This window comes from Polypterus senegalus, chromosome 12, assembly GCF_016835505.1.
Source record: "Polypterus senegalus isolate Bchr_013 chromosome 12, ASM1683550v1, whole genome shotgun sequence".
NCBI lineage: Eukaryota > Metazoa > Chordata > Cladistia > Polypteriformes > Polypteridae > Polypterus > Polypterus senegalus.
The window spans coordinates 134,207,633-134,351,811 of record NC_053165.1 but is presented as its reverse complement, the minus strand read 5'-3'; the positions used below and the strand labels follow the sequence as shown (position 1 = coordinate 134,351,811).

General features: G+C 39.3%; 3 protein-coding genes across 9 annotated transcripts; 2 read left to right on the top strand and 1 right to left on the bottom strand.

The window, feature by feature from the left end:
• The first annotated feature begins 11,159 nt into the window (after nucleotides 1-11,159).
• On the top strand, nucleotides 11,160-21,894 carry skor1b (SKI family transcriptional corepressor 1b). 6 transcript variants are annotated; one of them, XM_039773504.1, is made up of 9 exons: nucleotides 11,160-11,455; nucleotides 12,869-14,519; nucleotides 15,183-15,282; nucleotides 15,721-15,813; nucleotides 16,223-16,297; nucleotides 18,085-18,159; nucleotides 18,377-18,451; nucleotides 20,454-20,519; nucleotides 21,288-21,894. In XM_039773504.1, the coding sequence occupies exons 2-9, from the start codon at nucleotides 12,879-12,881 to the stop codon at nucleotides 21,380-21,382; spliced, it is 2,220 nt and encodes a 739-aa protein (XP_039629438.1). In that variant the 5' UTR covers nucleotides 11,160-11,455; nucleotides 12,869-12,878; the 3' UTR covers nucleotides 21,383-21,894. The 6 variants fall into 6 exon arrangements, with proteins under 6 accessions (XP_039629438.1, XP_039629440.1, XP_039629439.1 ...); XM_039773503.1 differs by having other exon boundaries at nucleotides 11,161-11,439; nucleotides 21,285-21,894; XM_039773501.1 differs by having other exon boundaries at nucleotides 11,161-11,455; nucleotides 21,285-21,894.
• A 20,974-nt stretch (nucleotides 21,895-42,868) lies between these two features.
• pias1b (protein inhibitor of activated STAT, 1b) lies at nucleotides 42,869-134,194 on the top strand. 2 transcript variants are annotated; one of them, XM_039773500.1, is made up of 14 exons: nucleotides 42,869-42,912; nucleotides 96,902-97,346; nucleotides 111,532-111,616; nucleotides 112,178-112,225; nucleotides 112,530-112,620; nucleotides 115,143-115,277; nucleotides 115,544-115,649; nucleotides 116,343-116,416; nucleotides 125,598-125,758; nucleotides 126,055-126,185; nucleotides 126,313-126,484; nucleotides 126,566-126,708; nucleotides 126,852-126,889; nucleotides 133,553-134,194. In XM_039773500.1, the coding sequence occupies exons 1-14, from the start codon at nucleotides 42,889-42,891 to the stop codon at nucleotides 133,859-133,861; spliced, it is 1,962 nt and encodes a 653-aa protein (XP_039629434.1). In that variant the 5' UTR covers nucleotides 42,869-42,888; the 3' UTR covers nucleotides 133,862-134,194. The 2 variants fall into 2 exon arrangements, with proteins under 2 accessions (XP_039629434.1, XP_039629432.1); XM_039773498.1 differs by lacking the exon at nucleotides 42,869-42,912 and adding an exon at nucleotides 88,757-88,921.
• A 5,915-nt stretch (nucleotides 134,195-140,109) lies between these two features.
• Nucleotides 140,110-141,761, bottom strand: calml4a (calmodulin-like 4a). Its single transcript, XM_039773497.1, has 5 exons — nucleotides 141,685-141,761; nucleotides 141,570-141,600; nucleotides 141,261-141,401; nucleotides 140,958-141,146; nucleotides 140,110-140,864 (listed from the first exon to the last, which is right to left on the bottom strand). Exons 1-5 carry the CDS (start codon nucleotides 141,685-141,687, stop codon nucleotides 140,767-140,769), a joined length of 462 nt encoding a protein of 153 aa, XP_039629431.1. The 5' UTR covers nucleotides 141,688-141,761; the 3' UTR covers nucleotides 140,110-140,766.
• Between the last annotated feature and the right edge of the window lie 2,418 nt (nucleotides 141,762-144,179).

The following is a 144,179-nucleotide window of genomic DNA, read 5'->3' as shown; positions in this document are numbered from 1 at the left end:
ATTGATCACATATTAAGAATTATGAACGGAAGCCGAGCCTCCGACAATCTCATTTTGGGATGGGAGATAAACTGATGGACCCCCTGTTGGCCAACTGAGGTGCCCGGATGTCAGTTGGTCTCCAGTTCTCATTCTCAAACAAGTCCAAAGCTGACCAAGATACTTCTACACGGTGCCTGTTGATTCTGTTCATCCTGCTTCCTTAACGTTTTATTTTACTGGGCTGTGTGGTTCTTTGTATGACCATTATTTGATAAAGAACCATTTTTTTATTCTAAGATGGGTTCTTTACATTTCACGTTTTCATTGTGCTGTGAAAACGTTCCTAATAAGTGGATAAACCAGAAATGAATTGGCCGACGCCTTTACCGAAAGGCGACTTGCACTTGAGAGATACAATTCTTTCCGTTTCTTTGTTTTTCCAGTTGGCGCACAGGCAGGTCAAGTGACTTGCTTAGGGTCACACAGGATATGAACCTGCAACCTTGACATCTGAGGTCCAAAGTCTTAGCCACTACACCACACTGCTCTACTGTGGCCTGATCGGTGGCAAACATGAACTGAGCCGGTGTTACTCTATGCAACACGAGTTCTTTAAAAATCGCAGACATTTTGGGATTTCACAAATCGGTTAACAGCTATTTATGGAGAATGTTACAGATCTAAATAAATTCATGTTGTTAATGTTATTACTTTTGGAAACCAAAACGGAGTCCCCCATGTCGTTGCTCTGAGAACCCCTTTGGCTAATTCTGGGCTGATCTATACTACTATACTACTTCTTCTGGATTGACTGAATTTCAAAAACGATCTAGGAAATTGGGTTTATTATACTGCATGCAGCAAACAATTCTTATCATGATGGTGGAGAAGACGTTGCTGCCCAACAAATACACCGACAGAAGCTCTGAAACTTTCCTCCAATTTCTCCACTTCCGTCTCTGCTTTGAATGTTAGCTGTGTGTGACCGAGCAGTAGAAGACATTTAATGGAGTTCACTTATATTTAATACTGCCCCCCTTGTTTGGCTCTTCTAGTCATTTTGCTAAGAAGTTTCTCAGTATATAGCTTACCTGCTTGCACTTCATGACAGAATGTGAATTAGGACGCGTTTGTGACGTTGTAATGAAAAGTGCTATAAAAAGTCACGTGATGTTCGTCACGCAGCGATGAAGCCGAGTTCAAGTGTCCGGGTGCTTCCTGCGTGCAGCTTGCATGTTCTCCTCCTGCTTATACTCAGTTTCTCAAAGACATTCTGGTGACGTGCATGGGCAATGCCACACTCCTATAAATAAGGGTGCCAGAGCAGTGTCACCAGGGAACCAAATAGCCATCCACACGAAGGTTCCAGAAAGAACCTTTTATTTAGATGCATAAAGGGCTCCATGGATAGATGGTAACAGATTTGTGAAATAAGGTGACCAGTGGTTCTTGTCCTGTGTTCTCCCTCTGTGGGAGGTGTTGGTGTTCTCCAGGGGCCCCGGTTCCCTCCTACAGTCTAAACAGATAGATGGACAGGCATTGGCAAATGTCCCCTGGTGTGTGTGTGTGTGTTCTCCCGGTCCATGTGTCACTCATGCCCAACGATTCCTGGGATATTCTCGAACTGGCCTGTCCCGTATAAGAAGTTGGATAAATGGACCAAGAGGTTCATGCGAGAGTAAAAGGCTACGTTAGTGTTTTGTTGATCTGTTTGTATCCTATATTAGGCAGCCTAATATACATTAAAGATTTCTGTTTCGTCCACAATGCGTTCAAAGCCTAAACAATCCATTTCATATAAAAGAACACTTCCCAGAATGCAACGGTTCTTTGCCAAGAGGTGGTTCTACAAGGACCACCCAAGCCAGTAAAGTGCAATTAAGGAACCATTAATGTTATGGAGTGTAAACTGCATGGCCCTCACGTTGAGGAGACCAGGGTTCGTATCCCGGGTCGTCTCTCCATGCAGTTTGCATGTTCTCCCCGTGTCCCAGTGGGTTTTGTAAATGTGCTCTGGTTTCCTCCCACCATCCAAAGATATGCAGGTTAGGTGCAATGGCAAAGCGTGTGTGGTTTGTGTGTGTGCGTTCATCATCATTTGGAGTGGTGCCCTGCCCAGGGTTTGTTCCTGTCTCGTTCCCTATGCTAGCTGATATAGGCCCTGGCATCCCATAAAAAACAAACACCCTGGTCTGAATTAACCGGGCTAGAAAATGACATGACAAATAGGCCCTTGATGTGTGTTTGTGTGTTTATTCCAGCCTTGTTCCCGATGACTGCAACAATAGGCTCCAGCTGCCTTCTGACCCTGCTCTGGATGCGCGAGTTTAGAAAATGGATGTGTGTTTTACTTCACCTTGTTAATTAGGCGCAAGATCTTAAATACTGAAATGTCGGAACAGCAGCACAGGGCGCAGCGCCCCACCTTCATGAAAAAATACATAAAAATGGCGAGTTGGGTTTGAACCCCGAGCTCACTCGTTGTGCGTCTGTGTGAAGTCTGCACGTTCTCGTTGTGTTCTCCTGATTTTTTCTCCAGCTATGCGCTTTTCAAAATAAAGATGCCAAAGTGGTTCTTCAAAGCGATGACATGGAGGAATCATTTTTGATTCCCAAATGAACCATTCTCATGAAGGCTCCAGAAAGAACTTTTATTTATTAAGATGCGTTAACAGGTCCAATAAATAACGGCGAAGATTTGTTAAATCCCAGCGGGTTCCTAATTTTAACAGTTTACTCTCGCTGCACACAGGCACACGGGCTCAGTTCAGGTTGTCTTGATCTGTAGTATCCTGCAAGGTCACCTCTTAGACATCAAACACTCGTGCTTTGTCCACATATTAGGACGCTTGTCAACGCCCAAGAAACCAAAATCATGTACAAAGAACAACCCTTCCTAAGAAAGTTGTTTTGTGTCAAGCAAGGGTTCCACTAAGAAGCACACAAGCCAGCAAAGCGCTATTGAAGAAGCGTCACTCTTAACAGGGTGTGGTTTTCCGCTAACATTTCCAAAGACATGCAGGTCCTTGTGGGCGAGTGGGCTCTGCCATGCACTGCGACACCCCGCGATCCTGCTGCTTTGAGAATGCCAGTAAAAAAAAAGGTTGCAGTAATAATTTGCACTATTGACGACCACCATTTGAATAGAGGTTCGACGAAATTCAAAGACTTGTATGTTTGTCGGAATTGACCTGATCCCCTTACCCCCCATGCGTTTGTATCAAAGGCCCGTTTATCTATTGACAAACAAATTAATTAGTTATTAAAAGTCTCGATTTAAAATAAAGATTACTTGCAGCGCATTAAAGTATTGATCGCAATGAAAGCCGGTTGTTTCACAGGATGCCGAGTTATTTTACAAATCATTTTTCAATGGTTTTGCAGCCGAATTCCACTGATCCTATCCACACAATGCAAGTCCCTCTTCCTCCGTATCTGTTTTTAAATTCCGTTCTTGGTTTCTTCTTCTTCTTATTTATTTATTTATTTACTTACTTATTTATGTATTTTTCTAGTTTTTCATCTACGCTTTGGACATTAAAACCTGAGATTGTTTGCTCAAATGCCGCTGCTGGCACATGTGTGACCTTGAGCAAGTCACTTCACCTGCCTCGTGGTCCAGTTGGAAACAACACAAGAAATGTAACCAACTGTATCTCAAATGATAGAAGCCGCATTGGATAACGGCGTCAGTCGAATATTAAGTAATCTATGCAATGGGACCCTTTTACAGGTATTGTGCCCTGCACGGCAATGCGAAAATCACATTATAGTGGCCGACAGTGTTTTATTGAGATTGCACCTGGAGATGTAATTATAACGTGAACTCCGTCCCGTCAAGACTGCACCCAGTTTGGGCGCCATTTGTGTGTGTGCGTGCGTTTACAGGAAGCGCGCGCGTGTGTGTTTCTTATGTGTGTAATTGCTTTCTGCTGCGGACCAGATTGCGAGAGACTCGCATTCCTTCATCGGAGATTATTAATTAAACGTGTAATTGTAATAATAAAAACACGGTTAAAGAGCCAGCGTGTCCTAATTGCGTTTGCTTTGTTAACAGAGAGTGTTGTGATTCGCATCATGTAGGTGGTGATAATGAAAATACCCCCTCTGTGGTTATCTTGGGCTTCTGCCCCTTATTCGTCATTCTGACCCTACTGCTTTCGAGCACATCCTCCATGAGGATAAGGATTCGAATTATTGTTATTATTACTATTATTGAGCCTATACGATAGACCGGCACCCAGCCCACAACCATTTCCTGCTTTGTGCCCAGTGCTGGCAAGATAGGCTCCAACCTCCCGGCGACATTCAGCGGCTTTAAATGTGTGTTATGTTCTAATGAAAATGCGAACTACGTGTTACATATATTCCAAATACAAACAAGCATTCACTCCTTCAAACTGAGTACAGCAGCCTCGTGGTATCAAAACGTCCGCAACAAGTTTGGATATTAGACCAAAGCTCCCGAAGTAAAGTTTGCAAGCTCCTTAAATGATTTACTGGTAATTACAGAACTAAATAACTCGATCTGACATCAGCTTCCACTCAGTCTGCGCATTTTAAATTCAGTTTTAAGCGGGCCAGCTTTTACCGGTAAGCTTGCATTTATTACCTTATTTCAGTACAAGGTGACGCGCCAAAATAAATAAATAAATTAGTAACAACTGTCCAAGCTTCTCTTTGAGCGACAGCAGCGCCGATCACCTGCCACTGTCATTCGAAAGGGAAGGTCACCGGGAAAAGAACAAGTCGAATGTCATTCTACCACTGCATTTTTCGAAGATTATAATAAATTATAGTCTTCTTCATCATTAATGTTATTATAGTACTGATCGCAATGTTAGAAACTTATTTGTTGTTTCGGGGATTGAGCTGTCACATGCATCCGTGGAGAAATTCAGCAATATTGCAGGTGTAGGCAAGAATGGTTATTAAAATCTTTTGCATGAAATTGAAATGACCTGTTTAGAAATTTCCGATACAGTAAGCACGTTTGGGGTGTTGGCAGGTGAAACTGTAATTTATCCATGTGAACATCTGACAGGTTCCGATCGTGTGGAGTAGCAGAGCACATGAACAAACAGCCGCGTCTGCTGCAGCTTGTGCCGGAGAACTGCACGGAGTCGGCGGTGCGCGCTTCTCACTCCTGTCTGCCGCGGCTCTTTCCAGTTGTTCGGAATTCTTGGACTGGGCGGGAGACGTTGGCAGCGTCACCTTCCTGCACTCTTAGATATGTTGGTTCTTTAATGGGCTGTGTGGTTCCTTGAAGACCCATTGGGTATCCAAGGGTTCTTTGAATGTAATAGATTGGGTATTTGGGCTTTAAAAAGGTTCCTACTATGTGGATTAAATAGAAATCTTTAAAGTATAGTGAGATACCTATAGTGGTATACTGACAGATCAAGAATAACTGAACTTACAATGTGTTATTGCAGGCAGCAGGAGTCCTTTTAAAAACAGGAACTCGTTGGTATTGTATATATCTCTTAACACCATCTGTTCATTGTTATTTATGGGGCTTGCTATGGATCTAAATGAAAGTTCTTTCTGTATTGCTCATGTGGATGGGTGTTTTGGAAATCAGAAATGGTTGCTCCTACGACATCGTTCTGCCACTTTGCCACCTTTATTTTTAAGAGTACGGCTCACAAGCTTGGCAGGTCGGTAGTTCTTTGAAGGTTTTACAATAAACTAAACCAAAATATGAAAAACTCCCTAAATAAATAATTACATTTCTACATTATGTGCAATAATTCCAGAACAAAAAAAGTTTATTTTGAAATGTAAGAAATAAGAAGCAGAATTCTGAGTTAGGGAGGAGTCTATGCTGACAGCACCAGAACGGACCCTGAACGGGGCGCTAATCCATCTCGACAAACTCAGACATCCACTCTGGGCCAATTTAGAATCGCCAGAGGACCTAACACTCAAGCACACACTTCGAGAACGTGCACACTTTACACACACAGCAGCCTGGCGTGGAAGGCGAGCCCGGAATGCTGAATCCGCCCATAAAAGGTGGGTTGAATTTCTACAGCGCACCTGAAGTGCAGATTCCAGACAGTGACGTCTCTTAAAACTAACGGTATAATTTACTGGGTTGTGTGTTTCCTTATAAAATGATTATTTGACAAAATAAAACATTCATCTGAAACATGCATATGAAATTGGTTCTTTGGACTTTGAAAAGGTTCCTGATATGTCGAGAAAACAGAAACCGTTGATAGGCCATAGCAAAAGGACAGAAAAACCTGAACTTAGCCGGCATGTTATTCAGCAAGAGTCCTTTTAAAATTAGGAACGCACTGGTGTTTCACAAGTCGGTTACCATCTATTCGTGGTTATTTTCCGAACCTTTCACGGATCAAATAAAAGGTTATTTCTGGGATATTCGTGTGGATGTTTCATTAGGAAACCAATAAATGTTCTCATCACTGAAGAACCACTATGGAACCTTTATTTTTAAAGTGAAACGTTGTGTATATATAGGCTCTATTTGGTAACATAAAATCCACCCACCCATTTCCTATCCAGTTCAATCCAACCGCTTATCTGGGCAATATCTGGAACTAGGAGGGGCGCCGGTTCATCGCAGGACATACTTATCCCTAAACCTGCACGCTCGTCCATTGAACTCTATAAAGATGCGTTAACAAACGTATTCGGGTTTGAGAATGCCGTAGATGAATAAGACATATTTAAAATGAACCCTACAGTCCTAATTGACTTGGACCTGTTTATTTCCATGTTATTGTGTGGTTAGTGAAAAGCGTGTACGATCAGGCAAATAATAGTAGGGATAGAGAAAAGACGTGCGGTTAACTGTGTCTTGACTTGGAGCTGTAATCGTTTTTCCCCCCAATTCCATTTGTTCTTCTTTCGGATCTAAGATTTTCTCCAAAACTATCCTGGCTAAATGTGTGAATATACCAGGCCGTGGACAGGATTGGGATGCTACCCTGTGCAAGATGCTGCCAGAATGAATCCCGGTTTCTCAAAGCGCATGAAATGAAATGCGCTTAGATGAATAGATGAATGCATACACAGACACCTTTAACAACAAGCGCGTAACAATTTAGATGTGAAGGGCGAGTATGCCCAGCATCGCAGCCTGGACGTTCTTACCGTCTTTGGCAGTGGATGAGCAAACTTATTTTAGTGACATCTAGAATATAACAATACCCGTAATCGTTTACAGAAGTTTGCTCATCTGCTAGTATAGCCTGTATAAATGCTGTGCATCGCTCGTCTGCGCGTATGGAGGAAAAGCGAGTCGGGGGAATGAGTAATTTGTATTGATTTCCTAACTTGTGTGTGTTACGTTTTCTCATTTCTGTCTAATCAATACTCTGCCCCTCTGCGCCGAGTGTCGAGTGAGTTTTCATCCGTTGTAAGCACCAGGGCGTGTAACAAATGTGTAACGCTTTGCTTTATTTTGTATTTAATCTGAGCCCCAAACGAAAGTTTCCGGTGAACGCGAGTTGTTGCAGGAGATTGCGAGTGGAGGCGCGCTCCCGATGCCCGCTCCTTTCTCTTCGGCGCGGAGCTCTGGGGACCCCGGGGGAGACTTGACAAAGCAGGACTCTGTCACTGACTTTCACAATAAATGTAGATTTTGTTCTGTTCAGGGCAGGTAGGCAAATGCCACTTTAGCCTCTTGCGGCCCAGGGTTCAGGCGAACTCCTGGAGCTTTGTGCAGCTTCCGTGCTTTTCAGTAAGTGCAAGAGGGCCCTCAAACAAGGCTCATAGGGTGTGTAGGTATCACGCAATTTGTTATTATGTATTTAAATAGAAGTTGTGCTGGGTCGTACTTGAAACGAAACATTTAAATCGAGAGGTAGACTAAATAATTACCCTTGTTTGCCTGGTTATTCCTATATTCAAATGTGAAATTACGTCAGCAATGTATACAAATTAGTAATAATAATGCATTTGTGGTGTGAACATTTGTAACGAACTTCATATTAATAGGTAACACACATTGCATCAAAAATCCTTATGAACAATATTTCAGAATATTTATGTTTTAAACATTTTCGACCATTTAAAAAAAAAGTTCAAATTAAATAATGGTAATTATTCGAGAATGTGACTATGGGGAAAATCTGATCATGTAATCTTGTAAATCATAAGTCAGTGAAAATGCAAACTATGCAACATTAACTGTATTATTATTGTTATTACTATTATTAATTGCGCTTCCTTCGTGCAGAAATGGATCGCGGCATTAAGTATACAGTGACACGCACAGAATGGGAACAAAGTTCTTCATCAAATGGGTTTTCAGTGGTGGCGACGATGTAAACTGCAAAGACATGATTACAGCATTAATTAAAATAATTTACCATGTTTATGAAGTTTCCAAATGCTTTATAAATATTTAAACACGCATTCGTTTAAATAATTCTCCATGCGCAGTGCAGCACTAAGCGACGCTCCTCGGCACCGGCCGACCGTCCAGTTGCCAGTCCGTCTTGGGCTCGCCCGTCCGCTGCGTATTCGGGATACTAAATGCACCATTCTGACTCTTCGCTAAATAATTAACAAGAAGAGAATAATTACAGTATAAAATTGTAATTATTGGAGGGGGGAGGATCGTGAAAGGTGAAGCGGAATGCCGGGTCGGGTTTCATCCATTCTTTGACCTAATAAATTTTGCATTTGCTCTCAGCTCTTTGGGTGACACTTAATACGAGCAAAAGCATTGGGGAGTGCGGCCACGAAAAGACAAATATTGCCCCCCATCTTTTAAACAGTAGATTATATATGACTACAATTACGCAGTCCACACATTTACAGCGTGTATTATATGGGAATATACTGTACATGTGTTTTTTATATACTCTGCGTTTAATTATTATGCGTGTAATTAAGCTGGCGTAATTGTGCATAAGAAGAATAAGAGCATAGTACATAATCAGAACGTTTAGCTAATAATATTTTGCGTGTTGTACATTCCATCTTAAAATTGAATTTAATTTAGTATCTATATAGAGAAAACACCTACGCAATCATCATGTGCTAAAATAGTACTCAGCTGTGTTTAATATGTAATTATTTCTAAAATAGACAGCGGGCGCTGAAAGGTTTTATGAGAACAAATATATCTAAAGGCACATTAAATCCCAAACAGACATTATCATTTTAATAACAATGCTTGTTTTATTTTGTAACACATGTGCAGGTTGAGGGCGAAAGCTGTTCTCGTTCAATAGAGGTCTGCTTAGCAAAAGTGATCGCTCGGGGCGTTTTGCGGACGCTATTAACTGCTGTTTGATTAGTGTAATTGTTCAAATTTGGACCGAGACAGTATGATTAATTACAGTTTAATTAACGTTTCCATTAAGGACAGTTAATGCTGCGGTTTTCTGTAAAGAGACCCAAATATATGCTGAAGCATTTTCAGATCCACAAGAAATGTTTTAATATACCGTATTGCTGATTCTATTTCTGTTTATTTTCTAGTTCAACGGCATGTCTCGTGTCTGTCTGTATATGGCACGTAATGCCGATATGTTAAAAATATTTTAATTAGATGCCGATTTATCAAATAATTCTCTTCTTTTATTAACGGATATTATATATATCATCCACGCGGTTTAGTTTTTTATGCTACAAAAACGTTACTTTGTTTAAACTACGCAATTTATTCTCCTCTATTCTGTGATCCTGGATACGCTCCCATAAAGTATCCGAGAGGCGCTATATAAAATATAAACTGAATGCTTGCTTTGCGGTTCTTGTTTGTGGGGACAGCGCAGTCACAATGAAACTTCATTTGATCGAGAGAGACCAGCTCAGCAGAATGATGGTTATCGATCGGAGTATAAATAGTTAATATGGTCAGCACTGCGTTCCGGTACTCAAGGTCCGTCCTGCACGGAGCTACCGGAGTGTGCGTACGGACTGGTGTGATGACTGGGCTGCGCCACAATGCCCACGGCGGACTCGCAATGAAAACTTTAAGAAACAATCACCGTTTTCTGTTTACTGCTGTTTCTAATTATACGGCCTGCAAAGATCATTAGCAATAGCCCACAATGACTTTCCGTCGAGTTTCATGGCGTCTCTACTTGAAAACATGAATTGATTAGTCTCCCAGCGAGCGCGCCTCTTCGATGGCCCCATAACACGATAAATAATAAATTCCTTTATTTTCTCGCCATTGATTTTCTGAACGGTTTGTTACAGCTGTGGGTATTGCCGAACGAGGAGCTGCGGCAGTTCCGATGTCTTTGCAGTTTGAGAGCTGAGTAAATAGTTTGTTAGCTCTGTTCGTGCGGTGACTGACAGGCGGCTTCTAGAACATTTTTAATTAAGAAAGCGAATACAGTTAGATTTTTTACTCCGTTTCCTTATTTAAAAGGACGAGCCTGACTCCATGAAAATCGATAGTTTTCATTTGCCTACGATTAATTAAAAAATCTTCTCATTGTATAAAACTGAAAGGTTATTGAAACGTTAAAGATACTTCCAATAGCTAATGAGCCAATAAAACGAAAGGCCCTAGCAGCTAAATGAAGATACGGGTAATTCTGTTGTTAAGATATATTCGTTTGAGCTCGTTTGTTTCAAATTTGGTTGGATTTCACACGTTCAAATTGTATTTTTATACAACAAGTTGTACACTTTTAGCTGTTATTTATATTTTATTTAAGTATATATTTTAATATAAGGCAGTTCAATTGCTTCCCAATGGCCAAAAAGTGTTTTCGATTGGTGAGACCCTGTAAATAAGTTCGCTTTTTGCTTAACTTCATTAGGTCACTGGGTGTCCACTCACGCGGGGTATGCGCCTGCCGGCCAAAGCTGCTAGCATTTTCGGTTATTTCTGCTTCGTGAACGCAAAATTGTCTATAGATTTACATTCATGTGTCACCCCACCATTTCTCGTTTTCAGTTTTTTTTTTTTTTCGTCTATCACAGATCGCTTTACCGTAATTTGTTTTGCTAAACTTACCCTTAAATAACAGCTTTATCAAATATCTTACCTCTATCGCTCTCGCAGAAAGATGTGTAACATCTTTCTTTAGTGTGAACAAACCTCCTTTTCTCTCCTTTTGCTTTCTTTCTTTTTTAAAGGACCCAGGCGGAATTGTAATTGACTCGATGACAATGATGATTGGCGTGCCAGCGGGTCCCGAAGGTAAACAGTTAATGTAAATGGTGGCGCTAAGTGGGAGTGCCTTCTATTATTTTAACTGTCACTTGATCAATGTACAACGTCTTCAACTAAGGATCAGAGCAGCCTTCCCCGGACTTGCCATGTGGTCAGTCACACAGAGCAGGACAGTCGTGGAGAATGGAAGTCCAAGGTCTTTCCTGAGAGATATTCCGCCTTCATTTCACATCCCAAACCAGGCTTGCTGATAGATAGCATCGCCTTGGCTCGGCTGAGAAGCTTCCGACTGGACCCCGCTGTCGGTATCTTTTGCACAGAGAAAGGTGCTGTCCAAGGTACTCATTAAAGAAGGTAGGGTTCGTGCGCTCAGTGGATTGTGTGTTCTAGTTTAGGAATACCATTGCATGACAAATTGTGCACCTGTTCTGTCTCCTTGGGCGCAACCGAACGACAATTTGTAACCCAATTAATAATAACAACAAGAATCAGTTGAGAATGATGATATTGCTGTTCTTTATATATCCCGTTGACTTGAAAGCTTGTATGTTTTGATACGTTGCGAATTAAAAAAAAAAATACATTTTGACCCCCTTTTCCGTGTCCTGCTAATTGCAGATATCCATATTGTATGCAGTTGGATATTTTAATTACGTAGTCCTACATTTAAAACTTCTGGTTTGATTTTGCGATCTCCTTGAATTTTACATGTGCAATATGTAGTTAACATGCTCGATGCCGACCTATTTATTATTTATGTGTAGCACAGTGCATTTTCTGTTGCCGACTTTAATTACTGACAGGGAGTTTTATTAACATTAAAGAACCACAATAAGGGCTATTTATGTAATTACAACTAAAGCAGCTTAATGCTGCGATTCCTCTCCGCTAATCTCATCCGAGTCTCTCAAAGTATCTTGTCCTTCTGGTCTTTTACGTGTTACCGTATGTAATACCATGCTAAGTAATCGTCCTCGGCTAAAGATTTAAAAGAAGGGCCTCGGCTCATCAGAAATAATCCGATATTTAAATAACACCAAATCAGAAAATTTCGCATGAATCGGTAATTCGGATAAATCTGGTGTATTTTGTCACCTCCAATTTTTAAGTAGGAATTAGGTTGACAATTTTACTGAAAAAAATGTGAAGACATTAAGACAGATAACTCAGGTATTTTATTTGGGATTAAGTGTTCCTGGCACAAAATCAAAAACGGATTGCTGTTAAGCCGAAAAGCTACCGAGTTTATTTAAAACTGACTTACCTGAAAAACTGCACAGAACATACACGCCGAAAAGAAGTGAACACGGTAACTATGTTTTCCAGTCTTAATTAATAATCAATGCAGAGAAAAAGTGATTCAATATTATAATCGTATACCGCTGAATTAATAGTAAAAACGGTTTGTAAAAATGATTTTGAATTAAAAAGTGAATCGAATACATTTTTGTCGTTTTAAATGTATTTTGCACTTTATTTTATTTTACCATCTCGTTGCATTCTTGTTTGCATTTCGCTTGTCATAATTACATTGGTGAATTTGTATCGTGAAACTCGGATATGTTTACCGAACTTAGTATATTATACGAAATGACTATTTGTCTTTTATGGTATAATAATTTATTTTCAAGGTTGTGTCTATCAGCGTTTATGTTTTTGCACGGCATCATCAAGCCACGCCCCTCCAAGGATTTGACATATTACTGTTTTAAAGATTGTATAGTTGTATTTTTAATATCATCTATATTTTATTTTGCCTTACTCCAGAGTTCCAGGAATGGAGACGATTTCCAGTCAACTGGCAGGGGGACTTGATACCAGTTCTTCTCCCAATTCGCAGCAGGAGCTGCAACCTTACACGGGGTCCAGTTCTTTGAAACCTAACCAAGTCAGCGAGACCATCCTTTACGGAGTACCTATCGTGTCCCTGGTGATCGATGGTCAAGAGAGGCTTTGTTTAGCTCAGATTTCCAACACTCTTTTAAAAAACTACAGCTACAACGAAATCCACAACCGGAGGGTGGCTCTGGGCATCACCTGTGTGCAGTGCACGCCGGTGCAACTGGAGATACTGCGACGCGCGGGCGCGATGCCCATCTCCTCCAGGCGCTGCGGAATGATTACAAAACGAGAGGCCGAAAGACTATGTAAATCTTTTCTGGGCGCACATAGCCCACCGAAGCTGCCCGAGAATTTTGCTTTCGACGTTTCGCACCAATGTGCCTGGGGCAGCCGGGGGAACTTTATTCCAGCGCGATATAACAGCTCCAGGGCAAAGTGCATCAAGTGCAGTTATTGCAATATGTACTTCTCCCCAAACAAATTCATCTTCCATTCGCACCGCACGCCCGAGGCCAAATACACCCAACCGGACGCAGCCAATTTCAATTCCTGGAGGCGTCACTTGAAACTGACGGACAAAAATTGTTCTGACGATCTGGCTCACGCCTGGGAAGATGTGAAAGCAATGTTCAATGGGGGCAGTCGTAAAAGGACCCTTCCGATCGGCAGCTCTGAGGGGTCTTCATCACTGAAGCAACAGGCCTCCAGCAGCCTTCCGCGACGTTCCCCAGAAGTCCCCCATAAAAGCATGAGGTGCGAGGAGGAAGGGGCCAGTCTCAGCATCAGCAACGGGGTGCGGAGCTACCCTGTCATTCCAGTTCCCAGTAAGGGTTTTGGGGTTCTACAGAAAATTCCTCCGCCACTTTTCCCTCACCCTTACGGCTTCCCTGCCTTCGGATTGTGTCAAAAGAAGGATGACACCGTGGGGGTTGGAGAGCAGAGCAAAAACAACGGTCTACAGGGAGTGTTCTGGCCGGGCGCAAAGGATACCGTGTACCCGTCATTCCCTATGTTTTGGCCAGCAGCGGGCAGCTTGCCCGTCCCTCCCTACCCACAGAATCAAGCCAAACTGGCAACAGAACTCCCCAGCGCCCGACAGAGTGACATGGACTTGTCCGAGCAGAGTGATCGCAGCACCAACACTCCTAAGGACAGTTTGGCGGACAGCGAACGGTGCTCCAGTACTCAGTCCACCAGGAACGAGGAGGACAAATCGGGAGACGAGGGTATGGCCCTCACCCCGCGTAAAATGAGCTACATCTCTGCTTTCAGGCCCGTCGTCAAGGACGCCGAAAGCATCGCTAAACTCTACGGCAATAGGGAGGCCTATAGCGGGGTGCGCTCTGGCTACCTTTCGCCGGACTTCATGAGCGAGAGCTCCAGTTATCGGTCTGCTTCTCCGGAGGTGGACAGTGGGGATGAAGCAGAAGTAGATGTGGAGTCCAACAGGTTTCCCGAGGATGAAGAATCATCATCGGAGCGGCTTTGTCAAGAGAGTCCAGCTCGTAGTCTAGGAAAGCAGGGCACGCAGGATCCAGAGGAGCGCGACCCGGAGCCCGAGGAATCCGAGATCCAAGTAAGAGATAGTTTAGGGGATAAGAGAACACGCACTTCACGCAACATTTGAGGAGAGAGTGGTTGTCCACGGCCTGCTGTTTCCGTATAATGCTGTTATTATTATTATTATTATTATTATTATTATTATTATTATTATGAAATAGTAATAGTATTAAACTCATACCCAGATCGCGTGGAGTCAGGCGAATGCATTCACGTGTTTTTAATAGCACAATTGGCACAAAAACAATGATTATAATAGAAAAAAAAACTTAATATTTCATGCAGATGAAAATGATGCGAAAGGAGGCATGCTGCGGTACGGGGTCCAGAAGCTTTGAAAGGCTCTTGTTATTTGCCACTGAATTTTAATTTGGGTAATTTTCTTTGGAGAGCTCGTAATTACGTTTAATATAACCGCTGTACTGTACCAAATAGATTTTTAATTCCGATCAGACTCGGAAGGCCGTGCGTCACAATCGCAGAGCAATTTGCTATAGGCCGCCATCAATTATTTGCATAGTAGTTTTATATTATTATTTTAGAAAAACAAATGTGTATAAGGGGTCTGCCGTGAGCTTGCGAACACAACATGAGGGTGAAAGGGGTGGGGGTGGAGGGTAAGTAATCTCTAACAACAATATCGCCCGTAATTACGTATAATTGTCTGATAATGTTGCAGGTGTGCTCAAATGAAAGACAAGAGCAAGGACAGAGTTTGAAGAATCCCACCGCTTTTGGAGTCGGCTCCAATTATCTGTGCAGTCCGTCTGAAGCCAACGGTAAGAGAACCGCCGGGTCCTCTTTGGGTATGCACGCTCGCTTGCTCAAGACCTAACAGTGAACGCTGCATTTAGCAAAAGCAATCTCACTAGCATTAGTGGGTCTTGCTTTCTAATAATAATAATGATGGCAGAGGAGGCCATCTCTTTGTTCTGGACTCTCCTCTGTTTGGCTGCTTCCAGATTTGTTACCCTCTCCTTGCCTACAGCAATGACATCTTCATTAAAAAATATGCAGTTCTCTGTCATGCAGATATTCAAACAGACGTATGCGCACAGCTGCCATGAACTTTTTTTTTGGGAGGGGGTGGTAATTGACGGGGCAATAAAAAATGAGCGCAGTAACCTGTCACAGTGAAGAACGACTGCATAATATATATGTTGGTTTAATGTTGTGTCCTTTCTACTCTGATATTCTTATGTTGTTGTTTTGTTAAGACCAACAACCAGAAAGTGCAGAGGAGGACCCTGGAAAGACGTACCACGATACCGCAAACTTCACCCAAGAGAGCCCAGCCGAAGTGGACAGAGGTGGGTGCAGTTGCCTTAATAGAAGGCAAAACGATTAAAGCAAGGTGCTGAACCTTCACTTTCCCATCTATCCTGTTCGCTCGAGACTATTGTAAAGATTGTTACTGTATTGTAAAGCGTTTAGTACAGTAGGTGATACAAAATACGATGATCAAAATAAAATAATATTTTTTGTTTGTTTGTTTTGCTCCACTACACTGATGAAAATGAGTGTACCCCCCACCCCACCACCCCCCAAACTAAGTTTAATCAGCAAATAACAAGTATGGATCACATTGTTATCTTCCAAGCATTTCTGGATCGGTGTGCTTTGTTTTTAACGCTTGTCAAGTGGTTGTATGGCTTCACTGTTCAAGTAGGCACATTTACTCAGGCCCTACTTCTCTTGATGAATGTGCTTGTACTGTAGGAGAGGACGTGGTTGCGAACGACATCGGCAGAGGACAGCCATTAATTGAGAAGGATATCGAAAATATGGCGAAGGGTGAGTTCAAAATAATAATCTTTGAGCATTTATTTTTACATTTGGTTAGCATTTAAAAACAAGATTAGTATACAATACGTTAATTTGTATATCAATCAATAAATGATTATGCACAATTATTATGCCTAACTGGTTTTATGACGATAGCAAGTATGTCGCCCTACAATACTTATTTGAGAAACAATAATTTATTACACATACTACATTTACTAAAATAACACTATCAACAATGTTACCCTTTTTTTTTTCAAAAACTCAATAAGGTTAAGTCTTCAAAATTATTTTATTAGAAATGATGTGCTTGCAATTAGTATGTGTATTGTAATAGAACATTATGTCGTGCTGTGACAAACATGAACGAAAATATCAACAATACTTTAGAACTGTAATACTTTGTAGATTGCACATTAATTAATAACAATCAAAATAAGGATTACATATCATGTGTATAAGAAAATAATGATGTATATTAGTAGACATAATCCCTAAAAGCATTAGAATTATAGGCAAGTTGCAAATCAGATAATAGAACTATCATCATTATCATAAACAGCAATAATATTGATAATACTAAACCGTTCATTAACTGAAGCAGACTGTCAAAAATAAATTATTATATTTATTAATAATACCTGATAATGTTAATAATCCTGATCGTAAACACAAAAATCACTTTATCTGTCAATTCGCCACCCTCGCTTAACCCGACCTTTGACAGGAGCCTGCGATGTCAACAATGGGCATAAAGCGGGACTCAGTCCCGAACCTGACGCCAGCCAATCGCTTGGCACACTCAGTTGCACATATCTCACTCAGAAAGTCGATATAATGCGGATAATTAACCCGGGACATCCGTACAACGGGGAGAGCATGCGAACGCCTAGACAGCGACTGCCCCGGGATATCGTGTCACCTCAAATCCCTTTTTTAGGCTGGAAAATAAAGTAGATGTCTTTGTTCTTAGCTCGATTTCATTTCTTTACATATTTAGAGGAATATTTGAGACGTGAATTCAAAAATGATAACAGTGTTATCATTGACGATGTATTTAAAATTTGTACGACGGACACACAGTAGGAGGGGAAAAAAGCTCCAGGTTCTAAAGGCAGGGAACTTTTGTGAAATTACGAGTACAACTTTGTCTTTGCTGTAAAATACCAGAAAATGCCCCACGCAGTCGGACTTGGTGGAGAGTTACTCTTTTCTCGTCTCCGTCGATGGTTGATTTTCAATGTACATTTTGCGTTGTAAACATTTCATCAAGGGCTTCTTGCAAGTCAGTAATTTTGTCCGACTTACTTGCAATACTGAACATTATCGAATAAAAACTAATTCTCGGTACGGCGGACTGGCTTCCCATCCGAGCCTTAGTTCTCGCCTATTGCCCTACTGCGTTATTCTCAAGGCACGCACTCAGAAACAGTGACATACAGTTTATAAATAAGATAAAATTTACAGTAAAATGAGCTCGAGAGATTAAATGTAAGACAACACATGCGCTGTAATAAATACCGGCTTTGAATACAATACCATGACTAATAACCAACTTACTAAATCGTCGATGAAAATAATTTTACTTCTGATTCTCCTGTTCTGTAAGATGTTCTACTGAGGATTGATCCTGAGAATAAACAGAAGTTAAACGACACTTAAATATAGGCAATTAGCTAATGAATGACTCAGTCCTGAAAAATACAGACCGTCAAAGTACATTTAAAAATATATATTATTATTAGGTCATGTGTTTGGAGTATATCGTATTGAGTGTTCATTGTGTGTCTTTGTAGATGAGTTGCAAAAACAGCTTGTGGAACAGATGGAGTTAAGAAAGAAGTTGGAACGTGAGTTCCAGAGCCTCAAAGGTACACATTTTTTGGGTTTGTAGTATGCCTTTTTTGACTTTTTACGTATTTGATCGTATTATATGCATGCCTACGAAAGACTGGATCCAACCAAGGCAAAAGTTAGAAGTTTAGTTTTAACCTTTTGAATTGCAGTTCTATCCAAGAAATGAACAAACAAGTTTAGAAGTTTAGTTGAATGTAACCGTGAGCCTCTCCATGTATGATTTGTTCCCAGATAACTTTCAGGACCAAATGAAAAGGGAACTGTCTTACAGAGAGGAAATGGTCCAGCAGCTGCAGATTGTCCGAGGTGAGTGATTTGGTCATCCCGGTCGAGGACATTTTCGGAAGTCGAGACAGCTTTTAAAAGACGATTCCTCTCACCTTTTATGTAGCTTATGCATTTTAATGGTGTGAGAAGGCGGCTTGGCTCCACATTCAGATTTACAAAGTGCTCCGGGGCATCATTTTCGAGAAATAATTGAACATCTCACTAGGATAATTCTTTGTTGTCTAAATTAAAATCCGAAGCGGAAAATTACCTGTGAAGTAGTGCCTGACTTTATTTTGACCGTTAACTATTATCCAGACGGCCTAGTAGCATATCCTTGTCTAGGTATTTAGTTTCTTGTGGTTTATCAAAATAATTAGACATACCGTCGATTGTCAACATTATTAATGTTGTTATTAAAAATCATTATTGTTCACTTATGTTTAGTTAGTTATTTTAATTAACGGTAACGTCAATGACATTACTAGTAGCAGAAGTAACGGTCTTATTTTAACAGTATGACTTTTGCCATTATCCGAGTGGAAATACAACTACATTTAACACTTATATGTTCAAAAGTTATTTATGCCTAGTATATTAAATAGTAGCAATAAAAGAAAGTTACTACTAGCGTTATTGATAGATGCAATAATATATATTAAGTAATATTATATATTATATTACAATACACGTTGGTATATGTAATACTACATATATATATATATATATATATATATATATATATATATATATATATATATATATATATATATATATATATACATACATACATTTTTGAACTTACTTCATCCAGTCAGAATCGCAAGGACTCTAGATAGCACAGGCGTACAGCAAAAAATCATGGGTGGCATTCCAAATGAGTAGAAATTATGTTTGTGACAAGTAAATGGAGCAAAATATTATCTGTAATAATTAACAGCAGCAGCGCAAATACACTATTATAAACTGCAGTAAAAATATATTACGTGTGTTCAGTAAATAAAGCAGTAAATATGTATAGAATATGCAGTTGTTATTATAGTGACGGTACGTTTAATAATAATAGCAGCAGCAGAATTATTATCAGCATATTTACTAATTAATAGTAGCAGAAATTAACATTAAGTTTTAGATACAGTGGAAATTATTAAGTATAATAAATATGTAATAGCAGCTGAAATATTGTTGCTACGAGAAATACAGTAAAATAGCCTTGGTTGAAGAAGAAATTTTTAAATTTTTGGAACGATTAATATTGATGTATGTAAAACTTATTGTCAGTATATTAAAATAGAATTAATACAATAACAAGAAATCGGTATACTGAACTGCATTGCATTGTGTGATATAAAATTAGTGCAAATATTGGAGCGGAAATGGTGCTCAGTGTCATTTTTATGGCAAAGTTCGCAATGTGGACGCGCACATATTAATGAAGGGCTTTATGTCTACAATCTTACATCAATCACTTATTAAATGAAGTAGTATGAGTATTTTTGATAGTGGGTGCTAAAAAGATTAAGCAGCCGTGTAACTGAATTATTATTTTAACTATTTTTGCTAATAAGAGAAACATGTTTATTATTATCACCAAAATGTAGAATATAAATTGATAATGAATAATAGTGTCAAATATACGATTTAGCATAATTAAAATTGGAAAGTGGTTAATATCATGAATGTGGTTGGTATTAAATGTCACTGTATGATTCCTATTGGTAGAAACAATTATTAGTTTTATCATTTTTGCAAAAGATGTTGATCATCCATCCATTTTCAATACCATTTGTTAATTATATAAAGTTAGATCACCCTTTATTTTAATAGATGTTAAGAGCAGTGAAACTGGTTGACGCATTAAATATTGCTGGAGGTAGGAATATCATAATAGATCTGGTTACTAAATATTATTGTATATTATTCCTTTTAGTATCGATATTAGATTTGAAATCAGTCCGTTTCATTACAAGCACAACTCGGCATATTTCTTCCAAACAAGTTTTATACCTGACCTCATTTTTTTGTTTTTTCGTGTGTCCAGACACCCTGTGCAATGAACTGGACCAGGAGCGGAAGGCGCGATATGCCATTCAACAAAAGCTGAAAGGTAATTGATCATCTCAGAACGATGCCACTGAACAGGGACAACAAGACTATATAGAAGTGCGCTATGCATGATTACACGGGGCAACAAAAAGGAGAATATCAACATCATAAAATGTCATCTGTAAGACATTTGGGAAATCAGATGATCGATCCTTAGAAAAATCCGATAGGCGCTTTTGAATAAGGTGCTTCATCTCCAATTATAAATGTAATTTGTATGATTTGAGTGGGCGTGATCAGAAGCCGAAAACGTTAAGGATATTTCAGAATGGAGATCTCAATTTATTTGTTTTAAAAGTATAAAATTAATATGTGGCCAATAAGTTAGTGCTGCCTATCCTAAATTACTGGGTCATCTAAGCACAATATGCCTTGCCAATTGTGGCTTACAGGTGCATTATACTGTTTATTTCAATATTTTCCTATTTGGAAGGAACCAATCAGCGTGCCTTTAGTCCATTCGTCTTAGTGGTGCCATCAGCAGTTTGCATGTTCTCCGGGGACTATTTGTTCTTTTCACAGCTTCAAGTCGTGTCATCACCTTAAATGGTGGCACAGAACTGACCAGATTTTTGAAAAGTTAGTGTGTCCTTTAATGGATTACACCCTATTCCGATTCCTACTGTTTGATCTGTACACACACTTGTTACCGTATACTAGTTAAAGAAGGGTCAGAAAATGGATGGATAGTATTAACTCATATGGATCAGCTTTGTTCTAGGGCGCATGTTCCGACGGACCTTTAACCCTTTCCGTTTTTTCCCAGAAGCTCACGACGCTCTGCACCATTTCTCCTGTAAGATGCTGACTCCTCGGCACTGCACCGGGAACTGCTCCTTCAAGCCACCCCTACTGCCTCAGTGACCAACTCGAAGCGGCTGTACGATACCAAGGACTGCGACTGGATTCAGCACACCTGCCTCAGTGACCCGACCAGGAGCCGGACTCGGACTGTGTCAAGACCAGAGACCCAGATCCGCGCTCAATAAGCCATTTGTGACCGTGTATGTAGATATGAAGCGGATCAGGGCCAAAGGCCCGGGGTCCATTGTATGCACTGTATGTAGATTGTTAATATACAACTGTCGAGAGACTCCGGAGAGGGATGCAGTATGGTTAGAGCCATATGTATCCCCACCGCCGCCTCTTCTATATTATTGATATCAAATGTGGCTACGTGCAATGGATATACCTGTCCTGTGATTTTGTTAGTAAACAGTATTTGCTGGATTATTTATTACTCTATTTATTTAAATTATGATATTTTATTTATTTGCTTTGCCCATCTGAAGAGATAAACTTTGTAATATATTGATGTAAAGCACTTTAAACAAAGAGATTCTCTTGACGTGACAATAAAAGCGTTCTGTTTGGAATCATCTGCAATCGTGTTTGTGTTGGCCGAGTGTTCTCAAGTTTACTTTTACAGAGAATGGGATAATCCAAAGAACTCACTGGTCCCATTGCCTTCAGCCGCGCGTTGGGTCATCTGCGCCTGCGCAAACGAAGGCATACCTCGCTTGTCTGGATTTATTCCAGCAGAAGGACGCTGCAACTCACATAGCAAATACCTCCATTCCTATGTTACAGCTGTATCTCACCTATTTTTGGTTTATTTATTACTACCCTTAAATTATGTGTTTTTTTCTAAAAGATGTATGTGTAACATGCTGAAGTAAAATACGTCAGATTTTTTCTTTCTTTAAGCGTCAATAAAAAATAGGTTAAGTATGTTTGTGGTGATCGGCTGTCCTGTATTTCTCATATTCAGAGTTTTTTTTTTTTTTTTTTGCCCCCGACCTCCTAAAACGACGTTCATCATTTAAGAGTATATAAAACCTGATTCAAAAGTTATCCTTCCGCCATTACACTCTGTTCTGTGAGTAATGCCCCTAAAGTTAGGTTCGACGATTCCAGCAATCCTGTGTAGACGTTACTGTTCTGTTCTGGGTTTAACGCGAAGACAAAAACTACCCGAAACGTGTATTGGCAATTTTAAAACTACCCGATTTGGGTGTGGGTGATGATACAGAGACAGAGGTTTCCCTTCGTTTCTTTTTTACCTTATAATGTGGTGCCTGTAAATGATCTTCAAAATGATTTGTTAACGAGGATTTGGCATGATGCATCAATAACATAATTATCGACCATAATGGTCACGCTAATTAATGGAATGTGATTGTATTTACGTACTGGCAGTGTATATTAACTTTCTGGTAGCAGAGTATAGAATACATCAAAATTAGCATGATGGACGCCACTGAAGACACCGGAGTCACTGCGTCTGGCCCATCTCATTTATCATGGAAGCGTTGGTGATAGTTGTACGGATTCGACTGTACTGTATGATTGCCTTTAATAAAAAAAGACTACTCGTTCACCCCATTTGGAATGCACCTGACCTTTCACCATCCTTGAACTTAACCACCCTATGACATATAGTACTGATCTTTTAGGACCACTTCAACCAATTCAGACATATAACCCCACTGCTCAGATCGACCCAAATTGGGGTTATAAATTCTTGAATGATGTGAAGCGTTATTTTAATATTAAGTCACATTATTACAAGAATGGATGACTATGGTCAATCAGAAGTGAATGAATATACGGTGTGTGACATCCGTAGAAATGCACAAAAAATACGTTTTAAAAGTCAAAAAGCAAAGAAAGTTTGTAATAGACAACAGCCTGTAGAAATTAAATTAAACGCATTTATTCATTTCTCCTCAGATAAGTCAGGACATACGTTGCGCGCAGGTATTTGAGGCAAACGAAAGCAACATGATTGTTACTGTATAAAACTGTTTGTTTTTTTTTTGTTTATTTTTGGTCGCGAATACTTTTAATATTGTAATAGTGCGCACAATCCTCAACTAAAAGTCCTAAGCATTAAAGGACGGGCGGGAAAAAGGCATTCTCATTAAGCGAAATTGGTTATGCTTCTTGCTAATCGTCCACCTGAGACACAGCACAGCAACCTACCAGAGGACTTTACGGTCAGCTTATATATATATAACACCATATGTTTACCAAAAATAACTCGCCTCTCTTATTTAGATTGTACCTAGAAGACAGTTGATTCGAAAGGTTCCAAACAGAAAGGAGCCCTTTGTGCGTATCTCTATCATTTAAACAGCCTCTCCCCTTATCTCCCATTGTCCCGCCCAACAAAGTTTTTTGGTCCTTCTGTCTCGTAGTAAACCATCAGCTGGCGACACAAATATGTGTGTATTTTTACAGAGCGAAAATCCCTGGTGTCTGATACAGTTGGACAACGACCACCCTCTGGGTACGTCTCGGGTATGGACAGGAAGATGCATCTGGCTCTTGTGTACAATACAAACATCTGTTTCAGTATCACTTACAGATTGTTGCTGTTCCTCCGGCTGTGTTTGGTGATTAGATACGAACCAAGCACAGGTCGTAACGGAAAAGTCCCGTGTAAATTTCGCTTGTATTGCGACGCCCCCTAGAGGGCTTCCTTTAGACGAATAGTTGTTTTGTTTAGGACTGAAAAGAAGGTAAAGTTGAAAGAGGAAAGTGTGTACCAGACAGGCTCGCAAATGTCTTGTTCGCGGAACAGAACATGAGATAATAAGAACGTCTTTGGATCCCACACGGTTCTTCAGTCACATTGAGTTCATAAAGATCATTGCAAGTATAAGTTACATCACTAAATTAGCATAGAGACTGAACAACGGGTTCTTAAGACTCCTGCCCTAACCCTCTTTAAACATTTTACTATATAGCCCACTGTGGAAGTGAGATAATTTGAAACCAGGGAAACAATGGTCAAAGTTATGACCGGAACTGGGAGATACTGGGCAACGCTGCCTCTAATGGACGCACACAATTAATTGTGTGTATTTGAAAACACGCACAAAATCAATAGTAATTAAACTAAAACTTCTTTTAGGATCTTTCCCCAAAACACGATGTGATTAAGTGTATTAATATAAAAAGGGGCCCTTTTCTCCCTACAGTTTAATTGTACAATCCGATATTTATTGTGCTCATTTGGAAAGGATTCTCTTAATAAAGTCAAACGTGACGGCTAACGAACATCTCTCATTCACTTCATGATCAACGAGAAGCCTGATGTGATTAATAGTGGAAAGTAAACCAGCCGCGAATTAATCAGCCTTCACTTGGGGACGCACCCGAGTTTAATTGAGTAACTCCAGTTTGTACTATTGAGCACCTGGCAAAGATTTCCAAAAAGAAACCCAAACGCCTGGTTTAACTTCTAGATTACCGAATCACCGCCGAGCAGGACTTGTCTCGTCACCCAACATGTAGCCCTCTATCGCCATCTGGTGGACAGGCACAATGCAAAACGGTTGGATTTCGATTTTTATTTTTAGTATTTTGGGCAGTGGTGGTCGAAGCAGCCGTTTTTAAATTAGGTATGCGGATAATTGTTCTGCTCTGTCAGAAATTCCTCTCAGCCTGTTTTGACGTTTACGGAAAATACAATGGACGCAGAAGCATCAGAATCCCTCAATCCTTCAACTTTTTTTGTTTTGTTTTACAAAATATTTTATCAAGCGAAACTTCTTACTGATGAACAGAATTTACACCATTTTTTAATTAGCTGTTGTATACTGCGCTATTTGTGCCTTTTGGCATTTCCCTTTTGGTTAATAAAAAGGAAAAGTAAATAACTTAAAATTCCTTAAAAGAAAGTGAAAAGTCAAAAGGACAAAAATTGAATAGAACTGTGCGCATTTAAAGTCAAAACAGAAGTACGTCTTTCAGAGTATCAAAGAGAAGTTAATTATTTTTGTGAAGACAGACAGTCAACTGTATGGAGCCATCTGATTACACAAGAAACTCAACTGACAACAAAAATGACATCAAATTAAGAAACGTGTTGGGGAAAATACTTGCAGCCAATGTGACCCTTCTGGCCTTACCCTATCTAGAGTTTCTAGAAACTTCAGATTAGATTTGCAGATTATAGTTTTCATGCTTGTTAGATCAGATGGATTAACCCCTGCAGGATTTACTTATCTAACTTGGTGGGTGGCCAAATAAAAGGACAATGCCCGATGTGTGACTTATTGTGTATTTTATTTAAAAAAATAATAATAAAGCCTTCACTTGTGTTTGTTCACATAACCATAGAACAGTAAACTTCATTTTCCTGTAGTTTAAAAATTGACGGCTCAATGCAGTATCTTTCTCCTGAACTGAATTTAAGTTATTCTCCAAGACTGGTCAGAGCAACAAAGCTACAAAGAATTAGGTTAGATCAGCAGTGGGAACTAAGTGGAGCAAGGACCATGTGCAAAGGTGGATACTAAGTACCCTATAGGCCTAACAAAAAACACAAATAAGTGTGTATATCCCACCCAGCAATCAGAATTACTTTTCTGTCATTTTGATGCCACAGTTTCTTCTTCTACTGCAGCAGCAGTTTAGATTTGACAAAAAGGCCTATCCTAATGATAAAGAGAATAATGAAATAAAAAATTGAATAGGGCAAGGCTTCAGTATACTACAGTATTTTTAATTTTAATGACCTGTCCTCCCTTCATAGAAAAATGCTTCATAACATCAAGAAGCAAGCAAAAGAAGAATAACAGAAAAAAGCACAGTTGGGACATATTTAGGCATCATCAGCTTGTTTTGTGTAATATGCAAGTAAATGTATGCACTGTCATATAGTTATGAACATTAATCCTACAAACACTGTATGAAGTTTAATGTTTTAATGGAAATAAATTCTTTTCTCTTGAAAGGTTTAATTTCTCTGCAAGTGCTGTTCCTTACAGACTCATCTGCAACTGTTGGGCCAGGGGAATGCAAGAATAATGTTGACTCAGATTTGCTCTGCTCTGTCCAATTGTTCAACATGTCATATAACTCAATTAGGGATCGGGTGCCTCTGGACAATTTTGGCCCAAAAACTGATGTGTTTATTGACAGCACATCTGCATTGAATAAGCAGAAATATCTGTATGCCTACACAGTTAATTTTTTGCAAGTGTAATAACATTGGACTTACTGTATTCTCTTTAACTGCTTTTTCCACTAAAAGTTGTCATGTAGAGTACCCAACTGTACTGCTGCCAGAACTACAAGTAACAATATAACAAACTAACTGCTATTGTTCAATTTTTTATTGTAATGACACATGTAACCTATATATTAAAAAATGCCTTCTACTTGTTCACCACTGCCTTGGCCTCCACCTTGATCATGCTCCATGACCACAGAGTGTGTTGAGAGAAGCAAAATTAGCACTCATATTTATCATTTATGAATATCCTATAACACCTCAAAATCGGCCATCCCATTCTTTTAGGAAGCAGCAATAACAGTTTATTTGAGCAGTATTGAATGCACAGTCACAAATAAACTATCACAAGATGCCAGGCTACTGCACAATTCACTCAATTCACAGCAAGACCAAGGAGCTGGTGGTGGATTTTAGGAGGCCTAGGCCCCTCATGGACCCTGTGATCATCAGAGGTGACTGTGTGCAGAGGGTGCAGACCTTTAAATATCTGGGAGTGCAGCTGGATGACAAATTTGACTGGACTGCCAATACTGATGCTCTATGTAAGAAAGGTCAGAGCAGACTATACTTTCTGAGAAGGTTGGCATCCTTCAACATCTGCAGTAAGATGGTGCAGATGTTCTACCAGACGGTTGTGGCGAGTGCCTTCTTCTACGCGGTGGTGTGCTGGGGTGGCAGCATAAAGATGAAAGACGCCTCACGCCTGGACAAACTTGTTAAGAAGGCAGGCTCTATTGTAGGAGTAAAGTTGGACAGTTTAACATCTGTGGCAGAGCGACGGGCACTAAGCAAACTCCTGTCAATCATGAAGAATCCACTGAACAGTGTCATCTCAAGGCAGAGGAGTAGCTTCAGTGACAGACTGAGGAGATCGTTCCTCTCCCACACTATGCGACTCTTCAATTCCACCCGGGGGAGTGAATGCTAACATTAATTTTATTTTAATTCTTTTCATTTTTATTATTATTTAATTTAATATTGTTTCTTTGTATCAGTATACTGCTGCTGGATTATGTGAATTTCCCCTTGGGATTAATAAAGTATCTATCTATCTATCTATCTATCTATCTATCTATCTATCTATCTATCTATCTATCTATCTATCTATCAATTCATATCTGAACTTAGTCAAACAGTGTTGCCAATTAACATAACTATCTACATGTTTGGAGTATCAAAGAAACTCAAAACTTAGAGATAAGTAGAATATGCAAACACCACAAAGAGAGAGAATGGCCTGTGAACTGAGAATCAGAAATGCTAACCACTGCACCACCTTGCTGTATCGTGTGCTGAGATGTAAAATAAAATAACAGAGAGTGGGGAGAGGCAAAAGAAATGTCCATATATATATATATACGGTAGGGTCAGTCTTTCAAACAGCTTCAGTCCTAGGAGACAATTTAGTAAAGTGGGACAACCTCTGGGTCTTTACCCAACACTAATACACAAAGAAAAATAAGAAAATCTTTTACAGGTCCCTCTCCAATTAAAATGTAACTCCTTCAAATGAATAGGCAATGATAAGGATAGCACAAATTAAATGTATTCCTTCTGCTTTATTTGAACTGAAGTTTTTGCAGATGACATTGCTACAAGTCACATCAGAATTGTGTGCAATCTATTAACAGAAGCACACATCATATATATATATATATATATATATATATATATATATATATAGCATCATTAAAATCTTTAACAGAACATCAGATTCTAAACACAAGTGTATCTAAGCTGTCATATGCAAGCATCTGTAAATCTCTAATTTGGCTTTATTTTCATAGAAGGATGAAGAGAGACAATGTCTACATGAATTTTATCAGGTGCCAAAGTAGGAGGAGGACTAAAACACAAATTAACAGAAAGAAAGTCCTCAAATTTGCTTTTAAGTTATTATATAAAATATAAAGACCTGCCAGTTACTTTAGATAGTTACATTGCTTTTCACTCTATAGTTCCCAGGTGATATCTTAACTAGATATATACAGATGTCTTGGATTTACTGGGACAGGTCCAGTTTCAAGCAGCATGTCCGGATAATTGTTTAGAAAATGTAGTAATGTTCTGTTTTTCACCATTTCTTGTGACAAATAAAGCAAAGTTTACAAACTTTGATCCAGGATTCTACAAATGGCTACAAATTTCAGTCCAGCTGACATTCACCTAAAAGCCTCCATTTTAAGAAATGTATCTGCATTTAAACATCACCAATAACAAATTCAGGAGACAGTTACACTCCAATCAAGAACAACAGAGTATCAGTAGAATCTGTTACCTGCTTCCAATTACTTGAGCTACAGGTTGCAGAGAAACTGGTTTAGGACCAACAAAACTGAGACAAAAAGACACAACAGTATCTTCACTTTCAGAGAAAGGGAAGTGAAAGATGAGTAAGCGGATACTTCTCATTATTAATTGGCAATTCTAAAGAAAGTGTCCTATCAGGGCGAACCCATTCTCACCTTTATAGCCTGGGAAAATGGAATATATCTCGAATATGTTAAAGCACCTACATTGATGGACTGATTCATTCATTTTAATATGCACTCTACAGTGCACTATAAAATGTTCTGTATATTTCCAATACTTTAGGGGATATGATACAGATCTACTGTATGCTGTGACTTTTCCATTCATTGTAGCTTTCTTCTGTTTTCACGTTTTTACTCAGAGAGCTTTAAATGTACAAGTCTGATACAATGCTGCAGTGATTAGAAGTTACTGAGTTCTCACATTCTGGGTTTGAATCTAGGCATGAGCAATGGCTGTGTAAACATTACACATTCTCCACGTTTGCTTTAGTTTTTCTCTCACATCACTAAGACATGCATGCTAGATTAACTGGCAAGTCTAATTGGGCTCGTTGAGTAAGGGTGTACTGTATGTGAATGTGACCTATGATGGACTAGCAGCCCCGTCCAGGGGTAGTTTCTAGCCCTGTTTGTATACAATGCTGCCGGGATAAGCTCATTGTCATCTAAAACTGGAAAAGCAAGTTAGAGGATGGATGCGTGTTTAAATCTGTGACTGCATGTGTGGTATGTAGCATTGCCTGAAATTTGTTTCAAGCTACTTGGCATTCTGCATGGAGCTTAAATGTTCTTATCATGTATTCTGTTGGTTTCCTCTATGAACTTGGACCATAAACAAACAGCATGGTGAATTGCTGACTATGATATTTAAATTGTGTTTAAGAATCAAAAGGCAGGTATAATGCTTGTTCTTCTGACTCTTAGTACATTTTGGTTTCAACTAGAGTGCTACAGCAACATGTAGGAGTGCTCCAAAATGTTATGATAAAAATAAGCATATATAGTGCTTTTAGAAAGTATTCAAACCCCTTTACTTTCTAAACACTTTATTGTGATGTTGATTGTTTTAAATGGATTTATCATTTTTGCCCCTCATTCTATACTCATTGTGGTGGCCTGGCGCCCTGCCCGGAGTTTGTTTCCTGCCTTGCGCCCTGTGTTGGCTTGGATTGGCTCCGGCAGACCCCCGTTACCCTGTAGTTGGAATGTAGCGGGTTGGATAATGGATGGATGGATTCTATACTCAATGACCCATAATGTCCATATGAAAACATATTTTCAAAAAGGTTTGCATATTTATTAAAAAAATGAAAAACCGAATTCTTTAAGTCATATAAGCATTCAGACCTTTAATTCAGTACTTTGTAGAAGTCCCTTGGAAGAAATTCCAGCTTTGAATCTTCATGGGTAAGTCTTTACAAGCTTTGCACCCCTGAATTTGGGCAGTTTATCTCATTCTTCCTGGCAGATCCTCTCAAGCTCTGTTAGACTGGATGTGTCTATAAACTGCCATCTCCACACATGTACTATGGGGTTTAAGCCTGTGCTTTGGTAAGACCATTCAAGGACATTCAGAGATTTCTCCTGAAGCCACACCAGTGTTGTCTTACTGGTACACTTCGGGTCATTGTCATGTTAAAAGGTGAACTGTCGGATCAGTACTAAAATTTTAAATTCAGTATCAATACCAGCATTTGGAACTCAGGACTAGTACCAAAATAGTACCAAAGCAAACAACAGAAATCCCCCAACCCATCTCTATCCACCCCACAATCATGTGCCTGCCTGACATTCCACAGTCAGAAAGCATTTGAAAGAGCGGTGTGGTAGGATGCCCCTTGGTGATTCAAACTAGATGTAATTTTCATATTTCAATGAAAAGTGTCTGGGGCTCTGGAATTGGGTGGAGCGTGAGGTGCTTGAAAAACTGCTATTTACGTCCTGTATGGAAATTCATAAAATACTGGTATCATAAGATTTCAAAGTTGGGTTTTTTGGTACTTCTTCAGTATGAGTATACCACACAACCTTAGAGTGATCTCTAGAGCATATGTTCTTCAAGGAGCTCTATTTATTTGCCTGCAATCATCCTTCCCTCAATTCTGACCCATCTCCCTGTCCCTGCCACTTAGAGGCACCCCATAGCATGGGGCTGCCACCAAGCTTCACAGTAACTATGCTGTTAGACAGGTGACGAGCAGTGCCTGGTCTTCACAAGGCAAAGTGCTTGCAGTGCTGCCCAAACACCTTCATTTTGTCAGATCAAACCACATCATTTTTTTTCCTTATGCTCTTAAAGTCCAAGTGGGCTGTCACATACCTTTTACTCAAGTGTGGCTTCCTTCTAGCCATTTTGTCATAAATCCCTAAATGATAGAGTGCTGCTGAAATGATAATCCTTTCAACAGGTTCTCACATCTAAGCAGCAGACTTCTGAAGCTCTAGAGTGACCTTTAAGGGTATTGGTCACCTTTGATACCATGACTTTTTTTCACTGGTTACTCTATTTGGCCAAATGGAGAACTCTATGAAGGGTTTTAGGTGTTCCAAATGGCTACCATTTCACAATTATTGAGGCAATTGAGATCCTGGGAACACTCAAAGTTTTTGAAATGGTTTTATAATGTTGCACTGATCTACAGTATGCTTCGCCACAATTAGATCACGGAGGTCTACAGAAAATTTCTTGGACTTTGTGGCTTGGTTTTTGCCATGACATTAAGTGTGAATTGTGGGACATTATATACACAGGCATGTGTATTTCTAAACTATGTTGAATCAGTTTAATTTTCTACAGGTGAAATTCTAGATACATGACAAGGAAAATTAATGTAAACAAAATGCACCTGACAACAATTTGGAGTGCCACAGCAAAGACTTTGTATACTTACATTGTATAATTGAGAGTTTTCAGGTTTGATTTTTAATAAATTTGCAAACCTTTTTGAAAACATATTTTTACTTAGTCATCAAGTGTTATTGAGTTTAGATTGATGGGCAAAAACATCACATCTATCAATTTAAAATGAAATTTACAATACAATAACATAATAGATCTGTACAGCTGAGTGGGCTTTAGTAATAATGCATCACACTGTGGTGGTGAAACAAGGGACAAGTACATAGACGATTTATCAGTCAGTTTTACATTTTCATCCTCACTTATGGTAATAAGCTAGAGGTAGTGACTAAAAGAATAAGATTAGAAGAACAAAATGACATTAATGGACAAATTTGTTGGGCTAGTGAACAAGTTGTAAAGCACAACAATTCAAGTGAAACAAAAGGTTTGAGAATTACCAGTTGCGGTGGACCGGACATCTTGTTAGGATAGACTCTGGGTGTATCTCACTTTGAGAAGGTCAAGGTATAAAGGGCACAGAAAATAAATGGATTGTTATAGAAGAACTGGGTTTTTAATGGAAAAACAGTAGTGAAGTTTGATATGGAATAAAAAAGCCTACAATTTCATAATTTTAATTTACAAAAATTACACATTTACATATGAATTCAGATCAAAAGAAGTATTCACAGGTTACATAATACTTGGGGTCAAAAAGCAAAATAACTTAAAGTCAATGTGAAGGCCCAGTCTGCTTCCTAGCTAAACAGTCCTATTTTTAAGGGACACTGTTTCCTGAATTATTTTTGGTGTGCGTTACATCACATATCACCTGAGAGATGCTCACTTATCACACAGCTTGCAACAATAACTACATTGATAAAGGGCTATTTTAAAGCAACACTTGAATAACATTTTGAGTTATACCTATATAAAAACTATGTGAAACAATTTAAAGACAATCTTTACAATTCAGCTTCATTTTTTAAAAATGTCAACCTTGGCAGGGCTGTTGCAGACCACCAAGTGCAGCATGGCAGTTCCCAGTTTGAAAATCAACGCTACAAGTGATGCAATGTCTTCCTTCAGGTAGTAACAAAGTACTGACTTATTACTCACCAATGGAAAAAATTAGTAATGTTAAAGATATGAGAGCTGACAACCAAAGGGGGGAGATAAAAAGAAAGTCGGACATGCAACATTCAACAGTAATTAGACAGAAGCCAATATTTAAAGGACAAGGCAAATCTATAGTAATATATTAAGCCAAAGGACAGAAATACTAAATTAATAGATAGTACAAATATGCTAGAACTAACATAGCAAAAACCTAATGCTAACCTATATATTTCATATTATAACTATCAATGCATTTGTAACAGTAGGATCAATGAACAGTACCCAAGTTAATAATATAGTATGACATATATTTATGTACAGTATGTGTTCAATTAAACTCACAGGCCTTCTTCTTTATCGTGGTTGTCAGACCAATGTTTGCCACTTACTGAATTGAAGTGTGGCACATATGTGTGTGTTTATATATATATATATATGCACACACACACACACACACATATATATATATATATATATATTGTGAACGGCACCCGGGCACAGACAGGCGGACATGTTGTCAAACCACCACACGTTTATTATGCAAATTATTTACAATAATTTGGTCACAAAGACCCCAGTTCATTGGTCACACAGACCCAGTCACGTGCACAAACCCCAAAACAGTCACTCAGTCCTGGCCACAATGCCTTCTTCTCGGGCCGCCTCCACAACTCCTCTTGCCTCGTCCTTCTTCCACCCGACTCTAGCTCCGAATGAATGAAGACGGCCCCTTTTATGGAGGACCCGGATGAGCCCCAGGTGTTCCCGGCAATCTTCTTCTGGCCACGCCCAAGTGTGGCGGAAGTGCCGGCTGACCTCCCGGCTGCTCTCCGGCGCCGTCATAAATCTTCCCCAGCACTTCCTGGTGTGGCGGGAGTGCTGGGGAAACAAGTCCCCAAGGCATTGGGGCGCCTCCTGGCGGTGACCACGGGCCCCTACAGGGAAGGGCTTCCATGCCCTCGACCCGTGGCCCCAAAGCAACCCGGAAGGCAAACCCCGTGGTCCAGGCAGGGCTCTGACCCTCTTCCGGTCCCTCCTGGCGTCCCGGCGGGTCATGGCCCCTGGCATCCCTGACAGTGCCCCACAGCCAGCGAAGACCACTCGTGGGTAAGAGCGACCCGTCCCGAGGGCAGCAGAGCCCCGAAACGGGTCCCACTCGAGGATAGCCGGGGTCCGGCCCCGCACTCCTAGCAGGGACAGGGGCGGAGACACAATCTGAGCACCAACCCATGGTGCATCCCTGTGCCTCGCACAGGTTGTGCTCCCCCCTTTTACCGGCACCCCGGGGCCTCCTCGGTCGGCACCCCTCCGAGACCTCCACGCCTTTGTTCCGAGCCACTCGTTCCCCGTAGGCTCCTCCAGCTGTGGCGCACCTGCACACCGCAGAGATCATTCCACAGACGGCCCGACATCAGAGGGCTGTTCCTCCTGAAGGGCTCCTTCAGCTCGCCGGGGTCCGTCCCTACAAAGAGAACACAGGGCAGAACCGCTGCCAAAGCGCCCAGCTCGTGCCACGCACGGGCAGCGTTCCCCCCTCCAATCGCCCCGGCACTTGCCTGATCGGCACCCTCTCCGCGGCTTCCGTGTCCCTCTCGATGATGGAGCCGTCGGCACCGCCTGCTCTCTCTCCGCCGGCCTCAGGGATTCCCTCTGCTCCCCCAGAGGGCAGCCAGCCGTACGCGTGCACCCAGCAACGCGTCTCACCATATTGGAGGAAGCGGCACCCAGCCGCTTAATCCTCCCTTCACTCTTGGACGCCTTGACGGTATGCGACTCCGTATTAACCAACACGAGCCCCTGTCCCGTCTGCGTCCCCATCATATCGGAGGAATCGGCACCCAGCCCTTTATTCCTCCGTTCACTCTGGGACGCCATGCGGTTTGAGACTCCTTATGGAATAAAAGCGCCTCTGTCCCGTCTGCGTCCCTATAGTGCGGCGCAAGACCGCAGCCGACTCTGGGCGGGCGCTAGGACCGGGCACTTAGCAGCCCGTGTCCATTCAGCGTCCTCTCGGACTCCCCTCGCCCGGCATACAGCCAGCGGCGCCTGCCTCCTGTCGGAGGGCTGCTTACTCGGAACTGATCGTTATCATCACAGCCTTTTTCAACAGACCCTCCCGCATGCTGTACGGAGTCGGCTGTACTCACCGTCTCCGCCGTACCTCTCCGGCTGGAGATTCCAGCGTCGCGCCGTCCCGTTGTCGATCGAAACGTTTGCAGCGCCGCGAGCGCCTTCCTCTCCAGTTCCAGCACCTCAGCCCGGAGAGCACGTAGCATCTGTAATACACGCTGCTCCACGGGCTGAAGGGCGCCTCCAGCTCCGCCAAAGCAGCCGGCAAAGACAGGAAGTTAACCGACGCGAGCCTACCTGTCTGTCAGCCTCCAACGCCGGCCACTTCCTGTGGGCCTTCTCCTCCGGCCCAATCGGGTCTCCCCCCTGCCCGTGATGGACATTCCTTGGTCCCGCCTCTCTGCAGTCATCGGCGGGCACACAAGACACACCGTCCAATTGCGTGCCTGTCAGGGGGAGGGACTTCTGGTCTGCGCCATCTTGGCTCCCCTTCTGCGGCGGCGTGCTTGCCGGCAGCCTTGTTGTTGCCAGCACCTTCGAGCTGCAGCGTCTCTTCCTCCGCAGCCCTCGCGGCTGCCGCCTACCGGAGCCCGCAAACCAGCATCGCCCGCCACTGACGCGGATCCGGGAGGTCCCTGCCTGGAAAATAAAACACGCGCCCGCCCCCAGGGCCGCCGCCGCTAGGCGGGAACTCACCTCCCAGGTCCCGTCTAACCGAGGAAACGTCCTCGGCGTGGCCTCTCTGGACGCCATGCCGTCCCGGGCGCCTCCAGCAATGGCGCGATCGTGGGAGCCCGCTGCACTCCTCCAATCCCGCCGCCCGCCCGCATCAGGGAATAACGGCCCTCCTGCGGACCCCTGGCGGTCCGTGGGGTTCCTTTACCCAGCGGGGCTGTGTGCACGCAGCCCCGATGCGTGGGTGGGGTCCCCTGCTGCGCCGGGCCGTCCACAACAAATTTTTTGATAACAGGTCCCCGCCTTGGAACAGGCGGAGCATCCTGCCGGCTGCGCCAGATGTGAACGGCACCCGGGCACAGACAGGCGGACATGTTGTTGTCAAACCACCACACGTTTATTATACAAATTATTTACAATAATTTGGTCACAAAGACCCCAGTTCATTGGTCACACAGACCCAGTCACGAGCACAAACCCCAAAAACAGTCACTCAGTCCTGGCCACAATGCCTTCTTCTCGGGCCGCCTCCACAACTCCTCTTGCCTCGTCCTTCTTCCACCCGACTCTAGCTCCGAATGAATGAAGACGGCCCCTTTTATGGAGGACCCGGATGAGCCCCAGGTGTTCCCGGCAATCTTCTTCTGGCCACGCCCAAGTGTGGCGGAAGTGCCGGCTGTCCTCCCGGCTGCTCTCCGGGCGCCGTCATAAATCTTCCCCAGCACTTCCTGGTGTGGCGGGAGTGCTGGGGAAACAAGTCCCCAAGGCATTGGGGCGCCTCCTGGCGGTGACCACGGGCCCCTACAGGGAAGGGCTTCCATGCCCTCGACCCGTGGCCCCAAAGCAACCGGAAGGCAAACCCCGTGGTCCAGGCAGGGCTCTGACCCTCTTCCGGTCCCTCCTGGCGTCCCGGCCGGGTCATGGCCCTGGCATCCCTGACAATATATATATATATATATATAAACACACACATATATATATATATATATATACACCTATATGCACACACATATATATATACACACACACATATATACACACATATATACTGTGAAGGATGGCCGGCCATTTATCCCGGCCAATTCCCCCAAGCCGGCAGGTGGAGCCCTCCTTGCAGTGTGGAGGTCCCCAGAAGACCAGCAGGGCATCATGGACAATGGAGTTTTTATGCAAAGCCCTGCTGGATGCCATGGGGGCCACAGGAGGGAGCTGCAGGGAGGACCGAGGGCTTCTTCGTGCCCTGTGACGCGGAGGTTCGTCACAGGAAGAGCGACGGACTTCCGGGTTGAAGAAAAGGACTATTTACCCTGATCCGGAAGGAATAAGGACTTGTGGACTATTGGGCAGAAACACTTCCGGGTCAGGAGGTATAAAAGGACTATGGGAACTCACAGACAATGAGATGAGCTGGGTGGAAGGGTGGCAACGCGTCTGGGAGCTGGAGGATTGATTTATTGTGTAGTATTGGTTATTTAATGAGTATTGTGGTGGAGAGTGTGCTTTGTACACTGTGGAAACAAAATAAAGTCAACATTTGGACTTTTACCTGGTGTCTGGAGTCGTGGACAGGGGTTCAAGGGAGCGAGAGCGCCCCCTATCGTTCACAATACATATACACACATATTTATACATATATACATATATCCAGGCCACCAGGAGGAGCTCTCCCGACAGCATGGATGTGCTCCAAGTTCCAGCAGGGCCTCATGGACTTTGTAGTTTTTATACACAGCCCTGCTGGATACCTTGGGGACCACAAGGAGTCGCTGTAGGGAGGCTCGTGGACTCATATATGTCCTATAACCTGGAAGTGCGTCATAATCCCGTGACAGGAAGAAACGACATGCTTCCAGGGTGATGATATGGATTATTTAGCCTGACCTGGAAGGTTATAAGGACTTGTGGACTGTGGGGCTGGAACACCTCCGGGTCAAGGGGTATAAAAGACTCTGGGAAAGCCCAGACACTGAGCTGAGCTGGGTGGAAGGGTAGCTAAGTGTCTGGGAGAGGAGGATGGTTTGATTATTGCTTAATTACTGTATGAATAGTGTAGAGGGGAAGGTGCTCGGTGCACTGTGTTACAAGAAAATAAAAGTCTTGGACTTTTACTTGGTGTTTGGAGTGGTACCTGAGAGTTCAAGAGGTGGATCTGAACCTCTACTGCTACAATACACATATATACTCAGCAAAAAAAGAAACGTCCCTTTTTCAGGACTGTGTATTTCAACAATAATGTTTTAAAAATCCAAATAACTTTACAGATCTTCATTGTAAAGGGTTTAAACAATGTTTTCCATGCATGTTCAATTAACCATAATCAATTAATTAACATGCACCTGTGGAATGGTCATTAAGACCTTAACAGCTTACAGAAAGTAGGCATTTAAGGTCATAGTTCTAAAAACGCAGGACACTAAAGAGACTTGTCTACCGACTGTGAAAAACACCCAAAGAAAGATGCCCAGGGTCCCTGCTCATCTGTGTGAGCGTGCATTAGGCATGCTGCAGGGAGGCATGAGGACTGCTGATGTGGCTAGGGCAATAAATTGCCATGTCCGCACTGTGAGACGCCTAAGACAGCGCTACAGGGAGACAGGAAGGACAGCTGATCATCCTCGCAGTGGAAGACCACATGTAACAACACCTGCACAGGATCGGTACATCCGAATATCACACCTGCGTGACAGGTACAGGATGGCCACAACACCTGCCCGAGTCACACCAGGAACACACAATCAGTAATAATCAGTGCTCAGACTGTCCGCAATAGGCTGAGAGAGGCTGGACTGAGGGCTTGTAGGCCTGTTGTAAGGCAGGTTCTTACCAGACATCACCAGCAACGCCGCCGCCTATGGGCACAAACTCACCTTCGCTGGACCAGACAGGAGTGGCAAAAAGTGCTCTGCACTGATGTTCTTCACGGTTTTGTCTCACCAGGGGTGATGGACGGATCCGTGTTTATCGTCGAAGGAATTGAGCACGTCTGGGACCTGTTGGATCGCAGGGTGAGGGCTAGGGCCATTCCCCCCAGAAATGTCCAGGAACTTGCTAGTGCCTTGGTGGAAGAGTGGGGTAACATCTCACAGCAAGAACTGACAAATCTGGTCCAGTCCATGAGGAGGAGATGCACTGCAGTACTTCAAGCAGCTGGTTTCCACACCAGATACTGACTGGTACTTTTGATTTTGAGCCTCCCTTTATTCAGGGACACATTGTGAAACATTTTTAGTTTATGTCTTATGGTGTTGACTCTTTTAGTGTTCATACAAATATTTACACATTAAGTTTACTGAAAGTAAAAACAGTTGAAAGTCAGAGGACGTTTCTTTTTTTGCTGAGTATATATACACATATGTACATACATATACTGTATACACATATATACGTATACATACATATATACATACGTGCATATATACATACATACATATATACATATATACACATATATATATACATATACAGTATATACACACATATATATACATATATACAGTGGTTACGGAAAGTATTCAAACTCCCTTCAATTTTTCACTCTTTGTTATATTGCAGCCATTTGCTAAAATCATTTAAATTAATTTTTCCCTCATTAATGTACACACAGCACCCCATATTGACAGACAAAAAAAGAATTTTTGAAATTGTTGCAGATTTATTAAAAAAGAAAAACTGAACTTTTTCCGCTTGGAATAATCTGCTTAGAATTAAGGCCAAAAAGTTCTATCTTGGTATCTAAAAGACACCTGAAGGACTCTGAGATGGTGAGAAATAAGATTCTCTGGTCTGATAAGACCAAGATAGAACATTTTGGCCTTAATTCTAAGCGGTATGTGTGGAGCCAACCAGGCACTACTCATCACTTGTCCAATACAGTCCCCACAGTGAAGCATGGCGGTGGCAGCATCATGCTGTGGAGGTGTTTTTCAGCTGCAGGGACAGGACGATTGGTTGCAATCGAGGGAAAGATGAATGCGGCCAAGTACAGGGATATCCTGGACAAAAACCTTCTCCAGAGTGCTAAGGACCTCAGACTGGGCCGAAGGTTTACCTTCCAACAAGACAATGACCCTAAGCACACAGCTAAAATAATGAAGGAGTGGCTTCACAACAACTCTGTGACTGTTCTTGAATGGCCCAGTCAGAGCCCTGACTTAAACCCAATTGAGCATCTCTGGAGAGACCTAAAAATGGCTGTCCACCAACGTTTACCATCCAACCTGACAGAACTGGAGAGGATCTGCAAGGAGGAATGGCAGAGGATCACCAAATCCAGGTGTGAAAAACTTGTTGCATCTTTCCCAAGAAGACTTATGGCTGTATTAGCTCAAAAGGGTGCTTCTACTAAATACTGAGCAAAGGGTCTGAATTTTTAGGACCATGTGATATTTCAGTTTTTCTTTTTTAATAAATATGGGGTGCTGTGTGTACATTAATGAGGAAAAAAATAATTTAAATGATTTTAGCAAATGGCTGCAATATAACAAAGAGTGAAAAATTGAAGGGGGTCTGAATACTTTACACTGTATACATATGGAAGAGAAGGTCTGTGATATGGTTTGCATATTTGCATCTGGAGATCCACAAAGGGAGAAAATGAATCACATATCATAAAGTAGTTTTTATTCCTGAGCTTTCAATCCCTACCAGGGGTCTTCATCAGAGGATAATGCTTAGACTTACAAGAATCAAAGGCAATATATAGCAATAAATTACGTGGATGTGGCTAAGTCTGTGTGGTTGGGGGGAGGGGGTTATTGGGTGTAAAGTCTTATTTATTATGAATAAGTTCTTCTTAAGTTTGCATATGCTGGATTTATGTCCAAGTGTCTGTTGATAGCGTTCTCCTTTGATAACCAAGATTCAGCCAGCTCTCTGGCACTTTTAGACAGACACTGTAGATCCACAAAGGGAGAAAAAAAGATGAATCACGTGTCATAAAGTACTTTTTATTCCTCAGCTTTTAGCCCCTACCAGGAGCCTTCATCAAAAGATAATGCTTAGACATAAACCCAGCATATGCAAACTTAAGAACAAGGCAATATATAGCAAAATTGGGGGGTTGTTGGGGTGACCTTGGTATTGGTCATAATGTTTTATTTATTAAGAATATGTTCTTAAGTTTGCATATGCTAGGTTTATGTATAAGCATTATCCTCTGATGAAGGCTCCTGGTAGGGGCTGAAAGCTCAGGAATAAAAACTACTTTATGATACGTGATTCATTTTTTTCTCTCACTAGCCAACCCGCGGCGTACCATACGCTGCATAATCAGGCTTCTTTTTTTAATGATTTTTAAGCACAGGGAGAAAAATAACATTTGAAAAATCGGTAATGTAATAAATCAGCAAGAAAAGCAACATTGTAACAATGCACGGAACGAACCAACACACAATCGTCCGTGACTGAAAACTGGCGGACCGCCCTCGCGCCTTCTGCTGCCAGACGGAGGGATGGGGGTGCACGGCGCGGAGTATGGAGCGGGAGGAGAGGAGAAGGACGTCCATTCAGCTCCGTCCGTCATGCTAGTCTGCTGATTGCTCATTCAGTATGCAGTGCCCGCTCATGTGCCCACCTCCATCTCGTCACTTGAGTCATCGTCCTTACACAGTCCAGATGTACCTGTGACTGACGTAGACGTTTCATTGCTGGGTGTGGTTTTGGCTGCTTTTCTATATATAATCCATCAAGATACCCGACCACGGTAGTAGCGAGGTGGGAGGGGGGAGTATACAAAGGGTAGGGACATGATGGGTGGGAGCGTATGAGTCACACTTAGTGGGAATTCCACGGCTTGCAGCCCGAATGGGGTTCAACGGCTTACCCACGCCTCTCTGCGCTAGGTAGACACACGGTCAGTCTCATGCATAATTTTTTATTGAATGCTAAACACTTCTGGAAAGACACGGATGTCTAAAACGGGTTGGTGTGAGAATACAACAGTAAGTGAATGAAAAGATGGAACTCTGGAGAGAGCAAAATACAACACAATAGTGAACCCGCGGCATAACAAACGCCGCGTGGCTCAGACGTGCATGTGGACTCTTACCACAGGTGAAAGGGACTAACTGGGTGGTCGGTGAGTTTTTGTGTGGGGGAAAATGGGGAGGCAGTATGAATGCCTAGAGAGCAAGGGTAGACGCCGGCTGGTGAAAAAGGAGTGTTGGTGGGCAGGAAAACGTCTTCCGTGTTCCTGCAGGAGCATCTAAGAAGACGCATGTTTTTGTCGCGGAGCGTGTAAAACAGTTTGCTATGCTGCCCACGGTCGTGCGTCGTAACCGAAAACTCAGTTTTTAAAGACTGCTTACTTCATTGTGCTTTAACCTCAGTTGTAAAGGATTGTTTTAAGGATCCCACGGGATACACCTTGTAAACGGTTTCACACGCATATGGCGATTGACATGCACATGACATTAACCTGACCTGCACTGCATTTGGCCTCTACGACAGACGAATATAAATGATGCCATTTTTTCTGTGTTGTCGCGTCCCAGTTGGTGGGCGTGGCCCTGTGAGTTGTCGTCGTATCCAATGGTCTTGGAGTTGATGGGCGTGGCTCCTTCCTGCGTGCGCCATAGGTGTCTCACTTGTCGGCGGCTTAGTGAATCCACGCCCCTTCCGGCGTGCTTTCCATGGTTGTCTTGCCTTAGTGAATTATATATATATAGAAGATTATGGATCTCCAGTTGCCAATATGCAAACCGTATCACAGACCTTCGTTTCCATACAGAATTCGCATAATTTGTTTCAAAAAGACAAACATACACGCATGTAGTCCGTGGTGACAACTTCTTTTTTAAAACACTCTCCTGAGACAGCTGTGTAAGTCCCAAATCCGTTGGTCCTCGTACGACCCACAGTCAGATAAAATATGCTGTATAGTCTTTGGCTCATTACAATTTCTGTAGTAACCAGTCTCGTGCTTATTAACTTTAATCAATGTTTTTTAATCCAGACTGTCCAACTCGAAATGTAACTTACTTACTCAGTTGAGCTAAACAAGCGTTACGTGATCCCGGATTTCTTCTAATGCTTGCATCGTTTTTCCACGAGATGATTGAGTACACGTACATTAAAGCACTGAAAAATACAGTCATTCCGGGAAACTATCTCATACTTCAGAGGTAAAATACTGTAATTGCGTTGCCTTCTTTTTTAGACAGCTTAATCAACATTTCTACTGCTTCGAAACGACTTACTATAACTGTGGTTAATAAAAGGCGCCAGGATTTAAACAGATTGTGACGCACGACGTCGGCGTTGCCAAATGCGTGAGCCCACGTGCGCGGGAGGGGGTGATCACGCCTGCGCCAAGAGGAACAAGATGGCGGAGAGTGCGGAACTGAAGGTAAGGCGCAGCTTTAAAATCACCCTTGATATAGCCCGTTAATTGACGAGTAGAGGCCTGTCGGGTTGCTATTGGAGGTGCTTATTCGAAAAGAGAAAGGAGCGTTGTTGCAAGGGTCGGCTATTGTGCAGAACGGGCGCTGGGGAGAGGCCGGCCAGGAGTGTTGTTGTTGAGGCGGTGAGAGACAGCAAACGAGCGGGGATGTTGTCACGGCTGCGTGGGGAGAGGGAGACTCGGACCGACTGATTCTAATGGGCGCTGTGTTGCTGACTGCCCCCTTTCTAGCTACTGAGCATCAGTGTGTGGGTTGAGTGTTTCTCGACGAAGCTGCGGAGTACTACTCTACCTCAGTGTTGACCGAGGCCGGAGCTGCGGCCTGAGCTGATTTCCCCCTCCCCAGTCCCTTCACACAATGGCGCTCGGACTGACAGGCGGTCCTCCGGTTGAAGCCTTGTTTTTAACAGTCCTCTCCCGGCTATTAAGAGCGCACTGAAAGTGTTCTGGGTGCAGTCGTGTTATGGAAATACTGTTGCGTATAACGGATCGCTTCTCTAGGTGATTTTCTTGTGCAGTTCAGGGGAAGGGCTAGTTTGAGAGGAGGGGGCGTGAACCGGGCTGCTGGGCAGTGGAGACGGCCACTAAACTGAGCTAACGAAGTCCTCAATAGCTGATATAATGTTGGGACTGAAAGAACCAAAACGCAGGCATTTGATGTTGCCCGGGACGAGGCGAGCAGCCTTGCAGTGAATATACTCGAGCAGAAAGAGATTTAATTTACCTCAGACTTCGCGCTGCATCTGGCTCGGTCCCTTTCGTTGTTGTGTGAAGATATAGCGAACCGAAATCCAAAAGCATTTGCTACAAATTAAGCTAATGTTTAGAACTGGAAAGCCCGATCCGACTGATACAGGGAAGGGGTTAAGAATCGATGCGTCTTATAGAGTAATTTGGTAGTGTTGATATAAGTGATGTCGAGATCGTTATCTTTTACGAAACTGAAAGTGAACCGAGCCGTCGACAGATAAGTTTAACTAAACTGAGCTGTTAAACAAGTACTTGTTCTATTATATACGCGGGGAAAACGTATCATTTTTATTTTAAAGTACCTTAGGTATATTATTTTAGAGTGAAGTTTGTTTACTGAAGGAAATACTCCTTTTAAGGCATCGTTACATAGATACTAGAAAGCAAGCTTATTCACAAAAAATGAATATTAGTATTACCCTAAGTAGATGCACTCTGGATTAGTACAGAGAGGAAAATATACATTTAAAAATACACAAGTCAGAATTTAGCAATATATCTCCAAAAGACAGATAACACAATGTTTGTAGCTCTATGAATAAGAGTTCTCAAATCTGTTCTTTACCCTTGGTGGTAGCAGAAGTTTAGGAAAAAGGGATGGCTATTGTCTGATAGAATTGACTTGACCTTCCTTCTAACCTGTTTGCAATACAGCTCAGTAGCAGTCTGCTGCAAACCAATAATTCGGCTGTGAATTTTTACTGTTTTAAGATGGTTTAGATTCTTAAAGCTGTGGCTGCCAAACTAAACATCCTAAAAGTAAATGTAACCATAGATTCACAAAGGACTTGATAAAAAATGCTTCATTAAGGTAAGGTTTTGTCCACTTTAGACCAATTGGGTTTTGTTAAAAGGGAAAGCCTCGTCTGCTCTTCTTACAAAATCATTTTGTGTTGAAGCATTCCACCGATTTTTTTTTTTTTCTTTTTTTTTTCGTGTAATGTTACCCAATGTACTTTGAAGTTGGGGCCACAAAAAAGAAATGTTTTCATGCAGCATGGAGAGAAAGTACTTTATGACATAAAATAACTCGATGGTAGCCAGTGCTGTACAATGGAGAAACAACGTGAAATTTGTGCATGGGGAAAAACCTCTTGCATTAATTGTGTTGCATAATCTATATTTCTATTATCCAGTTGCTTATTTAAAATGTGCAAAATGTATTCTTTTTTTGGCTAAAATATTGTTAATAGTTCCTAAATTATCAGCGTGTACATAAACAGGAAACCCAAACACTCATGGGATTGACTTGTTGAATTGGATATTGATTTGTCTTTATTTGTAAAAAGAAATGATCACAACAATAAACATAACAGCAGACAATGGCTGTCTTACCCATCTTTTAGATGACTTGCAATGACAGTCGTCTGTAAATTTCAGGGTATGTCTGTCCCTTGTGTGAACTCCTGCTGTTATTTACGTGTAAGATAAACGGAAGTGGCCACAGACAGCACCCTTAAAGTATCCCCATGGATGTATTATGATGGATCATGGTGGGCTCTGAGGCTAGGGATCCGCACTGGCAATCGGAAGGTTGCCGGTTCGAATCCCATAAAATGCCAAAAGGGACTCTGCTCTGTTGGGCCCTTGAGCAAAGCCCTTAACCTCCAATTGCTGAGCGCTTTGAGTAGTGAGAAAAGCGCTATATAAATGCAAAGAATTATTATTAAGGTTATCAGTGAATCGGCCAGCAACACTCACTATTATGTGTTAGTCAAAAAGTCCTGAATCTGTCCCTAATTCAGTAAATTCAGAAGTATTGCTGTGTCATCCTCCACTCCCTCCACCCTCACTGTGTTTGCAAATGGGTAAGGGTAAGATAAACATGGGTTTTGTTTAGTTGTTAAATCTTTCAAGAAGTTAATTGAGACAATTTGAGAATTTAGTACCACAAGCCAGAAATCACTTAGTTCTTTTGTACTTGTTCATTTTAACAAATATTTGCATAGTTCCATAGACTGGACACTTGCTTTAAATCCAGAGATATCACAAATTTGAAGATGAATATTGCACAGATATGATCTGCAAAAGTGGACATCCACATATATTCAATAAGCCTAATACTGTTTAAAATGTTACTCTGTTGTATCTACATTTATTCTACAGTAGTACTCATTCATTTGTCACCTTTACAAATCCTATTAACACCACTGTTTTCACAAATGGGTTAAGAAACACACTCAGGGTTACACATTTCATTTTAAGGATCAGACCTAAACCCTGATGTGTTGCAGAGGCAATGCACCATATCCCAATACACTTAGTAGTCTAATCTTAGATTTTCTTGTAACTTTTTTGTTGGTAACTGAGGTCAAGGTAGAATACAGTAAGGGAGAATAACTATTGAATAAGTCTACATTTTTCTCATCCTTCTATATAAAAGCGGTTGGGTTTGTCCTTCCGTCCCGTGAGTGCTACGCAGGTGCTGAGTTTCACACACGCCCCGTCCATTTTGCAATGCACGATGGGATTTGTAGTTTCGTTTTTCCAGGTAAAAGATGATTTTCTACTCCAGACTGTGCGATATCTTCTTTTTTCTTACTATATAAAAGTGGTCGGGATTGTCCGTCTGTCCCGTGAGTGCGGTATTCCACTTATCACAGACTTACTACTTGCAGCTTGCGGTACGAAGCGACATGATGTGAGCACAGTTCTGGTGCTCCCATCGTTCCCTTGCTTTTGTGTGAAATGTGCTGGAAAAATAGACAAAATTATATCTCTGGAAATAATTAATGTTGATGGAGTACAAATGCCTCACCGCATAGTAAATATCAGGGGGGTTCAAAAGGGCAACCTCAATATAACCTCATCACAAAAATAACAGAAACTACGAGTATTAAAGTAATACCGCTCAAATGCAGTATAACCAAATTAATGAGTTTGTATAAAATATTAAATTGATCTACATATTGAGTTGCCTTAAGAAGTGGTCAACTTAAGTCGGTCGCCTTAAAAGGCGGGTCAGCCTAGTTAAACATTTTGCAATTCAGTTACACACGTGAAATTTCAATAACACATCGGTCTTAACGCAATAGAACAATGTCACCATTCCAATACATAGTTACATGCATAAACTGGCATGTTACAGGAAAAAGGTATTAGACCAGCTGATTTCACTAACTTGTTCTAGTACCTATGCTAAAAAGATTCTGGGTTATTGCATGTTGGTAGGGTAGTACTTTTGCATTTTGAACAAAAGTTACCCGATATGTGAATGTGAGCTAAAAAGTAATTTGTTACCAAACTGTTACATAACAAACATCTACTGATGGGTAAAGGCAAAGAGTTCTTCCAAGAACCATGCAACAGTGTTGTTAAGCAACTTAGCCATGGTAGTAGGTACTGATGGATTTTTCAACTAATGTTCCTATAAGCACCATTGGGTCATTATCCACAGTTGGAAGGTACGTCACTCAACTGTTAACTGATCATGCACTGGGGCTCTTCCCAAGATTTCCGAATGGGTAGACCTTTAGTCAGAAGAGTAGCCCATGAACAAAGGACCACTTAACATTAGAATTATACAAGCCTACGAAAAAACTTGTAAATCCATCCCACCTTAAATCCCTTCGCACCTCTCCGTCAGTGTCTTTTTGTCCTGTAAATGTATCACTAAGCAGCCTGCTATCACATCTCCCTACCGCCGCACAGTTTTCTCAGCTCAAGTCTGTTTACCTGGGTTTCAGTTGCTTAGAGTTGTATAGAGTGAGAAGTCAAGCAAAATGACACCTTTTATAAATACTATATCGTTATTTGGAACACATGCGTTTCATGTGTGTTCCGTGTCTACAACAATCTATGTTAACACATTGTTAAAACAAACGTTTTTCATGTTTTAGTAATAATTGACAAAATGTAGATGCGAAGTGTATAACGTGAAACCTGAAGTCCAAATATCAAAGAAACTCGTTCTGTTATATTTGTACCTTTTGTGAAAAAGTGCACTTCTATTCAAAGATTGCAGAAAAAGAACCTGCGTTAGGATGTGACATTGACATCCCTTTGATGTGACCGTTTCGGTGGTGCAAGGGTATCAACTGTTGACTGGTAATCAAAACTTCACGGGTTCAACCCCAGAAAACTCCGTTTTAAGTAGTGAGCTACTCTTATTCTTACTATTTTAGAATAAAAACATACATTTGATTTGAGTCTGTAACAGCCAGTGTAAATGTATGATACTTGTAAGGGTCAGCTGCTTTTTTTTTTTTTTTTAATTCTCTTAGTCGCATTCACAAAGACCCTCCCAAAATCTGACACTGCTGTTTTCACTTAGACGTCCTATAGCAGAGGTGAACTCGGATGATGACAGGGGTTCTACATCGGAGAAAGAATGCATGTCACACTTTTGCCGTCACTGTACTTTGTATATGCAAATGGGAAGCTCTGCAGTCTACTTGTGATTTTATGCTGTAGGAAGTAAGTAAATAAATCAAGGTAAATAACATTCGGTCTGGCTCTTGTATACAAAGTACAGCGATGGCAACTTACACCTGCAGCTATAGACTCTTCAGTACGCAAACGACTCTCCATGCTTGTGTTTAGATCTGGATGGTGCATGGGCCCAAAACATTAACATTTATATGTTGCTTGCATAAAAGCCAGATCAAATGTTATTTACCTTGATTTATTTACTTCCTACAGCGTAAAGTCACAAGTAGACTGCAGAGCTTTCCATGTAGATATACAAAGTACAGCAATGGTAAAAGTGTGACGTGAATTCTTTCTCTGATGTAGTAACGTTTCTGTTTTAACGATGTGTTTACATAGATTGTTGTAGACACGGAACACACATGAAATGAATGTGTTCCAAATAAGGATATAGTATTTATAAAAGATGTCATTTAACCTGACTTCTCACTATACAACTGTAAGCAACTGACACAAAGGTAAACAGATTTGAGCTGAGAAAACTGTGCGGCGGTGGGGGGATGTGATAGTAGGCTACATGCTGCTTATCGACACATTTGCAGGAAAAAAGACCTTTGACGGAGAGCTGCAAAGGGATTTAAGGTGGAATGGATTTACGAGTTTTTCGTAGGCTTTGGTAATTCTAGTGTTATAGAGTGCCAGAAAGACCTGGAAGGGGCAGGTACAGTCGTCGGCAAGAAAACAATAGACAATGTTGACCACTGAATGGTATCTGTGTGTAATCACCCCAGAAGACTCCATTACTGAAGAGGAGGCATGTTGAAGCTTGTTTGAAGTTTGCTGCACAGCATTTTAAAACAGTTGTTGATTGAGAGAATATAGCGTGGTCAGATGAGACAAAAGTCAAAGCTTTTTGGTATTAATGTTTGAAGGAAAAATGACTCTGCATATGACTCAAAAAATAACAGTCCCACAGTGAAATTTAGAGGTGGAAGCATCAGGGTATGGGAATGTTTCTCTCTCATGGTAATGGTGTATTATTCCAGATTGTCAAATTGGGTGATGAATGGAGCCCTGTACTGGGACATTTTGAAGCCAACATTCTGTTGGCATCCACCAGAATGGTGAGGATGAGACATGCAAAGGGGATTCTCAGTTGGTTCCAGAGGAAGGAAGAAAAAGTGTTGGAATGACACAGTCAACTGGCAGATCAAAACCCAGTAAAACATTACTGGAATAAACTGAAGTCAAGACTCATCAGCAGGACCCCGTAACCTTCAAGATTTTAAGACTGTATAGAAGAATGGGCCAAAAATCCCACTTGAGAACTGTGCGAGAGTAGTTTCTTCATACAGACATTATAGTTACAGGGTTGAGATAGAAGATTTATGAGCAATTCTAATGTTTTTGCAAAATTTACACCATTTTTTATTTAATTACTAGTGTTATCTGTGCAGTGAATGAACATTCCTTTCATGACGACATCTTTTGAGTTGTTGGTCTTGCTTACAATTTGCAGGTTACAAACCAGTTTTAATTATTTCAGTGAGGCACTTTCTTTTCTGTATGTTTTACTTGTACTGTACACTCTGTAGTTTTGCTTGGAAAGGCATGTTTCATTTGAAGCTGTAGCTCAGAATGCTTAGTTTGTTGCAGTTCTCTGATTTTCTTATTTTGCATTTTATACACACCCTTCTCATTGAGAAATACCTACTTTGAAGGTTTGCTATACCAGTGCAAGACATTATCATTCTTACCAGTAATCAACTATACCTTCAACAGATTGTTTGCTAACTAGCCCTAAACATGTTTAATGATAGTGTTTGGATTTCTGTTGTCTTATAAAAAATCAGGTTTTGAAGATTTGTTGTGGAAGGTTGTCTGAGACAGTAGATTTAATAGGTGTGTTTCTTCACATCATTTGAAAAGTTTATGCATTTAGAAAAATGTCTGTTTTGAATAAAATGGTGCTTTCATTTTTAAATGTTGATAGTTTTTGTTTGTGAATATTGTTCATTGTTATTTCTTGTGTGTGTATGTATTGTAAAACAGGCGCTATATGAGCGCCGACCCTATGCAGACTGACACCGTGAGGCACGTGAAAAAAATAAATCAAATCTGTAATTTTCTTCAGCTGAGAGCCACGTTTTCCCTGTGTCCCTCAGCCACAGCACAGTCCCACTAAGCACCAAACAAAAACACCAAAGCAAAAAGCAAACACACTCTAGGCTTCACCACCACTCTTCCCGGCAAGCATTTTCCTCCTCCTCCCAACTCTGGCTTCCTGAGTGGTGGCTGCTGACTCCCTTTTTAGCCCACACGGAAGTGCTGCAGGTGCTTGATAACCTGCATCTGACTGCACTTCCGGGTGTGGCTGCATTGCTGCCCAGACGGGCTCAGGAAGCAGTGCAGCTCCCCCTGGCTGTGGCCACGGAGCCCAACAGGGCTGAGCTCCAAAGTCCCATATCTGTGGCCCCGATGCTACCCGGGGGGCTGCCACCAAGCATTCCGGGGGAAGTAGTGTGTTGCTCATGATTGTTCCCTCAGACTAAGTATCGAAGGGGTGTCCCGGCCAGGCATGGGCCCTGGCCATCCGCCACAGTATGTATTCAACATCAACACATTCATGGTGAGAACATCCAGTATTTACAGTGGTGTGAAAAACTATTTGCCCCCTTCCTGATTTCTTATTCTTTTGCATGTTTGTCACACAAAATGTTTCTGATCATCAAACACATTTAACCATTAGTCAAATATAACACAAGTAAACACAAAATGCAGTTTTTAAATGATGGTTTTTATTATTTAGGGAGAAAAAAAAATCCAAACCTACATGGCCCGGTGTGAAAAAGTAATTGTCCCCTTGTTAAAAAATAACCTAACTGTGGTGTATCACACCTGAGTTCAATTTCCGTAGCCAACCCCAGGCCTGATTACTGCCACACCTGTTTCAATCAAGAAATCGCTTAAATAGGAGCTGCCTGACACAGAGAAGTAGACCAAAAGCACCTCAAAAGCTAGACATCATGCCAAGATCCAAAGAAATTCAGGAACAAATGAGAACAGAAGTAATTGAGATCTATCAGTCTGGTAAAGGTTATAAAGCCATTTCTAAAGCCTTAGGACTCCAGCGAACCACAGTGAGAGCCATTATCCACAAATGGCAAAAACATGGAACAGTGGTGAACCTTCCCAGGAGTGGCCGGCCGACCAAAATTACCACGAGAGCGCAGAGACGACTCATCCGAGAGGTCACAAAAGACCCCAGGACAACATCTAAAGAACTGCAGGCCTCACTTGCCTCAATTAAGGTCAGTGTTCATGACTCCACCATAAGAAAGAGACTGGGCAAAAACGGCCTGCATGGCAGATTTCCAAGACGCAAACCACTGTTAAGCAAAAAGAACATTAGGGCTCGTCTCAATTTTGCTAAAAACATCTCAATGATTGCCAAGACTTTTGGGAAAATACCTTGTGGACTGATGAGACAAAAGTTGAACTTTTTGGAAGGCAAATGTCCCGTTACATCTGGCATAAAGGAACACAGCATTTCAGAAAAAGAACATCATACCAACAGTAAAATATGGTGGTGGTAGTGTGATGGTCTGGGGTTGTTTTGCTGCTTCAGGACCTGGAAGGCTTGCTGTGATGGATGGAACCATGAATTCTACCGTCTACCAAAAAATCCTGAAGGAGAATGTCCGGCCATCTGTTCGTCAACTCAAGCTGAAGCGATCTTGGGTGCTGCAACAGGACAATGACCCAAAACACACCAGCAAATCCACCTCTGAATGGCTGAAGAAAAACAAAATGAAGACTTTGGAGTGGCCTAGTCAAAGTCCTGACCTGAATCCAATTGAGATGCTATGGCATGATCTTAAAAAGGTGGTTCATGCTAGAAAACCCTCAAATAAAGCTGAATTACAACAATTCTGCAAAGATGAGTGGGCCAAAATTCCTCCAGAGCTGTAAAGACTCATTGCAAGTTATCGCAAACGCTTGATTGCAGTTATTGCTGCTAAGGGTGGCCCAAGCAGTTATTAGGTTCAGGGGGCAATTACTTTTTCACACAGGGCCATGTAGGTTTGGATTTTTTTCTCCCTAAATAATAAAAACCATCATTTAAAAACTGCATTTTGTGTTTACTTGTGTTATATTTGACTAATGGTTAAATGTGTTTGATGATCAGAAACATTTTGTGTGACAAACATGCAAAAAAAATAAGAAATCAGGAAGGGGGCAAATAGTTTTTCACACCACTGTATATATGTATAAATATATACTACAGTGTAGTCTTTGTATAGTCCAATGTTTATATAATTATGAAAAATATAATCTCAGTATCACAGTTATTCATACCTGCTTCTTTGAATTAGAAGCTATAATTGTGTATTTGTGATGTCTGTGATATTTCAATGAGTACAAATTGGCAATGCACCCTGTTATCTAGAACAACAAAAACAAGAATAGTATAGTAGAATCATTCATAAATATTGTTTTTTAGATAGTAGCTAAATGACATTATTTGTAGTTGAAAATAAGAGTAATCATTCTTTCTGTCACATTTGCTTGATTGCTTTTTTTTAAACACATGCTGGCTTATTTGTGTATTCCTAAAAGTCTGTTTTAATTGGTTTCAGAACACAGACAAGTAGGTAGGATATATTACCTTTTTGTTTTTGTGTGCAATTTAGCAATTTAGTGTGAATATGAGCACAAATAAAACCTTTGAGACTGTTAACATGGTGTGTTAGTGGGTTGTGTTTTGTCTTTTGCTCATGTAACGTCGTCATAGCTCAGTGTGGGTTTGTGCTCTAGGTAGTGGCAAAGTTTGCCTTGTTAGGATGAAGCCTTACACAGTGCCCCTCAAATAAATGTGTTTGTATTATGTATACATTTGACAAGTGCCTTTTGATGGTGCATCTTATCCCAATAGATTTTAAAATGGCTCAGATTGTGTGTGGTGGTTTTTTATATAATTCCCCTGTTACATTCCTCTTTGAAACCTGTTCTAACCCTGTCAAATTGCATATTTTACTAGACTGGTAGTTTTCAAGTAGTATTTGGATTAGCTGAGATAAGCTTTAAAACAATGTGTTCTGTCAGTGTATATAGCTGTTAGTTACGCTCCTTCGCAGTTCCAGAATTATATGTTTAAATCTTGGCCCAGGCACTGTATGTTTGGATTCTGCACAATTTGTACTCCCACACTTCAAAAAATGTACAGGTTGGATTAATGGGTGATTTTTTTATTGGCTGAGTACAACTGAGTGTAGATTGGTGTGTGAGCTTGTGTTGTAATACCCCCTCTCAGGACAAGCAAGGTCCTGCCTTGCTTGCAGTGTTTTAAGGTTATATCTCAAATATTTTCAGGCATTAATATGTAAACTTTGATAGAAACAGAATTGATGGACCTTTGGATAGCTTAGTTTGCTTAAAAGCAATTAGGTATGAAGATTTTTTGGGTTACTCTAAACTTTGGCATTGTCCAGTTTAATAAGTACTGTGTGTAGTATGTTTGACCAAATGTGAGATGGTGGTTCTGCGCGTCTTAGGGCTCATTTATACTTCACGCTCAGAACGCATACGCGTCCGCATCATGGCTGCCACGCGTTCCCAGCGTTCATTTCACGCGTCCTCTGAGCAGGTCCTCAGAAATTAACGTGACACGTGTGCGAGTTGCAGTACCAGCAAAAAGTCGGGGGGCGCAGTGTGCTAAAAGTCGGAACGTGACGTCAGAGTCTCTGTTTACTATATATACATGTGACAGAAAGCCTCTATGGAGATCCTTCGGGGATCGATGTGCGCGCTTTGCTGTTTGATGAATGGTTCAAAGTGTTGAAGCAAAATGGCGACATACAGATGCATTCGTGGTGCTTTTATATTCAAGCGTCGCATATTCCTGATCGTAATGACACGATACATTTTAAAAGTCTCACATACCATCTTTTGTGCCGTTTATTTTTTATTTTTTTACATTACCTGCTGTCAGGTCCAAGAAGCTCGTAGCGATTAAAAACTGGGATGACGTTTACGATGGTCTGCTTTAATAATAAAGTAAACTACGAGGTTAAAGTGAACATTTCGAGATTAAAGCAGAAATTTCCACTTTAATCACAAAATACCACTTTCACGTGTCTATTTTTTTTCTCAGTGGCTCAAATACAGCGCTATACATTATGTTGCCGATGTGAAGTTGCAAAAAAAAAAAATAGACTGCTCTGAGACTTTTAAAATGTATCCATCCCATAGGATCGGCATAGAGGCTTTCTGTCACATGTAGATAGTTCCCGAATGTAATGACATGATACATTTTAAAAGTCTCACATACCATCTTTTGTGTCGTCTTTTTTATTTTTTTTATTTTTGCAACTTAACAACAGCAACATAATGTATAGCGTTATATTTGAACCACTGAGAAAAAAATAAAGGACACGGTGAAAACGTGTATTTTGTGATTAAAGTGGAAATTTCGGATTTAATCTCGAATTGTCCACTTTAACCTCGTAGTTTACTTTATCATTAAAGCAGACCGTCGTAACGTCATCCCAGTTTTTAATCGCTACGAGCTTCTTGGACCTGACAGCTGCGGCAAGCAGAAAAAGATCACCACACAGAACAAATTAAATGTATGATATTCCAACTCTCTGCACATTTAGAATCTTTAGATTCATACTTGATATCACTTTCATGATGAAATGCATTGAAGTGTGTATGTTACATTTTACATATAATTTCATTTAAATAATGAATACTGTTAATAATTACACACATGGGGGTGACACGGTGGCGGAGCAATAGTACTGCTGTCTCGCAGGGAGTTACGTTGCTGGTATTTCCTGCTTGTATTCCACACTGTGCTCAGGTTTCCTTCCAAAGATAAGCGGATTTGGGGATTTGGTGCTGCTAAAATGACGCTAGTGTATGTGTGCTTGTATTCACCTTGCGATGAGCGGAGACCTCGTCCAGGGATTGTTTCTCAGTCGTGCCCAATGCTTGTTGGAATGGACACATCCCTGGATTGATGGATTAAATCAATAAACATCCTTTTCACAGATATTGCGGTAATGTGTTATCGGAATTTAATAGGTGTTTTAGGCAATTCACAACACAGAGAAGCCAAACATGTTCTCACCACGATAATATCTCACACTGCCACCTGGTGGACTCCTCCAGATTTACGTAAAATGCAGCGCAGAAGTATAAACACTTCAACGCTTGCGTAGCAGGAGCGTCCGCTGCAGCATGTGTCGCGTCGCGTGAAGTATAAATGAGCCCTTACATGTAGAATTCTGCATCCTCGCTATTCATTGCATTTGATGTATGCTTCTAAGCCTTCCTTTGCCACATTTTTCAGAGACCTACAGTGTTCACATCCTGACAAATGTCTTAAAGTGAAAGCAGAACTTTTTAGTAGTTAATATATTCTGTATGCCACATTTGCTCCTGTCCTAAACAGCCAAATCCTATCCACGTGTGATTGCATGGTACAATAAGTATGAGTTGTAATGAATCAGAAAAGGAAAGTAAATAAATCATCAAAAAATACTTTTTGTGGAATTTGTATTGGTTTTGATGACCTATAAAATATCATTTTTGCTTGCCTAACAAAAAACATGCTAATTGACCCTTTCAAGGTATTTCTGACACATGTACGTGTTCTCCAGAATTTGTAATCCATATTCAAATTTATTTGATGGAATTCATAACATCCTTCTATATAAAGCGGTCGGGATTGTCCTTCTGTCCCGTGAGTGCTATGCAGGCGCGGAGTTTCACACATTTTGCAGTGCACGGTGGGATTTGTAGTTTCGTTTTTCCAGTTAAAAGATGATTTTCTACTCCAGACTGTGCGATATCTTCTTCTTTCTTACTATATAAAAGCGGTCGGGATTCTCCTTCTGTCCCGTGAGTAGAAAGCATAGCGGTATTCCGCTTATCACAGACTTACTACTTGCAGCTTGCGGTATGAAGCGACATGATGTGAGCAGAGTTCTGGTGCTCTCATCGTTCCCTTGCTTTTGTGCGCTGGAAAAATAGACGAAATTATGTCTCTGGAAATAATTAATGTTGATGGAGTACAAATGCCTCACCGCGTAGTAAATATCAGGGGGGTTCAAAAGGGCGACCTCAATATAGGAAAAAAAGTTTACATTTCATCACAAAAATAACAAACTACGAGTATTAAAGTAATACCGCTCAAATGCAATATAACCAAATTAATGAGTTTGTATAAAATATCAAATTGATCTACATATTGAATTGCCTTAAGAAGTGGTCAACTTAAAAGGCGGGTCAGCCTGGTTAATATGAAACCTTGCATTTCCAGTTATTGACTTAGTGGCCAATCCTAACTGGCAATCGTGTTACTTGTTATACCCTATGAAAATATCCTGAGAAGCCCTGCAGTGGTCTACAAAAATTAATTAAAAGTAATATTTAGCATGTTTGATCAACCTCCAGCAATTTTACCTGGGTAGTTTTACTGAGAATATGAATACATAGTCTTACTGTGTACAACAGGTAGAATGAGGCCCATGGTACGAAGTGTACTAAATTATGTATGAATGCGTGGATAATACAGAATTCAAATGTCAAGCAGTTTGGTCAGCAGAAGTTTAGAGAATTATGTGCCAACCAATAATTTCAGTATGTTTTTGTTTGAGTTAGACTGTAAAGGGTCTCTGAAAAACAGCTCGTGTTTGAAAAGGCTGTGCTTTGTCAATGAACTGTATGCTTCCTGATTGAGTGATGAGATCCAAAGTTATCCAAACAAATATGACGTGGAATGCAAATATGTTATCAATGTTTATCCTGTATTGTATTATAGCCACTTGAACCACTTGAATTTTTTTTATATTGGTACTTATGTGCATCTTTGAGAATTCCATTTTTTCCTCTTATAAACATTGAAAGAAACCATTTCATATAAAGTGTTTTGTTTGTTTTTTTTTTTTTTTTCTTTTAATATTTGTTACATTTCTTCACAAGCTGTAGAGGTTTGAAATGAACAATGATTTTTGCCCTTTTATGCATGGGTGTTGCATTTTGGCATGTTAAAAGCTAGAAGCATCTTGCAATATTACTGATTTGCTCATGTTTTACGCAGTACTAGCAGAAGTACCCGCCGTTGCCCGGAAATCTATAACCGGTGAATTTCCCAAATGAAAGAAACGGAACATAGAAATAGAACAAACAGTTTTCTGATTCACATTTTATTGTAAGTTCCTCCACTGTGGATTCTGTTTTAGACGCCTTTGAAATAGACTTTCTTCTGGCATCAAAAGTGGGCCTTCCAATTCTACGTCTTTTTTCAGTGGTATGGGTATATCACCGAAAAGCAGGACAATTATAATGTTACATGGTATTACGTACAGAATAAGCACCACAGTGAGATGAATTTACCTTATTTACAATACGCCGGAAAGGGAACAAACGGCACCAGTCAGTTAGAGCAACAGTGAAATCGTACTGGTAGTCGGAAAGCAAGCAAATAGCACCGCAAATATGGAAAGCCAGTGAGAAAGAGTAGCACTGAAACCGTCTTGGGGAATGGCGGGGAGGGGTGCTGTATTTGTAAGGGGCGTCTGTGTTGAACTGTGCTGCCATCTAACGGACATTGGCGATGGTAACTACAGAGAGAAGTGACATACAAGCGTTGGTGCATGTGGGGAAAATGGCGGGGGAAGGATGCTGTCTTTTTTAGGCAAATCTCTGTTCAAACGTGCTGCCATATAATGGACATTAGTGAATGAAATACAGCACTATTCATCCGTGTGGGGTTGTGACCCACGGAAAAGCGGTTGTGTCAGCCGGTCACACATACTGGGTCATTCACATTTTACATCCATATGGTAGTTTCTGATCACCCGATCAAAGCCCTCGGCCTTCTCATACTTGGACACTTCCGCCATCTCTTGGCAATTTAAAGAAACATGGGTAAAGAGCGACGCACAGAGACTAAAGCCACTGCTAGATGGTGCCGCGGTGACCATCTACTGCAACGTGCGGCCATCTTAAGTACGGGGACGTGTGACAAACGTCAGTAAAAAGGTGCCCTGTGCTTCACCACAAACATTTTTCCCAACCAAACATACCCATGACCTCTTCCTGGCCACAAAGGAGCCCCATCCCTAGTTTGGTGGCGATCGGATGCCCGGTGCAGATTTGTATGCCGGACAAACATACATACACACCTGCATCGACTCTGCTTTATATATTTGATTATACATCAAGTGGTTGAATGAGATTTTTTTTACATGTATATTTTATATATTGGGGTCTATATTAGAATAGAACTGAGGCCCCTATTTTTAGTTGGGCCATTTTTGTATCCAACTTCAAATGCATTGTTTTCTTTAACATTTTAGGATTAAATCGACCAGAGTACAGAATGATGCATTGAAATTAGGGCCCAACTGAGATGAATTTTTTACACAGATAGCAATATTGATATGTGGGCAGTGAAGATGACCAATTACCGATCCATATTATAATGATGTAGTTGATGTGTTTAATAGATTTTCCTGGAAGATATCTGAATGAAAAGAAAAAAGTTGAAGTATGTGATGTTTTCAGATGAACATGTTTTAGTTTAAAATTAAATTGGCTAAATTACCCTTTTTTATTATAATCCCAAAGCTCAGAGATATGTTTGTCACTCTCAATTGTACACTGTAGGTGCTGTGAGCACAAGTGTATAATTGTTGATACTTCTAAAGATAATATAGCCAATGTTATCTCAAATATGAACAACAAATTTCACTGACAGTTATTATACACTGTCGTGCTTTATTATATTAACTAATGTTAGGGAATTAAAGAATGAATAAATGAATCAGTGCTCACATACAGTGGGTATGGAAAGTATTCAAACCTCCTTCAATTTTTCACTCGTTGTTATATTGCAGCCCTTTGCTAAAATCATTTAAATTAATTTTTCCCTCATTAATGTACACACAGCACCCCATATTGACAGACAAAAAAAAGAATTTTTGAAATTGTTGCAGATTTATTAAAAAAGAAAAACTGAAATATCACATGGTCCTAAATATTCAGACCCTTTGCTCAGTATTTAGTAGAAGCACCCTTTTGAGCTAATACAGCCATGAGTCGTCTTGGGAAAGATGCAACAAGTTTTTCACACCTGGATTTGGGGATCCTCTGCCATTCCTCCTTGCAGATCCTCTCCAGTTCTGTCAGGTTGGATGGTAAACGTTGGTGGACAGCCATTTTTAGGTCTCTCCAGAGATGCTCAATTGGGTTTAAGTCAGGGCTCTGGCTGGGCCATTCAAGAACAGTCACAGAGTTGTTGTGAAGCCACTCCTTCATTATTTTAGCTGTGTGCTTAGGGTCATTGCCTTGTTGGAAGGTAAACCTTCGGCCCAGTCTGAGGTCCTTATCACTCTGGAGAAGGTTTTTGTCCAGGATATCCCTGTACTTGGCCGCACTCATCTTTCCCTCGATTGCAACCAGTCGTCCTGTCCCTGCAGCTGAAAAACACCCCTACGCTTCACTGTGGGGACTGTATTGGACAAGTGATGAGCAGTGCCTGGTTGTCTCCACACATACCTCTTAGAATTAAGGCCAAAAAGTTCTATCTTGGTCTCATCAGACCAGAGAATCTTATTTCTCACCATCTCCGAGTCCTTCAGGTATCTTTTAGCAAACTCCAAGAGAGACAGGAGAGAGGGACAGGACGACTAGTTGCAATCGAGGGAAAGATGAATGCGGTCAAGTACAGGGATATCCTGGACAAAAACCTTCTCCAGAGTGCTAATAAGGACCTTGGACTGGGCCGAAGGTTTACCTTCCAACAAGGCAATGACCCTAAGCACACAGCTAAAATAACGAAGGAGTGGCTTCACAACAACTCTGTGACTGTTCTTGAATGGCCCAGTCAGAGCCCTGACTTAAACCCAATTGAGCATCTCTGGAGAGACCTAAAAATGGCTGTCCACCAACGTTTACCATCCAACCTGACAGAACTGAAGAGGATCTGCAAGGAGGAATGGCAGAGGATCCCCAAATCCAGGTGTGAAAAACTTGTTGCATCTTTCCCAAGAAGACTCATGGCTATATTAGCTCAAAAGGGTGCTTCTACTAAATACTGAGCAAAGGGTCTGAATACTTGGGACCATGTGATATTTCAGTTTTTCTTTTTTAATAAATCTGCAACAAATTCAAAAATTTTTTTTTTCTGTCAGTATGGGGTGCTGTGTGTACATTAATGAGGGAAAAAATTTATTTAAATGATTTTAGCAAATGGCTGCAATATAACAGAGTGAAAAATTGAAGGGGGTCTGAATACTTTCCGTACCCACTGTATATACTGACAGGTGTGTATTGAATTGAAATGTAAACTATCTTCATATACCTGTATATAATATCTAATGTGCTTGCCTTTTACTTTTTGTCTCTTAAATCATTTGCCAGTTTCATGTACACATGTTGTGTGGAGTTTGCATGTTGCCTGTGTGGGTTTCCTCCCAGTGTCCAAAGACATGGAGGTTAGGTGAATTGGTGATGCTAAATTGGCCCCAGTTTGTTTTTGGTTGTTTTCGCCCTGCAATGGTCTGGCACCTTGTCCAGGGTTTGTTCCTGCCTTGCGCTGTATGCGAACTGGGATAAGCTCCAGTACCGCCTGTGTCCCTGGTCTGGATTAAGTGGATTAGAAAATTACATTTACACACATTTTTAATGGCTGGAAGAGTTCCTTTTTAATAGGCCCCTGGAACATTGCATTTGCATATGTCCCTGACTCCCACAAGCTAAGAAAGTAGACTTGAAAACAAGATGAGTGACCATCACAAAAGAAATGAATACATTTTGAACGTGTTTTAATATCCTAAGCAAAATAAGCGCACCAAGCATAAGTCCTAATATTTGAAAATTTTATTGACATTTTAAAATGGTAATTGTCCTGAATAACAAGCTGTTTGGGAGTCAACAGATCTTGCTTTTGCTCATGAGCTTAACCAAATGATTTTATACACTGAAAACCTCAGCATGCCCTTAGAAAGTGCGAGCTTTCTTTGTTATTTCTTCAGATTCTTGGAAAATAAACACGCACACATTCAGCCTGGAATGTCACATCTACTTTATGCATTTTTTCACACATTATAAAGGGCCAGCAATGACCAGATAATACATTAACGTTGTCACAAAATGACTTATTATAGCTAGCCCTGCATAAAAGTAAATGTATCTGCTTTTGAAAGGATGTACAGCATGACAATTTTTGGAAGCTTATTTGTATATGAAGTGTCATTCACTCTAGAGTCAGAGTAACGTGCAGGCTATTTGCATTTAATTTTTGGGAGAAGGAGCTGCCAGTTTAAAAACGTGCTATTGAGTTGAGGACAAACACAGCAGGTTGTCACGTATTAACAAATGAATTGTCTTATCATTCAGTTGCTGCAATATGGAGACAAGTCTATATGCCTTAGAAGCCAAACCTCTGCTCTTTGAAAAGCTGACAGACGGGGCATTTTAAAAATCAGACTGGGTAATGACCTGCACTGCTACACATTACTTTAAAAAGAAACATTGGAATGGTGGTAAATGCTTATACATAAACTCTCAATTGGTTTTCCTGTGTCAGTGCTCCTATCTCACAGTAGTTCTGGGTACTATTTGTGTGGAGTTTTTATGTTCTCCTTGTTATCTGCATGGGTTTCCTCCACAGTCTAAACACACACGGTTCAGGTGAATTAACAATGCTATGTTGGCGTGTGTGTGTGTCCACTCTGCAGTGGGCTGGCATCCTGTTCAGGGATAGTTTCTGCCTTGTAACAAATGTTTTTTGGGACAGGCTCCAGCATTCTTGCAGCCTTGCTCTGGATTAGTGTATTTAGTAGATGGATGGATGGTTTGTTCAAGCTTAGAAATAAAAGATTTTTGCTTTTTTTATTTTATTTTATTTATTTTTATTTATTTTTTTTTAAAGCGTGATGAGGATAACACATTTCCAATCTAATTTTGCGCTCTCTACTTTCGACTAGCCTATTCTGCATGAAGTTGGTATAAGTCAGTATTTCAAAACTGGATCAATGGTTAGATAATTTTATGGTTTAGCTTATAATTATATGTAATGCATAAATGGCAGTATTGACTTAGAAGTGTACTTATTGGAGCTGGCAGAACACTTTCCATCAATTAGCACAATTAAATCGTAATAAACACAATGAAATCACTTTAAATACCCTTTTGAATGGTACATGAGCAACATTGGTTAAGCTGTAGTAAACAATGATTTTTGAGGCATCTTGAAAACAACCTAATAGTTTTTTCAGGAATTATAATGTTGTATATACTGATAAAATTAAATCTCAACAATTAAACCTTTCAAAGTGTCATTAACAGTTAGATAACCACCATACAATATATTAAAAAAGGAGCTGTAGGAGAATTTACCACCCAGTAATAGAACAAGACCTCAGAATTGCTAAAACTAAACTATACTGAAAAAGAAATGCATGAGGGAAAACTATGAATAATACACAAATATCAGCAAATGTGACTGAAAGTAGACATTCGTGATTATCATTTCTACTTAGTTCTCCAGTGCCGAACAAAGTCATTGAAACTTTAAAGTAACTATATTGTAGCGGATGCAAAAGGGCTTTTTTTAAAATTTTTGAGTTGATGTGCTGTTAACATGTGTTTGTACAGGTTCCCCCATGGATATCCGAAAGCCACATTCCACTTAAGGCTGGTTTATACACTTTGTGTGTCCATGCTGAGTTCAAGGCACATGCATTGAAAATGATCTCAAACTTGGAGATGCACACATGTAAATATTTCTAACTGCATGCACAGCTGATGCGGTAGCCCTGTATTCCAAAAGATTGGTTAACTCTTTTTTCAGAATGATGAATGAAGGGCTGAATGTGACGCAGTGGTCATCAAAACCCAAGGAAGAAGTGCAAAACATCTGCCCATTATGTTGGTAGGTATATACGTGTGAATCAAATAGTTTAAATTCTATTAAAAAAAATATATATATATCCTTTACCTGTCATGACCACACCTCTAAGTTGTATTACATGTGCAGATGATCATGGCAGATTAAGCCGATTGAACTGTTAACACTGTGTAGTTAAAATGATGCACAATGTCTTTAACAGTAGAATTCCCACCAAATCTTGTTTTCCTTGACAACCCATTTTTCCCAAAACATGCGAGGAAAATGGTATGTCCTTATCAGCTCAGCAGCTGGATAGCTGCCTTTGTTTTGCAAATGTCATATAGTGGCTTTTGCCCATCCACCTTTCAGCCAACCATTTGCCCCTTCTGACACTTACACTCTGCGTTTATCACTGCCAGCTCAAAACCTCTCCTTTCCATCAAGTCTGTATTGAAGACTTTTAAAGAATTCTATAGGTAATGATGTATATTGTTGTTTGAAATGCTATGCATTTCATGTGTGTTCTGTGTCTACAGCAAGCTGTGTAAATGTGTGACAAAAAAAGTTAGGTCTTTTAGACACAGGTGCAAATACATGTGCTTATATCAGTGTATCTCTTGAATGTGAGTGTTTACTTTTACTTTGCATTTCTTTGACTTCAATCGGCACACAGACCTAAATTGCCAATTAACATTAACTTTTGCAACTAACAATCCTACACAGGCTGTTACACAATAGAAATTATTTCCAGTATGACTGCTTGAATGTGAAATACACATGCAGGAAAACACATTTATTTCATCTCTACTATGCCCCTCCATCCCTTCCACCAAAGGGGATACTTATTTCCACAGGTGACCCTTTGCTGTAAAAATGTGTGCCCCTGTAAGCTGCTTCCAAATATTAACACTGTATAGCTGAAATTGTTCAAAATGTATTTTCACAGACTGCAGAACATCTTCAATATCAATTCAATGTGCCTCGCAATCCCATCCACTTGAGAATCATTTCCACAGCTGTAGCTTTGTCTTTGAAATGCTGTTCTGTTTATATATAAAAAAAAAATGAGCTAAACTTATTTAAAAGCATTTAGGATGTCTCTTTCACTTTTTTCTCCACTCTGCTCTTTTGTCCTATCCTCTGGAAGAGACACTTACTGCCCCAGCTAAAGCCTAGCCTTAGAAATGCATGCCTCTTGTTGGCTGCTTATAAAATGAACAGCGGACAGGTAAAATTTTCCAAAATGAATTTTAAAAGGTTATAGAAAGTTGTCATTATCAGTTTCATGTCTTCTGTGGCCTTCTGTCTCATCCACGGCCTGGTGCTCGTTTCCACAGCTAGAGAAGAGCTGTAGAAATGCACGCCCCCCTGCCGCCTTTGATTTTTGCCACAAGCAGGTGCAGCTATTATTGACAGTTGTGTTCTTACAATCAAGGGGTTGTCAGACAGACCATTAAGGAAAGGGAAGATACAGGGGTTTCTGCAGCATACTGGGCTGGAATGACTTGTTCAACATGTGATGTCCCTTATAGGCCTCAGTTCGATGATCGACTTTGTGGTTGTGTCGTCGGACTTACGGCCATATGTCTTGGACACTCGGGTGAAGAGAGGGGCGGAGATGTCAGCTGATCACCACCTGGTGGTGAGTTGGCTTCGATGGTGGGGGAAGATGCCGGTCAGACCTGGTAGGCCCAAACGTGTTGTGAGGGTCTGCTGGGAACGGCTGGCAGAGTCCCCTGTCAGAAGTAGCTTCAACTCCCACCATCGGCAGAACTTTGACCACGTCCCGAGGGAGGTGGGGACATTAAGTCCAATGGGCCATGTTCCGTGCCTCTATTGTTGAGGCTGCTGACCGGAGCTGTGGCCGTAAGGTGGTCGGTGCCTGTCGCAGCAGCAATCCCCAAACCCGTTGGTGGACACCGGTGGTGAGGGATGCCGTCAAGCTGAAGAAGGAGTCCTATAGGACCTTTTTGTCCTGTGGGTCTCTGGAGGCAGCTGTTAGGTACCGGCAGGCCAAGCGGAATGCGGCTTCGGTTGTTGCTGAGGCAAAAACTCGGGCATGGGAGGAGTTTGGAGAGGCCATGGAGAATGACTTTCAGACGGCTTCGAGGAGATTCTGGTCCACCGTCCGGCGTCTCAGGAGGGGGAAGCAGTGCAGTGTCAACACTGTATATGGTGGGGATGGTGCGCTGCTGACCTCACTTCGACGTTGTGGGTCGGTGGGGGAGTACTTCGAAGACCTCCTCAATCCCACTAACATGCCTTCCAATGAGGAAGCAGAGCCTGGGGACTCTGAGGTGGGCTCTCCCATCTCTGGGACTGAAGTCACCGAGGTGGTCAAAAAACTCCTTGGTGGCAGGGCCCCGGGGGTGGATGAGATACCGAGTTCCTTAAGGCTCTGGATGTTGTAGGACTGTCTTGGTTGACACGCCTCTGCAACATCGCATGGACATCGGGGACAGTGCCTCTGGATTGGCAGACCGGGGTGGTGGTCCCCCTCTTTAAAAAGGGGACCGGAGGGTGTGTTCCACCTATAGAGGGATCACACTCCTCAGCCTCCCTGGAAAAGTCTATTCGGAGGTTCTGGAGAGTAGGGTCCGTCGGATAGTCGAACCTCGGATTCAGGAGGAACAGTGTGGTTTTCGTCCCTGGTCGCGAACAGTGGACCAGCTCTACACCCTTAGCAGATCCTGGAGGGTGCATGGGAGTTTGCCCAACCAGTCTACATGTGTTTTGTGGACTTGGAAAAGGCGTTCGACCGTGTCCCTCGGGAATCCTGTGGGGGTGCTCTGGGAGTATGGGGTACCGGACCCCTGATAAGAGCTGTTCGGTCCCTGTACAACCGTGTCAGAGCTTGGTCCGCATTGCCGCAGTAAGTCGAGCCCGCTTCCAGTGAGAGTTGGACTCCGCCGGGGCTGCCTTTGTCACCGATTCTGTTCATAACTTTTATGGACAGAATTTCTAGGCGCAGCCAGGGTGTTGAAGGGGTCCGGTTTGGTGGACTCAGGATTGGGTCACTGCTTTTTGCAGATGATGTTGTCCTGTTTGCTTCATCAGGCCGTGATCTTCAGCTCTCTCTGGATCGGTTCACAGCTGAGTGTGAAGCAGCTGGGATGAGAATCAGCACCTCCAAATCCGAGACCATGGTCCTCAGCCGAAAAGGGTGGAGTGCCCTCTCAGGGTTGGGGGTGAGATCCTGCCCCAAGTGGAGGAGTTCAAGTATCTCGGGGTCTTGTTCGCGAGTGAGGGAAGAATGGATTGCGAGATTGACAGGCGGATCAGTGCGGCATCCACAGTGATGCAGGCTCTGCATTGGTCTGTTGTGGTGAAAAAAGAGCTGAGCCGTAAGGCAAAGCTCTCAATTTACCAGTCGATCTACGTTCCTACCCTCACCTATGGTCATGAGCTATGGGTAGTGACCGAAAGAACGAGATTGCGAATACAAGCGGCTGAAATGAGTTTCCTCCGCAGGGTGTCTGGGCTTTCCCTTAAAGATAGGGTGAGGAGCTCAGTCATCCGGGAGGGACTCAGAGTAGAGCTGCTGCTCCTCCGCATCGAGAGGAGTCAGATGAGGTGGCTCGGGCATCTGATCAGGATGCCTCCTGGATGACTGAGCTCCTCACCGAGAGGAGGCCCCGGAGAAGACCCAGGACACGCTGGAGGGACTATGTCTCCCGGCTGGCCTGGGAACGCCTTGGGATTCTCCCGGAAGAAGTGGCCGGGGAGAGGGAAGTCTGGGCTTCTCTGCTTAAGTTGCTACCCCCGCAACCCGACCTCGGATAAGCGGAAGAGGATGGATGGATGTCCCTTATAAAACACAGATCTCCGACAGACTGAAAATTAAAAAGCAGAGAAATCCAGTGAGTAGTAACAATACAGGCATTACCTTTCAGAATATCCAAGTGAAAGGTGCAAGTCGCACCAAATTTAGAGATAACCTTCAATTGCATGCTGAGAAAACAGTGGAGGTTACAGTCAAGGAAATGGAAAGCCAGTTATCGCAGCAAGGAAGCCCACATGGGTCTTAGATTATTCGTTGCCAGATGATTTAACCCTTTTTGGAGAAAGAGATTGACACTTTAATTAAATGATATCAAGAAGACTTGTTGAAGAATGCATGGGATGTCAAGGCTGTGCAAACGTATTGGAGATTGCTAAGAATTCTGATTAAAAGGCCAATTCTCAGGCAAGTCTTACAACAGTTTGTGGGAATTCTTGCTGACAAAAGAGCTTTATTACAGATTTCTATAATAATCTACATCTTGTTCAGATCATGCTTATTCTGCCTATTTCAGCAGCTCAGTGTGAACATTGCTTTTCAGTATAGAACATGGTAAAATTAAAAGTGCAAAGCCCACACAATGTCCTAACGTTAGAGGATTTAGTGAGAATCAGTACTGAAGGCCCATCACTTAAGCAGTTTGATCTTGAGCCCTTTGTCAAATGCTGCCTCACTTCAATCAAGAAGATAAGAAAACCACATTACATTGGATGGCCCTTTGACAGTGACATTTGATGGTCAGTGGCGCAGACTCACTGCCTGAGTAAAATATATTGTTCTTAATGACTGTACTTAGTTTGAAAGTTATAATGATATTCAATTACGCAAATCATCAAGACAGACATAAAAACACAAGGGAAGGATACACTACACAGGAAGAGGAAAATAATTAGGCACACACAGAGTTTAGAAAGTTAAACAATTGAGAAATTAATATTTTACACATTTGATTATTTGGCACCTAAACCAAAGCTACTGGCTCCTATTTATTTTCCTTTTTGGAGCAATCTGACTCCTAGAAATGTGTGTTTTGTTTTTTTTTTTTTTGTCAGGAGTGCTGAATATAGAACAGAAGGAAATGTATTATATAACTTTTTGGAAGTTGTGTACCCCATTATATCTGGCATACAAGTAACACAGCATTTCAGAAAAAGAACATATCAACAGTCCAACATGGTAGTGGTAGTGTGATGGTCTGGGGCTGTTCAGCTGCTTCAGGATCTGGACAACTTGCTGTGATTGATGGAACCATGAATTCTGCTCTCTACCAAAAATTCCTGAAGCACAATGTCCGGCCATCAGTTTGTGAGCTCAAGCTGAAGCACACTTGGGTTTTGCAGCAGGACAATGATCCAAAACACACCAGCAGGTCCACCTCTGAATGGCTTAAAAAAAACAAAATGAAGGTTTTGGAGCGTCCTAGTCAAAGTCCGGACTTTAATCCAATTGAGATGCTGTGGCATAACCTTAAAAAAGCAGTTCATGTTCGGAAACCCTCCAATGTGGCTGAATTGAAACACTTCTGCAAAGAAGAGTGAGCCAAAATTCATCTACAGTGATGTGAAAGACTCCCTGCCAGTTATTGCTAATGCTTGATTCCAGATGTTGCTGCTGCTAAGGATGGCGCAACCAGTTATTAGTTTTAGGGGGCAATTACTTTTTCACATAGGGCCATGTAGGTTTGGATGTTTTTTTCCCTTAAATAAAATCATTACTTAAATACTACATTTTGTGTTTACTTGGGTTATCTTTGTCTATTTAAATTTGCATTATGTTCAGAAACATTTAAGTTTGACAAATATGCAAAACAAAAAAATCAGGAAGGGGGCAAATACTTTTTCATAGCACTGTGTGTGCACATTAGTACATCCAGTAGTGTGTGATGATCATATTCTCTACAAAACCTTTTCACACCCACCTCCTCTAACTATAAATGATTCCTTTCACTATCAGATGAAATTCTGGCCCTATAGTTTTTTTAAGGTTAGGTTATTTTCTATTAAAGTTTATGTATGTTATAATTACTCATAATTACCGAATAGTTAAATCAACATACATGGTAATTAATATGGATAATTTAAAAAAAGTCAATAAATATAGCATTAGCAATAATTATGTTAATAATGTAGGTTTGATGTTAATAGATTTCTTATAAAGAGGAATCCTCCGTGAACAAAAAAATGCAAATGTCTGGTTTAATATCCCTAATATCCCAGTTTCCATAATAAAGTGGGTTGGATGGAGGACAAATTCAAATTACAAAGTGTTGTGTTTGTGTTTTATCTATCAAATTACTAGCATTATTACCAGGCTTGAGCAAAACTCCAATATTTGACAAAGTAGATCTTCTGTAAGGTGATAACATCAAATTTTGAGACTATTGTTGGTTCAGAGTGTACATTTGAAATTGGTGTAAAGTTTGCATCCTGAGCTTTTTTTTTTTATGCAGTATTGTTGGCGAGTAATGGTTTTGAGTCCTCCCTTAGACCCAGTAGTGTTGAGATAAGAGGTGACCTACTGGGACCTACTTTTAGAATAACTAAGCTTGGAACAAGAACGCTAGACTGGAAACATGATGTCCTTTACTAGAGGGTTAGAATTAAATTAGAATTGATTAACTTTTGTTCTGTCTTCAAGACAGGCATATGTAGCTCCAATTTATCTGATTGCTAAAGACACTAATGCAATCAACAGCTTAAAAATATGTTTTATGTTTACTGTGAATATACATTTGTTTTGACAAAGTTATAATTTAAAGTCTGCAGTAAATGTTCAAAATATTGAGGGTATTTTTGATTGAATTCTACAATAACATCTGGAATATTTGTAATGCACACATGCTTAAATCTGTAGTAGGTGTGTGTGTGTAATCTTTCTAGATGGAAACTAACTCAGGATGAGTGGTCTTCTCAGCACAGGTTGCACTCGCACTCAAAATGGGCAAATTTTGTATCGGCACATCTTTGTGAAGTCTGTGACGCTATAGCCTCACCGTGATGCTGATATATTATAGTTTAGATAGATATGGGGCAAGACTCTCAATAAGCCACAATGAACAATATATCAGCAAGTTTACCACGGGGGAAAAAAAAAAAAAATGGAATTTTTTTTCTTTTATAAGATTTTTGGTCTTACCCTCCAGTTGGTTGTTTAGTTTATTTTCTAGATGTTTTACCATATGTTTCGGGTGCAAGTTTCGCGCGTAACATACCATTTTTACCGACCCGGGCTTTTTTTTAATGAAGGCACAGATGCTAAACGCAGTCACTGGTGCCTGGGAAGATCAAACGACAGCTATAGAGGGAGTCCAAGTTGTGTTGGTAGTGTACATGTTTCGTAATGTATGTTTGTTTATTAGTAACCTTGAGGGTAGTTATAAATGTTTTGTTGTTTTACTAGCAAAATACCCGCTTCGCAGCGGCGAAGTACTGCCTTAAGTTTTTTATTAAGAAGAAAATTGAACCTTTTTAAACTGTGGGAAAATATACCAATAACTATTTGTTAAGGATCTCTTTGTATACCACATTGTGAGTTTGGCCCTCCGATTGTAATATAACCAAGCTGTGCGCTGAGCTTACTCTTGAGCATGCAACGTACAGTTGGCCATGTGAACAGTAATCTTGTTTCAAATCTCACAGCTTGGATTGCTGCTGTCATAATCGGTTTGAGTTTCATGGTTTGTTTCAATTACGACAGTATTTGCAGGACTTGTGTTGAAGTGACAATCGGCATCTGTCCAGCGTTGTAAGCATGACGGACATTGTCGACCGTTAAGACCGTTACGCATAGAATTTCGAAATGAAACATGTTTAACTTTTGTAAGTAAGTTGTAAGGAATGAGCCTGCCAAATTTCAGCCTTCTACCTAGACGGGAAGTTGGAGAATTAGTGACATTGGAAAGTTCAATATGGCGGCTGACAGTGGCATCATACCACTGAAATAAGTACGTTCATCGGTTTTGGTTAGTGCAGTGAAGCCACCTACCAAATTTCGTGAAGATGGGGCCATATATAAGAATGTTCAACAGGGCGAATGTTGTCAACCGTTATGACCGTTAAGCAGGTTTCATTTCGAAATTCTATGCGTAACGGTCAACAATGTCCACCATGTTGAACTTTCTTATTTATGGCCCCATCTTCACGAAATTTGGTAGGCGGCTTCCCTGCGCTAACCGAGACCAATGTACGTACTTATTTCGGTGGTTTGATGCCACTGTCGGCCGCCATATTGAACCTTTTAACGGTCTTTGTTACTTATGAGCCCAGCTTCAAGAAATTTGGTACGCGGGTTCCCAACGCTAACTGAATCCTACTTATGTACATATATACGTCCATAGCCTGCAGCTCGGTCACCGTGTGAGTCGGCGTTGGGTCCCCCATCCCAACGCCTCCCACATTGTTGGCTGCCTGCCTATATAAGGCCATCCGTCACTCCAGTCTCTACATTCCCTTCCTTGCTTCGCCACAGGATTCACGTCTCCCTGCTGATAACTACAGCCTTTTTATTTAATCCATGGCTTCTCCCCTGTTTTATTGTTCGTTAATTACGATTATAGTTATTGTGTAGGTATTTTAGACTTACTTTACATTGTTCAGGTACCCATTTCCTTTATCATTCCAACCGTACCCCCATTAACATGTCTATCGAGGTGATCACCATCGATCAAAGAACTGTCACATACCGAGTGGTTTCCATGCCCGGAGATGGCACCTATCTTTTCCATTCTCTTTGTTACATATTGCACGGCCATATCAGGCTCACTCTTGATATCCGGAGGAACATTGTGTCTTATATATTGAATGACTGGGACAGGTTCAAGGTGTGGACTGATGACGGTACAGGAGATAATTATACTACACAGGAGCACTATAAGAGTGAAATGCTTAAGCCCTTCACCTATGGATCTGCATGTGAGTGGATGGCTGCCGCTGAATTGTTCGGTTGTCGCTTTCAAGTGTACCAAAATGGCCAAATATTTTACACCTTTCGACAACCGCCTATGCCTCTTAAACATCTTAGATTCACAGGTGGTGATTTCAGTAGTGGATACTTTGTTTATGAATGTTTAAACTCTCAAAAGCTGTATGCGAAGTTATCAGTGAAACTGGTTGTATACTTACAACGCTTGACAGATGCCGAATGTCTCTTCAATACAAGTCCTACAAATACTGTCGTAATTGAAACAAACCATGAAACTCAAACCGATTATGACAGCAGCAATCCAAGCTGTGAGATTTGAAACAAGATTACTGTTCACATGTCCAACTGTATGTTGCATACTCAAGAGTAAGCTCAGCGCACAGCTTGGTCAAATTACAACCGGTGGGCTGAACTCACAATGTGGTATACAAACGGTTCCTTAACAAAAAATTATTGGTATATTTTCCTTCAGTTTAAAAAGGTTTAATTTTCTTCTTAATAAAAATATTAAGGCAGTACTTTGCCGCTGCGAAGCGCGGGTATTTTGCTAGTATAATATAGGAGTCTTACAGTGTGAGATCTATTTCTTTTGTCCTGACACTTGGCATCTCTTGTTAGTAACCAGTTTGTCAATATCAGGCTTGAAATCTTGTGCAGCTGCAACTTTTTATGAGGGATGAAAGGTGCTCGAAAGTAAGTCTTGAGTGATGTTGGGTTTTGGTAGCTTTCATTAACGAAAACAATTGCTCACAAAAGTAAGTGCTTCCGAACATAGTACTCTCGATGCCAACTTACTGATCTGCACATACAAGGGTGGCAGGTAAGCATACAAGCCTGGCACACAAACTTCGTTGTATTTTGCCTTCAGAATAGAATCTGACTGCAGTTCAATCAATTCCATTTGGATATTCTCGAGCGCATTCTCAACGTTATAAGAGAACAGTGCAAAGTCCTGTTCGTGTGAACTGAAATCACAAACGCTCACTGAATTCATTGCTCAGTAATTCAAGTTGGAAAACAAATCCTCCAAAAATCAAATTTTACTTTACAATATAAACTTTGAAGTAAACTTAGTAAAATAAGCCAATATGCAAAAAGCCACCTGCCCTACACTAATTTTACAAACTCAAAATCACAAAAATATTAACTCACCAACTTCTTGCGTCCACTTCAGATCTTCAGCTGTAGTCTGCATTAACTGTTTTTTACAATACTAGCAAAAAATTACAACAAAAACCACAACAAATTACGGCCCTGGGCAGAGAAAGAATCGGTGGCCCCTTCGCCCGCCAATGTAGAATTCTGAGGAAGAAAATGAATTTAATCCATTTTGGAATAAGGCTGTAACATAACAAAATGTGAGGAAAAAGTGATACGCTGTGAATACTTTCCGGATGCACTGTATTGGCGTGGCGGCCCTGTGCAGGTGCAGAGTTTGCACATGCCTAAGGCCGCCCCTGCTGCCCGCTGCTGCAGCCTAGCACTTCTATTGTGACGTTGCAGCTCATTTAACTTTGGTCAAGGCCTGTGGCTATACTAGCAGATGATGTTTCTGGTACCGTAATACCATGGAAAAATGCGCTTTTGTCAGAAGGCAGAAGTAAGAAAAATCAATAAGTAACGCTGAAGATGCAGAATGATTCAATCACAAATGACAGTAATCATTTTGTACAAGTTCATTGCTAACTAGGATCTGTCATGCGGGCCGCGTGTTTGACAAGCCTGATAACCATCAGGCTATAAAGCTAGAAATAAGTAGTACCTGCTAATCTTTTTCACGAAATATTGTTGTGATTAGAATTTGCTTCAGTATGATGAGTGTCTAAGGAAATTGTGAAAACCCAGGTCATTTTACATGGTATCATAACCCCTTATAGAAGTAAACCTATAAAAGTAACAAGTATATTATGACATGTGGACAGGGAAAATAAAATTGTTTGAGGTGTAGATTTCTGTGTTTGTGTGTGTTAAAGTCATAAGGAAATATTTGTGATATGTAGCATCGTTTCTTTGAAATCTAAAGTTAAGATAAATATAAGAATTGACATCCTTTGCATTTTGAGACTTAGTTTAAATTAGTCCTTTGGAATTAGTTTTTGTGTGTATTAATGTAAGTCTCAATTGGTCTTTTAATACCAGGTGACTGCTATAACTAATGTTGACCTTTTTCTTTCCCCCGACACCAGTAGGCCTGAAACGAGGGGAGGGAAAAAGATATAGTCCAGCCACCAATAGTATGACTTCATGAATAAAAGAACTAAACAAGTCTAAATTTGATTACTAAGCTTCATTTTGAATGCCTGTTTACAACCTTGAAAGATCTCCCTTTGTTCTTGTGTGTTTTTACACAAGTCCAGGCTTGATTTTTGACTACTGTTTCATGTTTCAGTATTCCAGCTGTTTCCTTGTTTCAGTGCTGATCTTCCTAGATTTACTTATTTTACATCACACAAGTTAATTTAGTTTTATCACATGGAAATTTATTTATAACAGTTTTAGGTTTAAGTTAATAATTAATCAAGTAATTTGTACAGTATGTTAGGATCGTAGTTCAAAAATCAGTTGAAGTAATGCTTTTCATACAGTTATTTTTAAATGAAGGTTAAACTGTCTTTTTGATTGAACTTCTTGCATAATAAGAATGAAGTATTTAGTTGTAATTTTTTTTTTTTAATAATTCTGTCTCCTTACAAGGTGATTGTTTAAACTTTGCTGCATTCTGCTTTTATATGAATCTGTGTGTCCATCCATCCATATTCTAGTATTCTATATTTTTCCCCTCAGGGTTTAATAACATATATAGTCATCAGCATTTTGCAATGGTTAAGTTGTCTTGAAAAGGATGTCGGTCTATCACTGATCACTCTTAAACTGTATAGTGTGCCACCAGCTTATAGTTCAAGAGCATGTCAAACTTAACAACTTCAGTCACCTTTAGAAAGGCAGATTATACAGATTCACAGAAAATGACTAAATTGCACAACTGTTTGACAACCTTTACAAGCAATGCATTCTGACAGCCAAATAACATCCTGCTTGACAGCACTGCTACTTGTACATATGTTTTCCAAGTATGGCAAATTCATTTGCAGTGTTGCTTTTGTCTTTTGTCTCCTTTCTTTCTTGGTGTAACAAACATGATTGAAAACACTAGTTTTTCCGTCTTTCTGCATTGTATGTATTATACTTCTCAGTGAACACTCATTGGTTGTCATTTCTTACATTTACACAAGCCTACCCTTACAATTTAAGACTAAATCATTCTAAGCAAGTCGCAGACCAATCTGACTTGAGTTACTGGGTATATCAGACTTCATGACTGCACGTCATGGAAGTGTGCTGAGACTGCCCCTGACTCTCTAAGATTATTTAACTCTTTTAGGGCGGATGTCGACTTTTGTCGACAGGAGGGGTTGAGGGCGAATAAAATAAACTAAAGTCGACATCCAGGGATAAAGGGCGATAATCAGCTGTTAATGACGACAAATCTCACTGTCACGTCGCAGGCATTCCCCCTGTGCTTGGAAGAATGCTAGACTCGTTGACTCGGCAACTAATCCTTGCGTGTGCGTGAGTTGCGAAATGTAAACAATGGCAAGATGGCATCGACATGTGACAAGGGAGCGAAGCGAGTGCAGAAAAGAAAATACTCGGCAGACATTGTTTTCCGCATTATCGCTGAGTCGGACTCTGATTTTTGAAATTTTTTGAATCGCGGGCTGCGTTTGCATCACATTCTCGTTTTTCAAAGTGTAAACCCACAACAAAAGACGAGATGAAGCATGCTGTGGTATTACAAATAGAGATGGGACAGAACTGGTTTTATAACTTCAGGGAGCATTGGTCCAAATGTGCTTTGTCCCCTGGTGGCTTTGGACTGGTTATGCAGCATGGTGATAGGTACGTGCTGCTGCAAAGTTTTATTCACTTTTGTAATAAACCGAAGCAAATCCCATGGGGTGAGCCAGGCTATAATGCCATGCATAAAGTTCATAAAGTTTCAGAAGATGAAAAGAGGTGACAATACGGTTTTCATGCAGGCAGAAAACTTGGTGGCAGTGGAATGGCACAATGGCAAAAGGGTGACTTGTCTCTCTACAGTACACACTAACAATATGTGTGAGAAAATGCAGCAACAGACAATTGAAAAGTAGGCACCAAAGCAACACGTATTGTAGGCAGTGCAATGTGGCAATGACTGAAATTGGCTGCTGTGAGCGAGATCAGACTTTGCTGTGTAAAATTTATGTGATATGTATGTGAAATCATAGAGTATGCAGGCTCATACAACATGCAAGACAGTAATATTTGTCAAAAGTAAATATTTTTTGTTGATTTGATACGTTACACAGATGCTTTGTGTTCTTTTTTTAAAAAATGTTAGTTTTTGGAAAAATATTTAGCCCTGGGAGATAAGAAACAAAAAAAAAATAGCCCTAAAAGAGTTAAATTTAAATAACATTGAACATTGCAGGAAAAGTCATTTAGTGGGACAAGTGCTTCAGGAATTTCCATCGCTTCGTCACACTTGCATAGTTTACCATCTCTAGCCTGACCCCCTTTTCAGACTGTATGAGAAGATGGGAAAATTCTTTAGACTTCTGCAGGATACAGAGAATAGATGGAAACTCAACAGACAACGTACTCCATCCGGAAAACAACTGCTGTGATGGTCATTGTAATTTTTAAGATACATGTAGCTAAACGCAAGTGCTGCGTTTTTCTGTAGACCAGATTCTCTGGTGCAGGGGTGTGCAAAGGTTTTTTGTTTTTCTGCAGTTTATGGGCTGTAGTGGGGCTTCAAAGCTGAGCAGAGAAAAGAAGCTGAACCGGGCTTTAAGAGGAATAAAAGACAGACTTCATAGTGCATAAGACTAAAATAGTAAGCTGTTTTTCCCCAGAAAACTTTTTGTTAGTGTTGCAATAAATGATAGAGAATGGTATATAACAGACAAATGTATACATATTTTAAATTGAGTTACAATTAAAGCATAATTAACAAAAAAGACATAGGTACGCAATTTAAATTAAATTGTACTAGCTGACGCCCGCCATAGCATACGGCGGGTTTAAGAATAGGAATGGAAAACAGTGAGAAAGGAATTCAGAAATCAAGAAGAAAGAAATACTTCTTGAAAGACACACTTGTGAATAGGTGTTTTGCTGGAGACGACAGATAATGAGTCGAAAGATATAATCTCGGAAAGAGCTTGAATTTTAGCTTTACCACCATAAACTCCAGATGTTGCCATGTATTAATAGTACTCCTGACTTGTTGTGATAACTCAACTTGAGTTGGAAAGAACACAAGGAAGAACATCTCCAACTCTGTCCCAATGTGATGCAGCAAAATCTACTGCCCCATATCGTAGTAAGAGTGCATTGCCTTTGTCAACCTTTTGTGTCAAAGAAGTAACCCATTGATCGGAATGGGTAGTTGCAGGATCCCGGAATACAGATGACATCATACAAAAACCTGTCAACAGAGAAGATACTGTTGTTCATTTTATAACAAAGGCATAGGAAACAACCGTCGCAGTATAACGAAAATAGCAAGGAGCGAAACCAATGCCAATGGTCGAGAGAGTACCTTCCTGTAGCAGACTACGGAAAAGACTCCCAGGTGCAGACATGGCTGAAGTGAAAATTCACGTGGTCAGGCAAAATATCCATAGACATATATAGATAGATGCCGCATTCACTGTGTTGCCCAGTCGACACGATACGTCGGCACGTCCGCCCTATTGTGAGTGGCAAAAGTGCCATTTAAACTAATACCAGTAGACGTGGAAACTGGGTTTTCTAATGAAAAAACATTATCGTTTACATACAAAAGTTTTTGGCAAATCGTGTACATGTGATTATTGATATCCATTTATACACTAATATTAGCAATTATTAAATAATTATTATTAAATAATTCCTCCCATATAAGTAACACTAGCAAAATACCCGCGCTTCGCAGCGTCGAAGTACTGCCTTAAAATTTTTATTAAGAAGAAAATTAAACATTTTTAAACTGAGGGAAAATATAACAATAATTATTTGTTAAGGATTTCTTTGTATACCACATTGTGAGTTCGGCCCTCCGGTTGTAATACGACCAAGCTGAGCGCAGAGCTTACTCTTGAGCATACAATGTACAGTTGGCCATGTGAAAAGTAATCTTGTTTCAAATCTCACAGCTTGGATTGCTGCTGTCATAATCAGTTTGAGTTTCATGGTTTGTTTCAATTACGACAGTATTTGTAGGACTTGTGTTGAAGTGACATTTGGCATCTGTCAATTGTTGTAAGCACACAACCGGTTTCATCGATAAAATCACATCCAGCTTTTGAGAGTTTAAACATTCAGAAACATCAAAGTGTCCACTACTGAAATCATCACCTGTGAATCTAAGATGTTTAAGAGGCATTGGCGGTTGTCGAAAGGTGTAAAATATTTGGCCATTTCGGTACACTTGAAAGCGACAACCGAACAATTCAGCAGCAGCCATCAACTCACATGCAGATGCATAGGTGAAGGGCTTAAGCATTTCACTCTTATAGTGCTCATGTGTAGTATAATCTCCTGTACAGTCATCAGTCCACACCTTGAACCTGTCCCAGTCATTCAATACATAAAACACAATGTTCCTCCGGATATCAAGATTGAGCCTGATACGGCCGTGCAATATGTAACAAAGAGAATGTAAAAGGCAGGTGCCATCTCCGGGCATGGAAACCACTCAGTAAGTGACAGCTCTTTGATCGATGGTGATCACCTTGATAGACATGTTAATGGGGTTACGGTTCGAATAATAAAGGAAATGGGTACCTGAACAATGTAAAGTAAGTCTAAAATACCTACACAATAACTTGTAATCGTAATAAATGAACAATAAAACAGCGGAGAAGCCGTGTATTAAATTAAAAGGCTGTAGTTATTAGCAGGGAGACGTGAATCCCGTGGCGTATGACGGAAGGGAATATAGAGACTGGAGCGACGGACAGCCTTATATCGAAAGGCAGCCAACAACGTGGGAGGCGTTGGGATGGGGGACCCAACGCCGCCTCACGCGGTGTCCGAGCTGCAGGCTATGGACGTACAGTGGAACCTCGGTTTGCGAGCATAATTCGTTCCGGAAATGTGCTCGCAATCCAAAGCACTCGTATATCAAAGCGAATTTCCCCATAAGAAATAATGGAAACTCAGATTCGTTCCACAATCCAAAACTATTCATATAAAAATGATTAATACAAAATATAAAGTAAAATACATAATACAAATTAACCTTCACTTTACCTTTAAAAAGAATCATGGCTAGTGTGAGTTTCTAAACTCGTGGGATTCCACCCAACGGAACGACATGCGGAAGAGCGTCCCAAAGCAATCGCAGTCTCCCAGCACTGTAGCAGTTCGCCGTATAAGCGCATCCAAAATGATCACAGACATGCTATAAGCGCCTGTCGTCAATGGTTCATACAAGCAACATTATAAAGATCCCGCTACAATAAATAACAGCGCTGTTGCTGTTTCAAGCTGAATAAAGCTGGTGTTAAAGTACTGAGACTCAGCTTCGTGTTTTGGGGAGCAAGATGGGCACTTCACAGCGCACACACACACAGTCACAATGCTGTAGTAAACAGTATACGCTCTTACGGATGTTGACTATATGAGTGATGCACACAGACTCAGATGGAGAATAGGAGATGATTGCCAGAGAGAGAGGGAGAGACGGGCAAGTGAGCGAGCTAGATAGAGAGAGAGAGACACGTGCTGGGTGAGCGAGATAAGGTGAGAGAGAGGGAGAGAGAGACGCGCTGGGCAAGCGAGATAAGGAGAGGGAGAGAGACGCACGCGCTGGGCAAGCGAGAGAGAGACGCACGCGCTGGGCAAGCGAGAGAGAGAGAGACGCACGCGCTGGGCGCGAGTGAGAAGGCGAGAGAGAGAGATGTGCTGGGCGAGCAAGCGAATGAGATCAGGAGAGAGAGAGAGAGACGCGCTGAGAGAGAGAGAGAAGAACCATCAGCTCAGTTGTGATCACATGACGCTCAGCAGACAGTGTATCCATACTACTCGTATTTCAAGACCTCGCTCGTTTATCAAGTCAAAATTTATTAAAAATGTTTGCTCGTCTTGCAAAACACTCGGAAACCGAGGTTCCACTGTATATATGTACGCAAGTAGGATTCAGTTAGTGTTGGGAATCCGCGTACCAAATTTCTTGAAGATGGGCCCATAAGTAACAAAGATCGTTGAAGAGTTCAACATGGCGGACGTTGTCGAGCATTATGACCGTTGCGCATAGAATTTCAAAATTAAAACTTGCTTAACTTTTGTAAGTAAGCTGTAAGGAATGAGCCTGCCAAATTTCAGCCTTCTACCTACACGGGAAGTTGGAGAATTAGTGACGTTGGAAAGTTCAATATGGCGGTCAACAGTGGCGTCATACGATCGAAATAAGTACGTACATCCGTTTCGGTTAGCACAGGGAAGCCGCCTACCAAATTTCGTGAAGATGGGGCCATAAATAAGAAAATTCAACATGGCGGACGTTGTTGACAGTTCTCATCCGTTATTACCGTTACGTGTAGAATTTCGAAATGAAACCTGCTTAACTTTTATAAGTAAGCTGTAAGGAATAAGCCTGCCAAAAATCAGCCTTCTACCTACACGGGAAGTTGGAGGGAGAATTTGTGATGAGTGAGTCAGTGAGGGCTTTGCCTTTTTATTAGTATAGATTTCTCGGACTGCCTTCCATCTCCGAAAGATTTCTAGACGTCCTGTTCTTAAGCAGCACAGTAGTGAAGTATTGGGTAATGCCCTAGTCACCTAACATATTACTGTAATGCTATTTTATCTGGCATCCCACAAAAACGTATCCATCGCTTACAACTTCTTCAAAATTCTACTGCCAGCATAAATAACCTGTTCTAAATCCACTGAACATATTTCACGTATTCTCTCTCAACGTCACTGGCTCCCTGTTATCTACAGAATACAATGCAAAATACTGCTCTTAACATTTAAAGCTCCTCACAACCTCACTGATCTCCTCCAGACTGCAGGACTGCAGCTCTACTTTCTGTACCACACATCAGACTCTGTTCTTTCGGAGCTCGACCGTCTCTCATTGTGCTCCTCAACTCGGGAATCCTCTTCCCTCTCATATACGTCGGCTCGATTCAATAACACATTTTAAAACTGCCCTTAAAACTTATCTTTTCAAACTGGCATACCAGTTGTGAATTTTGCACGTTTACTGACAGTTTTCTTTGTTTGTTTGCTAATTATTGCTTTTTGATTTATCATTCTCTTGTTTTAATTTTACTAATGTTATTTAATTTTATTGTAAGGTGACCTTGAGTGCCAAGCTTATAAAACGGGATTTTCTAATGGCCAAATTTCACCAACACAATTGTTCAGTCTTACCTATGAAATGTAATCCCCCCGGAATCTGGTTTGGAGCTTATTATGGTTTGTACAATCCCAAGCAGCACGTTATTCATTACTTCGCTCCGCAGCAGTGCCACTCGCAATATGGTGGCGACATTGGCGTACAATGCTGCTGGTCATGCGACATCTAGTAATTCTATGTAGATATCGGGCGGTGATGTGACACTAGTTGGGGTCTTGAGAGAGGAGCGGGGAACACAGTAGTCCGAAAGAGGAATAGGACTCGAGAAAAGCAGCGTGGGGAAGGGTTTTGAAGAGGATGAATAGGAATCCAGAAATGCCGTGTTGGCTGCTTGTGGGCGGTACACAGTTTGGAGAGGAAGCAGGACGAACCAGAAGAGAAATCTATATAAGAGATTCACAAAAGGCATGTCCACCAAAAAAATCATGTTTTTAAATTGAATCACATTTTCTTTTTTTAACAAGTAGTTAGTATTTACATTGAGTTATAAGTTAAATCATTGTAAGTGAGTAATGCATTTGCTTTGGGACTAGGGGAGGATCATGTTACCTAAAACCGTGTCAGATTTACATCTGAAAACAATTTTACAATGTAGACTGGCCATGCTTATTAAATGTTTGTACTTCAAATCTACATTTGGACAGGTCTGGCCATCTTACTGCCACCTACAATCCTGTTGTTGACAACAGCAGCTCTCTAGTACGTATGGACAGGTTATTTTTTGTTTACAGTTTGTTTTGTTGTGTGTGTGTGTATATATATTTTTTTTCTCTGTCATGAGCTTCTTTAATGTTTTAATTTCCCCTTGGAAATAAAGTATAGCTGTCTGTCTAAGCAGTAGGAATGCTCCGATCAGGTATTTTAAGGCCAAAACCAATCACTTATTTCATGTTAATTGATTGGTTGATTCAGATTTTTTTTCTCCCCTCTTTATCTCTTTTAAAAAACTTTTTTTTTCACTATACTCCTTCATAACCAGACCCACAGAAGCCCAATGTCCTATATTAAAAGTGTATTTTTATCATTAAACAATAGACCACAGGTGTTAACTGTTCATTCTTATTAAGAAAATGAAATTCTGTAAGCTTATTGTTCAGTGACCATAAAAATACTAAAATAAATAAAACTTCCTTAAAATACATACTGTAACTTAATAAAATGTATACAAAAATGTATCCATGATACATATGATGTAAAAAAAAAATAAAATGCTTCTCTTAATTTCAAGCTGTCATATTGTTAAATTTTTTTCTTTAATATACCTATCTGAAACAAGGCTTAAGTTTAAAAATAACAAAAAAAAAAGTATTTTTTTAAAAGTCACCATTTATATAAGAGCGAAAAAATATATATTCCAACAAAATTGATTAGTTGATATTGGCAGTTAAACGTTGGTTAAATGTACATGTACTTATAGCTTTTAATCATTTTAAATCACTAATTGCAGTACAGCTTTTTCTGTTAAAATATACATTTACTATATATAGGTATGTTCTTTTTCTTCATTGTATCAGCTGGATCTTTGGAAATCTCGAGGTGTAATTATAAATATGGATTACCATTTTAATTGTGTTATTTGTTAGTTATCAAAACCTATATGCCGTGTGATACACAACAACAAATAATTCCCAGTTGAAACCCAGCACTGCTTAGCAAACTCCAGACATGTACATTTGTGATTGTAGATAAGAAAATGCTTTTTCCTTGCCTGTCTCCCAAACAGCTTGTTGGCATGGAGATAGCGTCTTATGGTTGTCATAGAGACTTTGTGACCCCCAAGATACAATTCTTTGGTGCAGTTCTCTAACAGTGAGCTCTGGAGAATGTTGTACTTCTCTTACCATCTTCCTCACTGTGTGTGGTGGCAAGATAAACTTTGGTCCTCATCCAGCCTTGTTTGTCACTGTTCTTGTCATTTTACACTTCTTTATTATTCCTCTGACTGTAGATACAGGTGGGTTTTGGCGAGGAGCTATTTTCTTGTAGCCATTACCTGACTTATAAAGGTCGACGCACATCTGCCTTACTTGAACAGCATGTTCTCTTGTCTTTCCCATGTTGAAGAGTTCTAAGAGCAATAGGACTCTGACACATCATATTTATACCCCAGGGACAAAGGAAGCCATTAATTACTATTTAAAAGTTCCAATTTACTCTGATCAACTTTAAAAAATAAACTAGAAATTACAAAAATGCTTCAATTACATTTTATAGGAATTGTTAGGGGTGCCAATAATTGAGGCACACATGATTTCATGTAAAATATGTATTTCTTAATGTGGGATTTTTTTTCCCCCAATGAAGAAATGTACTTCAATTAAAGGTTGGATTTTTCTCTTTTTTTGTGTTGTGAGCCTATATTTTTTGGGGAAAAAAAAAAAAATATTGGACACTTAAGAACACATTTTAACCAGGGGTGCCAATAATTGTGGAGGGCACTGTGTATCTATCTATCTATCTCGTCCTTAACTGTGCTTAGCTTGTCAAAAATATGCATTCAATGAAACTAGTTTTTTATTGTTAATAAAAATGTACTGAAAGGTCTCAACTTGAGAATTTAAAACATACAAGTAGCTGAGAAGGAAATAGAATGTGTAATTATGGCAAAATTCTCATTGCGAATGGACCAAATTGTTGGTAGTGTCTTCTTTGCCTTGCCAGGACACAATGTGACTCACAATTGTATTTGAAAGAGTGTCAGAGAACTAAAAATGTAGAACTTGCCTTGAATATCCACTCTGTTTAGCGGGATACAAGAAGCTGTTCCTGATTTCGCCTTTGCTTAAGTGCTGTTTAATGCAATACATATATTAGGAGCTGAAGATGAGAAATAAGAGAAAATACGAATGCGGTTATTTTCAAATATGATCTTTTGTTTTAGTCTTACAAGTGACATCATATTTACTTTAGACTGTAGTTTGTCGAAACAAACAATAAGGCTTCTAGGCTTTGAGGCATTTGATCTTTTATTCTAAACCTTACCCACTATTTCCTGTATTTTTTCCTTAATTTTTTCTAACATGTGTTTAAAGGTTGCCTCAGAGTTATTACTTAAATGTTTCTCCAGGTCTTTAATATCCTGAAGCTTCTTCTCTTTTGTCATGTTTTTGTCCTTTAAATATGTCCTTTATATCTTTTCTTATATCCTTTGTAACCTTCTCTATATTACTGTTGATCTCATTTATGCCCCCTGCCTATCGTGCTAATCATTTCGATGGTCGTTACTTTCAGTTTGGACTGCATGTTTCAGTCTTCTCCAGGCTTCAAAGGCGGAGTAGCAAGCCCGTTTGGAGTCAGCATTGCCGACTCGCAGGAGCTAGTTGACAGCGTGAATAGTAAGGCCATGCTCCAATATGTTAAGCCTCCTGGAATCGACACGTTCTTCTGGCCTGATTCACTTGCAGTTTCACTCCCACTTTCACTCTGGACTGGATCTGATTCTGCAGTATCATGTTCTGGGAGATCTGGCCTTTTGCCTTTGTGTTCCAGGTCAGTTCCTGCTAGGCCATAACTTGAACTTGAGGCCTGTTTAGGCTTTGATGAAGCTTTAGCTGTCTTCCATTTCTTTCTGAGCCTTCTTTCTGCTACTCGTGCTTGTATATACTGGCATATACTGTAATTAAATCCCCTCGGGTTGAGTAAATAAAGGATCCCTCAGGATAATGGTAGTTTAAAAAAAAAAAATAATAATAATTAATTAATTAAAAAATTAAAAGTAGGGTAAAATAGCACTGCTGTGAACCTAGGCTGGTGAGAGTGGTATAGTGGTTGTGCCAATTAATGCCAATCACTTGACACTTGAATCCCGTGGCCTATCTGAGTATTGCTGCTGACTATGTGCATCTCTTCATAGCTAAAATGTACCTATTTTTCACCATGAAGAATATATGTGTATGTGTGAATATAAAATATTAAATATAAAATATAAAATATTTGTGTGTGAATGTTTGTTTTTATTGATTTAATGCTCCATATTTGTACAGCTGTAGTGCTGTAGAAGGTGCAAGCTTCAGTCAGTCATCAGGTGCTACACCCACAGACCAGTGGTAGTCTATTTTCTCTTTTTATAGTGTCTTTTGCATACTTGTATACTCCTTGACCATATTGAGTTCATAGTAAACCTTATTTTTGTTTTGATGTCATCTTGCCTGTATTGGCTTTTGGTCTTTGTACTTGAAATAATTTTGGTACACATGCTTCAAACTATAAAGCACTATATATTCTGCATCACAGCATATTTGTATATGAGTACTTGATAGAGTGCAATAGGATTAGGTGAAAGACCAAGAGTGGGGAAAAAGATTCCCCTCCCCCTAAAAAAAAGAAAAGTCCTTTTGGGTGTACCTCTTAATTGTTTTTTATTTCTCTTTATTTCATTTGACATTCTTCCTAGAAATATTGAATTTCTGGATATATTCTGCGGTGGTACAAGTCTAGAAACTAGAAATGTTCCCACTGGTAACAAAATGCATTTTACTTTATTACTAAGTCCTCTTATTATGGTGCTACTAGAAGCAATCCTTAATGTGTAGAATCACTTTTAATATCCTTATGGTGAAAACTGTTTCTCTTCATGGTATTAGTTTCTAATACATGTAAAATATGAAATACTAAAGTGAGAAGAGCTTGGGGAGAAAAACTTGCTTTTTAGAAAATTATGTAGTAGATGTAGATAAACTACGGATTATGTATACAGTAGTTATTCAATGCAAGATTATGATCACCAACAGTGTATATGACTTGTTCTCAGGATTTATTTATTTTTTTTATTCATTTTTTGGATTTTTCACGTGGAAATGTATTTTCCAGCACAATCAGTCTCTCTACAGTCACACAATAGTGCCATTTTCAGTATATACCCAATGTCTCAGAGCCTGGAATGTTGTTCTTCATTGTTTTGAACCTGAGCTATTTCAAAGAAAACAAAAATGAAAGGAATTATTTTGTTCCATATTAATCCAAAATATTGCATTTCATGTTGGTCAACTAGAAGACGAGTACAGATTAGTCGAGTATGCTGCATGTAGAGAGGGTCATCACTGGAGTCCTTCAAGGGTCTATTGTTGTACTGCTACTTATGAAAATTTCTTTTAATGACATAGATTCTGGTGTAGTTAATAAATTTTGAATTTGCTTGTGATGCTAAATTTGGAGAGATCGGATACCGGGGAAACATCAAATGTAATTCAAAAAGATGAACAATTTTCAGAACTGGACAAACACTTGGAAAAGTTCCACACACGGGGAGGAAAAGGAACATCATTTATAAATACAGAATGAGAGGCACTCGTCGTCTAAGCAGTGTGCAGAAGCAGTTAAAATCTAATATTTACCTTTTTATCGTTAAAAACTGTTGGAATATAAATCATGGGAATTATGTTTAGACTTTATAATGTACTACGGAGACTGCACCTAGAGTATTGTGTTGCATTTCTTGTTACCACACTACAAAATAGATATTATAGCAGCACTTGAAGCTTTGCAGAGGAGAGCAGCCAGGTGCATTCCGGAATTTGGGACATGTTCAGGTCCGACAGGCTCAGAAAATTAAACCTGTTTATTCTTAAGCTGAGGAGGCTTCCTGAATACATAACCTACATCTTCAAAATTCTCAAAGATTAGATTCAGCAGTAGATTCTTGAATTTAAGTATAATTGTTTTTAAGACTGAAGTCAGGAAGCACTTCTTAATTCAAAGAGTTGTCAGAATGGGGAACAAACTACCATATCAGGCAGTTGAAGGAGAAACTTTGACAACCTTTAAGAAATATACTGATGCGATACTAGTACTGTACAGCTATTAGCTAAACAGTCAAGCTTGATTGACTGAATTGTCTTCTCTAGTTTGTCAATTTTCTTATGTAATTTCTGTGAATTTTAATACATTTTATTGTTTATAATAAATATTTCTTAAGCCGCTCAAATGTTTTTATGCATGCACAATCTCACTTTCTTGTGCAGTAGCTGACTTGATATCTTCATTATTGATGTAGCTCGTTCCAAAGAGGCAGCCCTACGAAATGGGGAACAGGTGGTAGTCGCATAGTGCTTGGTCTGGAGTGGAGCTCTTCGCTGTACTTTTTTTTTTTTTTTCCTTCTTCTTTCTTTCTTTTTCCCACTACTGTTCCCAGCTGATTCCTTTGACTTTCTCATGTTTCAATATATTTACTTCCTATTTGGACACATAACCTAAAATGATTCTTATAACTGTAACATCTACGTTCAGGAAAAAGTGCTCTAACCAGCAATTACTGTTTTGCATTCTCCCCCCTTAAAGCTCCTGTGCATATGCACCACAATGCCTGAAATAATCGTCAAGCGCTGTTTTTAGAAAAACAAAATGCCACTACATCCTCTTATGGTGAAACCATATTAATTAGAATACTGATGTCAAATTATAAACATAAAATTACTTGTTTGTTTATACCGTGTTTTTCAGAGGTTCATTTGCATTCTAACCTCCTTATCCTGACTACATGAATAAAGTATACATGCATGTTATTGTGGATGCAGTAAACTTCAGATCTACACTTTTACAGAGCAGCCAATGAAAAGTCCTGAAAGTGCAATAAAACATTACCATGAAATAGAAGAGTAATCAACAGTTTTTTCTCATTGCATTACCATATTGAATGATGCAAACACCAAATCAAATCATTGTAATATTGACCAGTTATGATAACTGGTTCTACCATATTATCAATATTTGACTATATCAGAGGTTTCAAACTCCAGGCCTGGAAGGCCACAGTGTCTGTAGGTTTTTGTTTCAGCCATTTTCTTAATTAGTAAGCAATTACTATGTTCCATACATTTTCATTTATTTGTTTTTTAAGATTCAGAACCACTTATTTATTTTCACCTTAGTAAAGATGCAAAGTGAGCCAACAGATCACTAGCTAACTCTGGAGTTCAAAACTCATTTCCCAGAGGGCTACCTTTTTTTGCTCCAAAAGTTAGTTCTTGATCTTAATGAAACATGTTATTTAATTCTATGGCTTGTTAGTGCTCTCGTTTTGTCACAGCAGACAGTTACAAAACTGCTTGCTCACTTTCCATCTCATTATTGTTTAGCTGCTGGCTAAGAAAACTTGAGTAACGATGAGGTGTTTTGAAACTTAAAAAGCAAGTCAATTAAATTAAAGGCAAAAGAAGGGTGATCCATTAGAAGCATTATTGTTTACTAAGCAAGAAAGTGGCTAGAAAGAGAACCTACACCTGTCCAGGATTTGAGTTTAACAACATGCTCAACATCATATTGTCCTCTTTGTATAAGTGGCATTTGTTTATATTTTAAATTACTTTGTTGTTGGAGAATCGTTATGCCTATATTGTTTCCTTTTTTTTTCTCTTTTTTTTATTAAGTTAAAAGTCACATAGATTATTCCAAGGGACCTCCCAAGTTATGAAGTAATATAGTATTTTAAGTTCCCCTCAATCTGAATAATTTGGGTCAAGATTATCCTTGAAATAGTTAATGCAGTAGTAATGCTTCATTTCAGGAGTCAAAATAAATTTTGGATACCCTACCAAATGTACAGAGACCTTTCTCGTTTCTAATTGTTCATAAAGAATGGATTCAGTCCACCCATAAGTAATCCCTATATTGTCTGCTATATTACACTCCATTATTCTTTGGGTTGTCAATACAATTTTCTTCACAGTAGCAACATTTTCTTCTGTCATCAATGTCGAAGGCCAGCCAGACTGCGGGTCATCTTCGAGACGTGTCCTACCAAAACGGAATTCTTTAGTCCATTTCTTGACTATGGCATATGAAGGGGACTGTTCCTGATACACGTTGGCTAGGCAAGAAAGAACTTCTGAAGGTACATGGTTTTCCGTAGCTTTAGAAATGTAATCATATTATGATTCTTGATTTTTTTTTTTTTATAACTAGAAGCTTGTAATTCATATGTTTTAGCACATAGGGGCTACTGTTTGGTGACTTACAAATTAACACCATAGAATACCCCTTTAAAGGTTTACATTCCAAATCTTTTGGTCACCTACTGTTTTGTTGTATAGTATACAATTAATGTCAACCAATACAAACTATTAAACTGTACTTCAGAGCAAGTACATATCAGAATGGAGCATATGGAGCAGCAAAATAAAACTTTAAATTCATTTTGACATAGGAAAAGAACCTTATGTACAGTGTAAAAACTAGAATTGATTGCTTTCTTTCAAAATGTAATGGGTGCATTGGCTGGAACAATTTAGCTCTTTTTTTATGTAGCATTAAAAGTATGTTATAGTTCAGATGACACTTGCTACAGAATAGCTTCAGATCTCTGCCATTGTTCTTAGTTAATTCAAAATTGCCAGCATTCCATTTGAAATAGCATCCATGTGATTACACAAATCACTCCAGTCCATATGAGTTTATTGCCTGATACTTGCCCACAGAACATCCAAGTGCCTTTTGAAGATTGTAATTGGGGAGGGAGGTGTAGGGTTATGTTTTTTTCGATTACTGAGAAACCTCAGTGCTATAGTATTAGCTACATTGAGAGCTCCTGCTCTAGGGAACTGTTGACTTCTACTGCCTGTATTGTAAAGCATCCACTGTGGAAGCACATTGTTCACCACTTGACATCTGGAAAAAGTCCTGTCAGCTCCCCAGGACAACACTTATCCCACTTGAAATAGTACAAATGAAATTAATGCTGCTGCAGCATTTGAGCTAATCCTTATTCTTGAGATGTTAAAATAAAACGGCACTTGACACTTACTCTTCGCAGCAAAGGCTTGTGTGGTTTGAAGAGGCAATATTCAGTTCTAATTATTCTCAACCCTAAAGCAATTATGGCTGTAAACGTTTTGTTAAATTGACTGAAATAACAAAGCAAATCTGAACATAGCCATTATTGTTTAAATGCTTATGAATAAGTATATCAATCAGTTTTAGATCTTAACACAATATGTGCTGTTGCTGCCATCTTACGGATAGCAGTGGTACATAGTGTTTGGTGACTTTTTACGTGGAAGTATTTATATTGTTATATTAAGTAAGCTATGCTTTTTAATTTTGCTTTTCTCTTTAAAACAAACACAAGTCAGAGATCTGGATAAATCTAACAACCTTTAGTTTAAATTTTAAGGTCATAAGCAACTGGGTGCTTACTGTCTGCCTGCCTCATATTTATATGTTGTAGCTTTGGGACATGTGCATAAAAAAAAAAAAGTTAGTAAGATTTTCCACTCAGGACTTAATACGATGTTTGTGAAATATTAGCATTGTTAGGTCATAAATATATTTAGCTATAATAACATCGAAGTTATGCTGTGGAATTAATAGTGACACATAATTTAACAAGACATTAGCATTTACAATATCTGTGTTGGGGATAAACTAAATTATTTGTATCTATGTCTCAGAAAGAAAATGTTTATTTTAATTTGTGATTAGTTGTTAGAGTAATTCATTTATTCTTACTCCAAAATTAGACTAGACTGTCAATTTTTGAAACCGCAATAAAAACATTGATGGGCATCAAGAACACAATTTATCATGTACTAGTAGTAGTACTGTTACTTGTACAGCATTGTAAATATCCCTCCTCTTAATACACACTGCATGCAGTTAGATTTTGGTTTGTATCCTTTATTATATGATTGTGTTTATTTACAGTGTTTTAAGAATTTAAGACTTTTTTTGATTATAGATAAATGAGAAAATATTTGGTTGTTTACTGAAATACACCAGCATGTACTTCAGAATGAATAGAACGTTACATCAGTAACACCCCTTAATTTCACATAGTGCTGCTTCATTTTGAAACATTTTTATTACATGTACAGCTGAGTTTTCCTTTGGATGTAAAAATTGCAGAAATATTCAGACATTTACAAGTTGAATTAAACTACAATCTTAAGGAAAATGCTTAAGATACAGGAAATCATTAAGTTGTGTTTCATCTAGCCATTTGTAAAACTCATCAAGGTGTTTGATTTTAACCACAATCCTCTTAATTTTTACTTCTGTAGTGCATTTTGCAAAAAAGAGCCTTAAAGCATGGCTCTAATTTATAATTTTGACACTAAGCGACAATATAAGACCAAGCAATGTTACATGCATACATAAATACACATCTATGTAAGGAGACAACAATAACTATGAATGTCAATAGGTTTCTAAACAGGGATGTCTGATTGTTTGTGCTTAAATCATTATTTAAGATCCTTATTTAGTCTCTTGTACTTTAAGTAACTTGATCTTCAAATGTTTGTATTTGACATATCTGTGCCAACTGTATTAAATCTGATTTTAATATACATGTTCTCAATGTGAAAGTTTTTCTTTTAGGTGTGATCAGTCTGTCTGTCTGTCCATCCACATAAAACAACTTGGCTACCAGTATACCGACTTTGTTGAAATTGAGCACACTTATTCTTTAAGCAAATTAGTTTGGGAAATACCCTTTTCATTGAGATATTTTGAATACATCACAATGTACAAAGTTTTGAAATTTCAAAATCACTCATTGCCTGATTTTCAAACTCGTCTGTCTTAAAACAGAGAATCGTTCTGTGTGAATTCAATTATGGATTAATTTACTGTTTCAAATTCACCTTGAGTGGGGTCACTTCAGCTTGTATATTTTTGTATGCTATTCCCTTTTACTCGTCCAATAGCCATTGCTGACAGCAAAACAAATGCCCAATACAAGCTATGTATATACCAGGTCACTTCCTTTGCTACTTGAGGTAAGTCAACAAAAAATAAGTCGCTTCTTTAAAAATGAATTATGGAATTATGCAAGTTTCATTCAGTCAACAAAAGTATTTATTTTACCCTAAAATAGCTATATTTTCTGCACATTAGGTTGATTAAGTATTTCTCTGACTCTTAATATTTATCGGCAAAGCTCTAGGCCTTTTTTCATCATGACTTGAAGCAGCCAAAAATTTTATCTTGAGACTTTAACAGAGATATTAACTGTCTTTTCAGTACTTCTTTCAAAAATGTTATCCAGAAATTTGAACAATAAGTGGTCAAGGACCCTCCACAACTGACACCTAATAATAGGACATCAACTGATTAAATTGTACCTCTCCTGAATAGGAATCTTCTGTTTTATTAAAGCTGTTGAGCAACCAAAAACTTATTTGGGCTACATTTTTAACTACGTGACATTGTAAAGTATAGTTAAAAAGTGCGTATTTATTGTAGTCTGCCAATTCATGCAGTTGCATTCTGTTTTTGTTGTATTTTTTTTAATGCATGACATTACAAAACTATTTGTAAAAAATGTGAAAACTGACTGTCTTATGAAGTAACTAAAAGAAATTAAAAATTATTCAACTTTCAGATCTGTTGACTAACTCCCTTAATGCACCCTAATGTTATGCCATGCATACATTTTCCATCTTGTTTTCATCTGGGTGCTTGCCAGGATTGAGAATGGTGCATCTGAGTTTAAAAAGGTCAGAGATGACTGACCTCTGTTTTTTCCCTAATTTGCTTAGTTTAATTATGCCTGCCTTTTGTTTTTAGAAATTACTCAGATTTTCTTCCCCCTCGAGAGCATTTGTTAAAACTTTTAGAGAAAGGTTGAGTTAGGTGAAACTAAATATTACCTAATGAAGTTATCAGTGTTTGTGAAAATGTTTGATTGTGTTCCGTAGTATCTGACTGCTATTTTGTTTATTAATCAGTCATAATACTTGCACAACTGCAGACATTCTTATAGGTATGTTATAGGGATGAGCTTTGCTGTATTAGTAGTAGTAAAAGTATCAACATAGTCATGTGTCATATGAAATTCTTACCTGCATGTCTCACAAACGTGTCACCACTTGCTGGTGCTATGATAACTATAGAGTATTAAAATGTAGAACTTCACTGTTGTTAAAAGTAAACGCAAATCCGCTTACCTGGTGTACTCCTTACAGCTGTTGCTATGTTTTTAGACAAAGGATTTCACAGAAGACTGGACATTTTCTCTCTCTGATGCTGGTTTGGTGTAAACTCAGTATGTTTTGGAAACCTCATTGAAAGTTATTGCATAAAAAGTAGAAATCTGGCAATGATTCAGAGCATTTAGTAGTTTCTAAATCATGTAACGACAAATAGCATGAAATGTGCATAAAATAGATTTGCATGATACTAGAATAATGTAGCTAGAGGCAACACATAGGGTAACATGCTGTGTGTAATGTTATTGACTAATTGTGAACAAGGTCTTTGCAGTGCTTGTTTCTAATAATTCTTATTAAAACTACAAATGTCACCACAGAAGACATCAGCTTTAGGAACCCCAGAATTTATAACTTCATTTTCTTTTTATATTTTCTTCTTTTTTTTTTTGTTGTTGATTGAAATGCACATAAGTACTGTATAATGAAAACATAAAAATAATCATTGTCATTGTTAGTCTCTGTGTGAACTATAAATTTACATTAAGATAAATAAATCAGAAAAGAGATGAATAAATGCAAACTTAAATGCCCTTGTTAATGTTAATTTGACTAGACTGTACAGTGCTGAATTTGATATTGTTTCAGTATACAGCATTGCAGAGAGAGAGAGAGCCTGTCTTGCTATATACAGTCCCCTCCAGTTATTGGCTCTCCTAGTAAAAATGAGTAAAAAAGGTTGTAATCTCACCTTAATCTCTTAATTGCCTTAATCTTGCACTGAAAAAAAGATAGAAAACCAACCTTAAATTGAGATTTTTGTCAGAGTGAATTTACTTAATCAAAAATATTTATTTTTAATAAAAACCACATAGGCCACAATTATTGGCATGCCTAGAAAATTCTTATGAACAAAGTGTAACTGAAGCATTTTTTCCATTTATATCAGACTTTTAAGGTACTTTGAGCATGTACACAATTTCAAGCAGAAATCCATGACTTCCTATTTTACTGGAGTATAAACATAAGGTTGCACAAAGGCCATTTTCCCGTAATTATTCATCACCGTTGTAAAGACGAGGAAACGTGCAATTCAAATGAGTGAAAATTGTGTCGACCTTCATAACATAGGACATGTCTATATTAAAATTAACACTTGCTTGAAAATAGCCATATCTATGGTAGGGCAATATGTAAAAAGTTCAAATCAGCTGGAACTGTTACCAACTTGTCTGAAAGGGGGACCCAAGTTTATTCTGCTCCCACACATAGTGAGCAGGATTGTAAGAGAGATAAAAAGAAATCTCCAAAGATCACTGTTGGCAAAATATAGAAAAAAGTATCATCACAGGGTCGCCAAATGTCCAAAACTACCATCAGACATCGTCCCCATGCTAACAGATTATGTGGACGGCATGCCAGAAAAAAAAGATTTTCTGTTCTTTAACCACAAATGTTAGCCCCTGGATTTTACTAAATGCTACTGGAAGTTTGATTGGAACTGTAACGAAAAATTGAGCTTTTTGGCAACAAATACTCAAGATGGGTTTAGCTTCAAAAGAAGGATGGCTAAAATTAGAGTACTAAAAGAGAGGAATGAAGAAAGCAGCTCCTCAAGTCAACTTATGATAAAGAGGTTAGAGCATTGTTGGAAGGATTAAAGCCAAAGAAGTCGCCTACAATCGTATTGTGAAAAAAAAAATCATAGACTACTATTCTAGAGACTTAATTATGCTGTAGATAAACCTAAGATTCAGAATTCAGTGATTTGACAATAAAAAATTAATCCATAATAATAAAACTGAATGAGATATATAAGATGAAAATTTTCAACTGATACTGTTGTTAATAAAAACCTGGTAGTATTGTGAAATGGCATGAATCCTGGTAGTTAATATTATTTGGATTCTCCTTTCTAAATGCCAGACATAATTCCAGAAAAGAATTAAAAGGTAATCCTTTTCAGCTCCACCCCCCACCACCACCCTGCCTAAGTTTTATCACTTTGCCTTAAGAGGATTTTTGTCCACAATCATTTTATGATGGCTTTTCTCACATTGAAAAAGTAAGGCAGCACTTGGGTAACAGTCTTTCTTCCATAAAGTTTCATGTAGTTTGGTACCTACATATCCTGTATATGTTAAACATAGACACAGTAGGTATATGTTAAGATGACTAGAATATGTGTGAGACTTCCAAGATGGGATTCAAGGTGTATTTAAAATAAGGGCACCCTTGCAGACAGCAGCTTGTTTAGCTGATGAACTTTTGTGTAGTGTATGATGGCTTAACAATTTACATATTCATAAGATTCCCCAGTTAAATGGCTTCAGTTAATTTTGCACCTTTTTGATTTTGTTTTTGGCTTAACATTTTTCTTTTAGGAACCAATCGATTTTTTCTGAAATTTCTTAACTGTGTTTCTACCCAACTTATGTCAACGGATATCTGTTAATTTTTTCAAGAGTCTGACAATCTTTCTTGCCATTTTAAAACTAGTTTAACTTACTTTGCCAATACAATTTTCAGCATAAGTGTGTCAAGAAATGCTATTAGGGCTCCTGCAAAACTACTTACATAATGCTTCACTGTGAGTGATCAGATGTTTTTTTTTCCTCTTTTTCAGTAATTCTTGTATGTGTGTAGCAGGGTGGGGGTTGTTTGTATTTCTTTGGTTTCAGTAAAAGCTAGATTTCCCCTTGGAGTTAAGTACTGTCTAACTATATAATAGGGCTGTAACGAACATCCAAACTCTCTGGAGTTTTCAAACTATGCTTAAGTTCAAACACATAATGCAGGGATCGGGGACCTTATTATATTTAAGATACATTATTCATTTATTTCATTTACCTATTCATTCTAGATTTAGGAAAATGTTTTGTTTTTAAACATCTTCCATGTTCTTATCCCAAATACGTAGTGTATGAAACCTAAAGTAAATAAATGCATTCTAAACAACACTGATTGCTATGCCAGCTGTTTAGGGGTACAGTACATAATTTACAATAACATATGTAATTAAGAGTTATGAAAAACAAATGTTGCAGATATACAGTATGTATTTACTCTTTATTGTTGTACCATATGTTAAAGTGTACTTTATTTTCAAGTTTATTTGAAATACGTGTTTTAACTTCCTGTTTCCTCTGCCCATTTGCAGTACTGTCATTTTGGTAAGAACAAAGTGTGTCATTTTCACACTGCCCTGTCCTTTTTCTGTTTGACTTTTATGTATCGATATGAGACTTAACATTACTGGTGATTTGCTTACCAAAAAATTGCTTTTTGTTTTTTTCTGTTTTTTTTTTTAATCCATGATTTATAAAAAGAAAATATTAAAAGAAATTGTAACTGCATGGTGATACTGCCACTCATGTCTACTCATGATACAAGTATGATGCCGCTACCCCACAGACCATTTCTTTCGTTCTTTTGTCTTCACTTAAGATTCAGTGAGTCTTTCAGTTCTCCCTAATCAAATTGTAATTTGTGGGTCCTGGATTCCATTTCAGGCCTAGTGACTACAGCCAAGCCATCAGCATAAAAGCTGCATATTCTATATGGTATGCAAGATTGAAAAAAAATGTGTAACCTTGGCATAATACATGACTCAAATACATAGAGAAGTAATAATCAAACATAGAGAAATACAAGATTTCCTCAGTCTTATGAATGTGCCTGATATTCATATAGGTTTTTGATAATCATTTCTTTTAAATCTATGACACACAACTCCCTAGATTCTTCCAGCAACACACAAGCAACCATAGTTAATAGCTTAAAATAAAAAATCCCTTGTTCTACTCATAGAGTTCCAAATAGGGGTTCCTGGGTGTCACGGGGTAAGATGTCTGTTCATGTTCTCTGTTACTATATTGCAAATGATCACATCTGAAACAGTATCTGATTATTTATTAAGCAACCCTTTATTCTTTGTTTTTCAGCAAATGGTTATGAGCCTTCGTGTTTCAGAGCTGCAAGTACTGTTGGGATACGCTGGACGCAACAAACACGGACGGAAACACGAACTCCTAACAAAAGCACTGCATTTATTAAAGGCCGGCTGCAGCCCAGCTGTGCAGATGAAAATCAAAGAACTCTACAGAAGGAGGTTTCCCACCAAAATCGTCACACCAGCAGATCTTTCTCTCGCTGGTGTCCATTCTACCACTGCGACCCTACCTTCCGGCTTGTCACCTATCCCTCAGCTCACTTATGATGGACATACTGCCACATCACCACTGCTTCCTGTGTCCCTATTGGGGCCTAAACATGAACTGGATTTGCCCCACCTCGCACCAGCCCTGCATCCAGTCCACCCCGACGTTAAGCTCCAGAAGCTGCCTTTCTATGACATGTTGGATGAGCTCATCAAGCCCACAAGTTTGGGTAAGTTACTAGCGTCAGTGCAAGAGGTATGAGCATAGTTTCATCAGACGGTGTGGGCATCTAACTTCTACAATATAATTCTGGTTTTGGGACTTTGGGCAATCATGTCAAGAGAAGAAATGCTTAATTTATTCTTTGTATAAATCAATGTACTGAGAGTAGATTGTGCTTTAATGAAAAGAAATGTCATAACACGATGACTAAAGTGTTTAGTATACTAAATTTCATAGCAAATATTCTCCTTATACAGCATTACATTCTCAAACCTCTTTAATCCTAAAAAATACTTCAGAAATTACGTGATTTAGTCTAACTTTTGTGATGAATGTATGCTAGTAGGATGGCACAGTATAGGGTGGTCCAGATCTAATTATGCAATTTTCATTACGCTTATTAAGCGTATTAAGTTTATTACATAGAAAATCACTCAAAATCCCAGACCATCGAAGTGTGCAAACTGACGACATGAAGAATCGTCTTTACGCTGAGCTGGAATCGTCCCTGCATAAATCAAAGTCATCCAGATGATCTGGATCTGCATAATTTAGATCTGGACCACCCTGTAGTCCTGGGTTTGAGCTATACACCCAGTCCTTGTCCTTGTGGAGTCTGCATGTTCCCTCCTTGTCTGCATGGGTTTTGTTCTATATTGCAAAAGATTACAGTTTAGGTTAATCAACAATAAAGAACAGGTCTTAGTGTGTGTATGAGCGGGCCCCATGATTGACTTGGCACAATGTCCAGTGCTTTATCTACCTTCCACAGAATGCAGCTTAGGTAGGTTCCAGCAACCCAGAAAATGCTCATTTGTAGGGCTGTGCAACAGCACTGATGTCCCAATTCGATTCCAATTCACAATGCCCAATGTGGGTAGTAATGAATGACATTTAATCTGTTACATTTACTTGAGTACCTTTTTTAAATAAATTGTACTTCTAGGAGTAGTTTTACTGCACCATACTTTTTACTTTTACTTAAGTACATTTGTGAAGAAGAAACGCTACTCTTACTCTGCTACATTGGGCAACACTCAAATTGTTGCTTTCTTTCCACATTAGACAAAGTCTGACAGACAATTTTCAATCTGCTCTGTGTAGCGTATGCCGTCAAGTTGCGCACGCGCCTTCCATTGCGTCTAAAGCTCTGACACGAGGTTTTGGATGTTCCCCGAATCAAGGTGCTGCAGCATTGAGGACAGACGTTGCATTTTTCGTTTGAAAGCATTAACTGAGCTAATCATATCGACCATGGTTTTCTCTTTTCCTTGCAGCTGTAAATTAAGCTCATTCAACATATTGGTCAGATTGGAAAAAAATGGCAAGTCTAGCGGCCATTGATCATTATTAAGTTGCTTGTATTCTTCATGTTTAATGACAAGGAAAAACTCCTTTTTCTCTGGCCAGGTGTCTTGAAATCTCAGCAGGAATTTCTCCCTAGCCATCTGCCTCAATGAAGGCAATTTTTTTCATCTCCCCATCTTGGAAGGACTTCTTATGCTTAATGATCGAATGACTCACCCGAAATGATGCTTCAGTGTGTCTGCCTTTTGCTTTTGAATTCAGCTGAGTGAAAAATGACGGCTGTCCAATTAATTGTGATTTTAGTTCCTACTCCTTTCTCTTTCTCAGATCGCTTTTCAGAAGGAAGTCAGTTTCGTAGCTTTTATGAACTGTTCGAAAGTGCCTTTCCACATTTTTCTTCTTGGAATAGCAATGATAGATTGACAGATTAGAAAAATGCACTTCGAATTTGACATTGTGAAAGAAAAAAATCCTCTTCCAATTCCACATCCAGCCCATAAACAACAATTTTTTTTTTAAAAAAATCCTTTCTTTAGTCGATATAAATTGGAAGGCTAACTAGATCACTTAGATAGCCGGAGTTTTGCAGTAGCTCGCGCGTTTGATCGTGTGTGCAGGATGACCAGTGTGTTAGAAGAAAATAGAAATCAGCCTGGCCGCCCTGTATGTCAATCAAGTGGCAAATGCCATAGGGAGGATATATGATCGACACATTGGGCAACCCTGTACTAAACTGTTTGCCAAATTTATTCCCCTATTGGACATTTAAAATAACTTTGAATTGTATTGTTCAGAATTAAATATACTGTGGGAAGACTTGTGTCTTTCTATAATTCTACAAGTTACATATATCTTCAGTTGCTCACTTGTAGCAATCAAGTTAATTGGTATTAAAAATGTGTCCTGACAGTCCTCGGACAAAAAGGAAGAATTTAAAACAAGAATCTAGAGCTGATGCTGGTTGGTGGTGGCATTGAGTGAATGGAACATACAAGTAAAAGGACTGGCCTGTTATTATCTTCTATTATGGAACTACTTCAGGTTGGCTGCTTTGTGTACACGCTGAGTTTGGTATGGCAGGCTGCTTTGAAAATTTGAATAATTGTCTGCTTGCTTTGCTGGGTGAGGTGCATTGCAAACCTTTTCCACCATACCATTACTTCTAGCCGCATCCTAAAAGTGAAGCACTGTTTACTCGACTTGGCAACACACAAACTTGCAATTGTTGTGGTCACACAATGGAATAGTGCATTGGAAATGCTTGAAAGGTTTTAGGAACAACGTGTCATCTCAGCAGCTCCTTTATATAGGCAGCGAGGTTGCTCCTGGTTTGACTGGCATGTAGCATGCTTATCTGCAACACATCCACCTCAGGTGCCCAGTTGTTTTTAATGCGTGATTGTCATGTAGGAATCTGCTGCCCTGGATATTCAATTTTCACAAGTTACAGGGCTATTTTCTCCACTGGACTGAGAGATGTGGCATTTCTTTCTTTAAGACCTTCCTGAAGTCTTTGTACAATAACTTCACTCATTTGCTTTCTGCTTGGTACAGCATACTACAGTATTTCCTCATTTTCAACAATGGTTTAGGGTCTCTTGTCTTAACAGAATCTATAGCAGTTTTTATCTGTAATTTTTTGGACACAAGGTGAATTAAACGGAAGCATGGAGCTACCCACCATCTCCAGTCTAGATTGTTTAGGATGTACTCTTTTGGATGTCAACTGAGATTGCATTTATGGATGATGTATAGTAAATGTTTTCCCAAATTTGTTGTTTCATCAATAATTAACATTTGAGTTGCACAGCTTACATATGGCTTTGCTTTTACCCAGTTGTTCTTAACTAGCACACTGTTTGAACCCGTAGTAAGTCCACACATCTGGTTTAAGTGTCCAAGACGCTGGTTTCATTTAAAGAGGACACACAATTTTAATGTGAGATAGTAAAGTGCTTTTTCAATAGAAAGCCTTAACAGGCACATTAGCACCATCTTCTGGATTGGATGCCAAAAACAAAAGAAAAAATAAAAATCTACTGATAGTAATTGAGCAGGATAGAGATTTACAAGATCAATCTTGAGACTTTAAGAATTGGTATTGACCCATTTTAAATGAAAAATAATGATTAATCAGAAAATCTGTTTTTACCCAGTCCTGCTCATTTGGATGAAATTCTTGACCTATCTTGCAGTGCAAAAATGGACACGTTTAGTGATGTTCATGAGGTTAGCAGGAGTTTTGGGTCTTTCAAGATCACACTTCCTCACCCAGGTGGCCTTGCTAGGATTGATCATGCCTAATCCATAGCCACCTAAACACATCTTCAGAAGCCTCCATGGCTGTCTTTACAGGCTTTCTCATGTTGGCCCCATAGATATCAAGGTTGAGAAAAAGTTGGCTGGATAGTGGAATACTGTGCAGCCTACTTCAGTCGGCTCTCACCTCTATGTATGCTAGTAGTAGATTTAAGTTAAATGACTTGGCAAAGGTCGCACATGCTTGTATTGATACCAAATATACAAATAGAGAGCAAGCAAGCACAGAAACAACCACTTGCCCATTTATTTTTTCAGTTAACGCTATATTTTTTTTGTCTTTAATAAAATGTGGTGAATATTTTAAATTCCAGTTTATCTAATTGCATTTCATATTTATGTGACATTTATAAAGTCAAATTACTTTTGTATTTAGTTAGCTAATGAATTGTTGCAACTGCAGAACCCAATTAAAGCTTTTTAATCATCCTTCCAAATAGAATAGAATGCCTTTTATTGTCATTACACAATGTACAACATTTTAGTGATGTATAATGAAGAGCAATTTTAAAAACTTAAGTTTTGACCGAACCAAAAAGCCACCACTTCTGGTAGCATGGGTAGTGACTTCATGGAAATTAATGTAATTAAAATTTGAGTTTCTTCACCAATATACAGTAACAGTGTTACCCTTCCATAAAAAATGGCAGTAGAAGGGTAGTTATATAGAATAAAAATACAATTTCTGAATGTGCTAATAAATTTGTTAGAGCTTTTGTATAGTTCTGCTTTGTTAGTTAAGACTTTGAACTTCAGACCCTGAAGTTGTGGGTTCAAAAATCCCGCTACTGACACTGTGTGACCCCTGCCCGTGCTCCAATTGGTAAACCAAAAGAAGTGTAACCAATAAAATTGTATCATAAATGTCTTAAGTTGCATTGGATAAAGGTGTCAGCCAAATGAGTAAATGTAACTCTCAATGTTTGCTTTGGTTGCTTCCAGTAGTCATAAAATATATACCATATGCTGTTTCAATATTTCTATATTGTCTTTTGCACTTTATAATTAAATAAATGCCGATTTTATAACCAGATTTACTTGTGATTCTCTTAGACTGATTGGCCAGTGAACCTATTTATTATCATGCAGTTTATTATGCAGACCCTCAAACCAATTTAATTGTTCAGTTAAATATCATGTATGACTTTTGGACAACAAAGGAATACTGACATCCCATCACACAATCTTCATACCTAGCATGTCTGTTACAGAATCAAAGCTGCACAAGCAGCAATAGGGTAGCAGAACCACAACAGATTGATTATATACTTTCAGTAAGGGCTGTCAACATTTTATTCTTTTTTTTTTTTATTTTGTGTTGACTTGTTTTATGTATTTGTTACATCAAAGCTTCATGTTCAGACATGAATTACAATTCATGTACAGTTTTAATTTGCTGGTGCCATTTCCTGTGATTTTAGACTTAGAGTATACTTTGTGTTTCTTCCCCCTATAATATACAGAATTATGCTTCAACTTTATTCCATTGTCTCATCTTTAAAATTACAGGTGTGTTTGTAAAAGAAAGAAAGACACTGTGACTTGTTACTAGAGTATTTTATTAAACTGGTGTACTTCACATAGGATTTTCAACATTTTGGTTTTATTAAAATAAGTTTCAAATGTAAAACTTGAGTTTGCCAACCTCCTGACCTGCAAATACCAAAATTTCAAGCTTCAGTACGATACTAAGAAACGACTAGAACTCAAATTTCCTATACCCAATACGGTACATAATGCAACTCAATAAATGTATTTAAATTGCAATTCTGTATACATTAAAATCTTAACATTGATGAAAATAAATAGAAAGTTTATTAACTAAATACTTTAAGCCGTGTTTTTTTTTTTTGAAAGGTCAGAGTAAAGTTCTGTAAACAATAAAAAGTAAACACTGTTACTGAGGTAGTGCAATGAAATATTACAAATGTCATTAACTATTGGAAAAAGTACTACAATCTTTTGCAAACAGTATACACAATTATTTAAACAAACATTAAAGTAAAAAGAACATTGTGGTCTTTTATAAACACACAAAAAGACCACTAACGCTTGAAGACTGTGTAAATACAATCGGTGCACATTATATTTTTGTGTAAATAAACTATGATGTATTTGTAATTTTTTCACAAGAAAAGCTAACATGTCGACAAGCTCTTCCATAAGGCCATTATTTGCTTTGTTGGACTACAAATGAGCCTTGATGTACTAAATAGACACTTGAAAGAACAAAGTATATGAGCACACAGAGGAGCCAGTGCCACTCTTTATATGGTTGAGTAATGAATAGTCAAAATAAGTTGAGTTATGTAGTACAGTAGATAAGATGAAAATTTTTAAATAAAGTATTGCACTACAGCAGCAGACTTTGCAGCAAAGGTTTAAAAAAAATGAGGAAGTGATGGATTCCTATAGTGATAGAGAGTCGTCTCTAAATGAACAGCACAGAATAAAAGTGACCCATAGGTAAAAATTATTGAAGACCCCTGTTTTTATGCATTAAACATTTTACTGACTAAAGAGAATGTGGGGGTTAATATTGCAGTAATTTAGAAGTAAGATGCCTCTCAATTTTTTTTGTATTGACAATCTTGCAAATCCTACATACAGGCTTGCATGTGTCTTGTGGTTTTCTGTCCCCATTTGCATACAAAGACAAGGTATTTATTTTAAAGACAATGGTTTGGCTACCCTCTTTGTCAGTTAAGCGTGCTGTTGAAGGTTCTGACACTGCTGAAATTGCCATCTTATTAACACTTATGAGTGGATGGAAAATGGTCTGTAACTCAAGCAATGGTGTGGAAGAAATTTACCAGCACTCCCAAAGGATGCCCTGTTCTCCCTGTGTAATGAAGGGAATAAAACACAGGCAGGAAGAAGCAACAATCAATATTCTTTTATTTTCTATAGTCTTGTTCAAGAGGCAACACTCATACAGCAGCACAAGCACCAGACTAACAAATATTATTCAGAGGAACTGGTGCTGCGTTATTTTATATACTTCAACAGTCATATTACAATTCCAAAGAATTCATTACAAAGGCATAAATCTTTGATATTAATGATTACATTCAGTTGCAAACAGGATATGGGAGAAAATTGATACCTTAAATGGTCACTAGGCTTACTGACAATTGGTGCTGATGGCCTAAGAGTGCGTGACCTTTTTAGGTGTTAAGAGTGTACTGCTGCATGGAAGGAACCTGGTGTACATTAAGAAATGCGGACCCTAGAGCTATGTGCAAAAGCACACCTATGCTTGGAGTCTTAAACATGGAACTTTATGTCTGTAGACTGACCTCATCCCCGAACAGCCTACTAGGCTGAACGCAATCTCCTTTTCTGTGGGTAGACTACTATTATATAGATGATGATATACCAAAAAAAACAGATATTTGCATTTTTCCCCACCAGGCATATAAGTACCTTAAAAATTGAGAAAATTGGATTTTTCTTAGATTTGGAGGAATAGAAACACATCAAAAAGTAACTGTTATCAAGATTTCATTTTTTAATGTTTTTCATGTAAAAGGTATCTGCAGTATTAATAACATTTATTTTTTCTGTGCTGCTTAAAAAATCAAAGTGGAAATCAGTATTTGATCATCAGTTTAAAGGGCAACAAAGTAAAGAATATGATTAATTTCAGAGCCTTTGGATGGCAGACTGACCGACACATTTGCAAAACAGAGACGCTGATGGAGAGGTGCGAAGAAATTTAAGGTGGCCCAGGATTATGACTTTTTTGCTGTAGTCTTCAGGGATTCTAGTGTTAACTCCTTAACCTCTCTGGTTATGGATATGTTGAGTCATCGGATAAAAGCCAAATTCTCCTTGTTCATGCTTTTTGCTGATGACATTGTGTTGTGTAGCATCAGAAATGAGAACATTGTAAGAATGGAGAGGACTGAAGATAAATAGGAAGAAGACAGAATATATGATTAAGAATGATCAGGGTTCAGAAATAAGCCTGCAGAGAGAGCAACTGAAAAGAGTGGATAAATTTAAATATCTAGGATTAGTGGTAGCCCAAGAAAATTTGAAAGTTAGATGCAAATATAACCTATATAGTACAATATGGATGGAACAGGTGGAAGAATGTATCAGGAGAACTGTGTGCTCAAAGAATTAAGGCAAAGTTTAAAGTAAGGTTTTTCAGACAGTGGTGTGATATATGGACCTGAGACAAAACAGAACAAGTGGAAATTGTTCAGAAATGAGGTGGATGTGTGGAGTTATAAAAACAGGACAGAATAAGAAATCGGATAATCAGTTACAACTAAAGTGAAACCGATATCTAAGAAAGTAGAGGAAAGTAGATTGAAGTGGTATGGACTTGTGATGAGGAGAGACAATGAATATTTTGGAAAAAGAGTGATGGAAATGGAAGTACAGGGGGAAAGAGGGGTCAATGTTAAATAAAGTGTTTGGTAATTTTTATGATATAGCTGAAAACAAATTAGTATGTTCAAATACTAAACCTAGAGAGTCTTATTAATTCCTGCAAAGATGATGATGATTCTTACATCAAGGCACACCATTGTATCCTTATCAAAAAAGGGAGTTACCATAAGAGTCATAAAGAAGGGCCTCTGTTGCATATACAGCAATTGTGTACTGGTTTGATTTCTCAGTCTGTGTTTTGAACGTTGTGTTTGTGTGGATTTATTTAAGGGATTCTACTTTGATTTAGTGTGGGTGTTTTTTTTTTTTGTCTGCTTTTTCAAATTTGAATAAATCGTAACATTTCTGAATGAGGTGTTCATAGTTCATGTGCAATCACTTGGTTTAACATCCTTAGTGCTGCATTTTATTCCAAAAAAATGTAAAAACTCTCTTTTTTGGGGGGGGGGAGGCATGAAAAATTACATTTTTATTAAATCTCAAAAGTATAATAATGACGCAAATAATAGTAATGATGAATAAAAATATCAATTGAACAATACAGTAGGAATATTACTTATGATGATTAAACAGTATATAATCTCAGAATGAGTCCTTTGTGTGGTAAATCTTGAAGCATGGTGAAGGACACAATCCAATGTCGCAGTCGGAACAATAATAGTGTGTTTCTTTTTGGATTTTCTTTTCAGATTTATCAGTTACTAGCAAAATACCCGCGCTTCGCAGCGGCGAAGTACTGCATTAAAATTTTTATTAAGAATAAAATTTAACCTTTTTAAACTGAGGGAAAATATGCCAATAATTATTTGTTAAGGATCTCTTTGTATACAACATTGTCAGTTCGGCCCTCTGGTTGTAATTTAACCAAGCTGTGCGCTGAGCTTACTCTTGAGCATGCCACTTACAGTTGGCCATGTGAACAGTAATCTTGTCTCAAATCTCACAGCTTGGATTGCTGCTGTCATAATCGGTTTGTTTCATGGTTTGTTTCAATTATGACAGTATTTGCAGGATTTATTGTATTGAAGTGACATTCGGCATCTGTCAAGCGTTGTGAGCACACAACCGGTTTCAGCAATAAAATCACATCCAGCTTTTGAGAGTTTAAACATTCATAAACATCAAAGTGTCCACTACCGAAATCGTCACCTGTGTATCTAAGATGTTTAAGAGGCATTGGCGGTTGTCGAAAGGTGTAAAATATTTGGCCATTTCGGTACACTTGAAAGCGACAACCAAACAATTCAGCGGCAGCCATCAACTCGCATGCAGAACCATAGATGAAGGGCTTAAGCATTTCACTCTTCTAGTGCTCCTGTGTAGTATAATTATCTCCTGTACCGTCATCAGTCCACACCTTGAACCTGTCCCAGTCATTCAATAAATAAGACACAATGTTCCTCCGGATATCAAGAGTGAGCCTGATATGGCCGTGCAATATGTAACAAAGAGAATGGAAAAGGTAGGTGGTATCTCCGGCATGGAAACCACTCGGTAAGTGATAGTTCTTTGATCGATAGTGATCATCTCGATAGACATGGTAATGGGGGTTGGAATGATAAAGGAAATGGGTACCTGAGCAATGTAAAGTAAGTGTAAAATACCTATACAATAACTATAATTGTAATAAACAAACAATAAAACAGCGGAGAAGCCGTGGATTAAACAAAAAGGCTGTAGTTATCAGCAGGGAGATGTGAATCTCATGGCGAAGCAAGGAAGGGAATGTAGAGACTGGAGTGACAGACGGCCTTATATAGGCAGGCAGCCAACAACGTGGGAGGCGTTGGGATGGGGACCCACCGCCTCACACGGTGACTGAGCTGCAGGCTATGGACGTATATATGTACGTAAGTAGGATTCAGTTAGCATTGGGAACCCGTGTACCAAATATCTTGAAGATGGGCCCATAAGTAACAAAGACCGTTGAAAAGTTCAATATGGCGGCCGACAGTGGCATCATACCACCGAAATAAGTACGTACATTGGTTTCGGTTCATGCAGGGAAGCCGCCAATCAAATTTCGAGAAGATGGGGCCATAAATAAGAAAATTCAACAAGGTGGACGTTGTTGACCGTTATGACCATTACGCGTAGAATTTCGAAATTAAACCTGCTTAACTTTTGTAAGTAAGCTGTAAGGAATGAGCCTGCCAAATTTCAGCCTTCTACCTATACGGGAAGTTGGATAATTAGTGATGTTGGAAAATTCAATATAGCGGCTGACAGTGGCGTCATACCACTGAAATAAGTACGTACATTGGTTTCGGTTAGCTCAGGGAAGCCACCTACCAAATTTCGTGAAGATGGGGCCGTAAATAAGAAAGTTCAACTTGGCGGACGTTGTTGACCGTTATGACCGTTACAACAATTAAGCAGGTTTCATTTCGAAATTCTACGCGTAAGTAAGCTGTAAGGACTGGACCTACCAAATGTCAGCCTTCTACCTACACGGGAAGTTGGAGAATTAGTGACGTTGGAAAGTTCAATATGGCGGCTGACGCGCCATACCACCAAATAAGTACGCATATCGGTTTTGGTTAGCGCAGGGAAGCCACCTACCAAATTTCGTGAAGATGGGGTCAGCCTTCTACCTACATGGGAAGTTTGAAAATTGGTGACGTTTCGAAAGTTCAATATGGCGGCTCATACCATCGAAATAAGTAAGTACATCGGTTTTGGTTGGCGCAGGGAGGCCGCCTACCAAATTTTGTGAAGATGGGGCCATAAATAAGAAAGTTCAACATGGCGGACGTTGTCGACCGTTATTACCGTTACGTGTAGAATTTCGAAATGAAACCTGCTTAACTTTTGTAAGTAAGCTGTAAGGAATAAGCCTGCCAAATTTCGACTTTCTACCTACATAGGAAGTTGGAGAATTAGTGATGAGTCAGTCAGTGAGGGCTTTGCCTTTTATTATTATAGATTGAACAGCACACTGCAGGGGTACAAGTTGGATTTTGTTTTTTTTTTTCTGTTGTAGGTATATAATCAAAATATCTACCAATAAGGCACTCTGGATTGATCCTGAATGTGCTAGGTCAACTACGTCTCTTTAGCGGTCTGGGTGGTGGATGTTAAGCAGTGATTTGTTATATAAGCTGGCATGTAAAGTTTGCATGAGATAAAGATTCACCAGCTTTTTGTTTGTGTAACACGGATGCATTCCAAATGCACTGTTCCACGAAATGACAAAATGTCTTTTTTTTTTTTTTTTGGTGTAGTATGTCTTTTGTTGCCTCCGCATAATGGGATAAAAAGTCTATTCTTGATCCACACAATCTACGCCGCCCATCGTGCTGTTGTAGTTGCCCACAGCATAAGGCTTTGTAACCATCTTGCATTATGTACAGTGTTAAGAAGATCAACATCTTTCTTGTCCTTCCATTTCAACACACTCTTTTTACTACAGTGGCCTGGTATATCTCCCAAATTTTCTTCATTTTGGGTGCTGGATGGATATTCGCATCAGTAAAGTGCAGATATTTCATAATTAGTGAAAACCTACTCTCAGACAATTTTTCCAAAGAATGTCAGCACTGAGAGTACTTTTACAGCCCAAGTAATTCTCGGTTCTAATGCTTACACAAGGTACATCTGTACAGTTGCCTAAGTGACACTCCGAACTAAAGCTTTTAGCACGGTTTTCACAGCCCAAGTAACGCTTGGGTCCAACACTAAGGACACTATGCACTTGAACACTCTAATCCTGTCAAAGTATCACTGCTGATGACTGTGCCCAGGAGGTCATTAAAGACCTCGATTTTGTTTTTTATCAAGGGCCCTCGCAAGCTTAGACACTTGGACTCCCCACTCAGTCCATACAGAGCCTCCATTGACTCCACAAACATCACAGCATTGTCAACAAAGTCAAGATCAGTGAATCTGTTTTCACCAAAAGATGCCCGACAGCTGCTAGACCCCATAACACTGCCCAAAACCCAGTCCATGCAAGCCTTGAACAGAGTAGGAGCAAGAACACATCACTGACAAACCCCCGTATCATTTGGGAAAAATGCAGAGGTTCTGCCTCCACTCGACACAGCACTCACAGTACCAGTGTATGATATCCAGAAACTTTGAGGGGATCCCACGAAGTCTCAGGATGTCCCACAGGGTAGCTCAATCAACTGAGTTGAACGCTTTACAAAAATCGACAAAGGCTGCAAAGAAACTCTACCAATATTTGCGCTCCTTGCGAAACCTCCGTGCCAGGATGTGGTCAATGGTAGACTTCTTGGGCGTAAAACCAGACTGCTCCTGTTGCTGGTAGGTGAGCAAGTGATCATGGATCCTATTGAGGATGACCCTAGCAAGGACCTTACCTAGCACTGAGACCAGTGTTATCTAATGTTCAGGCTGCTGAAAATGAGGCTATACATTCTTAAGTGAATACAAAATTAAAAATCTGTATTTTCAGGCAGTGATCACCATTAGCAACTTTTAGTCATGTCTTGGCTGTATTTTTAAATATATGTAATGGTATCTTGATTAAAAAAGGCATCCATTTCTATAAACAAACATGAAATTTCTGTTTGATTCCAAACTTCTGAAAGCTAGTGTGTATGTTGTGTATTGTAAAATAAAATGTGTGTATCACACAGTATTAAAAATGTCCTAACTAGCTAAGTACTGGCTTTGTTTGTGATGCTGCTTTAAAACAGAAGCATTGTAGGTAGACTAATTTAAAGAGACATGCATTTGTAAATGAGTCTAGGTTCAGCCTACTTCACTGCTGAAAACAATTTATCGAACATATTTGTTGTGTTTATTTGGTTTGTGGATAAAATTGGGTTTTCATCAATACAGCAGGTCAAATTTGACAAAAGCAAAGAACTTAAACGTAACGCATATATTAAAGCAAGCTAAGTACAAATACCTGAGAAATAGCACCATCTAATCACTCATCTGAGATACCTGAAAGTATTGCAACACATTTAACTTAAATTGAGAAAAATGAAAAAACCAGGAATCATGATTTTCATTAAATGTGAGTAATCCTTAATTTTTCCTAATGTACAAATCCAAAAGAATTAACCGATATTTGTCTTCTATTAATTGAAAGTAAATGTTGATGAATTAATTGATAATGTGCACATAAGATAAATTATGTATTCGGTAATGATAATATAGTTCATGATTCCTCAGGTCTATAAAATCACTGCATTTCTTATTGACTGGGAGAGAGATCCCCTCTGCTTTACTAGTAACATAGCACCCAGAGCCTAACCCATCAGTACTAGGTGCAAGGTCGGAAAATTCTCTAGACAGATGCCAGCCCATCCCAGTGCCTACTCAAGCACACATGCAAATGGCTATTCACCTAAATAGCATGTCTTTGGGGGATGTGGCAGTCAAACTGGACTATCCACAGGAAGAACACCCAGGAAAATATGCAAACTGCACATATACAAGATCCAAGCATAGATTCCAGCCCTGGATGCTGCATCTGTGAAAGGGAAATACAGCCCACTTTTCCTCCAAAAATTTTTTGTGTTAATTAAAATAAATGCTCCTGGAGGTAGTCTTTAATATTTTCTGATTTAGAACTGTTCCTTCCCACATGTTATCAAAATGAGTAATTACCATATTCAACTAAAAAACTAAATCTCAGGCTTTGCAAGGTATATAATTGCTTCAGTAATATTTTAATAATAGACATCGTGATCTCACTCAAGTATACTGCTATCAGTAGAAGGCTGTGGACACTTATTAGGTCATGATATTTAAAATTTGTTTTTGCCCTACAATTGTGCATTTGTTTTCATTTAAATATATCTGGTTAAAAAAAATTGAATTGTAAAAAGTCCAAAATGATTTTTGTTGACTGAGACTTCAGCAAGAATGTGTACTCTTGACTCCACCGTGTATGCGAGAGATCAAAAGCTTGAGTGTATGAAGAGGGAAAAAATATTGAGGAAAGTTCTTTATCTGTTATTGAATCTGCCTGTGCTTACTTTGTGTTCTTAATATAACACTTTTGGGTAGATCTGTCTATTCTTCAATGTTTTATTTTAAGTGTTTGCCTGTTTTACTGAAGCACAGTAGGGTGGTGGATGTTTGTGATAACCTACAGTGAGAAGTTTATTTACATTTTTTGTAAAGATTATTATCACACCTGCATTTGTATCAGATATTAATTACAGTTCTGTTCCCTACAGCCTCCGACAACAGCCAGCGCTTTCAGGAAACTTGCTTTGCTTTTGCACTGACACCACAGCAAGTTCAGCAGATCAGCAGCAGCATGTAAGTGAAGGTTTGGCAAAATCTTTTAAAGGGGTGCTGCATTTGTGTTCTGGGCAGGGGTATAGGACATGCTGAAGATGTGGAATGGCCAAGTCTAAGGGATATATATGGGGTACAAGGTGGACATGATCTTTAAGGTAAAAGAAATATGGTACCTGGGTTAAGATATCTAGAATGTGGAGTTATAATATATAGAAAGGATGCAAGTTTGGTATTGTAATGTAGCGTTTTAAAAATACATATATTAAGAGTGTAAGATGAACAGCACCCTATCTCTTGAGCTTAAGGGCAAATTTAAGTGGAGAGCACCATTTATTTAATTTAGATGAAACTACAATCGGTGGAAGAAGGGTAAAGTTTCTCGGCTATACAGCATAGACAGTATAGAAAGTGGACAAAGTGAAACATGCCTTCCAACAAATTAGTATAATGTTTGTATTGATTATTGTACAATGACACTTGTCTTCCTTTTGCAGATAAACGACACATTTGGTTTTGTTGTGATTGGCTCTTGCTGACATTCTCTTCTATAATTACTTAGCATTCCTTTCTATATTGTAGGGACATCTCTGGGACCAAGTGTGACTTTACAGTTCAGGTTCAGCTCAGGTATGTCTTTACTAGCCAACTTATAACTTCAGTGTGTGAACCCTTGAAAACATGAGGGAAAATGTAGATGTCTTATCTGGCATCTGACCTTGTACTTTCACTGTCTATGGATTGTCTGTTCGCTCATAGTTTATTGGATGGCTGCTTCTCATCTCTTGTTCTGTTTTCTGGTGATATCCTTTGAGGAATATTTTCTACCTAACACATCTGGACTGACTCTGGCAGGACACACTCATCAGCTGTTTATATTTCAACTTGCTGCATTGACATCTGGCAAAAATACATGTTTGTGTATTTATTTTAGGTTTTGTTTATCTGAAATAAGCTGTCCACAGGAAGACCACTTTCCACCGAATCTCTGTGTCAAAGTGAATGGGAAACCCTGCAACCTTCCGGTGAGTGTAAAAGAGCACTTAATGAAGGATGTAGTTCTGCAGCTGAAATTCAGAAGCATTGAACATACGTGAATTTGTCTTTTAAGCCGAGGTGAAGTGAATCCCTCATGTAATAGAAGTAATGGAGATTTTTAGTCTCTGGGCCTAAATTCTTAATCGGTGTCTAAACCAGAGCAAAGGTAGCCAGTGTTATACAAGTACGATATATGGAATCTAATAAACTACTATATTTTTATTTGTATTTATTCTGTCAATCAGCATGAGCTAAGTTGGCTAATCTATAACAGGGGGGCGAAGACTTCCTCATTCACTCGCCAGCCTCTGTTCGAGTTGGTCTACCTCTCGCCATGTGTTGGAGTGCACCTTACCTCCGCTTAGCTAGCGATACCTGTTTGTTCAACAGACATCTACAGATTAAGGAGTAATGTTTGACATTTTTGAGAGAGGGAGATCAGTGCTCCATGTGTTTTAGAGGGTAGCTGCTGATTGCCAGAGATCACAGCCATGTGTTTTTTTTTTTTCCCTACACACAGAAGGCTCTCCCGTCAGAGCTGAACACAATCAGATATAATGCCAACATCTATTGATTTGTAAAGTTTGCCCCGTTTCATTACTATGTGGGCACAGCCATGGGGTACAGCTAGTTTTAAAAAAATAAATAAATAAGATATTTGCTTCTGCACTTTTGCTCGGGCATTGGTAGTATCTTCATCTTTACCTAAAAAGATAATAACTTAAAGAAGAGTAGCTTAAGGCAGCTGTAGGACTGTATTTATAATCTAAAAAGAGTGGGGATGTTAGACTGTTCACTTGTTTAAGGACATTAATTTTGCTATTAATTTGATTATTCTGTCAGCAGTCTATGTTTCAATCCTTTATTCTGCTGCTCACTTTTGTTTATTTTCTTTGCTGTGAATTAAAAGGAAGCACTTTAAAGTTGTTTACTTGTTACAAAGTTATTTAATTTGAAAATTTTGCAGTTTTCTTTCACATTTCAGTTATTGCACTAATTGTATTCATTTGTCATAGCAAAATGTGTTCAGCCCTTGAAATGGGTTAAATGGTTATAATATTTATATAATTTGGAAATTATAGACAAATTTCCATGTTACCTCAGTTAATGTAGTTTTTGTAATAACCCCCTGCCCAATTTGAACATTCCTCAGTCTAAACTTTCAGGCTTGGAAATATTTTGTGCTTTGCTCCTGTTCTTATCAAGTTTGCAGTGGGCAGCCAAGCTCAGTAATTTGTGATATCACATTTATAATTGTAGAGCTTATGTCCTCTTTTAGAGTTCTTCAATTGTAAGAAACTTTGCTAAAATGTTTGCTAGTTCTGCATAAGTGTCATTGTACCACTTTGTCCTTTTAGATTGTACTTCTTTTAGGCCTTTTGTTCAGAGTTGCATGGGTGAGCTGACATTCACGTTCAAATTTACCACAAGCTAGTGCCTAATGGACAGCAGTGATTCACATCTTTTGACAAGCACTGGGTCTTTTACAGATCTTCTAGTGTTATGGAATGTGGCTGTAGTGCAAGAAAACTGCTAAAATCTCATGTCAACTAGCTTCTCTTTTTTTCCTGCGTGTTCTTTGCATATCTCAGTGCAGGTGTGACCATATTGGCATATAATTCCACTTATTTATTAAGATCAATAGAGTAATAGTCTTAAAGTCATGTTGTCTGATAACAAAGGTAAATTGCTGTAAATGATGTACAGGAATGTTTTTAATAACTTGCTTTTGTCTCTTGGCATGGATGCAATGACCGTGAGAGCAAGAGCACCATAGCATAACCAGTAACTGTACAGCCTAAGAGAAGGTTGTTTTCCTCCAGAAATTAAACTAGTTATTGACTTTCTGTATTAAAAAGTAGTGGAACAGTCTAGACCAACAAATACTGGTGAGTACCATTCCATGTTGGTGTTCATTGATTTGACGGATGCTGTGGAAATGGAAGGATGTTCATTTATTGGTGCTTAAGATAAATACTGCAGTTGCTGCCATTTTTTGAAGTTGAATTAATTTTTGAAATATTGATTTTCACAAAACTTCTCTGCATAATGTGCATTCTAATGTGGGTAGTTGAACATTATATTGAGTAAAACTTAGCGGCTGTAATGCTAGCTTCAATAACATAATCTACAAAAGACAATGATAGAGTTTGTGATGTTCTCTGGTCATTAAATCAGTTTTCAGTCACATTCTTGAAATGTATAGCTTCAAATTAAAATTGGACACAATGTTAGTTTGTATTGAGAAAAGAGCTCTATAACAAAGCTGAACACTCTGCCACCAGGTCTTTGCTAAAAACCTCGCAAATCTGGCAAATCACTGAAACAGCATTTCTCTACATACTTTTTCCGGGTAGTGGTGGTCTTCTGATCTCTGAGTTTCCATAAAGTGAAAGAAACTCCCATACTGCTGCTTTGGTAGCTTTTTCAAATTCAGCTTCTTTACCCTGTACTCTGTAAAGCAGTTCATCATTGGTTTATAAAGAGTGTCTAATCTCTCTTTTTTTAGGGTTATCTTCCACCGACCAAAAATGGTGTAGAACCAAAGCGGCCTAGTCGGCCAATAAATATTACCTCTCTGGTGAGATTGTCAACAACTGTACCAAACACCATTGTGGTCTCCTGGACAGCTGAGGTTGGAAGGGTAAGACTTTCAATTAGTCTGCTGTAATGCATGTCCCTAGATTTACTTCTCTCTCTGCCATCCCCCCAGTCTTTATTTGGACTGTTTTCTGTGTCTCCTATACAAGTCTGAATGACAGAGATGGTGTCAGAGTTTCAAAGGTGTTTCATATTGCTGATGTCAGGACTTCAATGGCTGACTATTTGTAGCCCTTGGCCAGTACTGTATTTCCCATTGCTCTGTCTGTTTTATATTTCACATTTAACTATGTCTTGTGTCTTTGACAGAACTATTCAATGGCAGTATATCTGGTTAAGCAACAGTCTTCAGCAGTGCTTCTTCAGAGACTTCGGTCAAAAGGCATTCGAAACCCAGACCATTCCAGAGCACTGAGTATGTAGTTGCTGATATGAAGCAATTTATTGGCTACTACAAAGGACATGAGAAGGATCAGGGAAATGTACACAACACAATGTTTTTTATCTAGTAACTTGCTTAATATTCATTGTACACACACAGCAATCTGTTATTCAGTATTTATTTTTTAACCTGCTTTACACACAGTGGAGTTTAAACAATCTAATATCCACTTATAAATGTCAAATATAGAAAATTGTACATGTTGCTGAGTACATGAAATATTATGCATTATGTTTGTGATTAAAACATGGTTCCTGAGAATATTCTGATTTTGAGGATGTATGTATGAGAGAGAGTATTTCAAGTAAAGATCATGCATATTTCAGGTGCAAGGCTAAGAATTCACTAACACTTTGATGTTCTATTCAAATTTAAAAATGTGAAAAATAAAAACCCCGTCATTGAAATTGATTGGACACAGTATGGAAAGCAATCTTCAGAGCTTCGGCAGCTTTGTCAAATGTTCCTTTGCTACATTGTGTTATGCTTGATTCTGACATTTCATGTTATGAATAAAAGTGCAGTCTTTTTCATGTAGTTAAGAGAAATCCAGATAAACAGTTACCAGTCTTTTTTGGTGCTGTCTTTGTCAATTCTTGACATATTTTAGATGACTAGCATGATTTTGATTAATTACACAGTTTATTTTTTCTTTCTGAATTCTAGTTAAGGAAAAGCTGACAGCTGATCCGGACAGTGAAATTGCTACAACCAGTTTGCGTGTGTCTCTGTTGTGTCCAGTAAGTATTGATGTACATTATGCTGAAAGGTCAAGCTATAAAGTGTACCAAACCTTTCTTTCTTTCTTCATTCGGCTGCTCCCATTAGGGGTTGCCACAGCGGATCATCTTCTTCCATATCTTCTTGTCCTCTACTTCTTGCTCTGTCACACCCATCACCTGCATGTCCTCTCTCATCACATCAGTAAACCTTCTCTTAGGACTTCCTCTTTTCCACTTACCTGGCAGCTCTATCTTTTACATCCATTTCCCAATATACCCAGCATCTCTCCTCTGTCCAGACCAACACAATCTTGCATCTCTGACTTTGTCTCGCAACTGCCCAACCTGAGCCGACCCTCTAATGTACTCATTTCTATTCCTGTCCACCCTCGTCACACCCAACGCAAATCTTAGCATCTTTAATTCTGCCACCTTCAGCTCTTTTTCCAGCTTTCTAGTCAGTGCCACCTTCTCCAACCCATATAACAAATTATCAATGATTCTATTAATGAGGGATCTGTGCCCCTCATTTTTTAACATGCTGTGGTGCGTCCCTGTCTAAAAAAGGCAGAATTAGATCCTGGAATTTTAGCCAATTTTCGTCTGATTTCCCAACTGCCATTTCTGGCTAGAATTTTAGAAAGAATTATTTTTAGTCAATTCGTTGATCACCTTAACTCCAATAATTTGTGATCTACCAATCTGGCTTTAGGCGTTATCATGGTGTTGAGACAGCCCTCCTAAAAGTATTCAATGATATCTCTATTATTACTGACTCAGATGGTGCTGCAGTCCTTGTCCTCCTTGACCTGTCTGCTGCCTTTGAGACTATTGACCATGAGATATTGCTGTTGCGGCTTGAACATCTTGTTGGGCTTAAAGGGATTGCTCTTAACTGGTTCAGGTCATATTTAACTGGTAGATACTTTTCAGTGACTTCAAATTCCTTTTTTTCATCTACTGCTCCTCTTAAATATTGTGTTCCTCACGGATGCATTTTGGGTCCTATTTTATTCTCTATATACCTTCATCCTATTGGAGCTATTTTTAGGAAATATAACATTTCTTTTCACTGCTATGCTGATGATACTCAGGTTTATATTCCTGTCTGCAACTCTGCAATAAATCAACTGCACAACTGTCTTTCTGAACTAGGATCCTGGATGGCTAATAATTTTCTTGATCTCAATCAAAATAAAATGGAAGTGTGTCCATCAGCTAAAGCCCAAATTAGTCTTGGATTTCTCAGCTATTTCTCTGTCTTTTGCAAACCTCAAGTCCGCAATCTTGGTGTTATCTTTGACAGTAACCTCTCTTTTGAGAAACTAGATTAATTCTGTAGTCAAGAGTTGCTTTTTCCAGCTTCGTCTATTAGATAAGATCGAGCCTTTTTTGTCTTCTAGGGATCTTGAGAAAGCTGCTCATGCTTTTATCTTTTCCCGCCTTGATTACTGCAACTTGCTGTATTCTGGGATTAGAAAATCCCTGATACGAGGGGTACAGTTAGTCCAGAATGCTTTTGCTTGGCTTCCTGGTTGGGGCAAGAATGTATGGTTCTGTTTCTCCAGTATTAGCTTCTTTACACTGGCTGCCCGTCAGTTTTCAAATTGATTTTAAAGTCTTGTTGCTAATTTTTAAATCTTTACATGGGCTTGCTCCTGCCTATTTATCCGAATTGTGTGTTTTACACCAGCCATCCAGAGTGCTTTGATCTTCTGGTCACTTGTCTCTTTTTGTCCCTCGTACCAAGTTTTAAACTAAGGGGGACAGATCATTTGCAGCTGCTGCTCCTCACCTGTGGAACTCTTTACATAAAGGAGTTGTCTACAATTGAACTGTTCAAAACAAGATTAAAGACTCGTTTCCATTCACTTGCATTTCGTGACCTTCAGTAATACTGATGGTTTCCTCATTGTGATTATGTAACATTACTTCTATTTATTTTATTTATATTCAATAATTTTATTTCTATTTATGTTATTCATCTTAATTGTATGTTTTTTTCTTCTATTATTGTAAAGCACTTTGGCCACAACATTTCTATGTTGTTTTAAATGTGCTATATAAATAAATTGACGATCTCACTACCGTCCTGTAGATCTTCCCTTTCACTCTTGTTGATACCGGTCTGTCACAAATTACTCCTGACACTCTTCTCCATCCATTCCACCCTACCGGCACTCTTTTTCACCTTTCTTCCACAGTCCCCGTTTCTCTGTACTGCAGATCCCAAGTATTTAAGCTCATCCACCTTTGCCCACTCTACACCCTGCATCCTCACCATTCCACTGACCTTCCTGTCATTCACACACATGTATTCTGTCTTGTTCCTACTGACCTTCATTCCTCTCCTCTCTAGCGCATATCTCCACCTCTCCAGGGTCTCCACAACCTGCTCCCTACTCTCGCTACGGATCACAATGTCATCGGCAAACATCATAGTCCAAAGAGACTCCTGTCTAATCTCACCTGTCAACCTGTCCATCACCACTGCAAATAAGAGGGCTCAGAGCATATCCCTGATGTAATCCCATCTTCAAGTTGATTGCATCCATCACTCCTACCACAGACCTCACCACTGTCACACTTCCGTTGTATATATCCTATACAACTCTTACATACTTCTCTACCACTCCTGACTTCCTCATACAATACCACAATTCCTCTCGAGGCACCCTGTCATGTGCTTTTTCCAGGTTCACAAAGTCATAATGCAGCTCCTTCTGGCCTTCTCTATACTTCTCCATCAACACCCTCAGAACAAACATTGCATCTGCTGTGCTCTTTCATGGCATGAAACCATACTTCTGCTCAATAATTATTACCTCCCTTCTTAACCTAGCTTCCACTACTCTTTCCCATAACATCATGCTCTGACTCATCAATTTTATCCCCCTGTAGTGTAGATCTGCACATTACCCCTAAGGCCGGGTTTTTACTTCACACGACGCAACGCATGCTGCAGCAGACACTTCTGCTACTCAAGTGTTTTACTGTTTATACTTGCACGCGTACTTTATGTAAATCTGGAGGAATCCAGCAGGTGGCAGTGCAAGATATCATCACGATGATAACAGATTCGGCTACACTGTGTTGTCAATTGCCTGAAACATCCATTAAATTCCGATGACACCTTACAGCAATATCTCTGAAAAGGATGTTTAATGATTAAATTCATCAATCCAGAGATGTGTCCATTCCAGCAAGCATTGGGCACGAGGCAGAAACAATCCCTGGATGGGGCCTCAGGTCATCACAAGGTGAATACAAGCACTCACATATACTGGCATCATTTTAGCTGCACCAAATTCCCAAATCTGCATATCTTTTGAAGGAAACCGGAGCACAGTGTGGAAGCCCAGCAAGAAAACACTTAAACTCCAAGTAGGGAATAATAGCAACATGACTCCCTGCGAGACAGCAGTGCTACCGCTCCGCCACCGTGTCAACCTGTTTTATTACGGGAAAATGGTTCAAGGGATTAGAACATAAGTAGGCAAAGAATCAGAGAGAAGAGGTCCAATACTTCTATTTTGTTTACTTAATCAATTATAACATTTAAATACATATGAATGGGTTATAGAAATAAAGAGACAAACTTATACTTACAATAACATACATACATACAGTAACATACATCAAAACACCCAGAGCCATCATCCCAGACCAGTAGACTAAGGGGGCCCGCTTGTCAGTCTTGTCAAAGGATCAACCCTTTTAGCCTTTCATATTTACCGGGCGGTGCGCGCTGTCCCCACGGTTGAGCCTCCAAAGAAACTGAGGGCGAACCTTCCCTTATATACTAATTGAACGTCCTTGCCCAAAGCGGCTTACGTGTAAGCAGTGTATACAGAAGTGATTAGTTTCAGCACACACACCTTTCCACGGGACGCGGTGTTGTTTTGCACTTGGTCCTGATGATGACGACACCTGGTACCAAACGGCACACAAAAATAAGAATTGCGTAGTGAAGCCCCTTGAAGTGAAAAACAAGTCAGCATGACCCTCTGGCCATATTCCCAGTACTTTTCCTTCTTGAAGCTGGTTTTTGCGCTGAGCGACCAACACCCATCTGCTCTCTTGATCCCCCCCTCTCTTTAGAAAAATCCTTCCATTACACAACCCTATGTGTGTAATTATTAACAATACAGTAATCCCTCCTCGATAGATGAAAATCCGCGAAGTAGAAACCGTGTGTTTGTGTAGTTATTTTTATATATTTTAAGCCCTTATAAACTCTCCCACACTGTTAACATTATTAGAGCCCTCTATACATGAAATAACACCCTTTAGTCAAAAGTTTAAACTGTGCTCCATGACAAGACAGAGATGACAGTTCTTTCTCACAATTAAAAGAATGCAAATAGATCATCTTCTCTTCAGGAGCAGAGAATTTCAGAGAGAGAGAGAGAGCGCTAGCAAAGAAAAGCAAACAATCAAAAAATCAATACGTGTGCTTTTAAGTTTTCCGCGGCATTTTTTAGAGGAGCGTCCGTATCTTCTAAGCAAACAGCCTCTGTGCAAACAGCCCTCAGCTCACATCTCCTCCGTCAGGCGCAGAGAACGTCAGAGAGAGAGAGAGATTAAAGCAAACCTTCAAAAAATCAATAAGTGTGCTTTTGGAAGCACCGCGATAAAGCGGCATTTCTTAGAGGTGCGTCCGTATCCACTAGGCAAACAGCTTCTGTGCAAACAGCACCTCTGCTCACAGCCCCTCCGTCAGGCGCAGAGAATGTCAGAGAGGGTGAGATAGAGGCAGAGACAAGCAAACAATCGAGTACCGCACGGGAAGCATATCTTATAGCATTGAGGAGTTTTAGTTAATATGTAATACATGCTCTGATTGGGTAGCTTCTAAGCCATCCGCCAATAGCGTCCCTTGTATGAAATCAACAGGGCAAACAAACTGAGGAAGCGTGTAACATAAATTAAAAGACCCATTGTCCGCAGAAATCCGCGAACCAGCGAAAAATCCATGATATATATTTAGATGTGCTTACATTTAAAAATCCGCGATGGAGTGAAGCCGCGAAAGTCGAAGCGCGATATAGCGAGGGATTACTGTATTCATTATTTAAACAAAATTAACAATTTGTCTGTAAAATGTAACATACATACTTTAATACATTTCATCATGAAAGTGATATAAAGTATAAATGTAAAGATTCTAAATTTGCAGAGAGTTGGAATATCATACATTTAATGTGTTCTGTGTGGTGATCTATTGTTGCTTGCCGCTTTTGTCAGGTCCAAGAAGCTCGTAGTGATTAAAAACTGGAATGACGTTTACTACGGTCTGCTTTAATTATAAAGAAAATACACGTTTTCACCATGTCCTTAATTTTTTTTCTCTGTGGCTCAAATACAGCGCTGTACACTCACCTAAAGGATTATTAGGAACACCATACTAATACGGTGTTTGACCCCCTTTCGCCTTCAGAACTGCCTTAATTCTACGTGGCATTGATTCAACAAGGTGCTGAAAGCATTCTTTTGAAATGTTGGCCCATATTGATAGGATAGCATCTTGCAGTTGATGGAGATTTGTGGGATGCACATCCAGGGCACGAAGCTCCGTTCCACCACATCCCAAAGATGCTCTATTGGGTTGAGATCTGGTGACTGTGGGGGCCATTTTAGTACAGTGAACTCCTTGTCATGTTCAAGAAACCAGTTTGAAATGATTCAAGCTTTGTGACATGGTGCATTATCCTGCTGGAAGTAGCCATCAGAGGATGGGTACATGGTGGTCATGAAGGGATGGACATGGTCAGAAACAATGCTCAGGTAGCCTGTGGCATTTAAATGATGCCCAATTGGCACTAAGGGGCCTAAAGTGTGCCAAGAAAACATCCCTCACACCATTACACAACCACCACCAGCCTGCACAGTTGTAACAAGGCATGATGGATCCATGTTCTCATTCTGTTTACGCCAAATTCTGACTCTACCATTTGAATGTCTCAACAGAAATCGAGACTCATCAGACCAGGCAACATTTTTCCAGTCTTCAACTGTCCAATTTTGGTGAGCTCGTGCAAATTGTAGCCTCTTTTTCCTATTTGTAGTGGAGATGAGTGGTACCCGTGGGGTGGTCTGCTGTTGTAGCCCATCCGCCTCAAGGTTGTGCGTGTTGTGGCTTCACAAATGCTTTGCTGCATACCTTGGTTGTAACGAGTGGTCATTTCAGTCAAAGTTGCTCTTCTATCAGCTTGAATCAGTCGACCCATTCTCCTCTGACCTCTAGCATCAACAAGGCATTTTTGCCCACGGGACTGCCGCATACTGGATGTTTTTCCCTTTTCACACCATTCTTTGTAAACCCTAGAAATGGTGGTGCGTGAAAATCCCAGTAACTGAGCAGATTGTGAAATACTCAGACCGGCCCGTCTGGCACCAACAACCATGCCACGCTCAAAATTGCTTAAATCACCTTTCTTTCCCATTCTGACATTCAGTTTGGAGTTCAGGAGATTGTCTTGACCAGGACCACACCCCTAAATGCATTGAAGCAACTGCCATGTGATTGGTTGATTAGATAATTGCATTAATGAGAAATTGAACAGGTCTTCCTAATAATCCTTTAGGTGAGTGTATATTATGCTGCTGTTGTGAAGTTCCAAAAAAAAAAAAAAGACGGCACAAGAGATGGTATGTGAGACTTTTAAAATGTATTGTATCATTACGATCGGGAATATGCGACGCTTGAATATAAAAGCACCACTAATGCATTTGTATGTCAGCATTTTGCTTCACTACAACGAACCATTCATCAAACATCGAAGCGCGCACATCAGTCCCGTAGTATCCGCATTGAGGCTTTCTGTCACATGTAGATAATAATTAGAGACTGTGCGCCCCCCGACTTTTTGCTGGTACTGCAACTTGCGCACATGTCATGTTATTTTCTGAGGACTTGCTCAGAGGACACGTCAAATGAACGCTGGGAATGTGTGGCAGCTATGATGCAGGCGCGTATGCATTCTGAGCGTGAAGTATAAACAAGCCTTATTCTTAAAAACTCGGTACCAGTACACTTCTTCTCCACTCCTCAGGCATCCTCTCACTTTCCAAGATTCCATTTAACAATCTGTTTAAAAACTCCACTGCCATTTCTCTTAAACATGTCCATGCTTTCGCAGGTATGTCATCTGGACCAACTGCCTTTCCATTCTTCATCCTCTTCATAGCTGTCCTTTCTCCTTGCTAATCCGTTGCACTTCTTGATTCACTATCTCCACATCATCTGACCTTCTCTCTCTCTCTCTCTCCATTCATCAGCCTCTCAAAGTACTCTTGCCATTTTCTCAATGCATTCTCCTCACTTGAGTAGGTTTCCATCTTTATCCTTTATCAACCTAACCTGCTGCACATCTTTTCCAGCTCGGTCCCTCTGTCTAGCCAATTGGTACAGGTCCTTTTCTCCCTCCTTAGTGTCCAACCTGTCATACAACTCATCATACACCCTTTCTTTAGCCTTCGCAATCTCCTTGTACTCTTGTATGCTTTCTGCATCTCTCTAACTATCCCATGTCTTCACCATCCTCTTCCTCTGTATACTCTCCTGTACTTCCCCATTTAACCACCAGGTTTCCTTTTCCTCCTTCCTCTGTCCAAATGTCATTCTAAGCACCATTCTTGCCTTCAACATTACTACTTCTGCTGTAGTTGCCAAGCTGTCTGGTAAATCTTCATTGCCACCCAGTGCCTGTCTTACCTCCTCCCTAAACTCAACCTTGCAGTCTTCCTTTTTCAACTTCCACCATCTGATCCTTGCTTCTTGATCTCCACCATCATCCTACAGACCACCATCCTGTGCTAACTAAAGACACTTTCCCCACTTTCCCCAGTACCACTTTGTAGTCTTTAATCTCCCTCAGATAGACACTTGTACACAGGTAAATTATATCCTATGCAGATCTTTCTCCACTCTTGTACGTCACCCTATGTTCCTCCCTCTTCTTAAAATATGTATTCACTACAGCCATGCCCATCCTTTTTGCAAAATTCACTATCTATCGCCTACCCTACTTATGGAACATATGCACTATCATCATTCATCATCACCCCTCCAATTTCCAGCTTCACAATCATTACTCTTTCACTTTCAAAACACTGACATACTGTTCCTTCAGAATATCCCCTACCCCATTTCTCCTCCCATCCACACCATAGATAGAACAATTTAAATCCACCTGGTCTTACTCCCCTTCCATTTAGTCTCTTGCACGCACAATATATCAACCTTCTTTCTCTCCATCATATGTTCCTATCCTCCGTTCCACTCTCTACCTTCCTCCTCTCCACTATCCTCTGGACACATCTCCCTCCTCTTCTCCTTTTTCGGCCAACACTAACCCAATTCCTGCCAGCACTCTGTTGGCTAACAGTACTGGTGGTGATCGTTTGTTGACCCGGGACTCGACCAATCCGGTATGGAAATTTGTATTGTTCCCCACATATTGATCTGGCAAAATTTTACACCAGATGCCCTTCCTGACGTAACCCTCCCCAATTATCTGGGCTTAGGGCCAGCACTTAGAAACACATTGGTTTGTGTATCCCCTGTGGCTGGGTTAAAGTGTACCTAAGCCAAAGTGTTTAATAGTACTATAGCATTTAAAACATTTCTGTTTGAAGGAAGTTTACACTTCAAACACTGTGAATTGCAACCCACTTGTTTTTCTGCTGTATTTTTTAATTACTTACCATCCTTATCCATCCACCTGCAAAATGTGTTTCTGCTATTCATACACTGTAGTTTACCTAATTTTTTTGCCTTCTCTTTGGACTTCTCTTCCCAGGATTTTCTCCAAACTTTGGTAGTTTTTTCTCGTTTTGTTAGAGAGTCGAGGCTTAAGAGGCTGTCAATTACATAGAGCTGTTAAAGTCCATTGAGGCATTCTTTGTGTGATTTGGGGTTATACAAAATGTTGTTGTCTTTCCTCCTAAAATAACTCATTTTGTTTTCTTCTGTTGCCAGTAGTCACCTGCCTTCTTTTGTATACAGTTTTTCTGTAAAAAGTTAGACGACTTGGTTTGATCACCTCTGGGATGCTTTAATTAGGTGTTTTTTGTTATGTTTGTGCAATTATGTTTGCTTTCCCTCAACTTACTATTAGGAAAGTGAATTTTGTTCTATGCTGCCCTTTTATTATGAACTGATCTATACCTATTTTTCTAAATTCTTTTTTTACAGCTGGGAAAAATGAGGTTGACCATCCCGTGTCGCTCTTTGACCTGTTCACACTTGCAGTGCTTTGATGCCACACTATATATTCAAATGAATGAGAAGAAGCCCACATGGGTGTGTCCCGTGTGTGACAAGAAAGCTCCATATGAGCATCTCATCATTGATGGGTGAGTATGGGTCAGAGAATTTTAAATATAAAGCTGTTTTAGTTGATAATGCATACCATGTATGTCTAGTTCAAGAGCAGTTTCTGAAAAGCTACTTCTGCCCCACTCTTAAGTCACTCTCTCATTTAGATGGCTGTTTTTTTTGTTTCTGTGCAATTAATGATTAAAAAAAGGCCAAACAAGATTGGTTTGCTTTTGTTGAGAGATGATGTGGCTCCTTTCATTATGCTGTTTAAATCATGTTGTGTTTTAAATGTTTTGAATACTGAGATTATTTCTCTCATTTTACCTTGAAGGTTGTTTATGGAAATCTTGAACAGCTGCACAGACTGTGATGAAATCCAGTTTAAGGAGGATGGGACGTGGGCTCCCATGAGATGGAAAAAAGAAGTGCAAGAGGTGACGACTGCTTACAATGGATTAGAAGGTAAAGAGTGGGAGCCTGCATTCTTTGCCATTTTCATATTGTAATTTTTTTTATAGTGGCTATATGCTATACTATTCTATCATTTGTCGTTTTGTCACCTACATAATCTTTCTTTAATGTCCTCCAGCTGCTTGTCGAAGCAGTTTGACGGAACACCGGCAGATGACGACGCAGAACAACAAAAAAGTAGAAGTGATCGATCTGACACTGGATAGCTCCACAGATGATGAAGAAGAAGAACCTCCAGCAAAGAGAAGCTGTGCATCCCTGTCACCTGCATCACCACCCATGAGCAAAGGGTAGGAGAGTGTCTTGTACAGTAGTAGTTGCTTTACAAAAGTGCATGACCATTAAATAATTTTTTTCCCCCTTCCCTCAAGTGTGTTGAATTTGCATCATCAAGCATCGCCAGTGACCAGAACACCCAGCATGCCCACAGTGGACACAAACTACATCCCTCCTCCACCTCCACTGATTCAGGACTACAGACATTCTTACCATACGTTACCGTATGAACTTCAAGGTGAATATTCACCCTTTACTCAAGCTCAAGTTTTTTATATATTCCACAATGCTGCAGTTCTTAGAGATATGGCTACATCAATTTAAAAAAGTGAACTCTGTATTGTTAGGTCTAAACTTTATTTTTTCTCTCTCTCTCAACAGGACTTGACTTCTTTTCCTTTCTACAGAATGACAATCAGGTCGGTATAGATATGCCATTGTACTGTTCTACCATGAAACAAGCAGCCCCTTGTGGTTTGAACCGCTCACATAATTGGCCATTTCCTGCAAGCTATCAGCATGGGAAAGCATGAAAATATATTAAATCTAGGGGTTAGTAAATTGCGGAACCACTTAAAGGTGCCTGAAAACCAAAGTATGATTTCCTGCCATTTTACAGAAGTGTGTATTTTGCAAGGTTTCCGTATTAGAAAAATACCTGAAACTATTAGCACCTATGTGGTAATAAATTTCAAACTATATTTCAAAATATTTAAATAGGCTAATTCAGTCCTTCTGTCCAGGATATGTGATGTGGAACTTGAAGAGTAATGCAGTGAGTTTGCAAAAAATAGACATGCATAGTAATTATTGTAAGGCACATTCATAATAAAGCAGATATATCAGAGAATTATAAATGAGCAAATATCAAAGGATATGAACAAGCAGTATACACATTTAGAAACTCTCAGTTCATTTATGTGTAAGCCTTGCCTTCTTTATTACAGACTGGCCAGTAAAGATAATGGGACAGAACATGAGCTGGCAAGAACACAAATAATGGGGCATAGCATGTAACATTAAAGTGAATCATCTCAAGCTGAGGTTGATAGTATCAGATTCTGAATGTAATTGAGAAGAGGTAGAAGGAGATTTGAATTTTATGGTCAGTGAAATTTCATTAACAATTGGTTGGTGATTTAGATTGCAGTGTGTGTAGGGCTGGACAGTACATTTAAATCTTGAACTGATATTTTTGAAAAATCAATTATTGTACGCTAATTTTCAAAAATGTATGCTCAAAATAAAATCTGCAAATTCTCTGCTCAGCTTACTAAACCCATCTTGCTTACAGGTGGTGATAAGCAAGAAGGTAAAAAAATGAGGAAATAGTCAGAGGAGGAAGAATTTAGAACAGGCTATAAATTTAGTCCCAAAATTCCAGTAGTGTTTTACTCTGCTCCTTGGAAATGCTTTGGTTTTGCTCAGGAAGACACAGTTCAAGGAGGCACAGTCTGCAAACTAAGCTAAAAAGAGGTTATAACAAATCTCTTCCAGCATCTAAAAGTAAAACACATTACTGCATACAAGGAAACCATCCAGGCAAATGTGGCGGCGACAGTGACTTTCTCCTTCCTCAGCAAAACATTCACTGTTCTTTTGTATATCATATGAGTGAACAGACAGCAGGTGGAATTAGAACAGCTTCAGTGACTTACCATATTGCAAAAAAAAAATTCAATCTAATGTATAAAGAATGAAGGATTCAAGAAGCAGGGCGGCACGGTGGCGCAGTGGTAGCGCTGCTGCCTCGCAGTTAGGAGACCCGGGTTCGCTTCCCGGGTCCTCCCTGCGTGGAGTTTGCATGTTCTCCCTGTGTCTGCGTGGGTTTCCTCCGGGCGCTCCGGTTTCCTCCCACAATCCAAAGACATGCAGGTTAGGTGGATTGGCGATTCTAAATTGGCCCTAGTGTGTGCTTGGTGTGTGGGTGTGTTTGTGTGTGTCCTACGGTGGGTTGGCACCCTGCCCAGGATTAGTTCCTGCCTTGTGCCCTGTGTTGGCTGGGATTGGCTCCGGCAGACCCCCGTGACCCTGTATTCGGATTCAGCGGGTTGGAAAATGGATGGATGGATGGATTCAAGAAGCTATTAAATTGAACTGTATTGAAAATCTGAGTTGCCTGGCCATCTGGCAGACGAGAGAGAGTTGTGTTTACTGAGATAACAGTGATTGGCAAACAGACCTGTTAGCAAAGCAGTTGGACACAATACATATGATGCAAACTGATTAAAAAAACAAAATTGGTTAGAAAAAACATGTCTTGTGGTGATCTTTTTTCTTTTAACAAGCTGCTCATTATAAAAAAAATTCCAGATAGCATTAAGCTTATTTCATAATATTTTGTAGCCTCACAATATAGAGACCAGCAATTGCATCACCAGTGTTCCCTATGTTCACTTTGCATGTTCTTCTCGTGTCTGCAAGGGTTTCCTCAAACATTCCAAAGACTTTCTGGTTACATGAATTAGGCTTGCATAGGCTCTAGCTGCTGGATGGATTGATTATTCTGAGAAAATATACCCGGTTTTGTATGTGGTACTGTATATGAATGTTTGTACGGTGCAGGTCTTCAATCTTGGAATGTGTTTTTAAAAGCATGTCAAGATTTATCATACTGTACTTTAACTCAGTTTAACTCCATATAGCCAATCCATATTACAAAGTGCAATAAGATATAACCAAACATGTTATATCAGAGCTTCTAACTATTTAGAGTCCTACTAAAGATATTCCACTGTAACCTCACCAGAATCATGTGTGTTAGTTTTACTGTTATGAAATTTTGCGTGTGTGAGTTGGCCTTTTTATGGGCACTGTACAGGGGACTGCACCATGGTGAAGATTTAAGTCCCAAAGCCAACATTAATGCAGTTGACAGAAGTAAACAGGGAATGCATGTTAGATACCGAAGATGTAAGATGGATGAGGGAATTTTCTTATGTTTCGATGTGTTCTTTTATCCAGAATTTCAAAAATTGTTTAACACATGTTGTAAAATGTTTATTCTCTGATTACACTGAAAATTAAAGTTGCAGTGGGGTAAATTTAAAATAATACCAGCCAGTAAATAGCTGGAAACATTAAAAAATGTTTTGAACCAAGTGCAGTACTTTCTGTCACATTGTGTGTGTGTGTAAATTACAAACTGTTTCATAGAAATCCATCAGATGGCACCTTTCATTTCAGTTAGCAGAAAAGTAACCCTTTTCACACAGGCAAAAAACACAGTGTGAAGCAGAGGTAGGCAGTGTTGGTCCAGGAGGGCCACAGTTGCTGCAGGTTTTTGTTCCAACCCGGTTTCTTAATGAGAAGTCAATTATTGCTAATGATTTATCTTGGTTGTCTCACTTGTTAAGGTTCCCCATCCTTAACTGCTTATTTCAGTCCTAAACAGCTGCATTCAATGTTTTTAATGGCTATTGTTTAGCAAAATGATGAAAATGACAAAGGAGCCCGTAGTTCTCCATCTAACCTTTTTTCATTTACACCTGTGTGGATTCATCATGCTCTATGTGGTTTAATAAAACACCAAGAGAAAAATGTGACAGACTGAAAATTATTTTTTTTAGGCCTCAAATTATTTGGATGATTTCCTTGGTAAAGAAAAAAGCCATAAAATTAAGTAATTTATGGGACTGACAAAGATTAATTTCTAATTAAGCGACTGGGTTGGAACAAAAACCTGTGGCCCTCCAGGACCGGCATTTCCTACCCCTGGTGTAAAGCATTACAAGTAACACAGATTCAGATTGTGACCTTCACTGTCTATACTTTAAATATTTAAGCCAAAAAATCATTTTGAAAGAAGTAACTAATCCGATTTTGTGTTAATTTTTTTTTTATAAACTGTTCACTATTGAGTCCAAAAGAGTTGGTTATTGCTGTGGAGAAAATAAAATGTTTTTATCTTTAAAATGACTGAGATATTTTAACATTTATTTTAGTATATTTTTTCCACATTTACACTACAGAAGGTGTATTTGTTTATTCCAGTGTAATGAAAAGGAAGTATAATTTGCTCTTTGATTTTGATACTTTGTGAGCAGTGGCTTATAGGTTGGTTTCATAATACACATCATATAATCTATTTGAATGCAAGCAATGCTTTCCTCTAAGGATAATTTTCAGTCTGTCACATTTTCTATTAAGTGTTTTATTAAATCAAACCGTGGATGATGAACACACACAGATATAAATGGAAACAAGCTAGATGGAGAACTATTGGCTACTTTCTCATTTACATTTTATTGTTAATAAGGAACCATTAAAACAGTGAATGCAGCTGTTTTAAGATTGAAATAAGAAATTAAGGGTGGGAAACCTTAACAAGCGAGACCAAAACGAAGTGTCAAAATGTCACTTACGTAATAAGTGCTTCATCAGCAATAATTGACTTTTCATTAAAAACTGTGGTTTGAACAAAACCCTGCAGCCGCTTTGGCTCACCAGGACCTACATCGCCCACCCCTGCTCTACACTCATAATACCATTTTATTTGTTGTTTTAATTAAGGCGACTTTGTATTAAACTTTAGTGGGTGAGTGTGTTTCAGTAAATGAATATAATCCATATTGAAACAAAGAACAATTTCTACACTACTTGACTGTAAATCATATACTGTAAAATCTAGCTTCCTCCCAACACCGTATACAGTAGATCTAGAATGTAAAGAACATCTTTTTTGAAAGGTGAAAGGTTTTGGTAAGATTAATTAGCACTTTTTTCCCCACAAGTAGCCCATTCAGTTGAGTCTGGATGAATGTGTTTCTTCATGCCTTTTGTTTATCTTTATAATTTTTGCATTGTTCGTTGTGGATATATTGAAGCAGTGTGAACACACATGCTTATGTGGATTGTGCTAATAGAACAGATAGAACTGCAGCTTTGTTGCTGTAAGTATAAAGGAGCCACTGTAGAGTTTCTTTACACACTTCTGCTGAATATTTTTTTGGTTGAAGGCACTCAGTGTTAGGGTGTGAGGATGTGCAGGATTATTCCTAATGGCATTCAATTTTGATTTCATTCTCTCCTTTGCAATTATTTCCATTATCCCATAACAGAGAGTGCTCTTTTAATTAGCTTCCTGATTCTGTGGGCCTTTCTTGAAGCGATATTACTGGCCCAGCATGCCACAGCATAGAAAATCACATTGGCAATAACAGAATTGTAGAATATGTGAAGGATGCTATTACCCACATTAAAGGAACACAGTCTCCAAAGAAAAAAATCTGCTCTGACCTTTATGTAATTCCTCTGTGTTACAAGGCCACTCCAGCCTGTCGTTGATGTGGATTCTCAAGTACTTGAAGCAGTGCACGACCTCCACATCCTCTCCTTTAATTGTGCTTTCCCACTGCAAGAACTTTAATTTTCAAAAACCTTTGCAGTGCAGGCCTTGGGCCACTTCCGTTCCTTAGCCACTTTAGTGTGTTGCATTCCCACTACACAACAGTATCTGTATCCTTTATGCAAGCTATGTGATGTGTAAAGAAGAGTGTTGTGGTGCAAAGTAAGTTGTGTTTACAGAGGACCAACCCCCTACAGCACCTTATTTCTTCGACAGGCTCTGGACCTCATTGAGGAACTTATTACTTTTATTCAGTGTATGGAGTGATGTTCCAGGGAGGCAACTGTGAAGAGTCATGTGGTGCAAAGTATAACACAATTGGGAGTTCACTTGCTTTGAAACAATTGCGACTTCATGGAATAGATTATCGCTTCAATGTAGTGCACACTAGGCAGCTTAACCAGAGCAAAGTGTGGCTCTCCGTCATCACTGATCACTCTCCAAATTACAAACTACTAACAGATTTGTTAGATGGCACCAGTGCTTTTGCTCTATCATTCAGCACAATTCATCACATGAAAACCACCCATTATAGTTCCTGGTTGAATGACAAGTACATTCCACGTAGTAGGAACTAGAAAAAAGTGCCAGGAACTATAAATGGCCTGAATTCCTGTGGTGGGAATCCTACAAAAGGTCCTAACTTTCTTAAAAAAATAAATTCCTGCAGTGGTAAAGCAACTATTGTTTACAAACACCAAGGTCTGAGATTCAATACCCTGCTCTGTAAAGTGCAGGCCTCATACATTGACAGAAATGTAGCAGGTCAATTTTAATACAGTTGATGAGTTTTGTTACGCAGCATCATGTTTTAGTTGCATCCAATTTACTTAAATTTTAAGGACAGATTTTTTTCCATGCTTACTCATGACTCACAAGCAAAATTCAACAAACTTGCATAAAAGTATTAAACAAGATTTTATTAGTTTAGAATAATCATAAAAACATGTAGCTGCAAGCATGTGTGAGCAGCTCAAAAAATTAAAATATTTTGCACTTTTATATAAAACTGACAAATACCAATATCAAATAGAAATTTACAAGAACACTATATTGTTATAAGAGTTTTGTTTCTTGACAGGATCTACAATTTTATGTTTCAATAGGAAAATAATTATGTGCATCTGTTAACCATGTGAAGAATGATTTAACCAGCATCCTCTTTGCAACGATCCTTAGTCTCTGCGCATCTCAAGCTTAACAAATTGGTGCTCTTAGCCAGTTGTTGTTCACAGTTAACAGATCTTGCGATCCTTCCCATAATTTTGTAAATCAGATTATGCTTGAGTAATGCAAGATATAATCAATCTTTTTACCACATAAATTTGGTACAAGACATGCTGTTTTTGTTCTTGGTAGTTTCCTAAAATTAAATAACACCATTTTCAAAATAGTACATGCAAGTTTAACCATTTAGTTAACAAATTACAAACATTTTAAGGCAAATAAATGTATATACCATTTAGAATTTCAGTTCACAGGTACTGTATCTTTTTGTGATTTCCAAAAGGGTGTGGCTGTAAGATTATTTTTAGGTGGGTTTATTTTAATAATTATGTAGTGTTAGAAATATTTTGTTTTGTTAAATAAGATCAAGTGTATTCTATGATGTGCTATTAATCATAATTTATGTAGAACAGAATTTCATTTTAAGCAGCAGGTGAAATGGTTTAGATATTGCACAGGACACCATAAAATTGACAGTTTCCTTTGTTTTGTTTTTTTTAAATGACAGCACTACAGCACCACATTGTTAGCTGCTGCAGCAGCAGCAGCCTCAGCTTCTGAAGACCATGACCTTCTTCACCCATCTCTCAACCGGTTCCTGCCCTACAGCTCCTCTCAGATGTTCCTGGATCAGCCAAGCACCCCTGTCAGCAGCACATTGGCAGCTCCAAATGGAAGCAGTAGCAGCAGTAGCAACAGCAGTCTGGTATCGTCAAGCAGCCTACGGGAAGGCCACAGCCTACCTGTACCAAGCCGAAGCAGCACAGACGCCAGTGCCCTCTATGGTTCCATACCAGATGTCATTTCGTTGGACTGACTATTGGAATAGAACCAACTCAGCTTTGTGCTCCACTTACTTTATTAGGTTTTAGAAAAGTAGAAGTCTTTTTTAAAGGAACGACGCCGTGTACAGAGAACAAAAATATATTTTCTGTTTTACTTTTGTACATAAACTTAGGACTTGCCTGTCCAGTGAGGTAACTTCAGTTGATTTTTGTGGATGCTGAAGATTTTACACAGTTCTCATTTCTCCCTTTATTATATTCAAACTTTTTGTAATTGTTTTGTCCCATATCAAGGCATTATTTCTCTCCCAGTTACAGTTTTTCCTATTCTCAGTCATCATAGGATTTTTTTTTTTTTTTTTTTTTTTTTTGGAATTTCCCCAACAGTGGTTCACCAAAATAGTATTTTCATTTTGTGCTGAATAATTTTATTATTATTTTAATTTATGTAAAATATGTAGACTGTTTCACTACATTCCCTCCTGTTTTTGCAGGATGTAGCTATTGGGAATGTTTTGGTACACAAATCAAGAAGATTATCTATCTATATCTATCTATCTCTCTCTCTCTCTCTATATATATATATATATATATATATATATATATATATATATATATATATATATATATATATATATATATAATATGTAATTTCTGGTTCAGCTGTTCATCCGGGCCGAGTCATGGCTCGAAATACAAATTACTTACTTATTCATTTGACATTTGCTAAGTTAATTTTGAAGCAAAAAGAACTGGAAGGTTCTGTGAAACTTGTATACATTTTACCAAATGTAGCATTACTTCATACTGCAGCATTTTCTTCCATTGTTAGCTTGACCCAGGGATGCCATGTCCAGCAGCAAATGAGGGACAGCCACATGTGGAATGGGTAATGGTCATGTGGCAACATAACAAATTCCCACGGCTGTCCAGGAGAAAAGCAACTTGCCAGTTGGAAACACAGAGTCAAGATGACTTCAGTCAGCACTATATCCAAATGTTTAAAGGCACCAGCTGTTTTGTGGCCCCATGCTGGCAGAACTGTTGATGAAACCTAAGACTGGAAGAAGTCGCTGTTCACCATGGTTATCTGGATTGTTTTATGTGCCGTGTAAATAGCAGTCTGATTTGACTGAACAATATGAAGGAATCTTCCCACATCCTTGGTCCAGCAACACACTTCATATTTTGGGGTTTGTGGATGTGTATTTATTTATTTATTTATTTTTATGGTCCTTCTCTCCATTCACCTTATTTTGTAATTGGCCAGACTTGAAGCGGTTTAAGCTGCTTTTATGGATTGACAGTTCCTATCCATTTGAACCACACTCATGGAGTGTGTACCTATATGAGAGTCCAGCAGGGTTAGTATATCTGGAAATGCTGTTTTTTTGTCCCCCCCCAAATCTTTACAAGTTTCTTGAAGCACTTGCAGAGCTGTGACTCGGCCTGATAATATGGACAGAAGTGTAGCTTCTACCAACCCACCCACCTACCCACTGGAGAAGCCTGGGCTTCTTGTCAGCTGGGCTGCCTGCTCGCTCGCTCGCTCTTGTTTGTTTATTTGTGTATTAACTTGAAATGTTTGTCTTCATGTTTGGAGCTGTAAAGGAAAGTGAACTCTCTAGCACATGAATACTAAGGTCTGGAGCAGCTTGGCTGCTGGTTTTTATTCCAACTGATTTCTTACCTTGAATGCAAAACCATGTCTCTTAATTTGATCTCACTAATAATTAAACATGTTATCTCCCTGGTTTTACATTTTTGTTGTATTCAAAAAATCTTAACAGTATTTCTGTTTTTATTAAAAAATATATATACTGTATAGCAAAAGTATATGGTTCATATACAGATATTAGTTTACTTTCCTGAACACTTTTCATTATTTTAGATTTTTTTTAAAATCATTATATTTTACCTCCAGGTATAAAGAGTTAACTGCTGTTCATTATAACATGTTGAGTGTATTTAACCATCAAATTTAAAATGCATTTTTTGAAAACAAGCTCCTTTAAACATAAGTTGAAGAACAAAGTAAATAGTAAATAACCACTCTGTCTTAATGGCTGTGACAACCGTTCTCTTCAGTGATGTTTTGAGAAAATAATGATGCTTTGCACTGTTTTTGTAACACTACAAGGCAGAAATTGGTTGGAGTGAAAAATCAGCTGCCATAATGATGTGTGTCTAGCTTGTGTTTTCTTATATGTGCAGAGTGTACACTTTCTGCAGTTCCATGCCCATTATGGGAGCTAGCAAAGGGATGGGCTTTTTGGGCATCCCCCTTGACATTTGTTGGTTACTTCATTCACTGCCTTAAATTTTTCCACTGATTATATTTCCTTATGGCATGCCAAACCAGTAAAGAGGATTTTTAAAGAAAAAAGATGTACAGTAGACAATGTCAGTTTGTATAAAATTCCAAGTGAAACATATTTATTACCTGCATTGGAAGAAATTGTTTACTTCTTGAATGTTTCTTGTTTCTGTAGAGACGTTAGATGTAATAAAAGGCATTGAGCTACCTGCTGGGTCTTTGGGGTGGGGGCTGGGTATTTTTCCTGTTGTGTTCTTCTGTTTTGTCTTAAGTTCTCCTTGATGTCGATTTTCCTGAGCAGCCAGTAACATACTGTATTAGTAATATGTGTGCCTGTACAGCACGTAACGGTAAAGCTAACTTTATAGCCAGTATGTTTTGTGGGAAGAAAGGGGCACACCATAAAAAGTGAATAGCCTTTGTGCCATGAAAACCCCTAATAGCCACAAGAAAGAAGAATGCATGACTCGCCCATTTACACAAAAGTACCAGATCATGGAATATTGCTTACTTGTGCATAAGATCATTTCATTACTGGAAGCTTCCTATTAAACCAGCAAAGTCTCTGAGAAAGCTACACCTGAAATATCTAATGGGTGCAAGAGAGCTTACTGAAACGGAAATATGTCGGGTGTACAACAGCAGAAGACAACAGAGGAGGAAAATTATTCTCCATTAATACCCTGGGTATCTCCATACCACCAGTATACTTACAGGTACATTTTTAAAAATTTGTGTTACTAGCAGGGATTAAGTTAGAACTTTGACTAAAAGTTAGATTCAACGATTAGTCTACATTAGAGTGCTAATTCTTGTTGAAATTTAAGCATGTTTCTGTTGTATGTTTTGTTTTAAAGGCAAGAATTCACATTTGTTTTCCTTATCGTACTTCCTCATCAGGATTAACTTCCAGCTGTATCTTGCTTTTTTTAATTTTATGCTCCCCTTCTCTTTTCTTCTTTACATTTCTACATCTTCACATTCCTTTCCATTATTTTTTTTTTTGTTAATTTGCAATGTTTTAATTTTACTGTATTTTTGTTCCATTTTTATTATCTTCTATTTCTACTTTCTCTTGTAATTTGTAGTATTTCTCCTAGTTCATGTGGTGGCTGTGTTTTTAACATTTCTTATAACTGCTTTCTTACATTTTCACATTTCATACTGGAGTTGTCTCATCCACAGCCCTAACCAGGGAATAGCACATATAAAAAGCTGCTGAATATAATTGATGTTTAGAATGTTTTCCATTAGTTTATAGTAGTGTTTTGTTTTTTTTGCGTTATTTTTTTTATTAAACCACATGCACTTTTATCATCTCTTCTAAATATTTTCTGTAATATTGATTTAATCTGTTTGTATGTTGGGATAGGCTCATCAGTGACCCTGACCAGAAACAAGCAGCTACAATAATCCAAGGTCTTTTTCTTTTTTTTTTAAAGCATTTTATTGACTTTATAAAAATCAAATAACATTCCATGCATGCAAGTCAACTTTAACAAAACTAGGTTTAAAACAAAAGAACCAAACCACCATCCATGAGAAATGGTCCAGCAGAGTAAAACTTTAAATTAGTAAAAATAAGTAAATTGATAAATTAATAAATGAATAAAAATAAAATAAAGAGGAGAGAATCTGCTTCCTAAATTTAAATGCTTATTCTAAAATGTTGATTATATACTGCCAGGTTTTGAAAATGTTTTGTACGTATCCTCTTAATTGAGAATTAGATTTTTTTCCAATTTCAAATAGAATATAATATCAGTTACCCACTGACTTAAAAGAGGTGTTAGGATTCTTCCAGTTGAGCAAGATACGTCCATGTGCCAGTAATGTAGTAAAGGCAATTACAGTTTGTCTTTCTCCACTTTAAACCCATCTGGAAGTACACCAAACACAGCTGGTAATGGATTAGGAGGGATAGTGACACCAATGCTGACTGAAAGGCATTTAAAAATTTTGGTCCAAAATTATTTTAATTTGCTGCACGCCCAAAACATATGGCCCAATGATGCTGGAACTTGATTGCAACATTCTCAGGTTGGATCTTACCCTGGAAACATTTTGGACAATTTTAAATGAGACAGATGTGCTTGATATCTAATTTTTAAGTTGAATAATTGTATGCTTTGCTCATATGGAGCTTGAGTGAATTCTGTACATTGCTACCTTCTACTCCTTTTCTGAGATGTTGAGTGAAAGATCCTTTTCCCACTGTACTCTCGGATCTCTGAAAGGGAGAGACTATAAAATGTTTTTATATATTACGGAGATGCTGTCTGATTCCTCAAGACTGATCAATATTTTTTCCAGAATAGAAGTAATTGGGAGGAGAGGAAAATTGGGCAGGCTTTGTTTAACAGAGTTTCTAATTTGAATGTAGTGAAATAAATGTGTTGCTGGAAAGTTAAATTTAGAGTGTAATTGTTCATAGGATGCAAAGACGTTGTCTATGTACTAATCTCTAAGTTATTTAATCTCGAATGTTTTGCAGACATTAAAAACTGTCTACATTTCAGTGGGTGGAAAAAGGTGTTTCTCATGCAGAGGTGCCACAGATAAAAGCTTCTCTATCTTTAAATACTTCCTACATTTGGTTCCATGTTCTGAGTGAGTGAAGCACATTTGTGGTGTTAGTATATTTGGCGATGACTTGTACTTATTGGGGTACAAAGCAAAGAATATAAAGTACTGCAGGATTTTATCTCTATTGAGGATCAAGACTGTGTATGTTCATCTAGTTGTGTCAATGTCCAGTTTTTATTGCTTGTATATTTGCCGCCCAGTAATAAAATTGAAAGGTAGAGCCATGCCACTTTCTGCCTTAGGTCTTTGTAGGGTTGCCCTTTGGATACATGGATGTGTTGAATCTAATTTCTTTTAAAAAAAAAAAATATATATATATATATATATATATATATATATATTCACTCATTTCTTTTACTTACTAGAACAAAAAGCAGAAATGTGTGCTATCCATGTCTTCCATTTGTCTGTCTGTGCACACAGTGAGTTTGAAAAAAATTATTATGATGAATTATTTCATCCTGGATAGAGAGAGAATCCCTTAGTTTTGTTTGTGTATCTTTTGTTTTTAAACAAAATTAATTGCTAAAAGCATTCATTGACTTCACATCCATGAGCAGTTGATATTGATTAATCATTTTTGCCTACTAAGAGAGCTAGAAACTAAGAAAATGTTATATCAATTTAGCATCAATTTGTATAATATTGGCTTTTTTTATGAGGAACCACACATTTTTAAGAAATACAAATTCTCTTTTGCCAAAACACTAAAGAAACAAAATTTAGTTTGTAATATGACTTTAGCAATCTGAAAGCCACCTGGTCTACTTTTGTGGCAGAGTGCAGCCTAAAATGGCAGGAATCAAGGACCTCAATGCAAGTTATTGCAGTCTTCGTTCATTTGTCATACCTATTACATAGATACTTTATTAATCCCAAGGGGAAATTTACAAAAAGTAAAAGTAGTAAAAAGTGTCCAGGGACTATTAACAGTTCCCATGTCTCTGTATCTATAGTTTGATTCTTTTAATATCAAATATATCGCAAAACATCCCTGGACAATGACAGGCATGGGGATGGGATGTTAGAAGGGAGCTGATGGAATTAATTTTTTTTCTGTCAAATCTGACTTGACATCGGAATAAGCACACCTGTGGCCCTAAAAAGGAAAAGGTTGTCACAGCCAACAAAGGTACGGATTTTATCTGCTCTTTAATTTTTGAGTTGCTGGTTATCTCTGCTTTTAATTTTTATAATTAACTGGTGCCCTGCCCAGGGTTTGTTTCCTGCCTTGCGCCCTGTGTTGGCTGGGATTGGCTCCAGCAGACCCCCATGACCCTTAGGATGTAGCAGGTTGGATAATGGATGGATGGATGAATTAAATATTTTCTTTATTTTCATGTTGGTATTGATTTATCCGTGACTCTAACCAGAATCACTCATGTAATTTCTGTTATTCCCATGCTTTTGCTTAAAAGAATGCATTTGCAATTTTAATCTGTAACAAAATCAGCTAATTTGGGTCAGCCAAATTTCAGAATAGTTTATTTTCCTTCACAAGTAACAAATTACTAAAGTTTGGTCAATCTGTAGTTGACATGAGCTGGACAGGATTGAACATTGCCATGCAGAATGATACATAGCGGCAGAAATGTGAACACATTACAACTTCCCCTTCTCAGCTTTAAGGTATTCACTTTAAAAGGTAATTTTCCAACTCGGAAAGACCACTTGTGGAAGTAAAATTCAATAAGAACCTCATACAAAATGATGAATTTATGTAGTTTAATAGCATGCAGTATTGTACGTTAAATGTGGGTTTAAATAATTTACTGAAAACATTTTAATTGAAAAAGCCCCATATGAATTACTGAGTATTTTTTATTTGTTTTTACAACAGGTTGTTTACATTTATCAGATTTCCCATCCTTACATTTAGTTTTTACCTGTAGCCGCACAAGTTGCGTCTTTTATTGTTGTCTGCTTCCTACTTTTGTTAGTGCTTAATAGTGTAAGACGAGGAACCACCAACACAGAGGAAGGCTGTGTTTCATCTGGGCTTTTGCAACTTGTGCTCATTTGATTTCTGCTTTGTTAGTAGTCTGGTGGTGGCAGTGTAATCATGGTAACAAACTCTTCATAATGCACAATGCCATTGGGCTCCACATTAGCCTCCTTTAGCAGGTCGTCTACTGTAAAAGTGAATGAAAAGAATACAGTGTTAGCAGCTGCTGCAAACAAAAGCCTGTGATCTCATGTTTGTTATATCTCAAGTTGCCTTGTACCTTCTTTGTCGGTGAGCTTCTCTCCAAGGCCTGTCAACTTGGCTCGTAGCTCAGAGGCCTGAATGTAGCCCATTTTCTGCTTGTCTGTCATCAGCATAGCCTCCAGGATTTCTGTCTTAGGGTCCTCTTGCTGTATTTGGCGATGCATTATGGTGAGGAATGTGGAAAAGTCGACTTCACCATTGGAACCTGTAGTTAGGAATTTTTGATGTTAAAGTGGCCTTCTAGAAGAAAGAATGCTCTTGAAACCCCAGGATATGTGACACAGATCCTGTATATTGTACCCGTTTATTGAAGACTTATCTATTTTGTGGATTTGCAAGTGCCGCTCCACCTCCCCACGGGTTGGACTTGTCCCCAGGCATCGCATCACTGTCAGCAGGTCCGGAGCATTGATCTTTCCTTTACGCTTGGTGTCATACAGTGAGAAGCATTCTTTAAATTCTGTGTGGACATGACATGTTTTCAATTAGTTCTTTAGCTCTTTGTGGGTTTCTCATTACTGGGACATCCAGTACATCAGCTGTGATACTGGACAAGATTTAGCTTGGTATATAAATAATAATAATGAAAGAAACCGATCAGCAGACACAAACTGGAGTCATTACTCACCATTAATTTGGTCCTGTGTCAAAAATTTTGCCTGTTTGGAAAGATTAAAATTTTACATGAACTTTCAGGTAAGAGATTCAACTATAAAGGCTGTAGGAAAGCAGCACCGTCTTACCATCCTGCTGTCTTGAAGGTCTGTGCGTTATGGCCGTGTTACTTCCGTGTTTTTTTACCCTATCCCCACACCCACCCATCCCCACATTGAAGCAAAGTCCAAGTCCAATAAACTGTCTCTATGGAGACCTAATCTGATACCCACACTCCAGTTACCATCTGTTGCATTGGGACGGATCTGTCCTTGTTTCTATTGTCATGTTACCCTTTCAGCATAATGAACTTTGGATACTTGGAGCCAGCATTGAAGTGAAACAGCAGGGAAATTACGCCTTTGCCAGTGGGAGGAGCTTAAGAACACCTTTGTCCTCTAGGTGCAGGCTGTAAATGATAGATGGCCACATAGGCATCAGCTTTTATATTACTTGCAGAATTTGAAGATGGTGCCTTTGTAGTGAAAGAGATAATGCTGCATTACTTGAACTGTTCTTAACTGACAGTGGATAGTGTGGTCAGTGGTGTGCTATCTGTCTGTTTATTTACCCAGTTTCCTTTGCTTATGACCACAGGAGATGGTGCATCCTTGGTAGCAACTAGCATTGTGGATGCTTAAAATTTATTTTCTAGTCAAACTAGAAAAATACTTCTGTGGAACTTGTATCTCCCAATATTTAGGCCTTCATGAAAAGAATAAAACAGGGTGTCTCACAGCAAAACCTTTGGGACTGGGAGATTCACTTCAGTGATTGTTTGGGGGGAAAAAATATTTGCAATAAAGCTTTCCACCAGCTTGAACTATCCATTGTAGACAAGAGTTCACATGCCAGTTAGTAAATAGATAGACAGAATTGGTCAATGTCTAAGTCTGCTGAGAGAGTGACCGCTGTCAATGACTGATGGGATTTCCTAAAGCCAATGCTGCATGACACGACTTCTAGTCATGGTGTATGTCATGCTTGCCAACTGCAGTTGCTGATCTTGTCACCGCACCATGTCACTTTACACGACCAATAATCTCTGGATTTGTCAAATTCAGCATCTGCAATCTGACCTTCCAGCCCAGTCGTCCTTGCCCATTTTTGGACAGCCAGTAGTGTGCTGACTGATGAAACTAGTGCTTTACAAAGAGTTAACAAGGTTACAGATGTCAGCAGAAACTTAAGGTTTTTGTTTTCCCCATTTCTACAGAAAATACTAGACATCAGACATATGAGCTACTTTTCTGTTTGAGGTCCAAACACCCATGTTGTTCATTCTTAGTGACTGTAATATGTGCATTTTACTTGCAGACAAAAATTCATTGGTTGGTTGTCGGCTCTCTTGCATACCCAGCCCAACCCTATGTCTGAAGATTCACTTTGAGTAGCAGTTTGGTGTGCACTTTGCTCCCTCTGCTGCCTTAAGTAAGGATATTGCTGCTATTAATGATAATTACACCTGACCTGCACACTGTTCCACAACATGATTGCATTGCATATAGTTAAAACTCTTTCTAAGAACTGTCTCTATATTGTATCTGTGTTGACTACAACTAAAAACAAAATCCAACCTTTTTGAGTCATGTATGGGTTGGAGTGAGTCACTGCTCATGTCTTATTATCCGACTCAATTCATGGAAATGTGTTGCTGACTACTTCAGGCTTGCTAAGGTTATGTAAGTGAAGACTACATCTGAATGGTCAACTAATGTTACATGGCCTTAATGTTCATGAACTCTTGTGTGGTGGCTCTGAAGCTTGACTTTGAGTGGCAGTTTGGTGTGCATTTAGCTCCCTCTGCTGCCTATGTAAGGACATTGCTGTTATTAATGATTTTTCTGCCTAACCTGTACACCAATCCACAATATGATGGCACTGTAGAGAGCTGTATCCATACTTTTGTGTCCATGTGGAGTGAATATGTTTCACAAAACACACCAATGTTTTATAGGAGTAGCAGAAACGCACAAAGGACAACCATCCATTCTAAAGCCCACAGAAGAACTTGAAGCCCTTAACGGCAAATATATTATTGGCAGCCGCCTTTGTGAGTAGGACGTGAGAGAAATGGTGGCCTGCTGAGAAGACGCAACATCTACTCAAACAAAGGATGCTGGGACAAATGACAGTGAAGGTACTAGAAGCCATCATGTCTGAAAAAGAAAGTATTGTTAAGCTCCTGCAAATATTCCAGTGTGCACGAGAGGCACTTTGTCATTTCTGTCTCTGAGCCAGATATGTTGTCAAGTGGATGTTTCCGCACATCTCTGTTGCTGCTCAAAGCTTTTCGTTTTTCATATGCTACATACACACCATCTTCATACTGTTTGATAGGCCTTCATAATCCCCCTCCTAGACCAGGACGGTAATTCTTAATGATTTCTTTGACAACCTGAAATTGGAACTTTAATACAGTCTTTGAATTCTGGTGCATTTAATCCTCAGCAGCTGGAGATCATCTGATGCTGGATTCTCATTACTTTTATCACTGGAAATGCTACCTGAAACTTGTCCTGGGCTGTCTTTTACCTCAAAAAGAAGACTCCAGACTGCAAAAGCACCTGCTATGTGCCAAATG

What these genes read in the sequence shown, in the direction of transcription:
- skor1b (XM_039773503.1), top strand. Translation starts at nt 12,879, where the DNA reads ATGGAGACGATTTCCAGTCAACTGGCAGGGGGACTTGATACCAGTTCT. An exon ending in TATCGAAAATATGGCGAAGG is followed by an intron (nt 16,298 to 18,084) that starts GTGAGTTCAAAA and finishes GTGTCTTTGTAG; the next exon opens with ATGAGTTGCAAAAACAGCTT. An exon ending in GCAGCTGCAGATTGTCCGAG is followed by an intron (nt 18,452 to 20,453) that starts GTGAGTGATTTG and finishes TCGTGTGTCCAG; the next exon opens with ACACCCTGTGCAATGAACTG.
- pias1b (XM_039773498.1), top strand. Translation starts at nt 88,868, where the DNA reads ATGAAGGGGACTGTTCCTGATACACGTTGGCTAGGCAAGAAAGAACTT. An exon ending in GTGTGTCTCTGTTGTGTCCA is followed by an intron (nt 116,417 to 125,597) that starts GTAAGTATTGAT and finishes CTTTTTTTACAG; the next exon opens with CTGGGAAAAATGAGGTTGAC. An exon ending in GAGCATCTCATCATTGATGG is followed by an intron (nt 125,759 to 126,054) that starts GTGAGTATGGGT and finishes TTTACCTTGAAG; the next exon opens with GTTGTTTATGGAAATCTTGA.
- calml4a (XM_039773497.1), bottom strand. An exon ending in GACACAGGACCAAATTAATG is followed by an intron (nt 141,402 to 141,569) that starts GTGAGTAATGAC and finishes ATGTCCACACAG; the next exon opens with AATTTAAAGAATGCTTCTCA. An exon ending in CTTGCAAATCCACAAAATAG is followed by an intron (nt 141,147 to 141,260) that starts ATAAGTCTTCAA and finishes TCCTAACTACAG; the next exon opens with GTTCCAATGGTGAAGTCGAC.